Genomic DNA, 144,179 nt, shown 5'->3' on the forward strand with positions numbered 1-144,179 from the left:
CGACCATACAGTGCTTTAGTTTGTGCAGAAATAAGAACAGTCAAGGGGATGACTATGGAAATTTGCTACAGCAGAGATACAAGCAAAGCTTCATCACAAACCAAGCACTGTGGGGAGCTGACCCAAGACCTTTACATCCCAGATTTACTGTCTGTTGTCAGTGCTGCTGACTGATAAAATTATCAGTGCCAGGTAATTATGACTGGAGAGGGATACAGGGACTGAATTGTTTACAGTAGAAGCTAATGATTTCAAAAACAAGACAAAAACAAGATGGACTTACTGGGAACATATCTGAAGCACGTTACTAAATGTACAATTCACTACTTCAGTATTTTAAGCTTAAAATGGAAATAAATGCAAATAAGTACACTTTACAAAACCAAAAGGAATTCAACATCCAAATCAGATGTCACAATTAGCCTACAAAATGCATAAGTTTGACAAAATAGCTCAGCTCTCAGAAGAATCAGCATAATAAACCTCAACATGGTTCAATTTTGGATGCAGTACCACAACACTCCCTAGCAGCTACTCGCTAGCTTAGCTTACTTTAGCTGGAGGCTCATAAGACAGACGTTTCTAACTTATAAACATAACAACTAAGAACTTACTTACAACGTTAATGCAGCTCGTCCTGAAACTTATTCCCGTCTTCCTTGTGGTCCTTGTTATCCTCCATCTGTGGAACCACGTTGGCAGCTAGCATCCTAAACCTGTCAGCACTGTGCCACACCAACTAAACCAGCACCACACTTGTTTCTCAGCTGACTACAACAGGCTTCCTGAATTTCCTCAAAAAGCTGAGACACTTTTAAATACTCCCTTTAAAAAGTAATTTCCAAACTTTTTCAAAGTTACTTAAGTTGTGTTTTTACTTTTCCTACCTTTAAAACACCTAATCAGCAAGTTCAACCGTCATCAGGGCTTGCATCACAAGAACGTAATTACGTAAATAACCTTCTTGACTTGTAGAGGCGCCATCATGCGGCAAAGTAAAGTATTACAACCATTACTGTTATTAAAGTCAAAATTACAGTGTTTAATCCAAAATAACTAAACCCAGCACAAAAAGTTAGTAAATTTGTGTTTGGTAGATGTCATTGTTGTAACAGTGCTTCACAGAAATACATCTTAAACCGCTGGAAAGACTGTTTATTTCCCATGTGAATGGTGCCACATTTGTAAGGGACACGCATTTGTCAGATGAACAGCAGAGCTGAGTATGTGAAAATTTTGCCAAATCCTCTCTAAAATGCCAAACAGATTTATCTGCCATTGACTCTTGTTTTGTGTTGTTTGGTGGATTGGATGTTTGAAGTTTGAAGAAACAAGACATATTGGTAATTTATCAATTAAACAAACAGGAGCCTCAGTAGCTTGTAGAAGAACCATACACAGCCACAACAGCCTGGAACCTCCTCCTCGTGCTGGCCACCAGCCAGGTCGCACACTACTGTGGGATGGCATCCTATATCAAGGATATAGGATGCCATCCTATAGGATATATCCTATATCCTATATTCAACTAGCATGTGTCGCTAGTCAGCCAAAGTAGTTGTGTTGGTCACTCAGGTGCCAATCAGTTGCCTGATTGCCAGCACCTGGGGGTATCAGAAGCTCAAAACAAGAGTCAGTGGCAACAGCTGTTTAGCATTGTCAGAAAAGATGTAAAATTTTTATGGGCACAACCTACATACTCAGCTCTACTGCTCATCCCACAAATGCATGTTGGTGCCATTTAAAATGGAAACAAACAGGCTTCACAATTGTATAAGATTAATAGCCAAGAAGAACTGTTGCAACAGAGAATAGTCTACCAAACAGAAAATTTCCTTACTTTTTGTGCTAAGTTTATGAAAAAAAAAAACCCCTCACCAACACACAGAAAATGTTGGATAAGGCGGTGGTTCTGTGTGCCAAGGTAGTTTCAGGGTCTCTGGGGAAAACATAAGTAGGCTAGTCCAAAGCAAACTTCATGCAATAAAATTTAAGGAACTACAGGTTCAACCATAAATTTTAACTCAAATGGACGAATACTACCATAGCTGAAGACGCTATATAAGTGGGGGGTATAGGAGCTTTTAAAAAGGTTGTACATTAGTCTGCAATAAGCCAGTGAGGAACCCCATTCTTTGGAGCCCAAACAATATCATACTCAAGTCCATATATCGTTCATATATTCAATAGTAAGATGTCTGTTGCAGTGGCAGATGCCTCCTCCAGGGCCAAAAATAGCAGATGGGATTTGATGTTGAGGTTATGCATCTTCATCCTATGTTTTGAAAGACTCGATTTAAGCCTTAAGCATAACAAAAGCTTTCATGATTTTCTAAAGCAAAGCTGATACTTGTAGTACACCTTCAGGCAGGGCAACCATTTCTAATTTCTCTAAACTGAACCACATCCACTGTCCTTCTGGGCAGAGAGAGTAGGGTGCAGGCTATAACCTGTCAGCACAGCAGATCACCCCAGAGTTCTCCAAATTACATCCAGTCATACTCTGCAGCACAAATCCAAGGCATGTGCATGATCTGGACTGCGGGGTACATATCCAAAAAACTTAAAGGGTCTCCTTGCTAATGTGGACATGGGGCCCCCTGTGCTGTAGCTGAGGGGTTGGACGGAGGGCGAGCCGTGAGGGCGTCTGCTGTGTTCCGGCGTTCTGGGAAAAGGACAGTGCACACAGCTGCGCTCAGGGGGTAAATGCAAAACAAACATGCCTCACACATGCTTCCCCCTCAGCTGTCATGGCTCTGCTTTCAAAGATTCAAACCCCCTCCTCTTCTTCCTCATAACCCACCTCTCTGCACACATACACACTGCATTGAGCCTCTCCCTCTGCTCACATCCACAATGTCCAGGCAGGGTCCAAGGCACAGCCGCACAGTCAACCCAGGAAGGCTTTTTAATTAACATTGAGCCATTTGGAGGCTGTGGACTGCGGTATTGTGTGTCAGGACGGACAGGCCCGTCTGTCTTCTGGTCGCTTTAGTGCAGACCATTTTTCTGCACAGTGCGTACAGACACTGGCATTCAGTAGCTCAGGTTTACACAATGCATCTCAATGATTTCGCCCTTCTGTGTATTTAAATGCCCAATATTGGGGAAAAATCTCCAAATGTCTTCCTTAATTGAAATCAGCACACTTCTAAGTGCCTTAACCAAAAAACATCAGACCATTAATTTGACATCTACTTTACATATAAGGCCTCATCCTCCTGTTTGCTAGGTAACTTCATCCCTGATAAATGATGCCATCATCCACTTTTCTCATTTTTTAATACTACTGAAGCCAGGCAATCAGTACAGAGGAGTAAATATTTGGTAAATATGTGTGCTGTTGTGTGCATGTTCATTTTCAGGCATGCAGAAAGGATTGAAGTGTTACAAGACTTTTGGAAATGTTCCTAATTAGATGTTATGTTTTATTTTGAGTGTATGACGTTTAATTTTGTGGTATTTCAAGACTTGTGTTTGAACATTGTTTTTCTCTTGGTATGTAATTCTTAAAAGTTTCCAAAGTTTTTATCAAGTATTATTTTGTGGCTTAAAGCTGTCTTTTAAACTGAGTGTATGGGTTTGCTCATGCTTGATTTGTTATGATTTGTGTGTGATTAAAGAACAGTAAGTTATTGCATTTCTATTCAGAATTATTTTCTTCAAATATAATACTCTTGTGAGGAGATCAGAAGAGGAAAAAGCAACTTAAAAATACACATATATATTCCTGCAAGTTCAATCATGGTTCCCTCCAGCTTCTCATCACTGTTGCCCCAAAACATGCAAAAATAAAAACTATTACTGGATCAATTTAAAGGGCATATTTTCTGTCTGCAGTCCCTGAAAAAAAAAAAATCAGGGTCTTGTTGCAGTGCACAACCCTGCCAAAATGTTGTGTCATCATCATAGTCACATTCTGAAATCCCCATGCATTTCAGGCCCTTTGAAGGGACTCGAGTGCTGAAATGAGATCGCACAGCCCGCAGGAGTATCACACTAATTGAAGCTGACAAAAATACGAACAGTGCCCTTTTGAACTGCTGAAATTGAACAGGGTGGATTAGGCAGAGTTTATTAACAACAGGTGACACAGGCTGGAGGGAACAGTGAAACGTCCGCATTACAGACTGGACTAAAGACAGACACAAAATGGGGAAAACGTCTTCATCCTCTTCCCACCTCATTCACACAAACAAAAGAACATAAACACTGTGAGACACATTAGTGTGGTCTTTACTTATCAAAGGCATATATACACTTAGATACATGAACTTAGTCCAAAAATTTAAAACAACCTCAACGACCATATAGAAATAATAAAAAAGGCAAATTTAAAAAATAATCACAAGAAACCTTAAAAGACTGAGCTGTTCTTGATGTTGTAGCCTAAACACTGGGACAAAAATGAAAGGACATACATATAAACAAACACACAAAGGTGAAAAAGTTAAACGTAAAAAAAAAGCATTGCATCAACGGTTTATACACATCTGTTTGGAAATGTGTGGGTTTATGATGGCCTGTCTATTATTCACTATACAGTCTGATATATATCATATATAAATATAATGAAAGGATTGCTCGGGCAGTATAAAATTACAATTCAAGATGTTCCAGTAGCTCAGCATCAACATTTGAAAATCAGCAGTTACTCAATCTAGATATATTAGATTTGTAGTACCAGCTTTGTCTTATGGCCCAATCTGATAGTGTAAAAGAAAACATATGCGAAACATTTACTGTACATCATCTGTGAGCCACCATGCTGTGTGCTGTCACATTCAGTTAACTATTAGACTGATCCTTCATACTAAAGTATGTCATTGGATCATTTATTGTATGTTATGTGAATTACACATTACAGGTAAGGAATAAGGTCTGTTTTAGTTTTTAGAAAGTAAAAGAGGAGAGAGGAAACACTAGCTGGAGCATCATAGTTGTGGCTATTATACAGCACTGCTGTATAATATAAATATGTACACTGTATAAGTTGATTCCAGAGCAGCTGGAACCTGAAGTTTCAGCTCCAAAACAGTAACAGTGAGGGACCACAAGCCTCCGGTCAGCATGTCTGTCAAGCAATACACTTAAAGTGACTTTCTAATATATGTATATGTAACACTAAACTGTACATTAGTATAAATATCTGATATATCTTTAACTCTAAGCTTACAAGCCATTCACATCACACTTATCCATCCTGATATTTTTGTTTAAATTTAAGATACTAATTTAATTGCCATCTGTTAAATTTGAATAAGTAAAAATAGGGTGAATTTAATAATAAAGGAACCTGTTCTGCTTAAGTCTGAGTCTGGATTTTATGATATAAAAGATAATGCTGATATAAAATGATTAAGTGTTGAAGCTGTGTTGAGGTCCCAACATCTGTTACCGGCTGGTCAGAGGCTGCCGATGTTGGGGAAGCTCTTGAGCTTCTCTGGGAAGTCATCCTTGTAGAGCACTGGGTCGGCACGATGTTCCACCACCTTCAACGGCATAGTACCGAACACTGATGCAAACTTGTTGATGCACTCAGATCTAATGAAGAAAACACATCTTATTAACCTTAAAAGCAAGCAAAAATATTTATCTGTTCCTCAGCTTTTTATTACTTATGTCTAAGAATTTATTAAACAGGTGTGGCTGATTGCTGGAGCCAATCCAGGCTGTCATTGGACGAGAGGCAGGGCTGACACAGACACATGCAAACTTTAACTCACACCCTCACAACTATGGGCAATTTAGAGTCACCAATGAACCTAAAAAGCATATGTAAAGGCAGAACAAAAACAGAAATGAAAGAGATTTCTGGTTGCAATTAGTCTGCACACAAACATGCAAGATTAACAAAAAAAGATCAAATAAAACACAGGATTCTATCACTAAAAAACAACATCTCATACCTCTCCACCATGTGGGTCTGATCCAGCGACAGTCCATCAATGGCGGTGCACTCAGGGCACTTGAACTTTTTCCTTGGAGTCACCTAGACAGAGGCAGAAAGAGTCAGAGATATCAGTAATGTCAGATTCCTTTAATGGTTTATGATACCTCTGTGACACAACAGAAGCGAATGAATGATGTGTGAAATTTTAATTCAGTGAACTCTACAAGAACCTTTGTCAAGTATATGGTGAGGAAAAGTGTCCGAAAAGTCATTGGAGGGGTCAGTGAGAAACGATATACGGCTTTTCTCAGTCCAATCTCCATCACATCTGCACTGCCGACACTTGCCTGCACCCAGTGCTCTCAAACTGTGAATGTGTGTGAAGAAAGTGAGTCTCAGAGACTAAGACAGACATGGTTGTTGGGAGAGGGTGTTTTCTGAGCAAACCTGCAGATATGGTGGGAGGTGAAGCACTCCAGCAATGGTAAGGATGTGTGCAGCTTCTGATTTGATGGTGTGCAAGAGAGCCCCGGTTAGCTTAGAAAAACAAAGTCTGAAGGGGAGGATCAGTGAGTGACACCCAGATAAGGGAGGTTCAGGCAGGGCTTTATCCTGCACCTGGGTGCAGTCAGTGTGATGGGGAGGGGAGGTAATGAAATAAAGGGTGAGAGCTGATCAAACCCAGAGATGCTGGACCAATCTGTCAGGCTGCAGCCTCCCTTTGCAAGCGTAAAGCAGCCAGAGCAATGAATGTACCTTTATGGGGGCTTTGCCTGTGATGTTAGCCACCAGGAAGTTCATGGCAATGTCTTCACAGTTCATATGAGCATCCACCCAGTTCTTGATGTCTCCTGGCATCTTGTATGTGTACAAATAGTTGAAGTACTGGAATGGGGGAAAAGGATAATTTTGTGTCATATTGATATACTGCAGACTCATTATTTACAATAAGGCAGACATTGTTTGACAAAAGAAAATGCATGAATAACCCCTGCACTAGAGATGGCTTTGAACTTTAATGAGCATGTGAGCTTTAAAGCAGAAGTAAGATAACCCTGCTCCACCTCTGACACTTTGCTCATCTATCATTGGAATCAACTTGCCTTGAATATTAAAGCATACTCAAACAACAAATTATTCAGTACTTTCTACAGACTTGTATGAAAAAGTCAGACCCCTAGCACATTTTTTATAATCACCTTATGGTAGAAGGCGGCTCCAGTTAGGACCATGGAAACTTCATTGGTCCACTCAGACTCATACTTCCACTTCCCCATTTCATGGTCCCACAGATGCAGCCGGCCTGGGTAGCCCACCAGCCTGTCTGGAAACTCCCTCCATACCTGGAACAGGACAGGAGGCAGATATGCAGACATTTTTATGATGAATGGAACTCGTGGATGGCATATACTTAAAAGCTAAATGATGGGAGGACATTTAAAATATAATTCAAGAAACAAAAATTGTATCTCAAGTCACAAAATCACAACTCAGGGTCAAATGTAAATGCTTTCAGAGAGGCAGGTTTGTAATTGGCTGAATATCCAGGCCTTGACACAAGCAGCTCGTCATCTGCGAGCAAGAAGTCATTCTGTCAGACAGACGTCTCCTCTATCCTGCCTGCAATTCCATGTAATTATCCTTAAACTGAGCACAATTTTATTAAATAGCTCCTAAATGGATTCAGGTGAGTTTGTTTGGCTACTTTGGCTGAGCAGGTATGTGGGCATGGAGAATGTTGGCTCTAAATATGTCATCATTCTTCACACATCAAACACATTCAGAAGGCCATCAAACCTTTAGCTTACAGAGAATGAGACTGTAACCTCCCTGACTGACTTTAAACTCTCAACTTAAAATGGTTCCTTGAAATACCCTTTAACGGATGAGAAAGGTCATCAAGGTAAGAGTATATTTTTACCCTCACCTCATAGCCAAACTGCAGTTCATCAGATGTCAGCATGATGATGTCATCATCAATCGCAAGCACTGCTTCTGTCTCGATCTCATCGTAGGGGAAGAAGCGGTTACTCAGCTTGTTCTCTTTGGTTCGCACGACTTTGAGGGGAACACCAATCTTTGGCCAAAGAGACTCTGTCAGGCAGAAAATGATACAACAATCCCATCACATTTATAGCTTTACACACAAAGAAACACAGAGGAGCATATTCAGTGAACTTACAATTCTATAAATATTCCATACGTTTATTTTACTTTTTGATGCTTGCATTTGTCTTTCACAGGCCGGCACACATAACCGTCTGGGCCCCTTACAGACCCAGAGAATGGTCTCTCCCCAGTTGTGATTTATTGATGTTATCAATAAATCAAGGCACGTGTGTTGGATAAGTAACATTGGTGCTAGCATGAGTCCTGATTAACCTTTACTTCATTTTGGAGCTGATAAGTGTGTAAAGCTGTTATTGGGTTCTGATTTTCAAATTACCTATTCTTGAAACCTTTACCCCATTTAATCACTGATCACGCCCATTTTTGCCACATCTGACCAATTGTTTTCCTCTTTAAAACTCATTTTTTCCACCTTTTAATTTTTTTTCACTTTTTTAAACCAACTTTCACTACTTTAACTGCCCATTTTTGCCTCTGTTACTCATTGTTGCCGCTCTCCCCTCATTTTAGGCATTTTTTGCCTATTTTTGCCATTTTTTACATGCTTTTCCCCATTTTTTCTGACCTTTGTTGAACCCTTTTTGTTTCCCATAAACCCACTGTGCCACTTTTATCAAATTTTGTTTCTTTGAACCAATTTTTGCCACTTTTTAGCCACTTATCACATTTTTCTTCACATTGACCCTTTTTTTTGCCTTTTTAACCCTTTTTGTCTTAAATTTTTAGCAATTTTCCACTCTCACCATTTTTTTTTCCAATTTTCACCTTTGTTGTCTCTTTTTGCAATTATTTAATTATTTTTTTGTTTGGGTAAAAATGGTAAAAAATGCTGAAAGTTTATGGAATGGAGAGTATGAGGATGCAGATGCTTTTATTCCTCTAATTTTACATTTAAGCTCTTAAATTAATTGAAACAATTATTTTCATATTATGCTTTCAGATGAGGCCCGGTTCTAGAGAGCACCTTAATTTTGTTGTATATTCTTGTTCAATGACAATAAAGAAACCTATCCAATCTACCTATCTTACCTATGAAGTCTGGCATTACTCTCAAAATGGTTTAGTTAATGTTATTATTCACATTGTAAACGTTAACAAAAACAGTTATTCTATTTTTAGAAAAAGGGTTTTTATATTGAAAAAGGCAACAGCCCATTTAACTACAGCGTAAATGAATACATTTCCCTGTTTTATTTCTTTGATAAGACTAACTTTAAAATGGACAATGATTTCCTGACCTCCACGGGGCCCCTCCATTGGCTCGGCCCCAGAAAGCTCTCCCTTTATTGGCAGCCTTGATCTTTTACAAAATTAAATGGACTTTTACTGGATTTTGAATGTTGACAGAATTAAGCATTCCATTTAGGGGCATTAATGACAGGATTTTTTTTTCACTAATTTTTTTGCATCAACCAAATTAGTTTGCAACTTGCTGGGATAATCTGTGAAGTCATCAAAGGAAAATCCTATTGACACTGTACCTGCATAGAGTATTCCTCCCCCTGATAAACTTTTTTCTAAAGTTTATAGGGGCTTGAAAAACTGTATCAATGGAAAGTAACAGTGTCTAAAGATGACTGATGGATTATGATGTCATTTTTTTTTACTAACAGAGGAATTTGAAGTCCACCCTGGCAGTGGAAAAAAGCATTTTAGAAGTTTAACTTCACTTACTGCCTCGTATAGTTACACTAACCTCAAGCACGTGCAAATCTAACCACAGTACGATTCTTCACGAGACACATCAACAAAGTGTTTTTTTTTCCAGGGATGTGTTTCAAAGATCTTGGGCAGTGTCCATGGCACGGACTATGGCACAGACAGATCACACACAATGTGTCCCCCTCATTAATGGGGTAACTGAGGCCTGGCAGGCTATAAGAGAAGCTCCTGGTCCTCTGAGCCATGCTTGAACTCTCCTGTCAAAAGCTATTGTCAGGAAAATTGCTATGTTAATGTCAAGTGTTTTTTTCTTTCATTCTATCCATGATGCTGTCATCCCTTCATTATTTCAAAGCTGAAAGCAGCAAGTCATAAGAGCGAGAGAGTTACAAGCCGTTGTCTACTTTTAAAATGTAATTTTTATTTCAGAACAGCTTGAACTGCACATACTTTTACTTCTTCCTTGGAGTTCCTAAGGTCTATAACATATAATACCATTAAAATGTTGATGTTCTCAAAAACTAAGATATGACTTTCAATTTAGTCTTAAGGTAGGTTTAAGTCACTCACAGCCCATCAAAACAATATTACCAAAGGCTGCAACAAAACATGATATTCAGACTTATGACTTCTTTAGAATCCTCTTAAAAACACAGGAGGAAGGAAGCCAAAATGGTAGCCTATAAACACATCAGTTCAAGGCTTGGTGTGAATGGGGAAGAAATCTGCCTTCATATTGGACTGAGCCCTGTGAGTCTGACCTGTCAATGGCCTCTTGTTAATTCTAATAGGTCACAAAGCTCCAGCCAGGCGCCGCTGATGCCTCTAATGAAAAGGCAACTCGCAGCCATGAGGGAGCACTTCAAAGTCTTCTCATTACCTCATTACACTGGTTAACTCTTACAGCAGCAGGACCAACTTAATTCTTGTTTCATAGCTGTCTTCGTCTGAGATACACTGTCAGACGGTAAGGCATGATCAACTGTTGTGCACTTAATTGCCTTAATTGAGAATACAGAAAACAATAAATAATTATCACTTTTTCAATAGGTATGGACAGATTCATTACTTTAACATCAATTTCAGCCTGACAGTATCAGCCCTTTGGAAAAACATCATCCAACGGCAAATAATCTGGCTATGAATAGATGCTAATAAAGAGAGGATATTTATTATTGGGCCTCAGATGTGACCTGTTGGACAAACTATGAAATGGTTTGTGGTTAAGAATGAGAGAAAATGTTGCAATCTTACACCAAAAGAAGTCATGAAACAAACCTGGACTTTACATATACCTCTAGTTGCAAATAATATAAATAATAGGAATCTGAAAAACCACTTCCTTAATGATCAGGAACAGACAAATATGATGAAAAGTGAAAACTTGGAGGGATTATGAAGGCATATTTTTAATGGGAAATTGTATTTGAATGCCCAATAGCTACGGATCACCATGTTATTACATCTTATGTTTACATTCCGAGTTGACATTATCATTAGCTTGTTAGTATGGTCTTGAACCAGTTAACCCTAGTGTGAATCTTGCTTTTTTCCCCAAATACTGTAAGACTTTTTAACAGTAACATTAGAAACTGTGGCTGTTGCTGACGACCTATAAGTTATGACTTCTATCTTATAAAATTGCTCAATGACAGTCTGGAGTTCTACTTTACATTATTGTTGCTGATCAACCAAAAAGTGGTAAAGAAAGATAACAATCTGTAAAATTCCCTACAATTATGCAATTTGCCCGATAGGATAAGATTTAGAATGCACTGATTCCACATTTTTCCAGACTACTTACAGGTATGAGTGCTTACATTTGGGTATTCACCGATATCAAGTACAAATATGAGTACTTAATAATACCGTAACTGTTCTTAAAGTTACTTGGAAAGTTTGCTTTATTTCTTTCATCAGCTGTTCCCTACCCCCCTCTTGTTAATTTATCAGAGCATAGTTTACTTTTGTCATCCTAATTTATTTTAAAATATCAACAAACTGGAGACATAGCTCTAACTTTGACTACTTACATAATGAGAGGCTAACATCATGCTTTAAAATTTTACCAAGTATCTGCAGTGTTTATGAGAGCGAGTACAAGTACTGAGGCTTGCTACGGGCACCGCTGCACAATACTGGGATCGATATCTCTGCATCCCCTCCATTAAATCCCACTACATTACAGCAGCATTTAAACTTACCTGCCTTGGCTTGATGTCAGAGGAATAGGTGGTTAATTTAGTTATTTTTTCCAAATAAATTGTCAACAGTTCTAAACTATTCTAAACTAAGGATACCTTATCTCTCCATTGCAAATAATCTGCTGTACTCACCCTCTGGAGGGCTCTTGTTCTGGTTATTCCAAACAACAAGAAGTTTAGCCAAGCTCGGCACCTTGGAGATTTCAGTGATAACACGGAAAAGACTTTCAACACGATCATACGTCAGCACCACAGCCGTGAACCCAGGAGCTCTTGGTGGGATGAGTGGCAAGAACAGGGGGCTGTTCACACTGGACCACTTCTGCATGGAAGGAAACAAATACAAACTTTTATTGTTTTGGCTAAAGAAAGCTTTTTTATAAGTCTATATTATTAAGAGACCTTATATAATGTAAGCCTAAAGTCTAGTGTGTCAATACTATCTGTCATGTTTTCCATGATTTAATATGCTATAATAGTACTTCACTGGACAGTGAGGTCACCTTCTATAATTTCCAGATGATGGTTTTTATTATGGAGCAAGAATCATCCAATAATGGGCTCTCAGGGGCTAACAGCACTCAAGGATACCAAAAAGCTTCCAGTCAGAAGCCAAGTTAACCCTCCACATGCAGAAGAGAAGCAGTACAAGAAAGACTAAGGCAGGTTAGCTGCCCTCCTATTTCTACTGCTCTTGTGATGACAGGTCTTATGAGAGGTGGAATGTGGAAATAAACGTATTTGTAATTGCTTCTTTTTAAAATTGCTTGTAAATCCTGACAGTGCACTAGATTATACAACTTTTACAAATAACCTATCCGCTTTTTTCTTGCTAAGGTAGTTTTTCTACTGTGCAAAAAAAAAACAAAAAAAAAAAACAAAAAAAAAATCTTTCGTTTACAAGCACATGCTACTGTAGCACTGGTAAATACACCAGGATTCCCCCTCAATAAACTTCATCAAAGGCTCTAAAATGTTCCACCCTGTTAACACTGAAAGCCAGTCTGAGATGGCAAAGAGAGCATATCTAAGCAGTAAATCTGTGGCCTTCTTGAAGTACATATAAACCCTGTTTCTTCTCTGGTCCAAGGTGGCCACACAGTGATTATGTGGCTCCTTCCGCAGCATCGACACAAGCCTGTCAACAGAGACACAGCCGCTACTTTTTACACAACATCAGTCACTTCTCTAATAAAGCTACTTTACTGGTAAGTGGAAACTTCCTTGTGGTCATTCTCACATTGTCAAACAAGCAGAGGGGGAAATAATTAAACTAACAAGTTTACGCAGCAGCAGAGCTGAATTAAAACAAAGTAAAAGAGGCAGATGCCACTTAAGTCATTTGTCATACTGTATAAATTAGATGAAAAGAAAGCCACAGCACATTTGCCACCAGCAGATCCAGAGGAAGTTTGTTTTTTTAATCTATCAGTTAACACTAAAAGAGGATCTTATCTTAATATTCTAGTTATGACCTTATTCATGTCTAATCTGTTTGAGTGGTACTTTGTTAATCCAAGCCCCTTGAGCATGCTCAAAAGCAAAAGACTCAAAGGAAGATAAATCTAAAGAACTGCCAGCTATTCAAATCCACACTACTTTCACAAACTTTTACATTTAGGCATTCAATTTAGGTAACACATACAATTACTAATGATAACAGATGCTGAGGAACAGCAGTGCAAGAGTAAATGTTAATATTTTCATTACTGGTAAAAAAAAAAAAAATTCAAAGGAATGTTTTGACAAACAATATTAAATAATCAAAAGAAACACCAGCATACATTTTTTTTCTTATTTTGTTTTGAGCACTCATGTTTCAAAAGTCTTAAATGTATTCACACATGCCAAATTGGTGAACAGTGAACACTGGGGGATCAAACTTACTAAATCTGTGGTACAGCTTTTTAGATGAGAATGTAAACACTCTCAAGATGACATTCCAAGTCAGCACTTAAATCAACATTTTTAAAGACTTTTAATCTAATTTAATGTTCAAACAAGACATCAAACCTAATTTAAGTACCTGTGTTTTAAACCAAACTTTGATGGTTGGCATGGGTGTAAGCTTTACAAGTCTGCCCAATACCCACAAGTCCCAAACAAAAAGCAGCTTGTCCCTTATTCTAAAATACCCTCCAAAGGCACCAGCAATCCTGAGAAATGTGCTTTCAATTACCAGCCTAAAGACTATGAGAGGGGAGGGGGTAAAAATGTCTGCCTGATTTATTTAGTGCTCTGTGCAAGTTCTTCTCACCATCCATTCACTGAATCCATCGAGAAAACACTTCATCTCCCATCCCAGGCACCAATAGCCAAAGGTCTTTAGCCTGACACAATTAACCTCCTCTGGGTCTGGACAAACCCTCAGACCTGAGTGATACTGATTGATTGGACTGGGGGTTAGACGCTCTGGCAGAACATTTTGGCTCACACGAGCAATGTCAAGTGTAAGAGCCTAACATCTAAATAGCAGAGATATGAGCAAAATAAAATGGCAGGTATTAGAAATCATTGCGCTGAGTTCCATTTGTTTACACCAACACAAACTGATTGTGACTGCCACCTCTCTAATCTCCTTTGAATGGCATAAATTTAGGCAACTGACTGACACGGAGGCCACTCATGTGCTCAAACAAATGCTCATATGCACACGCCTGTAGCCCACAGGCTGAGGATGGAGAAGACTCTAGATCAGATCCGTCTGATTAACAGCTCCTAAGAGATGGTCGCCCAGCCAAGCTGTCTGCAGCCACAAACTCCCACAACCACAGGGATGCTTAAACACACACACACACCATTCTTCACATCCAGCATAGCTGCTACAAACACAATGACTCAGACATCCAAGAACTTATTTTTCACCACAGCCGAGGCATCCTCATAGAGAATAACTGCTGACACAAACTGGCGGCCTCAGAGCTAGCTGGGTGTATACCAATCTGTGAAGTGCAGCATGTGTGGCGCTTCAGAAAGACTTGAAGGCATCTACTGTCACTCTGCCACATAGGCTTTGATTTACATGAGAAAGAGGGTGTGGGAGCTTATATGACAATGTGAGCATCTGTTTGGTCAAAGCTCTATTCTGGATGGCCATAATTCAGACTTCCTCAGTTAAACGACATGAAAATTCAACTAAACAGTTCAGTTTTGAGAGCAAACAGACCGTTTGGATTATGTTAAAGCTGTACACTGAAAGAAATCAAGCTCCTGGGTAAACATTTAGCTTTAAATTGGACATATTTTAAACAACAATGGAAGGTAAGGGCACATTAATAAGAGAATAATCTTGTTAAAAAGCTAAAACTAAAGCTACGTACAACAATAGGTGGATTGTTCCACTGCTCGTAGGTGCGTGCAGCATATGGGTAGATGCGGTCATTGATGATCTGGAGCGTTGTTAAGCCGATAGCCTTCATGGAGCTGAAGTAGGCCTCCCAGAACCAGCGTGCCTGTAGACAAGAAAAAAGAAATTCTTGAAATGAACCAAGGATAAAAATAGTGAATCACAATGCATGCCAAGAGTATTAACACTAGACAGCACACTTGAAATAAATACATGTTAACGAAAAACACTAATATACCAGTACCAGTGGTAAAAAAAAAAATAGACAAAACAGTGGTGCAGAAGTGCACATTTGCTCTGTTTGGATAAAAAAATATAACTGTTTTCATTTAAATAACAATGAAAAGGTTACACATCACTTATGCACATTTATAGTGCCCTGGTTAAACATTGTTCATGAATATGCAGTAAAATCATTTTACTTTACCAAGGTAGTATTTATTTGACTTTTTGCTACTGATTCAAGAAAGATGTTTGCATTGCTATCATAAGTTTTTCCCCCTGGACTATGGCTATTACATTAAACCATGTAAATCCCCTATGCCAGGGCTAGTCAATTACAAATTCAACTGGGCCAAATTTTAAAATCAAGAAATGTAGCCGGGCCAGACATGTTTGGCTCCTGTTAAGCAGCTGGTAATGTCAAATTTCGGACCAATGCAGATCAATTTGATGAAAAATATGCACTTTTTTTTTCATAGTCTGCCTTTTAAATTTTGCAACATGGCAAAAGCACATCAAAAAGTGCATAAAAACACAACAACAGAGCTATATTTAGCATAAACTGAGGTAGTAGAAATGTCTTTTTTTAAAAAGATGGTTTTCATCGACAATTTTACGCATCAGAGTTGAAAAGGACATGTTTTATACTTGATATCTTGGGGCTACATCTGTCAGCATCCCTAGCTACACTTCAAAACAATGCAGTGCATTGTGATGCTACGCTACGTGGAGTGTTGCATTCACGGTCTGAAATACTGTGGGAATTTATGAAAACTTGCAAAACAGGTTGCCCTCTATGGCATGACCACAAGCTGGGCCACTTGGGGGTTGGTTCTGGGCCGCTAATTGGATTGGCCTGCCCTGTGCAGTCATAACTGTGAGGTCTAGGTTTTTTAAGTCCAGGTCTTAAAAGAAAATTTTGAAGCCCTCTGCAGCGCCCTGACCTTTAGTGGCTTCTCTTCTGAAGCTCTTAAAAATTTCTTCTGACTGTGCCTGTTTAACTTCAACAGATCTCAGATGTGAAAAGACTTTAATGATAACTGAACTCTCAACCAGTATCTTAATGTTATCACACAGGCTGCGGTACCTACTCAAAATGCATTTGTTTATAGTTTCATCTGATGGTTGCAACTATCACAACCAAGATGTTAGAAAAGAAAAAAAAACACTTGAAGGTTCACATTTACAACTTCCATTTTTATACAGTGAAATGTTAAATTTAAAAAGAAATGATTAACCTCAACTAATGCTTCTGGTGCTAGCCTCTTGCTCTCTGCAGGCTCTGGACATATTAAGTAACTTTAAGGGACAGGGCAGAGGAGGGAGGACCCTATAAGAGTTAATGAAGCTTCAAACAACACTGTATTACACTGACCTCTACGACCCATCAGACCATCCCTCTGTGACCCACAGGTCTAAGAAAGAGGATATAAATACTGTAATGGCGTAAATTTCGATCCATCCTTCTATTGCAACACAACGTGCATACTAAACAAAGACTGTCTTTGTGGCACGTGAATGCAACCACTGCCAAATGATCTGTTTCTAAGTATGGTATGAAACATAGGAGATGTACAACAATACAAAAACAGCTTTTATTTTTCTTTTTTTTAGAGGGGGTGAGGAGAATCCAAAAGGACTTTCTAATCTCAGGGGGGAATCCCAACGGCCCATAAATCAGCCCGTGATGAAAGTTTCTTTTCTGAACGGGAGGAGGCAGAAAGCAAACTGTGCTGGCCCAAGGGCCCGTCCCACCCTCCTCCACCCCTTCCCAGCGCCTGCAGGAATTTTTATGAGCAGAAAAGAAGAGAGAGCTTTGCAAGACAGGAAAAGAGACCCTTTCTCTATCTTCTATTTGCATCATCTTGTGGATGAACACTTTATTTCCATTTGTTTTCCTATTAAACAAATTAATTTAGAGGCACAAATTTACAATGTCAAATATATAAGTTACTCTAAACTAATGCGGGATGCAAATTGCTACTTAAAAACTTGATGAAAATACAAGGCATAATGCAAACAATCCCAAGCTAGTTAAGTAAAAAAGTATGCCTCTGTTAGTTAAATGTAACATTTATCTGTTGCAATGCCTGTTAAAAAATATCTTTTAATTTCCTCAAAGGTAGAGCACTCCCCAGAAGCTCCTACTTCTCTCTGTCTCATTACTTTTTTTAAACCACAATGCTGATCAAAAACAGTGGTCTATATCACTTTGTTTAAGTCAGTGGAAGTTGTCAAGTGCCTGACAGATGATTCAACGTATGGACCAAAATTGGCAGCCAGTGAACTGTGGACAGAGCCCGGCAATCATTAAAGCTGCTGACATAACAAGAAACAGCAGTGAAACTGAGTTTGTTTCAATCCTGTGAACTGTTCATGGTGGGTTTTTTTAAATTAAGATTTACTAGCACTTTACTATTAACTGTGATTGAAATAATTCTACAAAGCCATACAACACACACGCTGTTAATAATATTTTCCTGCTCTCTAAAGTAAATCAATCCTTAAAAAAATGACAAAATAAAGAAGAAGCAGGATTCTATGGCGTAAGGACTAATACCTAGACACCATCACTTTAGTAAAACTTTCAGTTTGATTGCTTGAGAACACTTTGCTATAAAATACACTCACCAAGTTGGTTTGTTCTGATAGCTTCAGTATTTGTGAAATTTAGGTAACAGAAACAGAATCTGGAGGAGTACTCCGGCTGATTGTTCAAGGAGACCAATTTTGAAACTATTTCATAAACAAGGGAACTACCAGACATTTTTGGAAGACACAAAAAGGTACCAACTCAAGTCATTCTGACTAATTGTTCAGCTCATAGTGAAGGGGTGCAGGTAAAAGCCATACCAGACTGAAGAAAAGGAGACAGCTATGAATGAAAAGGAAAGAAGGCTGACTTTGCACATCATACAATCAATCAGCTGCAGCCCTTTGTGGCTACAATAGTTATAACATAATAATAACTTCATTTTTATAGCTCCTTTAAAACGGTTAAAAAGAGATGGAATGAGGAAATGTAGTTAGAGGAAATGTTAAACTCCCTTTCCCATCTTATATCAACTACTTTTACATCAAAATAGATTTGGCTGAGCTAATCTAATAAAGGTCATGTTTCATGTGTCATAATTAAAGGGTACAGGACAAACAAGATCTTTGGAAGTCAGTACACAAGCGTGTAGTGGTCTCATTTGAGCAGCTGTTTAGTAAAAAGCCCTTTAAACTGTGACCTTACTGCCATTACATAATAGCAAATTTGAAAACAAGTGTTCCAGTCTGATTCCAGTTAGCCAAGAGCTGGAGGCCAAACAGTAGTTAATCACAATTTCACCAGCTCTTGAATTAAGAATAAGAAGAGAAAAAAGCACAATTTAAGAAAAATATAAAAAAACAGAGATTAGTATTTATTGTTTAATTCTTCAACACTTGTAGCACTGAAGTAAAGTCATATCGGAGCAGACAGCCCAGTAGGTAAACCAAATATCAAAACAAAAGCTACAGAGCCCTCTGCTGGTGAAAATGATGGATTATGTCATCTTTAGGAAAACATCTTAAACTACTCTTGAATATATGTGAAGGAAATTAGATCTCAGCTCATTAAAAAAATATATGTATACAAAACATAAACTTAGTTGAACTTTTCTCAGACACATGCCAAGGTGTTTAAGAAGGACAAATGTATTTGAGGAACCTCTTCTCACTGATGTAGGTAAGAGTAGGAACCCTAATAAAACTGCTGACTTGTCACTGTCAACATATCACTTCTGCTGTGAAAATGACAAGATCATTCATTAAACAAAGGTGTTACAGTAAGATCATATAACCCTCTATACACTAACAGGACTTAACAGACCCTTCGGCACTGTGGCATTCTCTAAATAATCTAGCATCGATGTATATGGCTAATTCAAACACCTAAGGTGTCATTTTTGAAGGATGAGCCTCTACTTTACTTAATCCGCAAAGACATAACGTATTAAAGACTCTTTTTTCACTGTAGACTCTACATTTATTAGTTCAAATTCTTAAAGTAGCCTCAAGTAAGAAACATGATAGCATGCTTTCCCAGATGAATGTGAAACAGTCTATCTGGTGTGTCAGGTTAGAAACTAATTGTTTCAAACAAAAAATAAGTATTTGAGAACCAAATACAAAAGTATGGCACATAAATTCTGCTCATTGTGGCTGAGTTCTTGTTTTGTGTGTAACAGGGCTGATAGGATTCCAAGTAATTATAATTTCCTGTCTTAAAATATTACTTTAGGATGTTAAATCAAAACTTAGGCAAGAATATTTTGATGCTTGTAATGTTGGTATGGAGAGTGCAAGGAACAAAAATAATATAGATATATTCCAAAAGTTTAACTTAAATCATGATAAAATGAATTCTGTGGAGAAATGACTCAGACATGACTCTGCTTCCATCAATTCAAACCATATGTAGAGTGAGGGGGCAGATCATGCAGAGGAACACCGTGACCAGCATATACAATATAAAATCTATGCTACTATGTTAGCTGTGGGATATACAGAGTAAAATGCCTCTATCTAACCACACCTAAATCCCCCTTTTCAAACTTGTCTGGCTAAAAAGATCTGTTTGGCCAGTGTAATTACTAAATGGACTAGAGTTGATAAAAAGGAACGAGTAGCAGCTGAGCTGGCGCACTTCTCTAATGGATGCTTTCAACTGTTTATAGCTACTCAAAGCAGATATCAAATGAAAATAGAGAAAGCTGTCTACTTTGCATTTTCACTGAAGCTAAAATCAACAAAGCTGAGTCTTCTGAAAGCTTTTTCAAAATCCAGACGGAGTGCAGAGGGAAACCCTAACTTTCAAAAAGTGAAGGTGTTATCCAGACTTCTCTCTGTGCCACATCAAGTACAATTTGTCTTGGCTTCCAAAGACTTAAATATTTCATCAGCTAGTTGGTGTAGACATCTCAAAGATGAAATGCACGTCCTTTAACCTAGCTGACAGCTTCTCTGACCACAGGGTCAATCTGAATTTCAAACTAAAACTAAGAACAAAGCAGAATCAAGTTGTTCCGTAGTATTTTATCTCTTCAGTTATCCATTGTTACCTGTCTCTGCATCTCTTCAACTTGTCGGTGAGGAATACTCTTCAGAATAGTGTACATCTCAGATAGCTTCTCCTCTGGAATGACCACAGATGCCCTATGCAAAAACAGGGATATTGAAAAAGTGACCTGAAAATGGCAACCTTCCATACTTTTTTTCAGCTGTTCAGTGAGATAGACTGACCTTTTCCAGTCTAGGACTTCAGAGAATGGCAGAATATATGAGTCAGCGAGGACAACAGGAACACAGCCAGCCTGAAGAACATCACTAAGTGCAGCCTGACCTAAACGTGCCCCTCGCAAAACCACACAGAAGGAAGACTCCTGAAGACACACAGTGAGTAAACTGTTACTGAAGTGGTTATGCATTTTGCACAAAAAGTGAATCCAAGCTCGAAAGATACATATTTCAACTTATTGTCTATGTATTTTTAGTTGTCCATTTAACAGAACAAGTGTATGTAGGGGAAGGAAATTCTCGGCACTTACAAACAATGTTTAATGTTGCTGTGATACCCACCTGAAGGATCTGAGGGTAATCATACACCTGTCCCTTATAACAGCGTTTTCGTGCAGAGGCAGCACCCTGAGAAAGGTTACTGCACTTGTCCAAGAGAAGCAATGCTTCTCCATTTTCTTCCTTCAAGCGCTCAAGTTCAGCACGGTACTCTCGATGGATGGCAGTTTGAGAAGACAGGATGAAATAGCGTCTTGGCCTGGGTAAATGGAGGCATGACAAAACTAGTTAACAAGTCATAACTTTACAATAAATGACTCCTTGATCAAGACTACCCAAAATAAAGACGTAAAACCACAAGTATTGGTGCTTTGTTTTACAAGTCCATTCTAATTATGTTCCTGTGAGCAACTATCTGTGAAGAAGCTGTTGATTGAAAAATTGGGAGAATTCTGGCAGGATTTATTACTTAAACAAGATAATAAAAAGATTAACTCACCCAGGCTGTCGCTCAGGCAGCTCGACATCTGCAGAGAGGGGGCTGTAAACTGGGATGCTGACATCATAACCTTGTCTGTAGGTCCATGTAGAGAAACCACCTCCAGCCAGCAGCGCTCTGAAAAAAATGAGACTTGCTTCAGCACACTGGAGATTTCTATAGACATAAACTGCAAGAACACACTTCAACACACACAGTCATCATTATTTGCCTCTGTTGAGTACTTATGCTACCAACAATAAGACAAGACATGAGATCAAACAAGGCTTGCATCGCTGGTTGATAGATCCCTTTTTTACACCAGGTGAAGAATTTCTTTTTTTTTTTTTTATTCTGGTGCACTCTCAGGCATTGTGCATATGAAGTGGAAACACACTGACAGTCAAACACACCTGGTTCTGATAAGGCTCGATATAAATGGACTCCAGCTGAATGGGCCCAGGAAATTCCTTGCAGCTAAGACATAGTGTTCATTGTCTCAAGGCTGCTGAATGTTCATAAACCTAACCTCTTCCTTCCTCAACTATCAAAAGAGCTTAAAGCACTTATTAAGACACACAGACTCTCTGCTGGTATACACAAGAAGATATGAAATATCTCCTCAAAAAACGTTATCTCCCAATAGCCAGGAAATGTTTCTTTCCATTTTAATTCTTTGGGCACGTGAGTGATTACAGATATGATAAACGCTGCAAAGGGTTGCGTAATATCGTGTCTCTTAAAAACAGTTTTCCTCTTTCCTGGAAACCCAATAAGCATATGCATTTATTCTTGTGATCTGAACCTAGAAGTTGCAAGCTGAAACCTTAAACACATAAATATTTACAGCTTGGGATGCAAAAATGCATCATTTTAACTCCAGAATTGACCAATACCAGCCCTGTTTATAAACATCAGCCCTTGGCCAAATGATGTGGCATGAACAGATGTCAGTTACTGATGTTTATCTGTTGTGTCCAATCAATTCTATGCTGGCATCTGTTATATCTAACTGCTGAATCATGTAAGAGATAGTTTACAGATAGAAGAAGAGACTGGTGAGACAAACTCCGATCTGTTTTAATGTTGAAACATCAAAGAAAATGTTTGTTTAATTTTACACCAACAGGATGGATGAGAAAACCTTGGTGTCTGAATAAGCTATATTGCTATGTTAAACATCCGTATCAGACCTCATTTTCACAATCTACAGCATCCTTCCATTCTGTCAGCGGTGTTAACAATTTTGAGGTAGCATTTAAATAATAAACTTGACAAAAGCCTTAGTCTACTGTGACAGATGAAGAGTTGATGACATATTGTGTGTTTAGAAATCTGTGCATCATTCCTGGGTATGGGAATTTTAACTATGATATCAATTTGAGTGATTTTGATCAATATGTTCTGTTCATTGATCTTTTAGACCTATAGGAACCAGCCATATGGCTTTCAACACCATATTAGTTAAAGTTAGAACATGATAAACTAGAGCTGGGCAATTAATTGAAAAATAATCAAAACCAACATTTAGAGCCCCTAACTGACATAAACCTGCGGTGTCAATTATTTCCCTTGTAATTCTCTCTCTACTAACGCACCGCCCCCTTGAAAACAAACTACTGGCTGTGTAGTCAGGTGAGAGGAAGCCAGGTGTCGAAGGGCACTTATCCTGCTGGAAACCCAAGAGAAGAAAAAGTACTAGTCATGTGACACCATTCCATTTGGTCCGCTAAAACTCAAACACAGACACGACAGTGCAGTGTGAGCAACAAAGTTACTTCTACTTTTTATACAACAATATAAAAATAATTTGTTGTTAGCAAGAAATACAAGTTGTTTATTTTCTTCCCTTCTTGGAAAATTTGACTTTTTACGAAAAAACATTTTCATTTTCCGCTGATGTGTTTTGATTTCAAATGTTTAAATTAATAACCATAAATTGTTTATCTGTGCTAGTTCCTTTCAATTATTTGTTTTAAAAATATACAAATATTTACAGAAAAACCAGAGTCGGAGGTGGGGAAGGAATGATCGGTCTTTAATTGTAATCGAGGTAAAAAGTTCAATTTATCGTGACTGATTTTTGCCTTAATCGCCCAGCCCTACGATAAACCATTGTTAGGAATTCTAGGTTTCGCTATGATTACACGAACAAAACAAATAAAGCATTTGATTTTAAAATACACTGTGCCTACCTGTCTCTGGGAACATCTAAAGCAGTATTGTAGTCTGGAGGGCCTCCAGGTAACATGTTGAAGAGTAGGTGATTCATCCCTTTGTCCCATCTGTACAAAGCATAAGATAAATGGTTGTGCTTTTAATAACAGACTAATTCCAAAACAAAAGGTAATTCATGTCATTTTCAATAAATCAAGGGTGGTCAAGACAGAATATCGAGCATATTCTTCTATTAACTCAATATTTCTAATCCATTTCTATTTCATATGTGCATTAAAGGACTTAAATGATTAATCAAAACAATATTTAGCACGTTAAAAATATGTGCTAGTTTACTTCATATATAATTTACAAGTAAACGTGAGTGTAACTAATTTTTTAAGGAGGAAAAGGTAAAATTATACTCTATACACTACAGCAATGACAACAGCACAGATAGGAGAGAACATTACACCCACTGTTTAGAGCAATGTGGCAAACAGTTAAACTGAATATTGACCAGTAACTGGGTGTAGTGGGAAACTTTACCTGGGCAGCATTGCTAAAGCTTGGGCAGTCTCTCTGATACGTAGGGAGTTCTGATTCAGCACGTCAATAGAGGGGATAAAAAGGCAAGCTCTGGTGACGTCATCAGTGTAAAAGTCACTGTCTGAGATGGCACTGAGCAGGTCATTGTACTCCCGTGACAGCCCAGTGCTACTGATGGGAACCCCTAATTCATCCACAAATTTCTGCAGGGGGTAAATGTAGACCTACAGAAACAACAGGTCATAGTTTAGATGATGGTATATCCTTAGTTTGAGATCAGTTATATTGGGGATGCATACAGAGGTAGTAGTTACCTTGATTCTATTTTTAGGATTGTAGCCACATCTGTAAACGTCAAAACAGGTGTGCATGCGGCAGCTTAGGTCACCTCTCTCAGGAATGGGACTGGAGACAGGCAGGTGGACGAGAGGGGCGTCATGAACGCTGCGTTTATCGAGGCTCCAGTCTGCTGCGGATTCAATAGAGTGGGGCCAGAATTGAAACATCCCGGTGGCAATGAGCCCAAGCAGCACCACAGAGAAGAGGGTGATGTAGTAAATACGGTGCTTGGTTTTCATTCGAGGAATGAGAGCTGGGCCCCGAGAGCCGTATTTCCCAGAGGCATACATTCCTGACACCTCTCTCTCTCCAGCCAACCACTGTGAAAACAAACCTCTTATCAATTACAGCCTGGATAACTAAATCACTGCACAATATAGTAGTTACAGGGCACTAACAGTGACTAACAAGAATCTAAAACACTTCACAAGTTTCTGTATTCTCTACATCATGAGTTCAATGCATGGACAGTGACAGTGATTGATTGTTGATAAAGTAACTCCTTAATGTCGAAGCAATCGACGTTATAATGGTTACCATTTATTAACTGTTTCTAAGCTGTTAATAACCGCCGAAAAAAGAAAACACAAACTAGAAGGCCAGCAAAATGCAAAAATAAATGTTCATTTGAAGTTAAATATTCCACGTCCACTGACAGAATAACTATAAAAATATTTACATTCTCAATGTTATCAGGAAGCTAACGCGGCTAACATTAGCTACCATACCAGCTGTGTAAACATTCATGCTAGGTTATTATGATTGGATCAATATCCGCTATTATATCCTTAGAAACCAAGCAGCACTCTTTCCTAATGTCATAATAACGCGCTTTAGACACTTACCGAGACCTTGAGAGGGAATGGGTCTAACAGTTCATGGCAGCTGTTCGACAACAGAGCTAAACCTCATAATAAATGTACACCTAGCATCAAGCTAACCTTTAGCGCTCCGAGAAATCATTCAGCGTTACTCGGAAGTCATTATGCTTCGCTTCCGGCTCATATGGTAGAGGTACTCTGCCTCCCTCTTGTGGCATTCGAGGAACACTAATGTTTTATCTGCAAAATACTTATCATGGAAGCTCTCTTTAAGCTATGAGGTAGAAGTTCCGGAGTAAAAACAGCAGAAAATTAAATTATGCGTCTTCTGAGTTTTCAACAGCACCTCACAGTGTTCCTCAGCAGATGAGAACCTCAAAGATCAAGGTCATTTGTTGGCAATAAAAAACAAACAAACAGGAAATGGTTTTGAGAAAAGATTCTCTATAAAAATTTATCTCAAATAGTCAAGAACTGTAAAAAAAATTACTTCGGATATAGAGTTAATTACCCATATTTTAACCTGGTACTGCAGCATATGCTACACATTATTACTGGAGCAGTTGAAACGTTGCAATCACTACTGCAAGTCAACTAAAAATTAAGAAGGACATAAAGAATTGAATGACTTGCTGTACTGACCTGGGCAGGGTTTAAAAAAAAAGCCAACCCTGGTAGGGAATCATAAATAGGCTAATTTAATGAAGACCAACATAAAAAAGGAAATGTTATCAGTATATTCAGTCATCCATGAAGTGTTCTGACCCTTTACACTTTTTTCATATGTTGCAGCCAGATGCTACAGTTGAAAAAAAAACCCTCATTAATCAACACTCAGTGTCTCATCATGAGAGAGTAAAATAGTTTTTTTTCTTTGCAAATTTATTAAAAAAAAAAAAAAAACTAACTAAATATCACACTAACACAGGTATTAAGACTCTTGCAAAAACACCTGATATTTAGCTTGATTCTCATCATTTCTCTCAATCATTGCTGAGATGTTTCTACATCTTAAATAAAGTCCACTGGGGGTAAACTTAGTTGACTGGACATGATTTGGAAAGAGACACACCTCTCTATAGAAGGCCATGCAGCTGACAATGCATATCAAAGCAAAAACAAGCCATGAGGTTTAAGGGAACTGCCTGCAGACAACAGAGACAGGATTGTTGCAAGGCACAGATCTGGGAAAGGTTACAAACTTATGCTGCACTTAAAGTTCCCAAGAGCCTCCATAATTCTCAAATGGCAGAAGTTAGGCACAACTAGGACTCTCCCCAGAACTGATCGCCAGCCAAACTGAGTGATCCGAGGAGAAGCACCTTCGAAAGAGAGGTGACCAAGAACCTGATGTTACTCTTACTGAGCTCCTGTGAGGAAAGGGGACAAAGCTCCAGGAGAACAACTATCACTGCAGAATTCCAGTGATCTGGGATTTATGGCAGAGTGGCTAGACGAAATTTCTGCTCAGTGTAAAACACATGAATGCCTGCTTGGAGTTTTCAAAAAACTTCAAGTGAAAGCCAAGCAAACATAAATTTAAATGACTGTAGCATCAGGCTGCAACATAAAATTGAAAAAGTGAAGGGAGTCTGGATACTTTCTGAATGTGCTGTATGTATACTTCTCTTAAACACTGCTCCAAGGGGCAGATATTGGCAGTACAACTCTCACGATAAAGGTTTTTCAGTGCAGTAAACTTGAAATACCAAGTAGTTCTACTTCGTGAGACAGGTCCAAGGTGTGTCACTAATGTTATCAAACAGACATCTCTGATCCACACACAATCATTTGACCCCTGACACCTCCACAACGCTCAACAGTAGATTTTTATCTCTTATCAGATCTGCTGTGTACACTGCACCTACACTTACTGTTAAATATAGCTCAGAACAACTCATACCATCTTTACTCACACTCCTTCAGCACTCAGCAGTTGTAAAAGTGATGACACATTCTTTACATCATATCTAAAGCCAAATCTTATTCAGCATGGGCTCAATGGCAAAATGTTAGGTCCTTCATAGATCCATAGTCACAAGCATTAAGATGATCAGTTTGAAAATATGTACCATAGCAAATAGCCAGGTATTGATAATATTCATACACAACACTTCAGCCATGCATTTGTTTGTAGTGAAGACAAAATGCATCTCTACATTTTATATTAAGCCAGAAAATTTCAAATATTTACATATGCTGAAAGAAAAAAGGCAGAAATTTATAGTTTCTTTCATAGTTTGCAATTTATTTAATTACAGGCAGGGCAGTGTGGGGAGGGATTAAATACATTCGCATCATGGGGCAGGAGAGGAAGGGAAGCAAACCAGGTAAACATGGACAAGACATCATTGAATTATTCCTCTTTCAATATAGACCAATTCATAAATCTGCCAATAGTTGGAATAAATAACTTTCAAATTATTTTTTTCTCTATGTGGCAATATTGATATCTTTATTATAGTCATTATCTCCTTATTGTTATATAGTTCTATATGAGTCTATTGGAATTCACCTTTTTTGACATCCGCATAAATAATTACACATAGAAGATGGTGCTGTACACATTATGGTGGAAAGAATTACAGTGCCTCTTTCAGCAGTTTCTAGTGTATGACCCGCTGCAAGCTGGAAATGTAGAAAATTGCTGGCCAAACCTTGGTTTATCCCGTGAGAGCCTACTCGGACTGGCAGCCCGATTTGAGTAGTGTCAGATTGTAAAATGTCTGGAAGTGCCTGCTGTGAGTAACCACAGCAAATCATTTTCCAAGTACAGAGACCATGCAGATCACTATGGTGACTCCAGGCTTTGATGGTGGCATTACACCAAAAGGTCACTGTGAGCAGACTGTCACACTGCAGCCTTTCTTACCAAAAATGAAACATTTGTAAAAAGAACATATTGTCACCATGCCATGGAAGAATGTCAAATACGTTTCCACTCAGACAGAAAAAAAGCGGAACTATATATAACTCTTACATTTGGGAAAGTCTAAAAAGTTCTCCACACTGTCCCAAAAAACTCAGATAAAAACCACTGACATCAAACCAATCTGTTGCAAGAGCAATAAGGATAATAATACCATCAAATATAGCAATAAAAGTGATAACAACATTAACTGTAATAAATAATGCAAATTGTGAGCCACCTGTTACACCCAGAGTGATATGGAAGATTGTTTTTGCCACATATTGGTTAAGAGTTGGCATACATGACGTTCCAGCCTGTTTATTCATCCAGTTCAACCTCAGTGAGATTTGAGATGAACCACATTAAAGGGAAGCAAACACCTTGACATCCATGATGACTGAGAGCACCTTGAGAACAAGAGAAATGATATCCTGGGACGCAGTTTGGTCCTATCCACTGACACCAGCCTCTCAAACGTTCACATACATGTTCTAAATTCTGGACAAGTTTAGAGCTTATTTACTGTGACGTAATGACAAAACTTGTTCTATACCGCCATGCTACTCTGAAATGCATAAAGCATGCACACCCAGACTCGGGCACATTGCTAAGAGCTCCCTAAAGAGAAAGGTATAGAATAGAACAACTATAAGTAAGTTCATTATTGGTGTAAACCCAAGATCCAGGGATTTTGTATGTGAAAATGAAAGCTATGGCAGTGTTTTAAGGTAAGGATGGCATTTTTTTCTGTGGTGTTGCTGTGTAACAGTCTATATGGGAACCAACAGAATGGCTAGGGGAAGGAATTAATGAACATAGCTTGTGTTTATATAAAGCAATATCCATACACATATACAAAATTACATCTCATAAATACATTTGGCAATACAATGTAGTATTTTTTGGCAAAAGGGGGTTAATTGAGCAAAATGATGTGTGCAAGTATCCAAATGTAATCTAAGTGGCATCTCTTAAAAAAAAAAAAGAAAAAGAAAAAAAATCTTCATGCACTATAAAGAGTAACCAAAAGACTCAAAAACATCCATAGGCGTCTGTAATAACTTTGTCACAATCACTACATTTTAAGACACATGAATTCTCACCAATGTAACACACTTTCTCTCTCTCAAAGTCAATTCTTTAAAGACCTGAGGAACATTTCGTATCTTTTCATTCTTATGATTGACAATTATGTCAATCTTCACATTCCTGATTAAAAAAAGTAACTCAAATAAAAGCTGGAGCTGCTGAGGGTGCAGGAAGTTTAACGGTACATCAACCTGGATGATGTGCCTACGCCAACCTCTTTTGAAATAGTTTTTAAATCCCTGCTCATGTGACTAATCTCCCCTTTGATTTTATGACGTAAGGGAATTTAAGTAATGCTGCTGCTGCGTCTCAAAGTTGTTGAGACAACGTAGTGTTGGAATGGCATTGTGAAGCTACAGTTATTCATTTTCACCCAAAAGCAGAACAGCCCCCTGGCATGCAGAGAGAGGTATCTTTTTCTTTTTCTAAGTCATTGCAATAGTGTGAAAATGCTATCAACAGCGTTCGAAGGAGAAACCTGAAGATGGGAGATAGTTTGTGAGTTGGTCAGTCAAGTTCTGTCATCTGAGCTCTGATGAGTGACTGCATTCCATGGCATGCATATACTGTGATATGTTTTTATGACTGCACCTCTTGGTCCAGAGCAAAGGACACTGGAGTCCTGCGAGGACACTACACCATAGATGATAGTGTGTTCTCTTCAGGACAGTGGCAAGGGGTAGATGTTCGTAGGGAGTGTATGGCTGGCAGGGCACCCTCTCCTGGTGAGAGGTCATTGAGCTCCTCAGAGGACGAGAGGGGGAAGGAGGGTGACAAAGAAATGCCAGAGGAAGGGTCGGCAGATCCAGCGAAAGTGCGTGGGGGTTTGGGGACGAGGTTAGGCTCCAGTGTTGCTCTGGCAAGAAGTTGTTTGTCATCCAGCTGCTGTCCATCTCCTAGACATTCACCCTGACTGAACGAGCCCCGTCCTGATTCCGACTCCCCATCAGACAGGTCCAGAGTTGGAGAGCTGCTGCCATCCAATCTAAAAAGAGAGTCTAAGTACTGGGCGAACTCCAGCACCGCCTGACTGGGGTTTCCGTTTGATAGTTGGGGTGGAGGAGTAGAAGCTGCTGGCCCCGTCTCCGCTCCTAACTGTTTCTCTGTTGTCTCCATCTCCCAATCTTCTTTTTCCCTATCCATTTGTCTCAAACCAATCTGTGGGCTGAGGGGAGCGTTGGGAGTACTCCCGGGGCTGTACACACCAGGCATCTCTTGGTGATCTCCATCAGGAAGCATTTTTGAGTTGGCGTTAAGATCTGGCTTTAAAGGCTGAGCTGAGACGCTCTGGTTAAGTAGAGTTGGGGAATGGTGTCGGCTGTAGCGAGGGGTGGCAGGAGACAGCCGCATGGGGTAATCCGGGGTGGATTCCAGAGGGGTAAAGAAGGGCCCAACCTCACCGAGGTGCTCCGGCGTCGCCTGGCAGAGGCAGTCAGCAGCCAACAGTTCAGTGCGAGAGCTAAGTGATGGGTTCTCCTCTGGGATCGGGGCATCCAAAGGGAACGGCAGGCTGCTAAGCATCGGCGAACCCCTTAGCGCAGCTGAGGAGCGCCGGGAATCAAGACTGTAGAGAGACTCAGCATCTGAGAGGCTCTCCATAACAGCCAGTGGTGCTTTGCGGTCCCTAAGCTCCACCGCCAGGCGCTCCCGTGCTCCACGCAGCACAACAGGCACTGGGGGAGGAGGGCACTCAGAGAAACCATCCAGAGATATCTCAGACTGGGCACATGAACTATAGGAGAGGAGAAGAACGGGTTGGAGAGTAGCAAAAGGGAAAGGAAGGGAAAGGGATCCAACACACAAGACAAGACATAAAAAAACGGGTCAAAACAACTTATGGAGTGTTAAAAACGGGAAAGACAGGGAAGCATTAGTACTAAAAAAAATCTCTAGATTCTACACACTAAATGTTAACACTTGCAAACAGTACATAGAAGGAAGAAAGAAAAGAGAAAAGGAGAGACTGGGATGTAAGGGGTGTATCCTGGTGCACTTATGCTCCTGTTTAAGCCTCTAGAGGAGAACTAACATCTTAATTCAACCATCACTAGCAGGAAGTTCACACTGACTGTGGACAGGGGCTAAACCAGAGAGGGCGAGGTGGGAACTGAATACTACCATACGTTGCAACTGGTCTGTGGTCAGACAGCGTGCATGCGTGCATTGAAAGAAGGGAGCACATTATGCAGAATTAGTATTAGCATGCTTTGCTTACCGTAACAATGGTTTTTGTCTTGTTTTTTTAAACGGAACAGACAGAAACAGTGATTTTGAGAAGACAATAAAGTAGCAGTTAGTAGCAGTAGTATTGTTTAGTGCTGGCTAGATTAGTTCAATTTAAAGAGACTTGTCCCCATGATTAGCCATACAGTTAAGATAAAGGTGCTGCTTTATATGTATTAATTGAGAGGGGAAACTGACTAGTCAGAGAAGCTAACAAACTGGTGTATGTTTTCTTTTAGGGTACAACTGACCCTCAATAGTGCCTGGTGTACTAACCGAATACTACTGTTCCTGCGGTGGTGGGTTGTAGGTGTCGGCTGCTGAGAAGTTGCCGAAGCATCCATGAAAATGGTCTCTGGGTTCAAGTCCACTTCTGTGGGGCTCACCATGATCTTGGCTGCTGACAGCAGAGCAGTTTTCCCTTTGTTGTAGTTCTCCAGCACCTGTTACAAGCACACAGGTATAAACAGACACATGACTTAAAAATAAAGGCAAGAGAGTGAGAGCAGGTGGGGATGTTATGGGGTTGATGGAGAAAGTCAGTTCCAGATACATTTACTACTGATGTACTCATCTATATTTTAAATTTAAACTAACAAGCTTAATTTCTGAATATTTTCCCTAAATCTTAGGGAAACTGGACACACATATTTTTTAATTATCTGTATAAAAGCAAGCTGCATCTTTCTTCAATCTAAGCATTTTTATAAAGAAAACAGAAGGTTCAAATAAATACACACACTGACAAGTAACCCCTTGCCACTTGGAAACATAAAAATATTCAGTTTATATTCCACCTGCACATTAAATACAAGATCACAAGTAGTTGGATCACCTTTAGTGAGTGTTTAATGACATAATCCAAGGACCCACTACATCTTTATTCAACAGTGTATAAAAATACATCTATCATTATGGTGTTAAAAAGTCAAGTGCAGTTCAGATAAATGCAAGAGCCATCTAAAGGTGAGCCTACACCTACTCTCTTACTCTATCTGACATTAAACACCCACGATGGAGTCATGATGCCTGAGCAAGAACTACGGCAGGCCTACAGAGTGATGAGGAATAGTAAGCCAGGAGACAACGGTGTGTGCAACCTTAGAAACATTCAAGAAAACAGAGTCTCACTTCATGATACCATAGCTGTGTGTTTAAGTTGTGAGTACAAGACAACACATACAGCAAATCACATAGACACATGGTTACAAACATTTGGTCAACTTTAATGGGGTTTAAACACTTAGTGGAGGAACAATATGGTTTAAAAACAGGAAGGACAAAAACAATTTTAAAATCACTTAACAATAAAACATAAAATAAATGAAAATAAGCGTAAACAAAGACTGAGTATGTGAAGTTAAATATGAAATTAAATTAACATGTTTAGTATATTTGGATTATGATGATGATGTTATGGAACACGGTGAAGATGTTACATGTATGAATTTGGCCAATGACACATGAAAACAAGATGATCAAAAGCAAACATTTGGCACTTATATCATCAAAAAACACATCTTGCATCAAAATGCACAACAAAAAATGACCACAGACTGCAGCTTCTGTACCCAGAGAGAAACTTAAACGTAAACACAGAACTTTGAATTATTTAAGAAAGTACTGACAACCCTACAGCCATAGATTCACAACATATATAATTAATGACAGTACATTGCAACATTGCAGTGCAAGATGCACGATGGAGACCATAAAAATACCTCCAATTTTCAGTCTGGTTAATAAGACCCCTCCACTGACAGTAATCAGAGGAAATTAGACATTTTTTTGACTTGTTGAGCAGTGACTTTTTCAGAAGAGTACTCCACATTTACACATTTGGTCCCCCTTGCTGCTCCATTTGCTGCTGATGAGTAACTGACAGTTCCTTGAAGGGATTATGATTGAGGAGGAGCTGAATATGTGCTTTCAAAAAGGCATAAAAAAGAGGAAGGGATGATATCCGCACTGAAGAGCTGCAGTGACTGAAAAACCCAAGCCAAGGAGGAAGAAAGAGCAGTTAATGTGGCAGAAATTAGGTTGTCATGGAAACTTTGGGAATACAAAGAAAACTTGTTAGCTTGAGGAACAGGGTTAGTGAGTTTATGCCACAGCACTTGACCAAATGTACCGTAGCTGTGAAGGGAATGGAGAGGAATGAAAGGTTGATGTGAGGGAAGCTGGAAGATGCAGCTCATTAACAGAAAGCAGGTGGGTTTGGACTCATCATGCAAGTCTGTGAAAAGCTATTTTTTTCTCTTCGAACCATAACATTTAAAGTCCCTGTGAAGTGAAAATCCAAATTTGTGTCTAAACACACTGGATATGTTGGAATAAGGTTGCTGTAAACGTATGAAATCACTGAGAACTATTTGTGACTGAATTTTGAATTTAGACTGTTAGAAAGTTGTTCACCTCTTTCCAGGCTTGGTTTTATTTGAGCAGGGCAAATATCTGAGCCCATGACATCACCAGTATTGATGGGGAATTACCCTGAACCCCTAACGCTGCCATGACAGAAAATACCTGAGTAGTTAATCTCAGTACAGTCTGTTGTTTGCTGATTGTACTGCCTTCAGTGAAAATTAACAGTCAGCTACATGCTGTGTTTATGTTCATTATGAAATAAATTTGCCAAATCTATCAGCCACAGTGGCCTACAAGTCATTAAAAGCATCATTACATAGTGATTTGTGCCAGAAAACAGTAAATTTAATCCCCAGGTTCTGTCTCTGCTTTGCACAGAACAAGGCAGCTGCACTCTGACCAGAGTTCACCACAAGGTCAGAGGGCAGGCTAATTGATGGAGTGCTTTTCTATTTTTTTCCCCTGAACCAGATGTAGCAGGAACAAACATCTTACTTGCTGAAGGTGTGAATTAATCCAAATTTCACTTGTCTTTAGTCCTGGATAAATAAATGAAGCAGGTTGTGTCTGTCTCTTCACAAACAGCCACAGTTCCATCCCTCATGTCTGTTAGCGAAGCTAAAGAACAGCATTCTATTCCTGCCTAGACTGTTATAATAAAAGCCTCAGATGCTAATCATCATTGAAGATTTTTATTTTGAGGAGCAACATCAGGAAATTGTTTTAAGCAGCAACTTAAAACCAAATACGTCTCCTGAATGAGAGAAGGACATAACTTCATAGAAGTGAGAAAATAAGGAATACCTGAAGAGTTAAATATGGGGTGACAACATGAAACTAAGACTTTTTTGCCGTCTGCCTGTCATGACATGTATGTGATTGTTTCTCTGGTGGCTTAAAAAAAGATTTCAACACAGCAGCATAGCAGGCAGATGAGTCCTCTGTTCAGGTTGTAGCATTTTTAAAATTTGAGAGGACTGTACTTCTTGTTAGTAGGTGTGGCTTCGGTAACACCCAGGGCATCCTAGAGCAGATTGTACTGCCTCATTATTCATGATTTTGAAGCTTAATTTTATAAACTTGGCCTGGTGGTTCATAGCACAGTGGCCTGTTATACAAGCAACCTAAAATACATTTTTCTTATCACTTTACAGGGACTTTAATCTCTTTAGCCTGTTATAAACACCAGTAACTGTTGGTGTATTCCAGGATCCTGTTTCAATATGATTAAGATCATATAACCATGAGCTTCAGCTGCCTCGACTTGCCTTCTGCTCACATTCTTTCAAATTTCCTTTTCTACTACTTTTCCTGAACGTCTCTTTAAAAGTATCCACTGAACTTGTCTGGACTTGCAGCAACCAGCCACTGGTTTCAAGTGGAAAGAAATAATGCTGGAGGGAAGGGGTTTTCACTTTGTTAAGGTGGCTTCACGAGTTTAGTAGCTTTCAGTCCTTTACAACATTCTTCATTGGACTCTCTATTCCACCCTCTGTGATGATTATTTAAACACTGGTTGCAGTCGCTTTCAAAGGCTGACTCCAAATCCTGGATTCTACATTAGGAAAAATGTCCCTCACATTGAACAGATGTATAACAGTGGCTAATAATGAAGAATGTTTTTTCATGGATTATACCTCATAAAACACAACGTTTACATTACATTGAGGCTCTTTCTGTTGAGGTCTGTAATACTGATTGTCAAAAGTCTACACAGCTGAATCAGAACTGCTTGGCACCTGTACAGGACAAACTTTATCTTTTTGTGAAGTGCCATGTGATGTTACTATCTTTACTGGAGAATTTTCTATCTGAGCAGAGTTACACTCATCAGATGGGCTTTCAGGAAGAGAAGCAGCAATCACATCTGCACAAGTGCTGGAGTTGGGTGGGTCTGACCGGGTATGTGGAGGAATGCATGAATCATCAGCAACTGAAAGTGCTGCCTGAGGGTCTGAAGGACTGTTAGAAAGAGGGGGTACAGACACCAAGCTCAGCTCAGACACAGGAGTGTAGTCAGACTGAGGAGGAAGAGGAGAAGGAGGAGGAAGAACAGATTCAGGCTCTGAAAGAAACGAAGAAGCAACGACAGTCAGAGGGGTAGGCTTCGCCTGTTTAAGGGGGCTGGGACAGGGCGGGACTTTGTTGGTGGGAGAGGAGGGATCAGTGGGGAGGGGGTTAGAGTTAAGTTCAGTTTGTGAGGTTATCACAGAGATACTGCTGGTATGGTGATTGACTCCCAGCTCCTCTGGTCCCACATTTTCCTGCTCAGACAGGGGACAAAATGGTTCCAGCACCTGCAGAAACATTAGAGGTATCATACTACAGAAGAACAACAGTGGACATTAACACACACTCTCTTTATACACATGTAACTTTTGAAAATCTTTCCACAGATGCCCACACGGACTAAAACTGAACCACATAAACACAAACACAGAAGAACAAACTTATCACACACAAGAGAAAAAAGTCCCTGGATAGGATCCATCACATGCAAATAAACACATTAACACCCCTCAGAAATGTTCAGCACTTGTGAGTCATACATGTAAAAAGATCAGACGATACAATGAAACCAACCAGGAGTGAACTGTTCCCATGCTTTAAAACTGGAACAATGTGAAAACAAAAGATGCAGTAAGTTGTAGGTTAATGATGAATCACATGCATCAATTGGCAGTACTCAGAATAAAAAATTAACAGCCACAATCTTTATAATCTCCCAAATATTCAATAGTTACTCTCAAGGGGATACCACTGCTGAGATGGTCATGTTATTGAGTTATTTTTACTTTCTAAAATCTAAACCATGGGGTAGATTTTAGACATGGCTGCTCACTACATGCTGTTTATTTATCCTTTTTATACAATTTTCACAGGTAAAAATAAACTGTATTACAAACTGAATTATCCACAATGAGGCACCAAAATCATCACAAACAAAAAAGTTCCTTACAGAAGCTTTAACTTTCAATAAAAGTCTATTTACACTACATCTCCCGTAGGATGATATGAACACTCTTCAAGTGGTATCACCCTTTCGTCAGTTTTTTTACAGTAAGAGGCAATCAACGTATACTTATCATCCGCCAATTCAGTGATGAAAATCAAGAACAAGAATCCAAAGCCATTTCACCACCATAACCCTCATCACCATATCCACGTGCATACACACTAAACAGACCTTGTTCAGGCCCTCCATCACCATGTGGGGCATGTGCTCGTTAAGCATGGCCGGTGATATGATGACCTCATTGAAGGCCTTGTTGTCCCCCCATAGAGCAGAGTAGGTTGGTTCCTCCTGACCACAACTAAAGAGAGAGAGAGAGAGCAAGAGAGTATGTTGATCACTGGAAAACTTTGGGTGAAAACAGCAGTCTCACAACAGTCGGCTTAGTTTACCTGAGGAATTAAACAAATGCAGAGGCATTGCAGTAGCAGCAATCTAATCTAAATCAGGTTGCTACAACTTCATGGACCTAATTTGAAGTTTTTGTCTTCCAGTGGTATCCTGAAAAACAAGACTGCCCAAATGCACTACTCACAAGACATACTCACTCTATGGTATGGAATCAGGGCATAGCCTAATAAAATGTCATTTTAATTACACAGTCTGTACAACTTTGTAGTTTAACCTGAGATACACTACTGCAGACCCAAGTGTTTTACAACAAATATAACTATCATTGAGGGTTATTGCTTGGTTTTTAAATGTGATTAATTGCTTGCTTTGCTGCCCCTTTATTGTCCCACAGACAGCTCAGTGACCGAGATCAGATGGAATCTGCATCTTGTGTTGTCAAACATTTACCTTTAACTCCTCACTTATTTAATTTCCATTTCATAGTTAAGTCAATTTTTCTTGTTTAATCTTGTGTCATAATCTTTGATTTACATGAAGTTCCTTTCTTTCTTTCAAAATAAAGGCAGGTCTGCATCTGAACAGGAAATAAACTACCCATAGTTTATGACAGCATTTATCCAAAATTAAACAGAAAGTTTTAAATGCAAAATAGTGGCATTTCAAAATAGGGAGAATATTTCGATTAACTACATAAATTCTGAGATTGATTGCAATCAAACATTTGAACCAATTGGAGCCTTAATTTTTATCGTCATATTAACTCCACTCATTCACTGTTGCCTTTATTTTTGTGTTTTTTTCCCCTTAAATTGGCACATCTTGCTACATTACTCCACACACAGACAAAGCAACCCACCTCTTTTTCTCCCTCACTGTCGCTCTGCTTTAGAGACCCACATCACCACAAGCAAGTTTTATTAAATCATTTCAAAGTATGACTTGAGTTTAGACTTGTTTTCACCTTTGAACTGTTTTAAGGAAGCTGATCCATGTGAGGAACTCTGTATCGAGTCATATTTTAGATCCATGCACTAAACAATGGCAGAAGTTAATGCTTAGCTGTAGAGGAGAAGGAGTGGATTTAAAGGAGAAACGGGATAAGAGTTTGTCTGTGGCCATCACATTGAGCAGGAATGGGGAAGAACAAACAACCACTGTGAACTTATTGATTGATGGCTCAATCAGTAAGTCGATCTCCAAAATCAAATGAACTGGCTGTCAATACTCTGAGGCGTGACAACCAAGTTAAGTCTACATGTGGGAAACACTGAAGCTTCACACTAATTTTTTTTTTCTTTTTTGCAAAAGGGTAATTTTTTTCCCCATAAATTAAAGAATTGGTATTTATTTCTTATATCACACAGGCCTCTTTCAATATTCTAAATTGCACAAATACATCAACAGCACTTAGAAAAGTGGGTGGAACAGGGAACCTTACAAAGGGGATGGATTGGATTGGGCAGATTCCAAGTCTGTTATCAGGCAGATCCATCTTACAAAGCTCAAATGTGAAAAGGTTGTGTAAAGTCTGAGAACGGATGGACCAATCAGTGTCATTTTAAGAAACGATGTGGTAGCAATGGATGTGGTTTAACTGTACTGCAAGCTGGTAAATAATGGCTGCTGAGGAAGCAACTGACTATAATTAGGATGTAGTAATAGCAGCAGTCTTTATAAGAACTGACAGCTTTTTTTCATAAAAAGAAGAACAAAAGTGACTTTTGATCATTTTCTAACCAACTTTTGTATTAGTTTGATTCACCTACCGGCTCCCCTGCTAGTACACAAGGAAAGCGCCTGCCTGTTGAGCTCATGTTATGTTCTTTAGTCACCGGGGCTTGTGCATACCCACTACATCATTTGTCTTGCACTGTGATTGGCCTTTTATAAAACTGAAAGATGGGCATTTGTCCAATTATCCAACTGACAAATTTTCAAAGGGTCTGCTCTGATGAAATCAATTGGCACTTGTCGTAAAGTTTTACACCTTTTATTTTAAAGGAAATAAAAGCATAAAACTTTACGACAAGTGCCGATCGGTTTGTTTTTTTGCTTATCAGTGTTTTTTGAGTCGGCACTGATGTTCCTGCATTTTGTTGAATCAAGCTCGCCTCTTCCTGTCAAAAGGGTCTGCCCTTCCCAAACACAGACTATGGGAGGTTTCCCAGATGGAAGCGAAGTATATCCCATACAACGGATGTATGAAACAGTCTATATACCGCTTTTCACATTATTATGCAAAATGATATTTTTCTCTCATTTTCGTAAATATTAACGCAAATGGGGCGTAGGTGGCAGAATGGATAGGGCGCGCGCCCCATGTACGTGGGCAGCCCGGGCTTGGGTCCAGCCTGGGGCCCTTTGCCACATGTCTCTCCCTGCTCTCTTCCCCGTTTCCGACTTTATCCACTGTCCTCTCCTCTGTCAAATAAAGGCACAAAATGCCCAAAAATAAACTTAAAAAAAAAAATAAATAAATAAATATATATATATATATATATATATATATAAACGCAAATGACAGAATATTTTTCAAGTCATCAGCCGTTAGAGCATAATTCAAATGTTTTTGAACAAACTTCATAATGATAACTGTTATTCTTTTTATAAAAACATCAAAATGCACTGTTCCACATTATTATGCAAAACAGAGTTTTAAAATATTGTATATGTTGTACAGAACTAAAAATGGTCATTCATTGAATTTTCAGCATTAGGAGGTCATATTTACTGAAATCAAATGCTATTTCAATCAAAAACATCGTAACAGGCAAAGATACGTGTTAACATAGAAGAAATTTGTGGCTGATTCAGAGCACAGACGGGTTCATGCGGATAAAGGCATAATGAGGAAGGTTTCTGATGGACAAATACATCGGATTAAGAGAGCAGCTGCTAAAATGTCATTACAAGCAGCAAACAAGTATTTGAAGCTGCTGGTGCCTCTGGATTCCCACCAACCTCAAGGTGTAGGATCCTCCAGAGGCTTGCAGTCGTGCATAAACCTATTATTTAGCCACCCCTAACCAATGCTCACACGCAGAAACAGCTGCACTGGGCCCAGAAATACATGAAGACTCATTTTCAAACAGTCTTTTTTACTGATGAGTGCCGTGCAACCCTGGATGGTCCAGATGGATGGAGTAGTGGATGGTTGGTGGATGGCCACCATGTCCCAATAAGACTGTGACGTCAGCAAGGAGGTAGCGGAGTCATGTTCTGGGCTGGATTCATGAGGAGAGAGCTGGTAGGCCCCTTTAGGGTCCCTGAAGGTGTGAAAATGACCTCGGCAAAGCATATAGAGTTTCTGACTGGCCACTTTCTTCCATGGTACAAAAAGAAGAGCAGTGCCTTCTGTAGAAAATTTTCCTCATGCATGACAATGCACCATCTCATGCTGCAAAGAATCCCTCTGTGTCATTGGCTGCTATGGGCATAAAAGGAGAGAAACTCATGGTGTGGCCCCCATCCTCCCCTGACCTCAGCTCTGTTGAGAACCTTTGGAGCATCCTCAAGCTAAAGATCTATGAGGGTGGGAGGCAGTTCACATCAAAACAGCAGCTCTGGGAGGCTATTTTGACATCCTGCAAAGAAATTCAAGCAGAAACTCTCCAAGAACTCACAAGTTCATTGGATGCAAGAATTGTGAAGGTGATATGAAAGAAGGGCTCCTATGTTGACATGTATCTTTGCCTGGTAAGATGTTTTTGATTGAAATAGCATTTGATTTCAGTAAATATGACCTCCTAATGCTGCAAATTCAACAAATTACCATTTACAGTTCTTTACAACCTATACAATCTTTTAAAACTCCATTTTGCAAAATAATGCGGAACAGGGCATTTTGATGTTTTTATTTTTTAAAAATAAAGGTTATCATTATGAAGTTTGTTCAAAAACATTTGAATTATGCTTTAACGGCTAATGACTTAAAAAATATTCTGACTATTCTGAGTGTAACACCACTTCACCTCTCTGACCACTACTTCATTCAGTTCTCACTTGGCTTACCTGAACTTCAACAATCTACTACTCAATTAAGATCATACCGCAGAAACCTTCAGTCACTTGACCCAACACAGCTGTCTGACAAGGTCTCAGCTGCACTAGCCTCATGTAATGAGTCCTTCACACTCACTGTTAACGAGGCCACAGACACATTCTGCTCCTCACTGACCTCCTCTCTGGACAAACTCTGCCCTCTGGTGTCTAAGCCTATTCGAAATACTCCACCTTGTCCCCGGCTCACTGAGGTCATCAGAACCCAAAGGGCAGGGCTCAGGGCGGCAGAGAGAAAATGGCGTAAATCCAAACAAACCACTAACTTGAGTGCTTATCAGCAAAAACTGTCCTGTTTTACCTCTGCTCTAAAATCTGCTAAGAAGGCGTTCTATCAATCAAAGATCTGTGCTGCCACTGATGCACGCAAACTCTTCTCTGCCTTTAACTCGCTCCTCTCTCCTTCAAACCCACAACCCTCCAGTATGTTGACTCCAGACATGTTCGCCTCCTACTTCACTGACAAGGTTTCTACCATCAGCAACCAATTCTCTGAGCCTGTCCAACTCAGTTTTCTGCCACCAGCTAGTGATGCATCACTTAGCTCATTCTCTCCACTAAGTGAGAGCGAGGTCACCAGGCTTCTGCTTGACTCTAAGCCCACAACCTGTCCCCTCGATCCGATACCATCACATCTCTTGCAGGCGATTGAGCCCACAATCAGCCCTGCTGTGAGTTGTATCATTAACTCCTCTCTGTCCACAGGTGTTTTCCCAGCTGCTTTCAAGCAAGCGCGGGTTACACCACTGCTCAAAAAACCCACTCTCAACCCAGCCCTGGTTGAAAATTACAGGCCGGTCTCACTTCTCCCATTCCTATCAAAAATACTGGAGCGCACAGTCTTCAACCAGCTCTCAGAACACTTGCAGAACAATGATCTACTTGATCAGAATCAGTCTGGCTTTAGGCGGGGCCACTCTACTGAAACTGCACTTTTGTCGGTAACGGAATCACTTCGCTTGGCCAGAGCAGCTGGTCAGTCCTCAGTTCTCTTACTGCTGGATCTGTCTGCTGCCTTTGACACAGTAAACCACCAAATCCTCCTCTCCACTTGGTATCTCAGGATCTGCCCTACAGTGGTTTAAGTCCTACCTCACAGGGAGATCTTTTAGAGTATCATGGAAGGGAGGAGTGTCTAAACTGCATGGCTTATCAACAGGGGTGCCTCAAGGGTCTGTGCTTGGTCCCCTACTTTTCTCAATATACACCACCTCACTTGGTGCAATCATCCGCTCCCATGGCTTTTCTTATCAATGCTATGCAGATGACACACAGCTATTCCTGTCCTTTCCACCAGATGACACAACTGTCTCAGCTCGGATCTCATCCTGCCTTGCTGATATTTCTAAATGGATGAGGGAACGTCACCTTCAGCTCAACCTGCCCAAAACGGAGCTCATTATCATCCCAGCCAGTCCCACTATGGAACCGCAGATCAGTATCCAGCTTGGATCAAATAATCTCTTGCCCACTAAGTCAGCCCGGAATCTGGGTGTCATGATTGATGACCAGCTAACCTTCAAGCTCCATGTGGCCTCGGTTGCTCGGTCCTGCCGTTTCGCCCTCTACAACATCAAGAGGATCAGACCCTACTTGACAGAGCATGCTACACAACTCCTGGTACAGGCTCTTATAATATCACGTATTGACTACTGTAACTCATTACTGGCAGGCCTACCTGCATGCACAGTTATACCTCTGCAGTTGATCCAGAACGCAGCGGCACGTCTGGTCTTCAACCAACCCAAGAGAGCTCATGTCACGCCTCTTTTAATCTCTCTACACTGGCTTCCAGTTGCAGCTCGCATTAAATTCAAAACTCTAATCATTGCTTACAAAGCAGTAACTAAAACTGCTCCTGTTTACCTGGAGTCCCTCATCCAGGTCTACACCCCTTCTCGCCCACTACGCTCAGCCAGCGAAAGGCGCCTGGTACTTCCAGCACATCATGCTCCTAAGTCACTAGCTCGACTCTTCTCCTCTGTTGTCCCTAAATGGTGGAATGAATTACCCAACTCCATTTGATCTACAGACTCCCTGTCTACTTTCAAGAGAAGGCTAAAGACCCAGCTCTTCAGAGAACACTTTGCACTTAGCTAGGCAATTCTCTACTGTTGTCCCCAGTAGTAGATTGAGTCTCAGCCAGACTATTCTCCACTGCTGCCCCCAGTGGTTGAATGAGTTTCCCAACTATAGTTAGCTCGCACTGTCCTGCTCTACTTCTGGGATTTCTTTGCCCAGCTCTTTGGGAATGATCCAGCACTTGGTACTTGGTAAATAGTTGTTGTGAAGTCTAATGAATGGCGATTAGTGATCCCACATTTTCCTTGATTCATTGTTGCTGTCTAATAACAAAAAAAAAACAAAAAAACAAAAAACAAAAAACAAACAAAAACAAAACAAAACAAAACAAAAAAAACCCCTCCATAAACAACGTATATTTTAGGTACTCTGCCTTAAACTCTACACGGCAGCACTTGCGTCCAATTGGACCTGAAGCACTTGATGGCACTTACTGATGTTGTTTCTTCTTGTCTAGATCATTGCTTGTGTTGTTCTTGCTCTCAAATGTACATCGCTTTGGAGAAAAGCGTCTGCTAAATGACATTGTAACATTGTAACATTGTAACTATCATTTGCATTAATATTTAGGAAAATAAGAGGAAAAATGTCATTTGCATAATAATGTGGAAAGCGGTGTGTGGTGTGTCAGATCATGGAAGAGCTCCCCCCACTTTTCCCAAACATATGTATGTAGAGAGGAATCCAGCTATTATATAACTGGAAAAAAAATTTCTGTCGTTGGGCTGTAGATTACAGCCCATCTTTGCAGTTTTAATATCAACTAGGGATACACGATATTGGATTTTTGCTGATATCTGACATGTACAGATTCATTTTAGCCAATACCGATACTGATATTTAATTATGCTTTTCAGACAAGAAATTTCAGTCCTTTTTGACACACTTTAAGGTTTGAGGATGACCACGGAAACAAACTTTAGTCCTTTAAAACACTTTTAAGTATAAAGAATGAGGATAAATAAAGAAAAAGACCTCAACTGGCATAGGTCTGTTGGTTCAGCCTAAAACTCCTTTAATTTGTCAGTATATATGGACAAAATTTACAGTCGATATATGCTGAAATACACACGCAAAATATCAGATGTACATAGCGGAAGAAATTTTGATATCTTCTGATACAGATATTTGCCTTTTTGAGACAATTTCTGTTGATATTGACACCAAACCGATAATATCGTGCACCCCTAATATCAACACTAATAATATTAAGACTATTAATATCAATGTATGCACATTGAATCAGTAACATTAGCATTAGCCTCCTGGCAAACATTTGCCTCCTGGGCTTGGCTCTGAACAGCCAAAGAGCAGATGTGACAAAAATGTTGCAGGTCCTTGCATGGCCATGCACACAGTTAAGTTCAATAGGCCTGACATTGAAAACTTTTGATACAGGCCACAATGAATAAAATCTGTATTTTTGTTGCTTTAAAGTAATGGGTGGTATCTATGTTTGAAATAAAAAGCTATCATTGCTGAAATTCAGGCTGGACCATGTCTAGATGTTTCAATCTACTTTCAATTTCACCTTCAAATATAAATATAAACCTGAGCATAAAATGTGATAATAGTCAGTGCAGCAGTAGGTCGGTGCATATAAAAGAACAGAGGAGTGCAGCGTGACACACTGTAAACCCACACTGTGACAAGTATGCAGTATACACCTTTTTCCACTGTGCTGCCAGTTATTAATGCCACAGGTGTGAAACAAATAGAAGATATTCTTTGAGACAACTGTGCCCATGCAACAGTTATGCAACCACTTGACCGTTTCTGATCTGGAGATGTTGGATGAAATGTACGTTCTGTACAAAGATGATGATGTGTCCCTCAAACATCAAACCAAACAGTGAAGATTGACATCTTTACAATCTACTCTCTCACCATGACTCTGGAGGATGGTTGTGCACCACGTGGATGATCCTGCCAGGGGGGTAGAGGGGCGTGGAGGCTGAAAGGGCGATGCTGAGGTCACTGGGGTGAAGCCAGAGGCGACTGCTGGGGGGCGCTGCTGCTGGCTGAGACTGAGGATCCTCGTCCTCTACTGGAAGCTCTGATTTGGGGATGCATTTGGTGCCTCCCGCAATAATCCTCCACTGTTGCACAGAAAATAATGCATTATGTAACACTGAATCTAATTTTATCTTCTGTAGATTGTTTGCTTTCTGCAGCAGCAAGGGGTTAACTGAATGAGGCTTTAATTACAGCAGAGATGCAGGAGCTGCAGTTTTATGAGAGGCTGTGTTGAAGCCTGCAGTTCATCCAAGTCAGCTGCTGCAGAACATGCAAAACACAACAGATGATTGTTGCTATAAAGTGTATGAGTCAAATTAAGATAAACGGACATGTAAAACACAACCCATCTGATAACTTTTAGCTATCTGTTATCAATTGTGCAGTCAAAGCACTTCAGTAAATCAATTACAGGTTATTCTCAGCATGACCAGACGGTGGCATAATGTGTTTCCTTCTCTTTAAAGTTTTTATTCTACAAAGGATCTACAAGTCCTTCTGGCTCTCTTCTACTGTTTTAAGAGATGAAGTCACCTTTGGCTTGTTACTTTTCTGTAAGACTTCCAGAAGGTGGCGTCGGAAACCCTCCAGTTGTGACAAGCCAAGCCTAAGAGAGACCAGCAGCAGATATGTTCATAGTGGATACTGCATTAAAGACATGTTAACCAGAGTTTAGTGGATACAGCAGAATACATACCTAGGTACCAGGTCTTTTCCTAGTATCACAGATGAGACAAACTCTTTGGAGTACTCCATGGCATCCTCACTGTGTAAACAAAGACAAACGCACTATGAAAGATGGATATGAGGAGAGAATAAAGTGTGTACCCACCACATATTTTCAAGTCGTAACTCAAACATATCACAATCCAAAGATCTTAAAAAAACAACCATAGGCCATCTGAAGCAAAATATGATATTTGACAGACTACTGCACACTGTTCCACATAAAATATTTATTTGACAGCATCCATACCAAGTGATAGACAGAAAATATGCATGATGGACTTCCACTGAAAAACATCCCTAAACTTTCAAAAGATATGACCCATCATTTCTCATTTCCATTACAGCCCTTAGTAACCTCCCTACATTTTCACATGACCTTCACATTTAAGCATAGATCAGTGCTGAAACTTTACTGCAGGCACGACCGCCACTCTTTGAAAACAATTCCCCTCATTTGATGTTGGATGACAGTATTGAAGAGCGCTGTTTGATACATCAATCTACAATCTCCTGTGGTGTTCAACAGTTCAAAGCCTGGTGACTTTGAAAGTGATAACAAATTATTTACATCCTTGTAATAATGGAACTATTCAGTGACCCTGTGTATCTTTCATGGGAATTGTATGTTTCTACATTCATTTATTGTCATCCTCTGATCAGAGTCTGGCGAACTTAAATAGACTTCAATGAATTGTCAGATGTGCTCTGCAGTATTTATGAATCTGTCTCATTCCCGGCATGATTTGCATAGCAAAACAGATGATGCTGTGGCCAGCTGCGCTCAAGTGTAGACAGACAGTGAGCGAATAAACCCTGAAACACAGGACTAATGTTGATATAATATCAATATTGTAGATAGAAATCAGGAATAACAAACAAACCAAAGCATGAGTTCAGATGTTTCCTTGTATTTAGAAAACCATATCTATCTACTATCTTTACCACTAATTTCTCAAAAATATGACATGTATTGTAAACCAAATTTATGTCAAATTTAAGGACAGCCTAGCCTCAGATTGATGTAATGGGTTAATACATTTCTATTTATATATACACTTAATAAATCATTGTTTTGTCTCAGTGGCCTTACTCTCATCTTTAGTATACGGAGGATTAATGCTTAACTTTGTGGAGGAAATCCCATTTTTATGACAGAAATAAAGTAACAGCTCAGGTACATTGTAATTATTGAATGATTACTAATCATACTAACCCCACCCCCCCACCCCACCCCACCCCAAGCTGTGATTTACTGATGATGTCAAGGCATGTGTGCTGGGTCAGTAGCATTGGTGCTAGCATCCTGGCTAAACTTTACCTCATTTTGGAGATAAAAACTGTGTCAAGCTATTATTGGGTCCTGATGTTGGAATTATTTATTTGTGCTACTTTTTAACCTGTTTCTCCACTTTTTACACCCATTTTACCACTTCTTTTTCCTACTTTAAACCCATCTCACCCCATTTTTGCCACCTGTAACCCATTTTTGCCACTTTATGCCCATTTTAGAGTCTTGTAACACTGTTTTTCATTATAGTGGTCTCAGTTTCCTCTACTTTATTTTCTGGCTATGCCAGTGGAGATGTTTGTGCACATTATGACCTTGCTATGGAGTTTGACTTTTTCATAATAGTTTTTTCAGTGTACCTATCCACTTTGCTAACATTACCAATAAAAGGGGTTTACATTCTTAAAAATGCTAGATTGTACTACAGCATCAACAAGTAAAATTCAGTTTAGATGGTTTGTGAAGAGTGGTTATTTTTCCAGGTTTAAAAAGTTTGGCTGGGCCCCACATGAAATCTGCACATGGAAGAGGTTTACTCAAGAGCGTGAATAATGATCATAAATAACGCCAACAGCGTCAGGCGCTATGAGAAAAGAGCACACAAAGAATAAAAAAAACAAAAAGGGTCGTCCACCAGTTTATTAATCCCAAATGAATGAATTTGAAAATGATAAAATGACCGTCAGGTGACCATCAGGGCTTTCTCACCTGTAAGCCTTAATCATCAACATTTCAAGAAATAAAGGCTTGAAATATTTCACTCTACGTGTAATGAGTCTATATAATATATGGGTTACACTTTCAGAAATGAGTGACAAAAGATATTGAACTTTTTCATGATATTCTATTTTTTTGAGATGTACCGGTAAGGTGGCATAATAAAGTGGCAAATGTTTATCAGAGCTTAACCACTGAAAGTGAAATGGCTGGATGTGTACCACACAACAGCAGCAGTTTGATTCCAGGGGTCCTTTGTTAAAAAGGTCATACTCCCTCTTTCCCCCTCATGCCCCCTCTCAGCCTCATTATACTGTCAAATAAAACAGCAGTAAAATCTACACTACATTTCTCACACCATTGTGATTAACCTCCAGAACGCTACAGGGACCATTTCTGATACTTGCACAATCTCCATCTCTTCTGAACAAAAACAGTAACCTTTCTGCACATTGTGCTGACATAACTCTGCTCTCATGGATATCAAAAAGATGAGTGACTCACCTAAGAAGGCCACCAGGTGGGGAGTAAGAGTAGCAATGAAGGGTGGGGTACTGAGGCCTCAGCAGAAAGGATAGGATAGCAGCGGTGCCTGCACCGAGGGAATGCCCAACTATCACCAGGCCATAGTGCATGGTGCCTTTGCTCTGTGAGAGACAGCCCAAGTCATTATGCTAACAACACAAACACTCAAATCACCACAGTGAGTTTAAACAATTGAATAATTGCCTCTACAGCTACTGGTAGAAATGTTGTATTCAGCAGGGGCTTTCTGTGATAATGCTCAGCTAGTTTAGCCTTGGATAACACACTAGAGTTGTGGTGAAATTCATAATTCTAATAATAGTAAATGTTCATTTTAAGTCTGTCGTTCTTTATAATAAAATGAGTCGTTTACCAAGTCTCTTCCGAAAGCTTGTGACAAGATCATTTCCTGCTCCAGTTTCTTCTTAATGTATTCTGCTGAGTAAACCATCCCCTAAGAGTGGAAAAAAAGAGAAGTCAGGCAAGGCGAGGAAGGCCAGACACCAAGAAATATAGACAGGAAGTCTGTGTCATTAATCTCGTATTAAAATAACCAAAGCAATTATTCTACAGTTCACTGAAGTGACCTTCAGCGTCTGGGATTATGTGACTTGTTGAAACTGAGCTTAAGACTGGACAGTGGATTTCACAGCTTGTATTGCATGCCAGTCTTTAATAAATGTTCCTCTCTGACCTTGTGGCCGAGCCAGGTCCCGTGCTGCTCCTCTACAGGCAGACGCTCAGAATCCCCTGTTAGATCAGTCAAGGCATCCTGATGCGTGCACAACAAATTAGAGAAATTAACAGATGCAGCATACAGAGGAAAACACATGAAGGAATTACAAATACAGAGAAACTTAGAGGAGGTGGGGAGCAATTTTTATACAAGCAAAGGGCAAGTATAAGGCAAAGTAATTTAAATGATGCCATCATCTTCTGCATCAGAAATTTGATTTTTTTATTTCACTGTAGCCAGGTTACCTGAAGGGCTGTACCAAGAGCTATGAAGACTATGCTCAAATAATTAAGTCTCATCCTAAATTCACATTTAAGACATAATTTCCATACCCAAATTACAGACAAAAGATTAAAATGTTTCATGTGGTTATGAACTAGATTTTTTTACACAGTTTGGATTGGTTTAAATGTCTCTAAAATGATGCATTTAGAGACATTTAAACCTTTATAATAAGACCCTGACAAACTCCTTGCCTAAAACCCTCCAGGAACGCTTTAAAATGCCTAAATCTAAAACATGAATTTGTTTATACATTGACATGTTTTTGCTTTATGCATAAAGAGTGTGGGGCTGTGGGGAAAACAAAACTGTCAAAATTACATGGAATACAAGCTCACTAGTATTTAGATGAAGTTAAGGGATACTACTGTTAAAACAAACCACGAATCTGAACTTCACCTTTGGCGATAAGGTTCCTCTGATACTGATGACAACTTTCTTTTTCCCATGATCCACTGCCACAAAGAAAGGAGTCTCATATACCTGTGTGGAAGACCCAGAGTGGACAGCAAAGGTAGTGACAAACAGAGGAGAGCAGAGAGAAGAGAAAAGTGAGGGGGTGACAAATACTTAAGCACCACAGTTCTACATTGCAAAGTGAGCACTTCTCTTCTGTCGTCAAGCATTTTCCATTTGGCACGCCACAAAGTTGCATAATTCATTTCATAAAAGAAATTTATTACACATGGAAACTCGACGTTAACCTCACCATGGAGTTTTCTGTTTTACAAATCATCATCATGTGGCTCAAGTGAAAATTATGGAAACTCCACATAAAATGAATCTGTTTTAAATACTCAGTGCAATTAAGTTAGAATGACATCTGTGGCCAGATCTAAGTTCTTTTAAAAGAAAGGGTCAAACAATACTTATTTAAATTGGGATATAATAGGAATGATTACTGTTGGATTCTTAAATGTTAGAGACAACAATAGTGAGGCTTAAACTTGTCTATGTCACTAAGGCAGGGTAAACAGTGCTAGATAATCAGGCCAATTTATTCTTATAATGGAGCCAGATTTACGGTGGTGTGAGGTGTTAATTGTGATTTACAGTCCTTGATCTGCTCAGATGATGATCAGGGCTACCTGGATTTAAAATCTAGATAAATATGTTCAATATTTACAATCAGAAGTCCCATTGTGTTATGGGGAACATTGAGGAAAGCCAAGCAAGTACTCTGTGGACTGTCACACAGAAAAGGAGCAAACAGACTGAAGGGGAAGCACAACAAACACAGCCACAGCAACGAAAGTACACGCAAAGCGCAAGGTTGGATGGATGGAGGACCATCTTATTGATCTGTGGTAGGGGTTCGCTGTAGGATGATATCACATCACAAAGAAATAGAATATATCGACGATCTGCTAAAGCTGCTTTATCGTAGACTCACTCTAATCCTTCTAGCTCTATGCTCCCTCACCCCTTCCCCTTCTGCTTTTGGATGCAGTGGTGATTCATTGCTGGAAATGAAACTGAAACTTAAGATCTGGTCCTTAAGAAGATTTCTGAAAGACCTGTATGGGCTATTTCATGGTTTTCTAAACCATCAATGTGCCAAAAACCATTTATTTGCACAATCTGCACAAAGTCGACAAACTTCTTTGATTAGCTTAGAAGACAGTGTCCTCAACCTTCTGCTGAGGTTCAAACAGGGAAGAGATCCACACTGCAGTTAGCGGAGGACAATGTGGCAGAGGCAGATAACATTTTACATTTACAGCCAACATTTTTTTGTTTTCTGTTGTTTTTCCAGAATAATTTACAAGCCTTTACAACTCTCTACACAAAGTATACCCATCAGGAAAATAGAATCACGAGTGAAACGTTGTGATATAGTCATCTTTTTATGGAGGGAAGCAGGATATATGTGCATGTTCCAGACATGATTGTTGTTTAAAAATGTCTGAAATGTGGAATCAGCACAGATGACAGGTGTGTAATCTTGTAGTCTGGTCAAATTATGTATTGCATGCGTCTGTAGTTATAATGTAAAATTTGGTTAAACTGTCCTTATGTCTTTTTGACTGTTTTATATATTCATTGTATTACGTAGCTAACAGCTTGCCACATTTAGCACTCTGCAGTCTTGTTTGACCACATAGGATTCCAAGTTTTGAGAGTGGAGACTCTGGCTGTGGATGAATAAAAATGTTTGTGTGTGTTGCGTTGGTCATCCCATTGGATAGCACATGTTCTGAGAACAAAACCTTAAAATCTGTCAAATTTGTCATCATGTTTGGAGTCTCCCTTTTCCACGATCATTCAAGATTTTAAAACTCTTTTATTATGAGCCAGGCTTAAGAAAGTGGACACGTTTCCCCTTTAGCTGCAACTTCAGGTACTGTTAATAAAAAACAGCTTTGGTAGAATCACACACCTGCTGAAGGATGTGGACTGAGTATATCCCAGGAACTACAGTGTTGAGTAAAGTGTTATCAAAATTGATACAAATGATGTCCAAAACTGCTAAATAAGGCTACTAAATAATCCTAACTCGTGGGTTTGCAGCACTGCACCGAGCCTTGTGCAAAGTGATTCTTTCTCAACAAGTTCACAGTCCCGTTTGAATGAAGAGCATAAAAAAGGACTCATGTGCATGACTGCTGCATAAGTGTATCCCTTTGTTAATGTCTACAGCGTAATTAAAAAAAAAATCCTGCTTAACCATAAGGATGTACATCAAAAACATTTCCCTTGTTCTGTATTTCTGACTTCCCCAACTCCAAAACAACCACTCCTTTGTTTTTATCCAGGAGGTCAAGCTTGAAAAACCTCTGACTGCTTGTTAGCCGCTTGTCTGATTACTCACAGCATCGTGGCAGGATGTGTAGACAATGTGGACCTGCTTGAGGTCCCTGTCCAGGAAGTGTCTGCGTATGGCCAGAAGATTACACCCGCAACAGTTGTCCTCCTCCACCGTCACGGACTGAGACAACCGAGAGCCAGACACTGACGTACATCTGAGGTTGAGTGAGGACGATAAAACAAAAAACAATCACATAAATAGAGGCAACAATACAGAGTAACACCTTATTTCTTTGTAAAACAGTAAAAGGGTTCAAGGCTAAAGAAATACCTTGTGAGATTCAAGGGAAGTGATTTTGTGTGTCAGCGCAGGCAAATCTCAATACAAGTGTGTGATTAGTTTGACATTGTTTTTATCAGTGCGTGAGTCTAACTAGAGTGGTATTGTCTCAGTGGATTACCACTTGGCAAGTGTTGACGCATGTGAAATTATTTTCAGTAGAGAGGTTCACAGACACAGATACCAAATAGAGCAAAACTGTGCAGGTGTTTCTCTGTCTGTGAGCTTACGGGCAGGAGCTGATGAGGCGGCACAGCCCACAGGCGGGCTTCCTCATTAGGTACATTGGCCAACCGTATGCAGCCAGGGCAAAGAGCATGTAATAACACACATCCTTGTACATGCCCATCTCGGTCTGGAAGAGGGAAAGGCACACAGATGGACACAAACACACAGGTCAATATAGCAGTGAAATTAAAATCAAAACACATTCAGACACTCAGAGATACTCAAAATATGCAGGTCTGTTTATTTAAAGGAACACAGAGCCACAGACATAATAACAGCACATAAATAAACAGTGCACAACTAGCTCTACAAGGAGTTAAAAAAAATGTGGTGTTTTTGTGATCAAGCACTTTATTGTTGATCCAAATCCGGTCAAAAATATAAACTCACCGAGTTCTTAAGGTCCAGGTACCTAGTGTTACGAGTGACAGGCATTCCAGATAAGAAGGCTATAATGTCATTGTTGGCCTGGAAGAAAAAAGTTACAGAAAGAGTTATTCGAATCAAAGTATGCTTGCATATACAGACATTTTTGCAGAAACCAATACCTGGTCCAGGATAGAAGATCTTTTCGACCTCTGCCTCTGGCGGAGAAGTACCAAGCCAGCAATGATATCACTAGGCACTATGTCCAGGTCTCTGAAAAACTCTGCAAAAAGGCTGGCCACTTCTGAATATGCATCCTGTTGAGGAGAACAGCAGATTTTAATCATGTTGGAAAGCCTGATAAACAGAAAGAGGAATGAAATCATCAATGAAACTTCAGACTGCCTGAATCCCTGCTTATGCTCTGTTAGAGTCTAAAAACAAAGCAACGACCCAGACATGGTTTTGCTGCTACAAACATCCATCTTTCTTTATGATTCCTTCCACCTTTAAGAGATTCCTAGTCCCTGATGCACTGAAGCATCCCCACAGCATAATTCTCCCAATGCCGTGTTTCACTGTGGGATCAGTGTTCTTTGGGTTTTATGCCTCTCCCTTCTGTCTCTAAACGTCTAGACAAGCAATGTCTCTATGGCAAAAGAGCTGTAGTTTGGTCTCTTCTGACCAAAGAACATGCTTCCAGTATGCATAATCTTTCTCTAGGTTGTCCTTCACATGTTTGCATCTGGCTTGAAGGTGGCTCTTCTGCAGAAGTGGAGTTTTTATCTCAGTTCATTCCTGTACAGGGCTCTGGTGACTTTCTTCTTGAAGCCTATAATTCCTGACTTGGCGAAGTCATCCACTAGTCTCTTGGTGGCAGTTCTGAAGTCTTTAGACACATCTCTCACTACTTTTCTTTCCAGAGTTTTTGAAATCTTGCAATATTACAATGTCACTCAGCAGATGGCTTTATCCAAAGCAACATGCATCTGAGACATAGGTTATCACAGTGTTAAGGACCTGCCCAAGGGTCCAAAGGGGAAACTGACTGTGCCCAGATTAGGATTCAAACCCCTACCCTACCTAGCTGAGTAAATAGTTGAACAACACATGTGAATAAATGGTTGTGTAAGGGTTACATGATAGTAGAGAGATTTGACCCTTGGTTCATTTCCTCCCCGTGCATGGGCCTTAACAGGAAAAACCCTTAGTGAAGTTTTTATTGTGTGTGTAAATCAAAAGATTACGCTCTGTTTTAACTTGACTTTACAAGTTTTGAGCATTTCAAAATTAAGGCACATCATTGCACAACAGTGGTTTGTGCTATGGATCAACAAAAAGGTCTGGTAATAATTTTGACCCCTGTATTTTGGGGTGAATGTGAAATTGTTTTGTTTCGGTGCGCAAAGTAAAATAATGCGAGCATCCAAAATAAAACTAGTGTTAAAAATCCTTGCTCTGTTTAACAGCACTTGGTAAGTACTTGGGAAGAATAACATTTTCAAAGAGGGGCTAATAATTCTGTCGCATCTGTAGATTGTTGTAAAAAAAAAAAAAAAGACATCCAAGAGATGTCACAAAGTACATGTTCATGCATGTCATTCCTGTGCTAGTATGGTACCTGCCTGACAACTGCAGATATTTTAAAGCAAGTTTGTCATGTTCAGAGAACAATGTGTCTCTGGAGTATTTACTTAAACTTTTTTCCTGGAGTAAAATACTAAAGCTGATGATAATATTTCTGGATTTTTTTTCTAGTGAGAGTAGCTCACATTCCTATGACTTCATTTGTTTTTTAGGGAAAGCTGCTAAACGGATTAAGCCTGACTTTAATCATTCTGTATTTTATATAAACCTCTTAATGTCACCAGTAAGTAGCTGACCAATAAGCTCCTTTTGTGTTGTGATTTATTCTTCTTTAATGACTGTCGAACTGGATGTTATGCCTGACTTCTTTCCAGTTACATTCCTTGCAGTTTTACTTTAAACACAGAGAGGAAGTGGGTAAGTGTTTGCTGTGACTCACTGATTGTGTATCCTGGGCTCTTGTGCAGCACATGAAGAACTTTAACCTCCTGCTCCAGCTGCTGGCTTGGCCTTCCTCTAGTCTGTGTCTATTGGACAGAGATTGTTTTTGTTTGGAAAATGTGGATGTAGAATTTAGTGTGGAGACAAATAAAAAAAGACACTGAAAAGATGTGCCATTACCTGAGTGTGTATGTAGTTAGATTGCGCTGACGTCGACGGGTGGCCTTCAGTTTGACAAACGTTCGGCCCGTTGGATCAAAGGTGCACATGAGAGTAATGCAGACGCTGAATATCACCAGCCAGTTGCATGCAACAATCCCTGCAGACAAAATTAAATAAAATCTTAGCAAAGCAAACCTATTTTTACTGAAAATCTGCTTCCACTCATGTTTCCATCAGCTTTTACTCACCCAAAGCCAGATTTTTGGCAGTGACATCAGAGCAGGGCTGATAATACTGGACAAGCCAGGCAATTCCAACGACTGCATATACCAGCTCGACCAACAGAATAGCTGAGGATAAAGAGAGGCAGTGAGGAGAATAATGATCAACACCTACCCAATCAATACAAACACAGCTAGAACATCAACCCCTAAATCCCCCAGACCACCTCCGTCTGTTCTCTAACATCTGTAGGAAACTCAGTTCAATGGCAAGTGCGCCTGCGTGTCTTACCCAGCCGTATGTAGAGGACGTACTGCACAGCTTCCCTGGGCTGTGTGTACAGAATGCTGCCCCTCATGCTCAGCCACATGATGGCACTCTCACAGATCAGGCAGCTGACCAGGATGCCCAGGTACCCACGGCCATGGTCCACCAGCGTTACAGAACACGACTGGTCTGAGCCATAGGGGAGGCCGAACAGGACCACGGACAGGACCACCAACCTGAGGATAAAAATTCAGTTTTTACAGGTATGTCCAGGTATGTTATTTCTACGTTATCACATTACACAACTCTGATTTATAGTTTGATGAAATCACAGTTATTTAGTGGTAAAATACTGATTGGATTTAAGTTTCTAATATATTTCAAATAAGGGAGCAATCTCTTAATGTTATAAAGTCATGGACGAAAGTATTGGCACCCCTGAATTTTTCCAGAAAATACACCATTTCTCCCAGAAATTGTTGCAATTACAAACATTTTTTACACATGTTTGTTTCCTTTATGTGCATTGGAGCAGCACGAAAAATGACAAAGAAAAAAAGACAAAATTGACATAATTTTACTCAAAACTCAAAAAATGGGCCAGACAAACCTGTTGAACCCTCAACTTAGTATTTGGTTGCACACCCTTGGGAAAAAATAACTGAAACCAATCACTTCCTATAACCATCAACAAGTTTCTTACACCTCTCAACTGGAATTTTGGACTGCTCTTCTTTAACAAACTGCTTCAGGTCTCTCAGACTTGGGTGCCTTCTTGCAACAGCAGTTTTGAGATCTCTCCATAGGTGTTCAATGGGATTTAGATCTAGACTCATGGCTGGCCACTTCAGAACTCTCCAGCGCTTTGTCTCCAACCATTTCTTGGTGCTTTTAGAGGTGCGTTTCGGGTCATTGTTCTGCTGGAACACCCATGACCTCTGACGCAGACCCAACTTTCTGACACTAGGCCATTCCAACTATCCTGCGTTGCATTCTTTTGTCAATTTTTCTCTTCCATCCACATCCAGGGAGATTAGCCACAGTTCCATGGGTTATAAACTTCTTGATTATATTTCGCACTGTGGACAAAAGAATTTCAAGATCTCTGGAGATGGTCTTGTAACCTTGAGATTGTTCATATTTTTCCACAATTTTACTTCTTAAGTCCTCAGAAAATTCTCGGCTCTTCTTTCTCTTCTCCATGCTTGGTGTGACACACACAGGCACACAACACAAAGGTTGAGTCCACTTTTATACATTCAAACTGGCTTCAGGTGTGATTTCTAGATTGCCAGCACCTGTTACTTGCCACAGGTGAGTTTAAATGAGCATCACATGCTTGAAATAAAATGATTTACCCACAATTTTAAAAGGGTGCCAGTAATTTTGTCTGGCCCATTTTTTTAGTTTTGAGCAAAATTATGTCAATTTTGTCTTTTTTCTTCAGATTTTTTGTGTTGTTCCAATGCACATAAAGGAAGTAAACATGTGTATACCAAAAAACTTTTGTAATTGCAACAATTTCTGGGAGAAATGGTGTATTTTCTGGAAAAATTCCAGGGGTGCCAATACTTTCATCCATGGCTGTAACAGCCTTATGAAATAGAAACCAGATAATACCAAGTATGAGAAAAATTGGGAGAGTGGAAAATCTGTCCATATCAAGTATTGGTTAGATATTTGTAAACTCCAGTTAAGGTTAATTTCATCGTTACACCAAAGAGAATAGCAAAACTGTTGATTTTTCAGTGTTAAACATTTTAGAGTTGATTTTGAACTCTTTTCTGAGTTAAATGGCCTTCAGTGTTGAAGTTATTAGACAGTGTTGACCCATCAGTGTTAGTCAAATTGTCATTTCAAATCTGGGGGGATTTATGGGCGAAATTTTCTAGAAACGCACAATATGATTGGCATGATATCGGTATTGGCAGATATTGGCTCAAACAGTGGATTACTGGAATCAGTAGACACAAAAATTTCTGGCATTATTCACAACCAATATTTTGTCCATATCCACAAAAAACATTGGCATATGCACAAATAAGTTAGTGGAGTAGTAGACTGGACCAGCAGATCTAGGTCAGCTAACGTCTTTTTCTTTATTTATCATGCTTCCTGATACTATGAAGTGGTTTAAGAACAGAAATTTGTTTATTTGTTAAACTGAAGTTTTAGCTCGGAACCCCATTTAGATACCTGTATTGATATTGGCTAAAATTAATTTGAAATGTTGTCATATCAGATATCACCTATATCGATAACATTCATCCCTAGTTTGCCCATCATGGGCAGAGTGATTACATATGTTTATATGTGTTTTGATTTTGCCGATTATGAAGTGATCACTGTTGAGATTCACTTGTTCATGTTTCTGGTAGATTGCTGTTGTTTTTTATGTTAGATGCTTTTGCACCATGAGTGAAGTTATCAACTGAGCTACTTACTTCCTGCTAGGTGAATTTATACAAGTCTTTATAAGGATTGTTATGTGGTTTTGTGTTTGTACAAAGGTTGTCATAGTTAACTAAAACTAATGAAACAACTAAAACTAAAATATAAAAATCATTTTAGTTAACTGAAAGTAAATAAAAACTAAGCTTTACAAATAAAATGGAAACTAACTAAAACTGTATTATGTGCTTACAAAACTAACTAAAATGAAATAGAAGTAGGGAAAAAATCCCCTTAGTTTTAGTCTTTAACACTAGCATCCTGACTGTATAATGCCCAAGCCTGGAGAGAGTAAAATCTCCTGATATGATTGATGACAACTTCACATAATGGTTATTTTAGGTCTTGAGTTGTATACAAACATTGAAATTGAATCACTTCAGTAAAACGTGAAGACCCCTTTTTGGTTTTGTCCCTGACAAGCATCCCTAATTGCAGACAAAACTAAAACTAACTCTGAAACTAATAAAAACTAAACTAAAACGAAGCATTTTTGCAAAATAAAAACTAAACTAAACTGAGAAAACAGCAGAATAAAACTAATTACAACTAAACTGAAAATTGAAACAAAAGATGAAAACTAGATAAAAATTTAAACTTTTGAAAAATCTGAAACTATTATAACCTTGGTTTGTACTTCCACTCTGTCCATGTCAGAGGACACCAACCTTGCCACAGGTGTCTAACATAATGTGGGAAAGTCAATTAAGTATGAAACATGCATTGCAATGTGTTAAGAAGAAATGCACTTTAGTACAGAAAGTGCACTTTAATGTGTAATAAAATAAATCTATGTGTGTCTCTATAAGACAGTTAAAACATTCACACCCCAAAGTTTAAATTCAAGTCCAAACTCTTGCGTTTCATGTACTCTGGGAAAGTGCTGAATTTAACACTATGGGGGTTGAATTACTGACGATTCTGCTGCGCATATTTCCATGAAGAGATGCCAGGAATTGCAGGCAGTGTGAAGTTCAGGAAGCCATTCACTGACATATTTACTGGGTTTTCCCAGTTATAGGGCACATCTGGGTGAAGTTTTATGAAGCACTAAAACGCAAACCTGTCCCACGCCTGCAATTTACAACACTATTCTTAGTACATTTTCAGGGAAGATACAATGCTGGATAAATTTCTGGAGTTTTGATTTCTGCTTGTAAAAATATAACTAGATGCTCACTCGATCATTTCTATTCCTGGACATATATGAGTGGATTGTTATATTAAATACTGCACATACTGTAGAAAGAATCACTTCCTGTTTGTTTTCAGAAAGGCATGTTTGTTGACCTCTGGACCAAGTGGGTAATAAACACAAGGTCAAAACAGACAGATTTGTGGAAGTGGCCAACCAAGAACCCTGTGATGCTAACCAAACCTTAGTACACCTATTTATTCTGTCGCTCCAGTCTCTTCCTGACACGTTTTGATTACTATTTTTGCATACTTTGTTCCCATTAAAAAAGCACTGATGTAAAGAAAAAGGGATGCACAAAATGACTGTCATAATACCGGTATTGGAAGGTATGCACATTTCTGCTGATATTTAAAGCTGCTATATCATCCATACATTGACCGTGGGATATGCATTTCAAAGAAAGTCATTTATATGAAGATTCAAGCATTCTAAGTGGTTGGCTGGGATGTACTTTTAAGTTTGTTAGCTTGATGCTAACACATGTTAAAATTGCTTTTAACAGGCAAACCCTTTCCGCATTGCTTCATGCTACTTTACATTAACATTTGCTTCACTTTGCAGTGAAGGGAGAACCATGTACAGTGTATTTGAACAGATACTGGTACTGGCAAAAATGAGCTTTGAAGTGTCAGATGGTGGCAGAAATCCAACACCATAACACCAGAAACAGAAACCTGCAGAAAATGTCAACCTTTTGTTTTTTTTTCTCACTGCGCTGTGCTACAAATTGCTGTCCAAAAAAGGAAGATATTTCAGAAAACAGTCATGAGAAAGTAATACTGAAAAAAATAATAATCATATAGAAATAATACAGACAATGTAATGCAGAAAAAGAAACACTTGCTCACCATATGCAGTGTAACAGAAAGAGGAAAAGGGCGGGCAGCACCAGGTCATCACTGCCAACTGACCAGCGCCGCCGAAACATCACCATGCCAGGCATCACTGCCCTGTAGTGGGGTAGAGAATAAAGGAGACACCATTAGTACTCATTTTCTTTCATTATTCACCAAAGATCTTTTCATAAGCTTCAAATATCTGTCATAAAACAATATTTCATCACACAATGACAAGCCTAAAAACATTTTCAACAGGTCACATCTTTAACATGAAGCTGGCATCATTAGCACAAAAAGGGCAGGGATTTACTTCCTGTTTTGATAGGTTCTAAGTATAAACCAAGAAAAGGCTGCAGGGATTAGTACAAAAATAGATCTCACAGAGGAGGGTAGGGAAACATAATGGAAGAGGTTATGCTAAAGTCCCAGCGAGTGAATGGATGCAGAGAAAATGCACCACTTAATGAACAAAAGAAGGGAGGAACAGCTTTGATATATGAAGGCACCATGCTGTTTACTACCATGTGAAAAAGCTTTTTTCTTTTTTGTGTACATCACTCCGTCCATTCTCTGTAACAAGAGCATTTACTTGAGTAGCCTCAGGGTTACACTGAACTTCACTGTAAAAAGGTCCGGTAAGAGGGAAATAGTAGAGAGTAGAGTAGCCACAGACAGGCTGATGCAGCCTTTATTTTGTGCCACTCCTGCAAGCTTGAGGACAGCACTTTCTGGAAAACTATGTCAACCATTATGCTAAAAACGTTGACTTTATATGCATAAAAAATATGAAGCTTTGAAGAAAAGATAAGCTTGGCAACGGATAAAGCATCAAAACTTTGTTTCAAGAGTTCTTGTTGGTCACTCTCCAACACTCCTCTGCTTTTTTAGTTTGTTTCAGAACATTTTTTTTCCACATTTTTTAAGTTACTGAGAACCTGGCAGCACCCTCCTTGTTTCAGTCTTAAATACCACAGTCATCACATTAGTGAAAGTCTCACTCTGCATCGTGCCTCCACAAAATAGCACGGGGGGGGGGGAGTTGCATCATTTCTCAGTCAAAATGTAAATGTAAATGGGTTCATACAGCAGCAAAGACGCAGTGATCTGCAAACCTACCATGAGTGTGACTGCAGAGGCTTTTAGTTGGGCTCTCAAATGAGCAAATGGATGCTGGCATTAATGCAATAAAAAGAGATAGTAATAGGCAACTGCATGTGTAAGTGAACTCCAGTGGAAAATAGTCAGATTTGACCAAGATAGTCAAATACTGGAATAATAAATTGCTAATGCAGCAACATTCTTCATTTAGCATCCTTTCGTTTGATAGTGTGTTTACGTTTTATGACATGATTTGTTCCTCTTGCAAGCCTTGGAGCTGAGCTGGAATTTATAGTAAGTCTTTTTTCCTTGAGCATGTCAGGTAGTGCCAAGAGGACATGCATGCCATTCCTTTCCCAGACCGAGTATGACCAGTGACATTTTTAGACAGCGATGGTGCAAGACGCCTATAAAAACAACTGAAGAACTGCAAAAAAAAAACTGCTCGTCTGCAGGATTACTAATCATTCTCACAATGTCCTGTCAAGCACATCTTTTTAACTTAAATAATAAAGAAAAGAAGTAAAACAGGGGTGCCTCTGCACAGCTGATCAAAAACAGTCAGAGATGTACCACCTTCACAAATTAGACATTTCTTTAAGGAACACAAAAGACATCATCTCGCCTTATTCTGCTTGAGAAGTGAAAATCTAAACAAACAAATCCTCAGCAGAGAAAAAAACTCCTTCTGGTTCATACTTCAACAAGAATGAACCTAATTACATCGAGTGGAACAAATCAGGCAAAGAAGAAAAACATTCATTGAGGCGTTTGTGCTACCACCTACATAGCTCTCAGTAGGGATGTGTGGAGGATTACAGAGAAACACTGGCATTTCCTCTGTGCAGATCTGGTGCAGAAGTACCTTTTTTACAAACTCCTCTCTTTCCTATTACCCACACACAAACACGGGAGACCTTGCTGTCAGAATGGATTCTCAGTACCTCATATTACCCGGCTCTACTATTTTGAGCTGTAAATGAGTGATTGAGTTCATGCACGCTTGTGTACTATGGGCCTGCTGGGTATTGTGACAAAATAACAAGCACAGTGCTGAGCGAAAGGTGAATCACATATAATAGGGTGGCAGGACAGGGCCATAATTAACTTCTCGCTTCTATTGAGAGAAACAAATGACTGCTTGATTAAGGTCATTCACAAAGCAAAACGAGTTCCACCAGACACCCATCATTCACTGACAGTGAAAAGCATCTTTAAAGCATTAGTCAGCAAAAATATGACAACTAGTCCAAGGACTAGCAATACAATAGACCATTACAAACGTAATGCTATGCCTGCAGAAGATCACAATAACTAGAGAGTGAAATCATTGCTATAAAGTTGAATCTACACATATCCTCATGAAAAGTTATATTTCATTTCATTCTGTTTCAATCTAGAATTTGTGGTTGTTAACCAAGATCTTGACCTTTTCGTCCCTTTTTCAATGCAAAAAGCTGTTTTTCTCACGATGATGCGATAACTTTTCAAGATCTCGAGAAAACAACCTGATAACACAGTAAAATGGAGTAAAATAAAAGGTATGCATGGGCATATGTCCTCCCGGGGATTATACTGATGCACTTGATCAATCCTCTCACTTCTACTGTCATATTTTGTTCCATTTAAGGCCCATACTGCAACATTTTTAATGTGGGTCACAGTTCCTCATTAAGGAGGTGGTGGTGGGTCCTGAGGCCACCACTGCATGCAAAAAGGACAGCCTAGACTACTCACAGTGCCTATAAAAATGATTCATCCCCTTTTCTTTGAACATTGTGGTCATAATTAGAATTTTTTTGACAGAAACAATACAAAAAAACTCTGTCATTTTAAAGTGAAAAGAGATTTCTACATAGTTATGTTAATCAAATAAAAATATGTAATGTAAAATAGTGAGTGCATAGATATTCACCCCCTTTAAAGTGACTCACCTAATTCAACAGAGGTCCAGCCTCACAATGAGTAAAAAGGGGGATCACCCGAGTGCAGTGAATGTGTCTCAAATGATTGTAATATAAAGAACCCTGTGTCTGGAATATCCATACACTGGTTAATCAGTATTCTTGGCCACCATTACACCACAAAGACAAAAGAACAGGCCAAGCAACTCAGAGATATGCTATTGAAAATTATTAGCCAGGGGATGGATAAGAAAAAATCTAAAGCTCCCCTAGAGTTCAGTTAAACCCATCATCAAGAAATGGAAGGATTATGGCACATGTGCAAATCTGCCTAGATCAGGCTGTCCTCACAAACTGAGTGACGCGCAAGAAAGAGATTAGTGAGAGAGGCCACCAAGACACCTTTGACTACTCCAAAAGGGTTACAAGCTTCAGCAGCTGAGATGGTAGAGACGCTGCATACAAGAACTGCTGACCAGGTTCTTCACCAGTCACAGCTTTATGGGAGAGTGGCAAAAAGAAAGCCCCTGTTGAAGAAAACTCGACCAGAGTTGGCCATCAGACAACACAGCACATCACCGCAAGCACACCATCTCCACTGTGAAGCACGGTGGTGGCAGCATCATGCTGCGGGGATGCTTCTCGGCAGCTGGCCTGGAAAGCTTGTAAATGTGAAACAGGAAAATCCTGGAGACAATCTTAGGACGATTAAGTCTGCAAGACAACTACGGCTTGGGAGAAGATTTATTTTCCAGCAAGACAATGACCCGGTGCTGCATCTACTAAAACTGACTGGAGGGAGTGAATATTTATGCAGCAAGTCATTTATTTCACATCACATATTTTTTATTTAATTAACATTATTTTGTAAAAGTCTTGTTTTCACTTTGCCACCAAAGAGGTTATTTCAAAACTTTTTTGCCAAAAAAGGCAAATTCTATTGACCATGATTGATCAGTAAAAGGGTAAAACATCCAAGGGAGTGAATAGTTTTTGGCACTGAGCATGCTCTTTTGCAATGTGTCAAATAAAAAAAACCAGAAAAACATTCCCATCACACATGTTTAAAGCAAGATGAATTCCTTCCTACTCTTAGTTAAAAAAAATTACATGCATTTCAGGAAAGACCTTGAAAGAAATCCATCAACAGCTGGTACCTGAGATGTTTCCACAGCATAAAGAAGGGCTGTCTATTAAACCACATCCTCATTAATACTGCAGTAAGCATTTCCAAAAACAGAATCCAAAGCTGGAACTCCTCACAATTAATATGATTTTTTTATGTAAGCAGCAATATTTTCACACCAAACATACATTTTAACTCTTGGATGAAGGCCTGGGTATCCTAGCAATGCTTTAACACCATTTTGATGCAGTAGATGAGGCTCAAGCAAACTAACAGGACGTTACAAACACAAGTATTGATGTAAATAAGAAGTGTGCATAGAAACTGTGAGGTACAGCCCATATACATTCTTAAATACTTTTTTCTTGCATTTGACTAATGACAGTGACACAGTGTGTTGGCACACTGCATCGTTAAGTCATATTATGCAGGTCTTATTTAAATATCAAATATCAGGTATAAATGGGGCCTCAATGCCCCACAAATGTGCCACATTTAGAAGGCAGAAGCTCAATAATCAAATTGAGCTTCTCAATTTCTTTGGATATTTCACAGGACAAGTAAAAAAGTACACTGAGAAACTGTGATTTCACAGAGTGGGCACACATATTAAAGAACAATTTGTGCCGAGACAGAAAAGGCTAATTCCTTCAATGTTTTAGTGACACAAAAAATATTTTCACAGCAACTTAGCCTGTGCTGTGTTGGCAGGTATGACTGGCCAACTGTTTCAAAAGCAGAGAGGTTAAACTGTGTGCAGCGGAGTGACAGTATGAAGCTTCTCCTTCCAATCAAAGCAGCGCAGCAGGTGGTTTCTCTGACTGGCAGACCTTCAATCAAGTAGGACGGACAACGCGGTGAAATCACAAGTGTTTGGTTGGAGGACAGACCTGTTTACTCTCAGGCCTCCACAGCAAATGGATGGATAGATACCCCAAGATAAAGCATGTGGACCTGCTGGGATTATTCATAAAACATCCAAAGCATCAGAGGAGATGCAGGGCTTGAGAAATGTGCATAAAGCATGATACAAGTCGGAGCTACAGAATCAAGTCTTAATCCTACCTGCATGCCCTAAACTTTGTCATTTAGATGGCTGAAAGAATTTACAGCAACTTGTAAAACTCTTTCTGGGTTAGAGTAACATTAAAGACAGTAGAAAGAGACTGGGAGGAAAAAAAGAGGGGAAAAGAAAAAATCGGCCATCTGATCCCCCCTGAAATCTCATTAAGTTGAACAATCAGGCCAAGGAAATCAAGCAGATCTCATAAATGCACACAGGACCGCAAGGGACCCTTATCTGCACTTCCCCACAGGCCTGTTGTTACGATAAGTCCCCACAGAGACCTCAACAGTGGAAAAAATATGCCATAATTAGAAATGAAATGGGTGAAGCAGTACGACCTTGTTGTGATGTCAAATGTAGCTCTGCTCAGCAAAGATTTTATAAGTAAACATAAAAAAATCCAATTATGTAGTACCAGTTTCTTCAATCTATTCCTGTATCCATCTGTTTTCTGCTTGTTCTGTTCAGGGTCAAAGCAGATAAAGACTATGCAAGCTGGCACCGGATGATTTACGGTTTAAAATTATGTTTTCTGTGACACCGCAACACTGCTTGTGATTTAGTGTTTTTTTAGGTTTGCTGGGAAACTTTATCACAACACAAAGCTACACAGAGTTCAACTCATCTATTATAAACAACACTAAACAGGACTCAAAGACATAACAACACAACTGCAATTGTTCAGCTGACAAAGGATTACCTTTGTGCAACCTGACTCTGCCCGCCCATTCAAAAACTCTGGACTGACAGCATACCGACAATACCCCCAACTATTAGTACCAGCATACTAGTTTCTTTATCCTAGCACCCTAACCCCAGCAGGGCTTAAAATTGGTTCTTTCTAAAGTTAATGAAGGGTGCAGCAGGGTCCATGTTTGTATGCATCGCCCTATTCACACTTGCACAAACTTCTGAAAACTTCCTGAAGTTTCTGGGTTGAGTTGCACTGGTGAAGAAAAAAACAGCCAAAATTTCTCTCTCAAACTCTACCTGGAATTTTCCTGACAGCACCCTAGTATATCATTCTTGTGTAGTGAAGTCAAGTCTTGTGAACAGTGAAGCCAAAGGTTTTCTTTACATTATACTCTTGAGTGGAAAACTCCCACTGTGCTGACATTTCATCTGTTTGATCATGAAAACATATCAGTTTGTCCAACAGCTGATTACTTCTACCTATTAAAAAAACTCTTCTTTGAATCAGCAGTCAAGCATACAAGATAGCAGCATTAAACTGACTGGACACAACAGATAAGTACTGGCTACTGGTATCTGTTCATGCCATATTATTTGCCGTTGGTGGATGTTTGTGAATAGGGGCTATATCAACAGATTACAACATTAAACTGATGGATCAGTGCAGTCCAGTACTGTAAATATTCAGTTTGAGCTCGCTAAAAGAGACAGGGAGCCAGTGGTGACGTTCATATCATACGACCAGCGCACAACCACAAATAGTTTACACATGACTGTAGCGATCTCTGTACATATGCTGCACTCGGGGTGAGCAATAGGATGCTCTTAGATCATGAAGAAATAGAATGTACTGGTGATAAGGAGAATCACTTTCTACTTAATGGGATCTATGATCACTCATTCCCTCCCCTTTTGTTTCAGTGGAGTGGGGACTGGTGGCTGAAAATGAAACTGAAACTTAAGATTTAGTCCATAAGAAGAACTCTACCTGGCCTATGTAGAACTGCTTCAAGGTTTTCTAAATTGTCAGGTGAAACGAACAATTATTACAATCTGCACAAAGTTTGCAAACTTTTTTGAAGGTCTCAAGAAGAGATAGCATCCTGAGATTCAAACAGGAGAGACACAGTTTTCATTGCAATTCACAGGGAAGTGGCAGAGCAGCTCTAATCCTGTTGCTTTAATTGTTAAAAGTCAGTATTATTCTGACTCTTTCAGAGTTTTATCAAATAATTAACAGGCATCTCCACCTCACATGAGGCTTAACCTGTCTGGATAACGGAATCACGAGTATCTGAGTCTTTATTATGGAGAGAGACGGTGATGTCCGTGAAGTCCAGACATCAGTTGTTCCTTAAAAATGTTTAAAACAGCATAATCATTGATTTACATAAAACAGGCACGCAACTCAAAGTGATACTGCAACTCTCTGTCTTGTTTACTGTGCAGCAGGCAGATGTGACACCAAATCATCACTCCGTGTCTGGAAATAAATAATTTCCTGAAACCTTTAAGAAAAATGCTAGAGTTTACTCTAAATTCAGTATTTGCACATTTAAAAGTATAAACTGATGAAATAAGCTGTTTATCGGTCAATAACTTATAAGTTAGCTTTAAAAATAAGTATAAAAAGACAACTGTGATCAAATCAAGATCGTGATCTAGCCATAAAATAATTGTTGTGTGATTTTTCCTTAAATCACCCACCCCTATGCTTCACCTAAAATGATATTTAATTAAACACTGTATAGCCAAGTCTGTTGCTTCATCTGTTACTATCATGTCTTTCTTTTAACATCAGCGCCTTCCTGGGACCAGGATAGTATCCTGCAGTGAGGTGCAGGTGCATGTGTAAACAATCAACTCAGAAGATTTCAGGGGCAGTGCACCTTAAATGTTGAAGACATTTTCAGAAATGCATATGTGAAAACAGCTATGTGATGACAGTTTTAGTTACACTGACGAATGGGGTTCTGTGGTTGTAAAATTAGCTAATTTCTTAGTTTTTTTTAATGCTACTGGTTTCATGGAGTTCACTCAAACAGCATTATCCTGCCAGCATACTAATGAGACATTATTTTTGCCTTTTAACACAGTAGAATTGTCTTAATGATAAACATTCGGTTAGGGTTAGGTTGTTTTGTTAATTCCTTGCTGTTGATTTTTGCTTGTATGAATTAGTTCAACTTACTAGGGGTAGACCGATAGTCGGCCTGACGATTATTGAGACCGATATTATTGGTCATTAAGTTAATTGATATAAGAGACGCGCAACTAAAATTCCACTGCAAAGTGAGTCTTCCCATCTGGCTTTATTATCACTCTCCAGTCTCACCAAATGTCCTGTAAACATCACAATCTCATTGGCGAGATGTCACATGAGCGCTCACTTAATCCTGGGTGCCACTTACATAGTAAGCGTATGGCATCACCGTCTGTTTACCTGTTTCTACTGTTGCTCTGTGCTGTTCAGTATGCTTCTTTTTTTATAGATTTGCAATTGTACTTTTGGTACATTAACTACATTTGGTGTATCATGATAAATGCCTATTGGTCCCAAATATCAGAGGAAAAAATAATCGACTAACAATTAACTAATTATCGGTAACAATGGGGAAAAAACAATATTGGTAGACCCCTGCTACTTACAGTAAAAAGGACAATCTCATAAAAGCAATTTTATTAAGATCACATAGTGGACAAATGAAGATATACCCATTTAAAGGCATGGCTAAATGTTAATCCAGGGAAGTCTAAAGCAGTGTTTCAGTGTTACTGTCAAGTATCTCCAGGTTCTGACTGGTCAGAAATATTATAAGCACATTCTTCTCTTGAAATCAAGACCAAAATTTTGACCATAAGAGTGTAAACTATCATTTACATTTTTAAAAAGTTGTTAATGGTTTGAATTTTCCCTCCTCACTTATTTCTTTAATTTGGAGCCTTTTATGGTTGGATTCTGTTTTTTTATTCTTAATTTACATTTTCATGAAATGTTTGGGGGGGGCACAAAACTGTCCATAGGCCGTGACTTTATAGTGTTTGAAATTGCTTTTGCTTGGATATCAATAAATTTTTGCTTTATCAATATCTTAGTTATGACATTTAGGGCACTTAATAAATGGCTCCAGCGAAGTACTATTGTTATTATTGGCACCATTATGATTATCAGCACTCTAAGGAGGAGCTTAGTCAAAGGAATTTACCCCTTTTTCTTACCATATTTAAAAAAAAAATCTCACTTTTCAGGCCTCAGTCAGGCACCAACGGCAACCTCAGACTCTGTAGCCAGTCAATATTTGTGATTGATCACTGATGAGGCCCTGAGGAGATCAATGTGCTAAGAACAGCAGAGAAAAGCTCCATTTAACAATAACTCTACCACACAAATCCATCTGTAAAAGAAGAATACTCTAGATCAGATCAGATTTTATTCTGAACATATTCATTTCATTCTTTAAAGGTGAATTATGTTATTTTTACAGTGAAACTGCACAGCAGCGAGTACAGTAGCCAAATAATGTTAGTATAGATAATCTATCAAAATTTGCAATGACAAACACCAATACGTGCCTATTACTCTTGTAATCAGCTCTGTGAACAAGTAATCAGCAACGACTACAGTCGATATCAGCTCTGCTAGCCTGGTTTAATGGAAGAAGGCCTTGGCGATCAGTACATGTCTCAGGCGGACATCCACAGTAATAGCAGCTGCTTCCTCAAGGGCTTTCCCATCCATCACCAGGAGGAGGTTACACTGTTAGTCAGGCTGTTAGGCCTCTCATGCAGACATTAGCACAAGCACTTAGCCTGTTTTCACCGCAGTGAAACTGATCATAGCTATGTTTGATTTCAGAGAGACACAGTCCTTTTAATGGATAAAAGAGATTCAAAACTAACAGAGCTTTTATCTTTAAATCTAATATTACCCCGATTATTGTGACAGCTTGAAGATAATCTCATTTCATGCCAAGGAGTCAAAGTGTGACTTCCAGAAAATTGCAGATTTGTTTTTGTAGGACAACCAAGAGAAAAGAATAAGCTCTAACATTGAAGAGATATATCTGACACACTGTACACATGGGTTCAGCAGATCCAGTAGATCTTATTCATACATTAGCTGCACACAATTTAAAGAAATCCCCTGTGAGTTTCAACAATGTTGGCTGTGACATACAGAACGCCACTGGATGTTATTTAACATAATTTATCTAGACCACTGAGGATTTGTAGGTAAACAAATAAATTTTATACATTGTTTAGACTAAAACAGGTTCTAACTTATAAATACAAGTCTTTCTAATATAATGACTGGAAATGTATTTCTGTGGTCTAGATCCTCTACAAATGCTCCATATACTGCACATAAATACTACCAAATAACCAAAACATATAACCAAATATTTTGGAGAGTAATTAACAAAGTTTCAAAAAAACAGCCTTAACAATGTTCTTATGAAAAGGCTTCAATGATACATTCGGACTGTTATAGAGTCTGACAACAAGGTGAACATTACAAAACCATCACATAGCAGAAACAGACACTTCTTGACAGAGCTGACTAATTCTTCACAGCATGCACTCAATAGCTCAAGTCAAACCTGAACATCACATTTGATAGTTATGAAGAATAATAAAACTGAGAGGAGCTGCCAAAATGAGACGGATGATAAAGAAAAGGGGGGTAATATCATCACAAGTACCAAGACTTGTCATTTGTAGCTCCTTTACTGGACCATTTGAATACCAAGCAAATACTATCCACACCAAAATATTATTTTCACACCATAAGCCATCGCTTTACATGAACCATGGCTCACACAATGTCCATTATACCAAATTAGGCCTGGGCGATATGGCCTAAAAATCATATCACGGTAATTTTCTTGCCTTTGACGATAACGGCATAATATCACAGTATTACAAAATTAAAAAGAGATAATGCTTTTTAATCCAAATTCATGTGTTATTAACCCCCTTCTCCCCTTAAAACAAGCCTTTGATGCCATACTCAATTTATCTCTAAGTATAGGAACACAGTAAACATGTTCTATTTTTTCAAGTCTCTCTAGGTTAACTTCTGTCTAACTTTACTCCAAGTTTCGCATTCCATCTCTAACCTGATGAGGTGTGTTAAGCTGCTAATGACTTGAACACGTTTCCTAGTGAAGGGGTTCACAATGAAAGCGTTTCAGAAATATAACAGCCGCTGACTTTTATTTTGAAGAGCTTGACGGAAGTATTGTGTTTAGTATTGAGTTAGCTTAGCTTTGGCTGCCGAACCGGAGAATACGGCTAGTTTACGGCAGCTTTTCTGACCTCATTTAACATCGCAGCCCTGGATCTTTGACTCCCTGTGGACTTAAAAAAGAAAGTCATAAGTTAAAATAGACTTTTAAACGGTTGTTTATGCCGTTGTAAGAGAAGGAGCTGCAGCGCTGGGCTCTGAGACCAGCCAAAGCAGCACTTGGCTTGTGTTACAGCCCCAGGGAGGCTGAAAGAGACAGCACACAGACTTAGTTGCGGTACAGCCATCAGACTTTGTGAGGAAAAAACACGTGTTTTTACCTGCTAACTCTCACTGAGGCAGATACGATGACATCATTAACAAGCGTTATCGCGATTGGTAGGTAGAGTCCAAATCTCTACCATAGGCCAAATTTATATCATTTATAAATACACCATATCATATACCGTCTACCGCATATACCTCACACCCCATACCAAATAATCTCAAACTTTATAACGAAAAGACTCCGCATGGCCAGTGGTGAAGACACAATTAAAGATCACAATCGTGTACTGTCAAATTACTTTACAAGGTTGACTTTTATGTGAAATTACTAGTTTTCCATTCATGGTTTTACTAAAACCTACTATTAAAACTGGATTACATTTTAGTTGAGCTTTTAAGGGCTAAAGTTCTCTCACCAGCGTAAATGAACTTCATTAGGAAGTTGTGGGTTGTTCAACCACACTGGCTGACTTGCGACAAATGCTGGTTGAAGAATGGGATGCCATCCCACAGCCTTGTGTGACCAGGCTGGTGAGCAGAATGAGGAGGAGGTGCCAGGCTTCAACACGCTACTGGGTCTCCTGCTTGTTGAATGAATACTGTTTCTGCAGTTTGCTTCTTTTTTTAAGGTGTATTTACTAAACTGTAAACTGATATTTTGGTTTTATTCATACATTTTTCATTACAAGGGAGAAAAGCTGTTAAAAGCGCCCTTTCTGCAGTCCCCGACTGCTTTTGGAAGAGCTTGCAGCACGAATCAGGAAGCGCACTTTTAACTGTTTTTCTCCATCATTATGTAAAAATTCATCAGTGAAACCAAAACGCCTGTTTACTGTAGTAAAACCATGTGGAAAGCCATTTTAATTAACACAGTCCTCATTCAAAACAAAAAATAAACATGTGACTGGGAAGAGCTCAGCACTGGTTTCTACTGGCCATATTGTTTTGATTGAGAGCCCCCTGATGGTGGAATTTACATGCTGTGCATTTAAGCTTGATCATTGTGTAAGGTTTAGACAACATTTATGCAGTCAGCAAAGCCAATCTTAACAGGCAGCATGCTTTTTGTAGTTAAGGATAAAGGGATAACAAATGTGTTATTCTTCTATTCAAATATCAACAATTTTCACTGACTTGTGGACAGTGATTTAACCTTTTTCTTCTGCTATCCAAGTATTATTCCTGATATTTTCAATAATGGTGTACAGCCAGGTTTGGTATTAATGTGGAAAAAATAGTGGAAGAACTTGTTGATACTAAGACACTCGTTTTAATATTTCATTCTTCCCCTGAGCAAAAATAGATTCATTTGCAGAACCGGTAACTCACACCCTGCTGTTTTCATAACCTGTGAACAGAGAGAGTCTAAATGTCGAATAAATGACCTTTAGGGCAGCTCTAATACACACAACTCCAGACTGTGCTGCTGTCCCTGACTCTGCTATGATCCAGCTTTCTGCAAAATGACTCATGCAAACTCTTGACACTCTTCCTGAGCTAGTGACTCCGTCTGAGTCTAAATGACATGTGTTTAGTGAAAAGCCTGGGACATATTCCTGCTTGTGAGCAATGCTTTTGTGCTCCACTGCTACTGTGTACCAGGCCTCGGCCCAACCACACGTGATGCAACAACAATGATGTAACAACAATGACAGGGCTCCCCGTCCATCGTGATGGCTTTGTCTTTGGCACGGACTTGAAACAAACAGGGCACAGGCACCAAGCACAGCATAATCTATATTCAACTATGACCAAGTAAAATCCGCAGTCATCCTACTGGCACTTCTGTTATCCTTTAAAAACTCATTTCAAGCCCTGCTAAGAGATTAAAGTTAAGCCTCATCGTTTCACACAGCTCAAACAATTACACGGAAATTGGTTGATATATGAATATATCACTTCTTGTGAAGGATGCAGACACTGGAACTGAATCTAAAGTCAGCAAAAACAGCAAACCAAAGTCCCATCTGTCTTGCAGACAGCAGGTTGCTGTGGTACAACTGGCAGCAGGTGTTGTGGAGTCCCACTCTTCAATTTCACTCAAGAAGTCTACTGCAGCAACAGTCACATCCAGCCAAGCTGCTGATTAAAACCACTGTACTTTCTATGTTAATATCACCCTGAGAAACCTCATTCACCACTGTGACCAAGCTCAATAAGATGATGTACACTGGCTAAGCAACACCCCCCCACACACACACTCACACAAACACACACAAAGGATCCAAAAACTGGTTTAAAAAAATCTCTGGTAGTTATATTCAAAGCAGTGAATCAAAGAAATAAGAATTTACTTTCTGATTGTTTCACAGCCCTTGCAATTTCAAAACTTACAGCCATTTCAAACTGGTGGCCACATCCCATCTGTGTCATGGGTTGATTTTCATTTCGGTTAGCATGTTAACAAGTCACCGCTTTCAGATAAATATCTACTATCTGCCAATAAAATGGCACATAGTCCAGAGCATGGTATTATCAGCATGATGTTGGTATTGGCAGATATTAGCTTGAAAAAATGCATATGTATATCAGCAGATCTGAAAGTTTATGCCAATATTCACAGTCAATACAGAATATCAGTCATACAGGTGCATCAAAAAAATAAAATATTTACAATTATTTTTTTCTCGTGATTTACTTAAAAAGTAACATTTCCATATATAACAGATCCATTGCATACAAAATGAAACATTTTGAGGCTTTTGTTTCTAATCTTGATGATTACAGTTTACAGCTCAAATATTGGAATATTGTGGAAAGTCTGATTTGTAAAGGTTTCCTGAGGCTTCATTCTCTAATTCTGATTCAGTACAAAGAACTACAATCATGGGAAGACTGCTGGCTTCACTCTTGTGCAGAAGATAATCAATGACAGCCTCCACAAGGAGGGTAAGCCACATAACTCACTGCTGATGGGGCAGTTTGTTCTCAGAGGCCGTATCAAAGCAGATTCATGGAAAGTTGACTGTGTAGAGCCATTCCTGAACTACAGACAACATCATAAGCTTCTCATCTGGGCTAAGGAAAAAACAGGACTGGACCATTGTTCAGTGGTCCAAAGTCCTTTATTCAAAAAAAGTAAATTCAGCATTTCATTTGGAAATCAAGGTCCTAGAGTCTGGAGGAAGATCATGGAGGCAAAGAATCCATGGTGCTTGAAGTCCAGTGTCTTCAGTTTCAGTGATGGTTTGGGGTGCCATGTCATTGGTGGATGTTGGCCCACTATGCCTTATCGAGTCCAGAGTCAACGCTGTCACCAATCTACCTGGAGATTTTAGAGCACTTCATGCTTCCATCTGCTGAGGAGCTTCAGAATTCCATCTGTTTTTTGCAGATGATGTGGTTCTGTTGGCTTCTTTAGCCAGGGAACTCCAGCAGGCACTGGGACTGTTTGTGGCTGAGTGCAAACTGGCCGGAATGAGGGCCAGCACCGAGGCCATGGTCCTCTGCAAGATAACGGTGGATTGCTCCCTCTGGGTGGGAAGGGTATCTCTGGCCCAGGTAAAGGAGTTCAAGTATCTCAGGGTCTTGTTCACAACTGAGGGTAGAATGGACTGCGAAATTTACAGGCAGATTGGTGCCACATTGGCAGTATTGGAGATGCTGTATTGTACCATTGTGGTGAAGAGGGAGCTGAGCTGGAAGGCAAAACTCTCAATTTACTGCTCCATCTTCGTTCCAACCCTCACCTATGGTCATGAACTCTGGGTAATGACCGAAAGAATGAGACCGCGGGTTCCACTGGTCAAAACGAGATCCCTCAGGGTGGCTGGGCTCAGGCTTAAAGATAGGCTTGAGGAGTTCATACATCTGGAGAGATCTTAAAGTGGAGCCACTTCCCCTTTGCCTCAAAAGGACGTAGTTGAGGTGGCTTGGGCTTGTGATCAGGATGCCTCCTGGTTGCCTTCATGTGGAGGTCTTCTGGGCGCGCCTAACTGAAAGGAGTCCCCGGGGAAGACAGAGGACTTGCTGGAGGGATTATACATCTCATCTGGCCTGGGAACACCACTGAATCCCCCAGGAAGAGCAGGAAAATGTCGCTGGGGGAGAGATGTTGGGGTGGACTTGCTTAGCCAGCTGCCACCGCAACCCAGCCCTGGATAGGCTGAAGAAAATGGATGGATGGACCAGTAGTTTTCTAAGAATCATTTATTTTTGATAAGTTACAATAGAGTTCATCAGTGTCCATTCAGTACTTATATAAATAAATAATATTAAACAGCTAATTTCCTTATCCAGAATCTAAGAATTTTCTCCCAAAACCAACCTAAAAGTAGAATTTTGTGTCTTCCTACAGTCCTGGAAAAATTTAGATGTTTGTAATTCTGTAAAGAGAAATAAATGGTTCATGCTGTGTGATGCCTTATGAAGGTTCTATTGAGTCAACACTAAAATCTGTTTATCTACAGGCAATCCTCAGGCTTACGAGGGGAGACTGCTTGAAGCTCACATAAGCTTTTCACGTGAAAGTCTTTAAGAAAAACTTTGTGTTTGTACAAAACTGACAAAATATTCAATACTCATAAAAAAACAAATATTTCAAAATTGTACAGCCCTTTAGCAACATTATTGTGACAGGACAGTGGATGGAGCAGGAAACTGGGGAGAGAGAGAGTGAAATGACATGCAGAAGCCCATCCTAAGCGCTAGTCATCATTGCCCAAACATCTTCATACCATGTCATATTTCTAACCAAAAAGGTGCTGCCAGCAAACAAAAGACAAGCAAAGAAGAGAAAGATTGTTTTAGTACCAAAACAGTGCCAGTGTTTTTTGTACATTTGGACAGTTTAAAGGCGTTGGTACTTTTGGACTTATGCATTGCAGTAGTATCAAAAAGCCATTGTTACTTGAATAATTTAAGTTAAAAAAAATCTGGTTTTGTGACAATCTTAGTTTGGACAGATTTATTAAGGTCCAGTCAAAAACAAACAGGTACTTTTGGCAGATTAATACAAACTCTAACTCACAGGTGTAGTCTGTCACTAAGCAAACAGGATGCCCACTTGTCTCAAACAGGAAAGCTGTTCTGGTGAAGCAATGTGTTTAGCGGCGCTTGACAAAACAAAGGAGAAATATCGTTCCCCTTTTACTTTGTGTAGTGGCTGAAACTCTAGGGTGCTGTTCTGAAGCTGTACTTGCTTCCATAAAAATGGGATATCTGCTGTGGTGCACTGAGCATGCTCTTAGGGTGACTATATTTCTTGTTGTCAAGTCATGCATGTCTTACTGTGTGCTCATCACGTGGACAAGTAACCACCACACCTGATCTTTATCCTGTTGGATTACAGAGTTAATCCACCATAAAAAAGTGACAGGTATTCATTACAAAAATTGTTCCCATCTTAAGCCAAAAAAACAAAACAAAACAAAAAAAAAAATTCTGGGCATTGTTCTGTAATTATCACTGTCATTCTGTGCTTTCCACTGGTTCTAATGAGCCACTATTCACCCACTGTGACTCAAAATGTCAGCATAAACAGCAGCTTTTCACTCAGGATGTGCTGGAGGTGATGTCTACTGCATGTAAACTAAGGTGTGTCCTATAGGTGAGCACACTCAAGCTTTCACTTGAGCTTCTGCATCTGACACTCAACTCATTCTAGCACAAAGTGTTTAAGTCCTCTGCTGGATCATGGGAGGCCAATTCTTTGTATTTTTGTGAATACATTTTTTATATCACAGCTAGCAGAGTTCATTTTTCTTTGTCAGGACAAAGACAACACAGACTGTGGTTTGGTTGGAAAAGTAAATATACACCATGCAAATATTCCACTTTTCCACCAGTAGTTTGTGAGCTGTGACAAACAGGCTGGTATAGAGTAATGTTGCTTTTCTGCAGGTAGCTTTTTATTGTGTCAGAATCAATAGTAATGAGCCAAGTGTTTAGAAAATAGTGAAGCGCGACCACAGCACAATCCCAAAATCTCTCCGCTTCTCTGTCATCCATCCATCTGTTCGAGTCTCTCTCTTTTTCAGCCTGGGTCAGTGTTACACTCTGCTCCGATCATTTGTCACATCCCTGGCTCTGCTCCTGCTGTCTCTGACGATCTCCTCTCTACATACTCTGTCACACTTCTACTGTCCATCCTAAACAAATCTCACCTTCTCCCTCTATCTCCATCTCACCACTCTGCCTTCCTCATCTTCTGTCTTCCTCCTGCTCTCTCCTTCTTCTCCTCCTACCCACACACTCATTCAGTATTCATATTTTAGAGGACATTTATGAGCATGAAACCGAGCGTGTGCATCTGCACCATTTTCAGTGCAGAGGAAACCTAAATTTTTCTCCTCCAGTCTCCCCCTGTCCCCCCTCCTCTTCCTTATCTAGCTAATCCAGATTCTGGTTTTGGTTTCGTGTTGCTCATCTTTTTTTAGACTGAAAGCCATGTGCCACTCACTCCTACTCTCCCTCTGCCTCTTTCTCCATCTTTTTCTCCCACTGCCACCCACTCAATCCCTTTCACCTCTTCCCACTCCATTTTCTCTTTTTCACTTGATGTGATAGTATGTGCACTGAAGACTGCATGCATGTTTGTGTATACATGAATGTTTTTCATGTGTATTAGGGTGGTAGCATATGTGCTCTGCCAACCTGACTATGGCTCGTTGCCACAAACCACGTATGGATGTGTTCGACTTGATTCTGGTGAAAGATCTGCATCGGTTTTGTCGGTGCTGCTCACTGCTGCAGGCAGCTATAGGTTTTCAGCAGCGTACTGGATGTATTGTAGCCCTTTAAATCGGAATTTTTCTCACACTTGTATCGAGCAGCTGTCTATGAGATGCTTCGCTGTAGAGTCACATGATTTAAGATCAGCAGCAAATAGATTTTGCAACACATGCAAGTCTGTCCAGGAGGGGAACCACACACATGCACACTCACATCCTCCTGCAAAGCACCTACCAAACCATCAATACTGTTTCCTTCATGTTACATAAAACACAGTTTACTCTTCACTCACAGTTGATTCTGACCACCTGTCCCGTGATACACGTCAACAAAAATGATGAAGCAGTGATATAAATTAGAGATGCAATGACTATAAAAAATCATGTTGAGCTCATTGGGTGAGGTTTTGAGATAAGCCTAAAGTGGGCTCTACCTCATCTGCACATGTGATTTACTTTTCTTCACTTTTCTCTGTCTGACTGTGCTTTTATAAATGTTCAAATAAACTAAAGCCAATACTGATGCTTTTTTCATGACCTCTTTTGGTGCAACACTCCCACAACGCCAACATTTCTTTTCATTTTTGACGACTAAAACAGATCACAAGTTGACCAAAAGGGTCGCATCTTGTGGTAAACATTAAATCCCTTCTGAATCTGCTTTAAGGTTACTGGTTGATATAAAGTTAAACTGATGCATCTACGCATCCCTAAATCTAAGCTTATCAAAGTATAAACATAAAACGAAAAAAACAACTTGAATAGATGAATATATTTTGTTCAACATCCCTGATAAAAATGCATTCATTAAGCTACGGCCCTAACCAAGGATGTTTGTTTAGCAAGTGAAGTCTAAAACAGGGATTCTCAATTGGTGGCTTGGGAGCAAACGGTGGGTTTTGAAAGTTGTTTCCAGTGGGTCGGTGATGTGTGACACGAAAACAAATGTGGCAAAAGTTCATGATGTATGGAAACCCTCAGAGAACATACAGTACATTCATGCATTTTTAAAAAATATTTTCTCTTACAACGAGTCAATTTCTTTCTTTTTTTCACGATTACAACTTATTTATCTCCTGTCACCAACAGAACATTGCTGGCTTTGTCAAGAAATAAGGGGTGTCCTAAAGAAGTTTTTGTGGTATTTTGGAAGACAGAGTAAATATATATGTACGCAAGCATTTCTGTCTGTAATTATGTGCTTTATAAACATGTTTGTTTTATCCTGTCTGTGTGCCATAATGTATTTTTTTCCATTTAAAGTCCAAACTGCAATATTTTGTCTTCAAGGGGGGTTGAACATTTTTAACAAGACTAGGTTAAAACTAAGGATGTTCCTAAGCATCGATTTCCCTATTTGACTAAACACTCATTTAAATTTTGTTTAACCGACCAATCTAAAGAAGAGAAAATCCCTAGAAAACAGTCAAATTCATCACAGAGTCATTGTGTCAGCAGGTGTGATGTTAGCCTGCTATTGACTATATTGCCAAAAATATTCGCTCACCTGCCTTGACTCTCATATGAACTTAAGTGACATCCCATTCTTAATCCATAGGGTTAAATATGACGTCAGTTCACCCTTTGCAGCTATAAAAGCTTCAACTGTGCTGGGAAGGCTTTCCACAAGGTTTAGGAGGGTGTTCATGTGGATTTTTTACCATTCTTCCAGAAGCGCATTTGTGAGGTCACACACTGATGTTGGAGGAGAATGCCTGGCTCTCAGTCTCCACTCTAATTCATCCCAAAGGTGTTCTGTCAGGTTGAGGTCAGGACTCTGTGCAGGCCAGTCAAGTTCATCCACACCAGACTCTCTCATCCATGTCTTTATGGACCTTTCTTTTTGCCCTGGTGTACACCCATGTTGGAACAGGAAGGGGCCATCCCCAAACTGTTCCCGCAAAATTGGGAGCATGGAATTGTCCAAAATCTTTTGACATGCTGAAGCATTCAGAATTCCTTTCACTGGAACTAAGGGGCCAAGCCCAGCTCCTGAAAAACAACCCCACAACATAATCCCCCCTCCACCAAACTTTACACTTAGCACAATGCAGTCAAACAAGTACTGTTCTCCTGGCAACTGCCAAACCCAGACTCGCCCATCAGATTGCCAGATGAAGAAGCGCGATTCATCACTCCAGAGAACGCATCTCCACTGCTCTAGAGTACAGTGGCTGCGTGCTTTACACCACTGCATCCGACGCTTTGCATTGCACTTGGTGATGTATGGCTTGGATGCAGCTCTCTACGCACTGTCCTTGAGCTAATCTACAGTGTGGCTAAAATTAGAAGGTAGCGCCACAAGCTTTCTTTGTCTTTGCAGATAAATATCGTGCTTTGATGTGTTGCCTCTTTTTACTTCAGATGCGTAGTTATAAGTGAGTTAAACCCTCGGCAGCCTACGTACCACTTTATTTCCATTTACTAGTTTAAAAAACTGTCATACCAAACTGTTCCTGCTACACGCTAAATGCTAATCCACTGCTGAGCTCTCATATTTACATCAGTGAAGTGCCAGACAGGAAGGGAGTGGCCATTAACTACAGCTACAGCGGCCTCTAGTGGCAGGAGGTTCATTACAGTTTAAAAGAGCATTATGGACCAGGATTTAAAGCCTGTGTTTTAAAAAAAATTATAGTTAATTAGTTTAAAACCAACTTGTAAATCCCATGCAAATTTATTTGATAAACGAATTTAACAGTTTTACCGATTAACCGTGCGTATCCCTAGTTAAAACCTAGCATATCGTTGACTGCAACTATCTGGGATGCCTGTTGAAATGCCAGAGTGAATTGTGTGTTTTGGTACAGTGATTGGTTTTTGGGGTGTGCAATAGTGCTGTCCCTTATGTCTGTGGGTTGATAATTGAAGGGTGGCAAAAGTTTAAAACATAAAGCCCTGTCAGCATTAAACAGCTAACCTGACATTCCAGATAAACTGTTTCATATATCAGTTGCATGAAAATATTTCAGATTCATCTGGCAAAGCCCTCATAAAATGCATTTAGGAAGGGCAGGACTTTTCAAAAAATTGTCAAAAGGTGACTGGAGGAATGTTCTGTCTGTCACATTCATGACAGGCCAATCAGAGCGACAAGACAAGATGACGTTGTGTGCATGTGCTACTCTTGAGCTGACAGGCTACCACTGCTTTAGACTGCTAACGGCAGAGCTTCTCTATGAATAAAATCGATGCCAAGGCTGGCCGGGGATGCGCAAAAAAATCTTCTCTGTCAAGAAAAGCTTTTGGTTCAGCTCTTTGCTACTGTTTTAAAAACAAATGAGGTTCTGTTCCAGTAAACTGCTGCTTTCCTACAGCTACATCAGAGCTAACAGCTACTGCAGCAGCAGCCATAGGATACACTGGCAAACCACAACCGTAACGACTGCAAACCTATGCCGAAGCAGATTGGGAAAAGAGCAAAAATATTTACCATCACTAAAAGCTTTCAGAGTTGCTCTCTGCCCTTGTTTTGATAAAGAAATGTTGTCCAGTTCTGACAAAACTGCCGCTGTGGCTAAGTCCAAGCTAATCCCTCCACTAGCAGCCATTGTATGAAACCACTCACACAATAACAAACCCATCCCCCCGTAACTATCACATACTCATGCTGAATCAGGTTGACAGAAGAGCAAAAACATCTTTCACATCGTGAAAAGCTTTTAGTGTTGTTTTCATTCTTTATTTCATACAGAAACATGGTCCAGCTCTAAAAAAACTGGCACTATGCTAAAGCTACATCACCGCCGGTAATCACTGTAGTTGAGGCAGCCATTATAAACAGCTTAGAGTACAACTTAACCCCACCCATAGCGCAACTCTGTACAGCTCTGAAAGTATCATTACTCACTCAGTCAATCGGGCAGTCACATACAGACCCACATGTAGGCCTGACCTCGGCGGTCAGCCAAAATGTAGGTCCCAGTTTCTCAAAAGGGGGCAGAGGTGGGTCCTGGGGCCTGACCAGTTAAGAACTACTGGTCTTAAACATTCTAATGGCCTCATTAATGCCTGTATTTTTAATTTCTTCCTGAGAACAAGGTTCACAGTGGTTACTAGACTTCCTGCTTCATAATTTTTCCAGAAATTCTGAGGGTAAATATAAACCATCCTCTACATGATACTTTTTAGTTCTAATTAAAATACTACTTTCTAATAACATTTTAAAGCCAAAAAAAGACAAGGCAATTTTATTTTTCATGCATCATTCATAAAAAAAGCAATTCAAAGTGCTTTACTGAGTTTAATAAAAAGGTCAGTGGCAGGTTGTCATTTATGCTGGAGCACACAATTTATTCATTTTTTTTTTACTTACTTTTTCCAATACCATGTTTTCCGTCTCGATACTGATTCCAATACCAGAGCATTCAGTATCGGCCAATACAGAGTACCAATCTGATACCTGTGTTTACAGTCAGGACCAACTGTACTCTGTCCTACACTGAACTCAGAAACTTCACAAAGAGAATCATAATGTACAGCCTCTGTATGATACTTAAAGTTGTTGTCTTGCTAATTATTGGGAGTTTTACTACTAAATATTAAAATAACAAATGGGGCCAATCACAGGCGCTCTCCATCTGTCTATTCAGAGCATGACGTGATGGCAGAACAGCCTGCCACTGGTTTACGGGCCCTCACAAAGACAAAACAATATGATGGTTAGCATTCAAGCTAGGAGTAATAAATGTCTGAAAACTGAATACAAATTGGATTTTAAAAGTTCAATGTCAGGTTCACTGGTGTAGATTTAACTTAATCTTTAAAGCTCCGAAAAGTCAGCCTAGACATGCTGCTGTAAGGGATTCAAAGGCATGGATAGCGCCAATAGGATGGCACAACGGCTAGCTTTAAAAGGGAAAAACAAGTAAGTGTTGTGTACGACAAACCTGTTCTGACAGTTTAAAAAAAAAAACACACACATACAGAGAACAAATGTCACTTTGCCGCTGCAGTGCTCCTTTGGTTTTTCTACGCTGCTCCGAAAACAGTAGCGCGTGCATGCAGTGTTTTCCGGCAACAAAGAAGAATTGATTTCCAGTTTGTAATGTTAATATTTAGCCATGCTAAATGTTAAAACAGTATTGCATAACTGGTGTACTTGCCAGTACCAATACCTGCATTTTAAGCAGTATGGTACGTATTTCTGATACTGGTATTGGAATCAGAACAACTCTAATTGAGACTATACAGGCAAAATATGACAGCTACCAAACTTGTGTCCAACGTTACTCTTAAAAATTGACCTAATATCTAATTCCTTTATCTAGGTGAAAAATTAAGTCAAGTCCTGTTATCTTTATCATAAGACCCCAATGTGGGCTACATGCTGTGATTTATTAAAATCTGACAACAGTGACATTGGAATATGATTGACTAAATGTGTTGATAGTAGTTGCCTGCAGCCTCTTTATAACCAAATACTGTCAAATGCAGACACAAAGCTGCAGCATCATCCTAACACAGTGTGGTTCCTGAAAATTAAAATCCAAACATCGTTATGACACCCTTTTAAAATCAAATAATTTGAATTAAGTAGTCTGTAAAGCAGCCAAGCTCATTTTGGGCCTCAGAAGGAGGATAAATACAATGCTTAAGAAAACAAAGAGACAACACAGTGGAGCTGCCAGGACTCCCTGGAGGTGCTTGGTTTCCACAAGGGTTGAAGCCTACAGGGACACCAGAAAACCAAGAGAAAACACTGAGCTTGGTGCAGTATTACATGACTGGGCAAGGATTTATGTGGATAATAGCTTAAATGATAATAATGCATGCATGTGTGCACAATACAGAAGTCAGTAAACATAAGAAAGGTACAAGTAATAACAGATAGGGCTGGGTAGTGTTTGGGTTTTTTATGATGAGTGTTAAATCGATGCTCTTTTTTTTAACAGTGCCTGAATTGAAACTTTTAAAAGAAAAATAATGTAGTTAAATAAAAGCCGTATTAGTATTGTAATATATTCAGAAAAATATCTTTAAAAGATGCCAGTAGATTACAGAAGTAAAGCAAATGGGTGCAACTCTTTTAAGTAAGCGGCTCAAACCAAATTCATATACCGGAGTTGCATCAGAGACGATAAAGTATCTGTGTCACTCAGTGGGACTGTGTCCTTGGTAGGAACATGCAAGAAGAGCACAGACATTACTCCGGACAGCAAAATGATTTAAAGATGTCAGCGCTCTGCTTAGATTAAACAAGTGCTGGATGCTGAAATGAAGCACGGAAATCTATGATGTAATTCAGTAGGGCAGGTATTAGATGCATTGAAATCCAGTACCATATTGGTACTGAATTTCAATACTCCTCCATACTAGTAAATAAGATGAATGTGTCATGAACCCTCAACACCTCTGTCAACAACAAACCTATGAGGCCTTTAGCATAATGCATTAGACTGAAATGAGTCTACACTACAGTATGTAACAGTTTGTGTAATGACTAAGATTTCCCTTGTTCCCCTCATCCTTCTTCCCTGAATCATCTCTGGTTTTGCTCAATAAAAAAAAACAGGGGAGACACATTTTCAGAGCCCTTAAGGGTGTTCTGGACAGCTCAGCGTTCTCCTGCTGACACCTCTGGTCCCGTCATTAGAGACAGTTTCCTATCTGCTGTGTTTACATAGAAATATCTTCAGCTGTTTGATAAAAATTGCCTGAAAGCATTTGCCATGGGGCTGGCAAGAGTCCTATGGCAATATGAAAAACATTAAGTGGAAGTCGTGAGAAAGGAGGGCCCAAATTATCGGTGGAATATTCTCAGGGTGATGATAAACAAGTGTGACATTCCCCTTACTGTCGCTGTGCAAGGTCCCTTTATAGAAAAGGAAAGATTGTCATTCATAGGCAACCAAAAGCATACAGTCCAAATAATGACCATACCTGAGTCCTGTTTCTCAGGTCATTCAGTCACAAATAGACAAGCTGACTTATAATTTGGCAAACACATCTGCAGGAAACTAATCAAAACCTGTATTAAACATTTGAGGAGCCAGCAGTTTCCACTACACTATGAATGTGTCACATCACTTTAGGACTCTTACCGTTAACTTGATCGGCCTGTAATCTTCTTGAAATTTTGTATGGTGAATGACCTGTAAAATGCAGACAAATACTACCGCTAACCCTGTAGATAGCTGACAGCTGGTTGTTTGTGCAAACTGTCACATCAAATTTGGATTATTGTTATTTGCTAGATCGGTGTAATCATTTTGGACATTTTGTTTAGATGATCAACTGTAAAATAATAGACATAAATAACGGAACAACCATTGACACTGTCGTTAGCTGCAGTCCTAGCTGGTTGTTTGTGCAACAGCATCTCAATGTGTGATTCCAACAAGTCGATTAGCGGCAGCGGCGGCAGAGTAATCTCATTTAATCAGGACAGCTGCTTAAGGTGGCATCCTGCGGGCCTAGCAATTGTGGATTTGGCCTAAGACAAATTCGTCCCAAAGCAGCATTAAAACGTGAGCTAAAGAGTCGGGTCACACTGTCCGTACCACTGCGTGCAAACTGTCCTGAATGTGAATACAGCAAAGGGCGGGTAGATTAACAGATAATCAGTCTCCATGTCCGGTTACCGTGGCTCACCTGAATTATGACGATGCCTTGCCAAGACCCACTGCATCGGTTCCGCTCGCTTTCCCATATCCCTCCGACTGTCGACCCGCCGCGCCTCAGCCTCGCTTTTCCCCGGCACCGGCTCAGGGTTTGGGGGTTGAATTCACAAGTGTGTCACCTACAGATTTATAATAACCCCACCACAGACGTCATTACAACTGCAGGATGAGTAGAGCAAGCGAAGACATCAAAGAGCTGGTGATTCCTCGGTTATCTGCCGGGTGTCAGGCAAACACGATACATGCCATCAAACAGCGTAATCAATTACACAGTCGTTTTTTAAGCCGCCGGTGACTGACGACTTGGCTCTTGGTTTATTTGCAACACGTCGTCGGCTGTGACAGTCCAGCGAGTGTCTCATTTTCATGTAGCTCCGTCGGAACTCGACATGATGATTTCTATCCACAGAAGACAGCAGCGCCTCTGCTTCGATGAGCCCTCCTTTTCACACGTTGCAGTCGGCAGCCTGTGTGTGCCATCAGCCGGACAACTCCCGAACCTCAGCACGGATAGCAGCTACACAGAGGTAGCGGTTCCCGGGAACCTGGCCCATCCCCTCGGACGTTTCTCCGGGAAAATACGTAGAAAGCGCTATTCTCCTTTCGTGTTTTGTTGCGTAAATCCCTTACTGTGCTCTGTTTACGCACACCTGACTTGTAAATGGCAGACCGCAGACACTTCGGAGATCCTGCGGAGAAAGGGCGCCACTGGTGGTTTGTGAATATCAAGGAATCGGCAACAGATTCAAAGAGAGCACTGTCTTTTAGAGAGGCAGCCACTCCCCTTTGTGAAGTCACCCAGAAAGACCCCAGAGGAGGGGGTTTAGGACTGCTTGTTTTTTCAGGGACTCTCAAATGGATGGAATTGTGTCATTTTAACACAATTATTACCAAATAGCACGACACTATCTTATATTTTTAAATACTCCTGTCTTTGATTTCCTCTCATGCAACTGCGCAAGCGCAGTTGAGTATTTACCCATAAGAACGTTCGTTACCACAGCGACGACGCAACGATGCCGAGACAGCTCGGTTTGTGTGCTAAATTAACATTAGTTTCACGCTGCATTTTATCTTAAAGTATATAAACCTGTCATATTAAATAACTGAAAACATCATGCGGGCCTGTGCGGACTCACACGCCTCAAGAAAAGCATAACTATGGAATTTCAAATCCACATTCGGTGAGCTAACGTTAACATACAGAGGAATGGATGCGATAATGTCGACATCATTTTGTAGAGTTTAAAGTTTTAATTTGGTATTCTGTGTCGGAAAACTCAAGTCAAATGCTTCCTTTCAGCAGAGTCCTCGCTCCGAGGACGATGCACGAGACAACTCACTCACTGCTGTACCGATAACTATCTTGACGCTTTACATTCGTCTTTGAATCGATGTACACTGGGCGTGGATCAGCGTCACGTCATAAAACCCATCACAAGAAAATAGGAGCACCGTCGTGCTAACAATGCTGTCGAGCAGGAAAAGGCTTTTCCGACAACATCTTTTAGATAAAATAAAAATGAATTAGAAAAAACAGGAAAAACTGGCCACACAGACGTCTCACTTTCACACGGCCTGCTGCCAAGACTGCTGACCTGACCTCAGGGCTCGGGGTCATTTGCCAGACATCTGCTGTCTGAAAATAGATTAACTTTGCCTGTAGCCTAATTAGCGTGCCAATGCAACATGATTCCATTTGGTGAAGATGTTCTGATTTAAATATTAAAGAAATAAATGATGTGGGCTAATGAATTAAATATCACTACAGGATACGCGTGTGCAGTTAACATGGTTCAAATAAAACCTCACTGTGGTTCAGACTTGAAAATATGATAAGGGCTGCCTTTACTTGATAGATAAGAAAACATTATGACTCATCTCCTTAAAAAGGAGCCTTATGGGAACTACTATGATGTAGAAGTGATGTCACTGGGGTAAGTGCCATTCAACCAGTTTATTTCTGCCCCACCAATTTCAAAACAATGACCTGTCCTTATAATGCCTTTGACTCTTTGTAGATCAAAGCCTGTGTGAGTGCCCCCTAATATGATTTGGGCACAACTCAAAATGGCTTTAGAATAATATTGGATAGAAAACAAGAGAGATCATTTCATTTATGCGCTCCTTACATTTAATTTTTAAGATGTATTTGCACTAAACATGCACCCTATGAAATTCTGTGTACAATGCAGTCTGTTATACAAAAGCATGCCATTTGTTCCAAGCTATTCGACACTAATGACACACTGGTGCCTAATTTCTGTAAAATTGACTACATCCAGTGTGTGATCCTAAACAACATATTTCTGCTCTTATTGTGTCAGAAAATTTTGGCTACCAAACAGATTGTTAATTGACTTTGCAAATAAAAAACCCAATCATAAGAATAAGGAGCACACAAAGTAAGTACTTTGTTTTTCAAATTTACATCAAAAACAACCAAACAAAATATTTCTTTAGACAACTTAATGAGCATGACTTCAGCAAAGAGCCGAAGTCAAACAAAACAAAACAAAAAAACATAACTGCAAATCTAAAAGCTGAACAAAAAGGTATAAGGTTCTCTATATCTTTACATTTATTTTTCTTTATGCTGCATTAGATTTGTTGTAAAGATACTAAACAAGGTGATTAAAATCAAGCCTAGTTTGAGAACTTTAAACTCACTGGATCAGGCACACTTAAAATTGAGGCTTTAAGACCCAGAATGTAATCAAAGAATAAACTCCCCCCTTTTGTTACACCAGATGGTACAGTCCAATCTCTCCATACTGTCTCATTCTCCTCCCTCCTGCTTCCAGTGTCCTCCATCTCTCTGCTTTCCCTCATTTTCTCTTATTAAGGACATTCCCACTACCAGAACCTGCTGCAGTTCTTCTTCCATCTGTAGTCCTTGTTATCTCTGAGGAGCTTTAGGAAAGGTATGTAAAGTCAATATTTACTGCTATCACATCACTGCAGAATTTGGAGGGGGGCATTTATGTAAGGACGTGTCAAGCCAATATTCTGTCAAATGCAAGCTGTTATGGCCTCTTAATTCAATTTCAGCAATTGATTCTTTATTATCATGCTCCCTTTTTAAAATGCAGTCTGATTGCCTCACAGTTACGTTGATCCTTATATCTTCCCTCCATCTTGTCCTCCATTTATAGCTAATATGACTCATGCGGTTTTACAGTTAGAGAACAGAGAGCAGAAAGAAGGTAGAGGTTGAATCTACATGTTTTTGCATCCGGATTGGTCTCTTGTAGGGATCAAAGAAACAGATCCTGCTGTTGTGCATTAATAAGCTCTGCAGCTGCAACATCAATAACTCTTCTTCCATTATAGAACGCAGATTCTCCAGAGGAAAAGCTTCACACAGGAAACTGTCATATGATTATTTCTCTAGAGGAAGATTATGTCACAGCTGCTGTGACCAAAACAAACAATTTCCTTTCCTCTGAGCATCGGAGTGTTCCCATCAATGTCATCTTTTTCCAAGGTCACTTTTAAGGCCCCACCACCACGACTGCTTGACTGCTGTACAGTGACTCGTTGATTTTAAGAGCTCTTTTCATCTGTCATTGTGTCTTCATTCACCAGAGCAGATAATAGGATGTGTGAGCCTAATTTAGAAGATAATCTGTCTTTGTCTGTTTGCTGTTTTTCCTCAGTGAAGCAGCACTGAGCTGACCTTATAAAGACTCTTCCTGACCAGACCGCACCTCTGTCCCTGAGTCCATGGAAGCCAAGGCCAAGTCTGGGGCTCCAGCGCCCAAGGCGGCATCTAAAGCAGAGAAGAGGGAGCCAGCAGCCCCACGCAAGAGTGACCCTGCCCCTGTAGCACCTGAGCCTGAGCAGCCCCCTCCCCAGGATGGGGCAGCGGAAACAGAAGCAGCAGGTGACGATGCTGCAGCCTCTGGCACAGACTCTCTGGAACATCTGAAGCCCTTCCTCATTGGCGGTGCTGTTATTGCTGCAGGAGCCATCTTGTTGGGAGTATTGTTGCTAGCAAGGAGAAATTAAACCAAATCATAGTCTCAAGTTAAAGTATTTATCAGTTAATGAGCTAGAGCGCCATCACTAAGTGGTTCACAGACTACTACGATACCAGGGGGATGGGGAGCCACTGTGCATCAGTTTTTTGTTTGTTTTTACTTTTTTATTATCCTGCTTTCACTAGTAGTGAATCAAATCATCCAAGTTGTGATCAAGGCTGTATATGAAGCATTATTACTAATAGTATATGCATGAAGTTTCTTCAATACTGCTACTGAACTGTAATAATCTATTTCCTAAGAAACATCACTGTAGAACTTAGCTTTAAAGCCTAGACTAAAACTATCTTATTCAACTGCTTTATCTTCTTTAACCCAGTTTGCACAAATGTTGACTAAAGCTTGCAATATTTGTACATTCCTGCACTGGAAATAAGATTGTTTCACTTTGCTTAAAGATAATGACAAACTCTTTTCATAGCATTGAAACTATGGATAATAGTGCTGGCTATCAGAGTTGTTATTTACTTCTGTCAAAGACAGCTGAAAGAATATGACTGCTGGGAATATGCAATGTGATGTTTTGCACATGTTGGAGCTTAATCAGTGCTGACGCAAGGGATTCCATTTCTCTTTCTTCAGAGCACAAGGAGAGATACCTTTTATCCCTGCATATCCAAAAATATATAATTAAAAGTGAGGGCCACAGTGCAATTTATAAAATTTACATTTCCAGAGAAAGACAACATGAGCATGTAATAGTTTTGGAACAGGTTGTTGGGAGAATGTTTGAGAATACTATATACAAAGTAGGTGGCAGATAACTATAGTGCTGTTATGTCTCGCTGTAGGGTAAGAAAGCGTTTGTTTTTACTGTCAAATGATGTCACAAATCAATAACTTTTCATGTCTTACACAAAAGCCACTGTCATGCCGGTTCAACAGGTTTGCTTCTTACACTTTATGTAGCTGGAGCAGGCTGAACAACCTTTAGTGTTACAATTTTGCTGCTGCATAAACTCACCTGTACAGATGTACACAACATTGTCTACTCACAAATGAAGTTCATGGGGTGTTCCTGTGGCATTTGTTGATAGGAGGTAGACAGTTGTGATTCACGCCATCACTTGGGGGTAAATATGAGTCACATAACATATTTCTAGCCAGAAAATATATATATATATATACTGTATGACCATATCACATTTAGCACAGTCAACAAACCAAACACATCCAAAAGATAGTATGCCAACACCAAAACAAACTTCACCTTACATTGTACAACACAGTGTATCAAAAAAGAAAGTTCCTATTTTCATAATTTCAACAGCGTATAAATGCAATAATTCAGATAGGACTCCTCATTTAGCACATGTGCTGTAGCAAGTTAAATTATATAAAAGATGTGTGATGTGATGACTGCAATGATGATGAGAAAAAAGATGATAATGATGAGGTCTCATAGTGACTGTACTGATGATGGTTAGGATATATTTTTGATATATTTCTAACATTTTCCTTATGCACATTCCCCTCTACCCCCCCCCCCCCAACTCCAAATGTAAAAAAGAGAAAGGCTGTAATATAACCTTTATTAAAGTCAGTGAACCAGTCCACCTGAGTATTTCTTTGATTGACATTAAACATTTTTAGAACTATTCAGAGATAGGCAGTATAGATAGCAGACAAAGCTTTATCTCTATGAATTAAATATAGGCCTTGGTCAGGGATGTCTAAACTACAGCCCACAGGCCAACTGCAGCCCAGGGTCCTTTCATTAATCAGCCCACAGCAAAGTCTAATAATAAAATGAAATGTGGCTTGAACATGAACATGTTTCTCGAACATGCTGCGGTAATCCTAAAATCAAATGGTTTGAAAATTAAAATGTGTTAATATGCTATTTTTCATGACTAAAATGGGATGACAATGTAATAAAAGTTATACTTGGATTCATAACACCCTAATTTTCAGTGTGTGACTCTCAGTGAAAAAGCTTGAACATCCCTGGCCTAGGTGAAGTTAACTTGAACTAAATCAATCATTGATCAGTTTGCTTGATCCACTGACAATGGCAGACAATAAAATTACAAGCATATACATTGTTGCATGTTTCTTTTTTTTTTAACTTATTTTTTTATTTAAACATAACAAGCATACAACAAAATATGCCATATCCACATGCTTTTCTTTTTAACAATTTATCCTTGAGACATGTTTCTTATTTTCTTAACATTCCAGCTGCCACAATTACTTCTCCTTAATGTGCCCAACGCACATATATGATACGCAAAAATAATAGACGATTGACATCGAAAGAATTTAAGAGGACAAAACAAACAAACAGGGGCCCAACCAAAAACATCATACCCAAGTATCAGAGTGTCAGTGACCTTGATTATATTACATCAGGTAAGCACTCTGTCAAATTATTGCAGTAGCAGAAGCAAAACAGGTGTCCATCTCTTTATAAATTTTGGCATCTAAAGTCTTAAGGCATGTGTGATTTTTTCCATTTCATTTAACTAGTACCTTCTGAATCCAGGCATCATATGATAGTAGTTCCAGGCTCAACCATCTGATTGTAATACACTTTATGGCTGCTACTAAAAGGATTTGGAGTAAATATGCTTTATCTCTGTTGATGTTTTCAGGTAGTACACCAAGGAGAACAACTATAGGGTCTTTGGGTATCTCATGATGAGAAACTTCTTTGAGAGCATAAAATACATCCCTCCAGTATGCAGTTAGTTTTGGAGATGACCACAGAATATGAATATGATTGCCTATGTGCTGTCCATATTTTTCTCCAACACTTATCCGACCCGGTTTGGTTCCATTTAACTGTGACTTGTGGTGTTCTAAAATATCTAGTCAAAATTTCCACCTAAACTCTCTCCAGATATTAGAGCTGGTCGTTAAATGTACTTTCTAACATGCCTGTTCCCATGTTTCAAGAGTAATCATTGTGCCAATTTCAGCCTCCCACTTTTCCTTTATATGTGAAGTGTTATTTGAATCCGTCGATAGGAATACGTTATACACTTTTGAGTTATACACTTTTGAGATCACTCTCTTAATGTCATGACTAGACTGTGTCTCTTGGAAAAAAGAGCTCCAGTTGAGAAGGATTTTTTTACTTTCTGAATTTCTGGATGTGTTGTCAAAAAGTGTCTCAGTTGCAAGAACTTTAAAAAAAAAATCAGTTCACGGGAGTTTAAATTCATTTTTAATTTGTTCAAAAGATTTTAGTTCACCATCATGAAACTGATTCAGATCACTGTTGCATGTTTGAGTGCTGGATAACACTACTTTCAACAAAAATAACATATTCTGTCTCCTCAATTTGAAATACAAAGTTATTGTCATCAGTTGTCACCATTTTACCAATAATTTCAACTGACAGTTTAAAAGAGGTGCAACTCCATTTATATTCTTAACTTTTGTAATTTGTCATGCAGTTGAATTATAAAGGTAAGTACTGTGTGAAACTGGTGTCTGTCTCAAAAACCTTAGCCCGGTGTAAGTCAACCCTGTTCAACTAAAGAGCCAGGTTGTTGAAAAAATACCTTTGCAAGAGCCACAATCCAAACCTGGTGAGTACTTCATCCAGAGAGCTTGGTTTCAACTGTAATTTTAAGATTTATTCTTTTATCTATTGTAAATTAAGGTAATGATGTGGGTTAATATGATAGTTTAAGTCATTACTTTTTATTATTTTCAAAGCCGTCAGATGATGGTTTTGTTTGTTTTTAAAAATGCATTATCCTCTGTTCATTTTATTCTGCTTCTTTTTTAAACACCAGATAATCTACATGCAATAACAAATGATTTCTTCATATAACTAGTTTGGTTTAATATGGTTACTATTAAAGATACAGTTAGAAAATCATAAAATTCTGAAATGAGATACTTCACATAGGTGGAAAAATAAGGGAAAATAATGCATTTTGATTATATATGAGATTATTGAATACAAGCATTGTAAAACTTAAAACTTGTTTTGAATTGACAGAATAATTTTAAATACAGTTTAATGTGTCTGGCGGAGTTCACAAAAATCGAGTTATGACGAGCAAAAAAGTAAACAAAAGTTTATGGTCAAGTTTGGGGCCTGTGTTGTCCCTTAGCCTTTCTTCTCGTGTTAAAATCGAGGCCTTTTCTGTCCTACCTAGTATCTAATGAGAAAGCTTCAGCGGAAACGGGGCCTTTATTCTGAAGGACACGGACCGGAAACGTTGTTGTTTTGGAGTCCGACGAGAAGCAGCCATTACTTCCGAACTAATTTCTCCTAGAAAAACTTAGTATACTCACGTGTGAGGTCGATAAGGTTGGTGCCGGTGAGTAAAAGAAGCCTTTATTATATGAGTATTAGTGGTTTTACAGAGATTAACTGCTATCTTGAAGTAGCATGGAATTGGCTACTACGTTATCTAACAGTGCTGTGTTGTGCTAATAGCGTGGCTATCTGGGCTAGCTAAAACAAGTAGCACTGGTCAACGTTAATCATAAATCCGCCACTTTAAATGGACGGTTGTATTTAAAATTAAAAAAATATATATAAGAATGAACACCGAACTGCAAAGTTTACGATAGTAATTTTCATTTTTAGACATCTGAGACTTACAGAAGCAGCGGTGAAACATTTAGCCTTGCGTTAGCAAACTTGTTCCCACGAGGAATCGCTTTTTCTCACATTTAGACCTGCCATAAAAGCTCACTCAGATCTTCTACATGTTTGTGCTTTAGCTTCAGCGGCACCATTGCGTGTAAAGGTTTTTCGTAACTTAATACTTGAACGTGCTATTCTTTCTCCAGGTGTCCCACAATGATCATCCCTGTCCGCTGCTTCACGTGTGGGAAGATTGTGGGTAACAAATGGGAAGCATACCTCGGGCTACTTCAAGCAGAGTATACTGAAGGGTGAGAAACTAGGTCTGAAATTAAACACTTGATGTTGGATAGAGTGTATGAGACTGGACAATACAAATTTCTAGAAGCAGTTACATTAAAGGAAAATACATTGGACGCTTTAAGGCTCTTATCACATGGTATACCCATTCCTTTAATACAGAACTATCAATATTATCTCATGATGGAATAAGTAATACAATTTACCCATCACAATTTAGACTATCAGTGCACTATCTGCAGATGCATTCATGTACTCATTTATTTTATGAGATCCATTAAGACTAACACTATCTCCTCTCTTCCTCTTTAGTGATGCTCTTGATGCCCTGGGCCTGAAGAGATACTGTTGCCGGAGGATGCTCCTGTCTCACGTGGATCTTATAGAGAAATTGTTGAATTACGCTCCCCTGGAGAAGTGATTGTATCTGACCATTTTCCAAGACCTGTGTGGACACTGTGAAACTTTGGCATAGACAGATTGATGAAGATCTGCTGTTGTGACAACAATGGAAGACAACACCAGAGACTCTGGAATATTCTTTTGTGTACTTATTGCATAATGCATTGCTTGTCTGTTTTTTCTAAGTAAAGCTATTAAATGACATTGACTGCTGTATTTCCTGGTTGCTAAAATCTCTTTTAGAAAAACAAAATTAAAATTTGTGAACACACTTGTGCTGTTTCAGCAAAGCAGCTTCTAAATCTCAGGGAAACTTGCAGCTGGGTGTATCTCTTATTTTGATATCCTTAATCAAGTTTAAGTGACTCTGATCACATCTTCTAAAAGGTCAGATAACATAAAATGAACTGTCTCAAGAAAAGTTTAATGATAAATGTGTTATGGCAAATTTAAGTTTAATACTGATCATTTTTTCTGATTTTTAGTAGGTTGATTTGGTTTATGATAGAAAAAAGAAACAGTGGAACCACATTTTCCAGGAATGTGTTTACTTTGTAAGTTTATACAAAAAAGTGATGAAAACATTGCACTGTAGTATGTATGTTAAGAGGTCATCCCGTGCATGCAAGCCTTGGATTTCAGTGTCCAAGCAATAAATCTACAATGTTTAGAGCAAATAAAAGACAAAATATTTACAGACAACTAAGGGGCAAAACAAATCAAGAACACTTTAGGAATTACAATGTCAGTCTCACCTCATATTCCTAATATTATACAGCTTGGTGTAGTTAAGAGTCTGTTTTTGCTCTGTTTCACACTTTCTTCATCAGTCTGGGAAGAAAAAAAATAACATTCTTTTAAAGTCATATTTACGTATATTAAAACAGACTGCTCATTTAAGAATGAGAATCTGAGTGGATGTATGTTAACTGTACAGACAGCAACAAATTCTGAGTACCACTACAAAACAATTTAAATTGGCCATAATTAAATAATGCTGTACAACTCTATTGTAGAAAAAGTTTCCTTACATACGTCTTGGTTCTTGTAGCATACACTTCTCTCAGTCATATAGCCATGCTCTGTTTATTAATACACACATGCTTTCAAAATTTAAAACCTGATGTTTATGACACTTAACAAGTTGACAATTTAAGTGTGATGCAAAATCAGTTTAACACCAATAAAATGGTTAAAAAAAAATCCTTTATTGTGTGACTTCATAAAAAGTTATCTTTCAGAAAGGGTTTTGGTTGAAAGAGCACTAGGTCCAAACAGCACTTATAAGTGTTGGTGTGTTCTACAAATAAATTGTAAGAGCATTTATGAAATCAACAATATAATCTTGGTCCAGAATACACACAGTAAGAATATGTTTATCAATACTTGTTGCATTTTGTTATTTGTGTAAACTTAGTACAAAAAATAAGGACATTTGTTTGGTAAATTAATTTGTTGGAACAATGCTTCTAGGAAATAAATCACACACTGTTGGAAAGCCTTTTTTTGTTCCCTTTTCAATGGAACCATATTTGTAAGGAACACGCATTTGTGGGATGAGCAGCAGTGAGCTGAGCATGGAGGTTGAATCCCTGAAAAATTTACCAGATCTTCTCTGCCAATGCCAAACAGGTTTTTTGCTGTTGCTATTAAACATTATTTTGACAACCCAAGAAGATGGTTTCTTCGTCCTGTCAGCACTTCGGAACCGTAGGGTGTCTTCTACAGATTTACTGTTAAGGTTTGCAGGACAATATGGTCCACAACTCTTTGCCCAGACAATCTGGAACAGACTGCACGCAGCCAATCTCCAGTCTCACAGAGCTGCCAGGAGACCTTCCATGACTGCCCTTCACCGTCAGGCCCATTTGCGCTGCTGTCTGCAAAACATGCGCTGGAACCTGAACATTTGGAGGAACGTTATGTTCAGCAATGACTTCAGATTCTGCCTACGGCAGTTGGACTGTAGGGTCAAAGTTTGGCGAAGACGTGGAGAATGCTATACTGTTTGCTGCACAGAAAGAGTAACATCTTTTGGTGGAGGCAGTGTGATGGTGTGGGGTGGCATCTGTCTCACTGGAAAAACAAGGCTTGTCATCATTGGAGGCAATCTCATTGCAGAGAGATATTGAAATGAGATTCTGCAACCAGTGACAATCTTATATCTCCAAAGTCAGGAACCAAACTATATCCTCCAAGATGACAACACTCGCCCCCACAGAGTGGGGTTTATCAGAGACTACCTCCAGAATTTGGGATTGGAGAGGACAGAATGGCCTGCCAGCAGTCCTGACCTTAACCCCATTGAACACTTGTGGGATCAGCTTGAGCGTGCTGTTTGTGCCAGAGTGACCAGCACAAACACGTTGGCTGACTTGCAACAAATGCTGGTTGAAGAATGGGATGCCATCCCACAGCAGTGTGTGACCAGGCTGCTGACCAGCATGAGGAGGAGGTGTCAGGCTGTTGTGGCTGTGTATGGTTCTTCCACATGCTACTGAGGCTCCTGTTTGTTAAATGATAATTGTTAAATTGCAATTATGTCTTGTTTCTTCAGACTTCAATCATCCAATCCACAAAACAACACCAAACAAGAGTCAATCGCAGAATAAGCTGTTTGGCATAGGCAGAGACGAGGTGGCTAATTTCTCATGGGCACAACCCACATACTCAGCTCTGCTGCTCATCCCACAAATGCATGTTCCTTACAAATGTGGCTCCATTTAAAAGGGTAATAAACATGCTTTCCAATGGTATGAGATTTATTGCTGAGAAGCATTGTTACACCAAAGAATTAATCTACCAAAAACAAATTTCCTTTGTTTTTGTGCTAAGTTTATATTCTGAGCTAATTAACATGATTTTTGGAATTGCTTTAACAAGAAAATGTAACACTTTTACAGTCATACTCCAGTGAAATAAAAATGCTATCCTTGAGAACTTAATAATTTAAAATTCAAAGACATTCTGTGTAATGGTTGTTAAGAATTTTTGGAAGATAAATATCAACACCAATATCTAGTCATCAGCTAAAATAAAGTTTAGCTAATACTGTGAGCCACACGATTTACAGCCTTTTTAACCAAATTTCTACATATTTAAAAAAATCAACCAAGTGAACACTGAGTCATAAATCTTATTGTACTTTGTATTCAAATGATAAGAACATTTATTTTGTTTTCCAAATATCGGAAATATTCTTCTCCATTTTGGGAGAACAAAATATAGAGGAGGATATGAGACTAAAAAAAGTTTAAAACAAATCTTTGATAACAAAAACTTAGACAAAAAGTAAATTAAGTTAGGGAGACTAAATGCGACTGAAATGGTAGTACTGGATCACCAGACATTAAAAAAACATAATATCTCTCCAATATAAGTTTAGTTTATCAAAATATAGGCAGGTATCTATAGTCTCTTTATGGATTAAAACTGGACAAAAACTTTTTCAAGGTGCTGTTGACTAAAACTAGACCAAAACTGGCTTTGGACAAAAGTGTCTGCTAAATGACTTCATACATTAATTTCATCATGGAGTCACATAGCACATAGAAAAGACCTAATATTATAAATTTACCTGTTACTTTATATTGGAGGTAAGCTTACCAGTTCAGCGATATCGGTCTCTGTGATCTCTGTGTCGATCTCGTTCCCGTGAGCGTTCCTTGTCCCTCTCTGCACTCCAGGAACGTTCTCTGTGTCTTCGAGACATTCCTGCACTGTCCCAACCAGACGGATCGTCTCTGTCACGATCTCGGTCCCGATCTCGATTGCGATCTCTGTCCCGATCTCGCTCTCTGTCCCGATCTCGTTCTCTGTCCCGATCTCGTTCTCTGTCCCGACCCCTGTCCCGGTCTCTGTCTTCATCCCCAGAACGACTGCCGCTCCTGTGAAAAAAATGTTTCATGCATGATACCTCCAACTCCCACTAAAGCCAAAGCCAATTACTGCATGGAGACAAGATGTATTAAAAATTGAGAGTGGGTAAGCCCAGTTAAACCAACCTGTATCCATAATTGCCCTGGATAGAGACCAGACAATCTTTGAGTGAGGTGACCAGTGTTTGGCAGCGCTCATCTCCATACACTCTGGACTGCTTTATGATGGCAATGGCAGTTAGTAGAGTCTCCATGGCCACTCGCAAGTCTCCTGTGACAGTAATTTGAGAAATAAAATGTTAGGAAAGTGGCTTTTTGGTATGAAGGCAATCCATAGATATGAAAAAAAACTACCTGCTGTCCAGTGACATAACAATTGTGTTAAAGAACAAATCCACAAAAGACATATTTTTTTCTACAACACTCAGTATTTCCAAGAGCACACAGAGGTCCATTGATAGTGTTGAACCATCTCTGCAACAGTCCATCAGTCAGGTCCCTATGGTATATCTATTTAATGGAAAGCACTTCCACATAAAAGGCGTAAGCCTTTAGGTTGCCAAAAAGCCAATTAACAGACTTCTGGAGCATTGACAAAAGCTTTGATTGCCAACTTCGGCGCATTAATGCAAAGCACTACAGCAGGAGAGAACCTTTACTATCCCTCTCTAGTAACAACACAAAAACAAACACACAAAGAAAAGCTGAACCTGAACATCCAATTCCTGGACAGGGGTAAGGATTCACCTTACAGGATTACAATGACCCAAAGCACACAACCAGAAAACGCTGGCAGAGCTTTGGAAAAGGTCAGTATGTTATTGAACAGAGCAGACTTGGTCCTGAACCCTACTAAAAAATAAAAAACAGTGTTCTCAGATTTTCCCTTTTTTCTTTCACAGAGCTTTAGAGAAAACAGAGAAAGCAAAAATATATAGGTGTGCAAAACTGGTAGAAGCATTCCAAGTACAAAGTTTTAAATACCTTAAAACCTACTTTTTTTATCAAGTTTGTTACTCGTGAAGGGTCCGGCTACAGACCATACATTTCTAACAGCATTTCCCAGATGTAAATTTCTTTCTTTTTTTTTTTTTTTTTTTTAATTCAGCTTTATTCATGAACAAAGTCTGGCAGTTACATTCATGAAACAACCACATTGCAAACATTATAGACAAAGAAACATTTCACAAACAGAGAAAAAGGTCAGAGGTCTATTCTGGGATTAAATTATGTGAAGACCGGTTTTAGAAGTACCCTGGCTCACTTTAGTTTTGTTAGCTTTGGTTAAAGCTAACATAGTTACGCTACTTACGTAATCAAAGTTAATATATAAGCCAATGTAGCTAAGTTGGGTTTTGCAACATAAGTTTTGGCAACATCAGCTTTCACAAATGTAGCTAAAGCCAACATATCTGTGCAGATGATATACCTATGTAGCTTACATAGCTTTTTGTGAGCTATGTTAGCTATGTGGCTCCGTTATCTATGTAAAGTTATCTTTCGCAACATGAGCTTTAGCAAACGTTGCTACAGCTAACTTAGCGACACAGATAAACTAAATTCTTAGCTTACATAGATATTTTAGCCCCATAAGCTACATAGCTCCGTTATGTACATATTCATGCAGCTAACGAAGCTATGTAAGCTATGCTGGCTGCGCTGGCATGTTTTCATGGAGAACAAGCTTTCTTTCCTGTAAACAGACTGTTTACTCTGTTTTACTAAACATTTTGTAATGAGGTTTATCAGGTCAAGTTTTGGCTTTATCTTCTGATGTCCTAACCCTTACCTGAACACTCACCCTAACCCTAAATGGAAGTTTAATCTGATTTTATTAAAAAAAAAAAAAAACTTCAAATTATACATTATACAACAAAAGTCCCTTCAAAAAGGGACTTCTCTATTTTTGTAGTTAGTAGTTAGTCTAAAATGGGCTGGGATTGTTGTATTTTTTGTTCCCATTTTTTCGTCATGTTTGCCAGCCAAAGACAGGACCAGTCACTTTACCCCTTGGCTTAATTCTTTCTGTGTCATTCCGCTCCACAGAGTCTGTTCATCTCTACTCACCAGCTGTTGCTCCCGACACAGCCTTGGTGATGGCACTGCTGGCGACAGCTCGATTTCTGTTCATAAGCTCCTCAAAATCTGCATCTGTACTCTGACATGTGTTTCTGAAAAATACACAGATGGTTGTCATACAGGTGACAGTATTATCAAATGTAAAAAAACGTCCAGGATTTTTTTTTATGCTTTGGTATTTATTTAAAAAAATGTACTATCAAGTGAAATCATCTCACAGGGAGGAAATAGGTTACTGTTTGGAGAGCTAAAAAAATATATAAAATTCTTACTTTTGTTGGTTGTAACTTTTGCTGCTGTGCCCATCTTGTGCAAAAAAAGCTGGATTTAAATGAAGACTAGGAGACGGTTGACTTGGAGCATGGACAGGAGGAGGAGGAAACAAAGGGAGTGGAAATGGTGGAGGGATGTTTGGTGGCATATGTAGAAAAGGAGGAGGTGGCTGATTATGGAAAGGGCTGGGTAATGGGGGAAACGAGTTTGGTGGTGGAAAAAGCAGAGGACTGGACTCCTGTGATAACAATGATGGAATCTTATCTGGAGAATCAGAGTCTTTAGAATCTTTGACGTGAGCACGCAGGGGTATACCTACAGGGGAAAAAACTTGTTTTATTAGAAATAACAGTCAAAGGGATATCTCGCAATAAATACAGTAGAAAAAAATAACATAGACTTTATGCTGTGCTACTCTTACGTTTATTTGCAGTGTCCTCGAAAATGCTGAGATTCTGGTGAGTGGCAAAGCGACAGTCTATCCGAGTCCCGTAGAGTTCACACTGAGGTATTTTTTCCAACAATGTTTTGAATGAATCCTGTGAGGTTACAACCACTTCTGCATAGCTGCAGAGAAGAAACACAAGTTAAAAAAAAGAAAGCAAGGTCAGATAAATCAATGTCTTTAAAAATAATACCACAAATGAAATTTTATCTTTAAAAGAATGCTTTCATTTTTTGGACATTTTTCAAAATTTGGCAAACCACTTACCCTCTTGACTGGCCATTTACCCTGTTCTCTGCAAATTTGATCTCTGTGATGTCCCTTACACCAAGCCTTTGAGCCATATTTATGAGATCCTTATCTGATGTCCACTGGGGGGGAGCATGGAGTTTGAGAAGAGGAAATGAATAAGTAACAGGTAAGTAAAAAGGGACAATGATCTTGACAAAAAGTGAACCTACTCCAGAAACAGAAACTGAAGTACTCATTCATAAAAGATGTAAGTTTCAGAGTGGCCTTTAAATCAAGCTCTTCTGATCAGATTTAAAATATTACTATGTAAAAGGTTATTCCACAGAGCCAGCTACCATCACTGGCAAAAGTTAACCAGTGGACAATAATGTTCCATTATATTAAGAAGTGCAAAATATTACCAGTCAAAAATGTCTTCCTTTTTTGTCTTAAGATGACAAATGAAGCAATGAAACAGAGTTGTAAAAGTGAAGGTCTAACCATATCAGTGCTGGATATAGATGTAACTGCAGCCACTTGTTATGTTATGTAAACCTTTCATCCTTTTTTTTCCTTAAAAAAAATATTATAGATGTTTAAACCAACAAACATTCAGTGTACCTATTAATGGTCTTTTTGGAATTTTTAGGTCTGAATCAAATGAAAACAGCAATAGAGAAAAAACTGACTGAAACTATGCAGGTTAGAAATGTTCTGTCTTTACGTAATGCTATTGTTTCTGAAATGAGACGACTATACCCTGACAACAGAGGTAGAAAAAGTACCAGACTATTGCACTCAAGTTCAAGAGGCTAATTAGTTTAAAATTTACACAAGTCGAAGTGAAAGTACTGGTCTATAAATCTACTCAAGTGAAATTAAAAAGTAAGTCATTTAACATTTACTCATAGTACTGATGAGTAGCTACTTGAATATGAATATATAAGAATATGAATCTCGACCAGGAGGTTTTTTCAAAGTGTGAATTAACCTAAAGTCAACAGCTGTTTTGGGATGAAATGTGGGATTATTCTCTTGCCATTTACTACTGACAGTCTTGTTGTGAAAGTCAAATTACCAGACATTTTCTTGTTGTTGGCTGAAGGCTTGGGCCTCTTTGTTTTGACTTTTAGTTTACCTTTTTACTCAGTGCTTTATGCATTTTAAAATGTAATGAAATGCAATACTCCCCCAACAATACAATTAAGTAGAAGTAGACTAAATTACAATTAAGTTTTTTGACCAAGGGAGGATGCAGGTTTTAGCCTATAGCGGAGGCTGATGGTACTTGGTCACATACATTTTCTTTGAAAAGGTAGAAAGTCAAAAACTTTCTTCATCCTTTCAGCCGATTCACTGGCACTTTGTACATCTCTGCACTGCTAATTTTATTGTAGTTTCTTGTTGAATAATAAGTCACTTCTCTAAACCGTTACAAGAGCTCAGCAAACCCACAAGGACAAAACAGCAGAAAGTGTGTTGGATAATAGATTCCAAAACTACCAACACTGAAATGGACCAAGACTTACTTACCCAGGGGAAATTGCCTATATATAAAGCCAGCCTCCTTTGCGTGGCTCCTTCTTTCTGGCTTTTAACTATTGTTGTTGATGCATCCTCCTTTCCAGCAGGCTCCTCTTTTGGAGGCAGCACTTTTTTAGTTGCTTTCTTGTCCTGGTTGACTGAGCCGGTGAGTACAGCATCAAAAAGTTCATTTGCTTCGGCAATTCTGTCTAAATCCTGGGAGAGAAAAGCAACAAAAGCCCGTTTATATGCATCTATCTCATAAATCAAATGCTTCTTTTAATAATGCCCGAACTGACCTGTAGCATCTAAGTCATGTCTTCAGTTCAGACAGAGGCAGATATGTCTTTAGACTCTACCAATACAATGTTTGGATAACACTTAAACTACTACTGCTAGGGCTTTGGTGCATCTACGGCAGTCAAAACAGGTAAACGTCGCTCACCTCGTCGTCTTGATGAAGATCGCCGTATAAATCTATATTATCGGAGGTGCTTGGTCCTGCTGCAGCTCCTGCAGCAGCCATCTCAGAGGCCTACGGTGATCCGGGTGATGGGGCCAGAGATAGTTTGATTGTTTTCAGTGATTGTATTTTATGCAAACTTTGAAAAACAGCAGAATGCATCGACAGCAGGTGCAGAAACATTAATTAAAAATATGTTAGCATGACGCCTTTTTTTTTTTTTTTTTACCGTAGGCTAACGTTTGACTCGGGTCCACAACAAATGATAACGAACGGTTGCTAACATTTAACACAAATCCACAGATACAGGACAAAAGTCGATATTTAAATGAATAAATGAAACTGTCCACTGGGTTTCATGTGCGGGTGCACATTTAGATGGTTTCAGCTCGCTCTTTGATTTGTAATGATAACATTGCTAATGTTTCAGTACGAGAACATGGCGATCCGTCCGAAAACTCTACCGGTTGAAAACATGGGAGACCATCTGTTCCGCCTATTCCACATGCCTTATGTGAATGAAATAAACACAGCGTAAGATATTTCACCCCTTAAATAAAAATAGGTTTAAAGTGCCATGGCCCATTACCATACGAGAATAATTAATTTTTATAATTTAACCCGAGTGGATGTTGTTCATTGTTCATTCTTTTCGACAGTCTTATTACGGTGGCCTGAAAGTTGAATACAAAAAACAGTCTGAAACACAAAAAATATTGAAACAGAATTTCACATTAACCAAAACATTTTCACAACTCATAAAGCAATTTAGGTAAGGTACAAATCTATATTTTACAATATAAATTTCCCAAAATCCAATATTTACAAAGTCTGAAACACTTTACAACACTTAAAATTTGAGTCACTTCCAGCATGGTACATTCCCCTTCTGTAAGATATTATTTTTAAATTTGTTTCAGAATTGTAAAATCTTCAATAATTTGTAAATTTGTTTCAGCTCATGTAAAAGTGATCTGTGTTTTGTTAGTTTGTTTTGAAAAATGCAAATTAGAATTTTCAAATGTAGTTTTTTTAAATTTTAAAATTTAAATTTAAATATAAATTTAAAAATTATAATTTTGTTTCAGACTTTGTACTTTTGTTTCAAGTTTTGTAAACGTGTTTCACACTTTGTAATTTTGTATTTGATGTTTAATTTGTTTTGTAAAATGTTGATTTTTTTGTGAATTGTAAAAGTGTTTTTTCCTCATGTAATTTTTTTATGAAATGTGAAAATGTTATTTAAATATGTATTTATATATAATTAGAATTATTTTTTGCCCATTTTTCCTCAAATAATTATGGATGTCAGCAAAGACATGGTCCACTGTAAAGCTATGCTGCTCTAATAATATTCTGTTTTTTTTTTTTTTTTACCCAAATACTCAGCACTTATCAGTGTAACAAAAATACACATTTTATTTAATTTTGCTGAAGTAAAATATAACCAAAATTATTTTCTTTAAATGGTGTGGTCATTTTTTGCTGGCCATTGCTCTAAACCCTTGGCTAATAACTTCATAGCCATGCCATGATATGCAAAAATGAAGAAATTGTGACAACTTTTAAGGAACTTTTGAACCAAAAAAAAAAAAAAAAGAAAAAAAAAAAACTTTTATGGATACTTTCCTTAGGGAGGCAGGTATTGGCTAGAAGGCTGGCAAAATCCAAGTCAGATAAAATGTTTTTAAAATCCCATTAGGGGATGGTAGGTCCTCATGGGCTCTCAGGAGCCTAGACATTTCTGTGGGCAGTCCTGCTAATAGCAGCTTATTTATTTTCTTTAGTTGAAAGGTTCCAATGGTACTGCTCAATTTCCTCTTCAAAAGCTAGAAATCAAGTTTTGGAGTGACTAAATTTGGGTTTGTGGATATGTTTTTTTCACCCTAAAATGATCTAATTATGTTAATTTGTTTTGACAGTGTTGTTGTGTTAACTGAGCAGGGATTTCCCCTCAAAGAATTGAAATTTCAGAGTTAATTTTTTCATAAAACATAAAAATATAAAGGAATATATTACTTTGTAAGATGACTGACAGGATAACGTATGATTTGAAAGAAAGTCCCTAATTCTGTAAGTCAGGTGGTAGTTTCATGGAGATTTTAAAGTCTTCAAATATTACCTCGAATCGATTAATCAGTAAATCTAGACTGACATGTACCACAGTAGGGGTAGTGGTGTTTTCTTTCCTAAAGAGCATGCGATGAGGAAATACTTGCTGGTTATTTGGATAAAAAAAAAAAGGCCAGAGGCAAAATAAAATCCAGTAGAGGGCGGTAATGCGACATTGTGGATGCCAGCCGCCCCTGACACCCAAAGAAGAAGAAGGGGAGGCTTTCCTTTAGCTGCTGTTATGTGAACTACAGTTGTGTAATTTCAGTGTTTTGTACCTGACATTTAAGCGTCAGAGACATTTCTACGGAGGGGAAGAGTTTCATTCAGAGGTCCTTTGGTGTCACACAGAAGATCGTCGAAATGCTGTCTTCTATTATTGCAAAAAGAGTGAGTTATTTTGTAAACGTCACATTTATTGGAGCATTTATGCGTTAAACTTTGAATGCCACAGCCAGCCACAGCATAGGAGCGCGTGGACTGTTGCAGATATAACTAACATGTTTAATTTGATTTATTTTATGTAATAATATACTGTAATAGTATCCTTGTTGTCCCAAATTACTTGTCTGAACTGTAATTTTGATGTTGGCAGCATTAGCTTGAGCATTAGCCCTGCTGTGAGCTTGTCCTGCTGGAGGACAGTTGTACAACAGGGTAGCATGTTATATTATGTAATCATCTTCATTCTCTCTATGATTTCACTTAATCTGTTTACCGTTTTGAAATATATGTTAATTACTCTTTGAGATTCTTTATGTAACGGTATTGGAAATACTTTGACCTTCATGTTATGAAAGAAACAAAGGAAAAGGCGTGCATGCTGTCACAAGTATCAATGGAAAAGTTTATCATTAACACAAGCATATTGATTAATCACACTCCTTTGAACGTATTTTTAGGTTAAACTAAGGGTAATATCCTTCTGTTTGTATGCAGACCTGCTATTATAGGTATATCTAAGATTTTAACATTAATTCATCAACAGAAAAATGAACGTGTTATGGATTGAGAGGGAAAAAAGTAACAGTGAAAACTAAATATTTTATTACCCAAGATTCAGACTCTTCAGTTGTCCACTGAGCTGTCTTGGAGTTTTTAAAAGTGAGATGAGACATTTAGGAACGGTGATAGACTTATTTTACATCACTGTGGCTGCAGAGAGACACTGACAGGGATTAATTAACCAAGGTGTGCAAAAAATGTGGGCACTAATTGTGGATCATAGATAGGCGCAATTAACCTTGACAGCCCTAGTATGTGTCACATACTAGTACTGCATTTTATCTTATACAAAATAGAAACTGTTTAAAGTCACAGTGTCACTGAGACACTTGTTTGTGGAGACAAAGGAGGAAGATAGGTCAGCTCTACAGCAAACTGCATTTAAAAGATAAAATGAAATGGATCATGCAGTTCAGAACATGGCACTAGTGTTGTTCAAAAGTGTGTATTTATTCCTTGCAGGTGGTGACAGGGTTGTGCCAGGGAGCATGGAGGCCAGCAGTCACAGGGCTGGTTTCATGTCGCAGTTATCGTGGAGATGCACCAGATGACACCAGGGGTGATCTGATTGAGATCCCTTTGCCCCCTTGGGAGGACAGGCCCGGAGAGCCCACTGACATCAAGAGACGCCGCCTGCTGTATGAGAGCCGCAAGAGGGGCATGTTGGAGAACTGCATTTTACTCAGGTTGTTGTCATATGTGTGTGTCAAAGTTGTTATAATGATGTTTGTACAAAATTCCCAAACATAAGAGCCCTAGTAAAGGATAAATATGTAAAAAGTTTGTGTGACAAACTTATTAAGTTTCTTTTTTGTACTTGAAGAGTTTTTCCATTCAGCCCACTCGCTTTAATTTCATGTAGAGCAGAGTAGGAGTGGTGAGAAGTAGGCGTATGACAGGAAAGAGCTGGCACCCGTGTATATTGTTGAATTATAACTTGTCTTAATATCACATCTTTTCCTTGCAGTGAAACGTCCCACAGGTCATACAGAGTAGTGTTTGGAGGCAGGAATGGTAGGAGTAGGAACATGAAGGAGGTATTGAAGAGAAAGATGGGAAACAGTTACACAACTCCAGAGACGAGCTTTATTAGTTAAAAGTGTTAAAAATACTATGGAGATAGTGGGAAGATGGCTGTTAGGAGCTACTTGACAGCGATGAGTAGGATTGAAACTAGAACAAGGCAGCTTTCCAGTGATATTCAAACGCTAAGTTGATTCTGTAACACTGCACAAACTTTGACTTTCCCTTTAGAAAGTGTTCATATTGAAATGACTTTGAAACTTTCTTGCAGCCTTTTTGCAAAGCGATACCTAAACACTATGAGTGAGAACCAGCTGCAGCAGTACGACAGACTGATCAATGAACCAAGCAATGACTGGGACATCTATTACTGGGCAACAGGTGAGAAAACAGCAAATGAGTATTTCCTCAAACATAAATGTGCATGTACAATCCCATATGAAACAATATGTAATTAACAACTTATTAAATTATAAGGAGGTGAACTGCTGAAAGATGGGTTCCTTTTGGGAAAGCATTCGAGATGGGGATTTTCAACAAGGTTTTCATTTTATTGGCACAAAGTAAATTCAACTGCTAATAACATATTTTTACTTATTGAGTCCATATTATTGTTTGCAAAGATCTGCAAACAAATTCATTATTAACATTTCAACACCCAGCCAGTCACAGAACAAACCATGAATAACTCCTGCAGGCTTAATGATTATAGAAAAGCTTTGTTTATGTTGTTATGTAATCACTGATGACTGCTAACGCTAAAACAATAATAATACACCAGCTCTGATTGCAAAATAAATTAAATCATGTTTGTTTGCATTGTTCATTAAGCCTCTTCTCTACCCTAGGCACTTGTTTCCCTTCCTTGAATAACTTAGCATTTTATTATTTGATTTATCTCCTAATTTGATTTATTGCTTAATCTTTTATGTATAAGAGTCATTGTAAAATGGCTTTAACTCATTAAATTCACCGTAAAACTCAAGAAAATCAAAGAAAACCTTCAAGACATTACAGTGACCTGGTTTAAAAAATACATCATCACTTCAGTTATTTATTGAGATGGATTAACTTTAAAATGAGAAACACAGAATCTTCAATGTCACGAACTTGGTGTCTCAGTTTAAAACCTTTGGAGGAATTGTTTAATAAATGTTCAATAGTAGGCACAGGGTTTGGGTTAATTATGTAAACGCTTCTCTTCTTTCTAAATGATACTGGATCAAACTACTTCTCAGATGTTTTGGTCCCTTATTACAGGGGTTCTCAAACTTTTAGGGGCTAGGGACCCCTCACAGTGCAGAAAATTTCCCCCCCACATAACCCGCATGTTCATTAAACATATGTTAACTGCCATTTGTACTCCTCGATGCTGTATTTTAAACTCTTCAACCTAAATACAAGCTCTTGTCCAGTTGAGTGTGGCCTCTTACTTTTTGCGATCCTTTGAGCAGCCAAATAAGAAGCCCTCTGTGCTTTTTCTTTTCATTTTTTTTTAAGCATGACGAGTGGTAGATTTACATGATATCTCACAATCATATCTGAGTTTTTATTGGCCCAAAGATGAATTATGTGGGAGTGATTGGTTGAGAAGTTTTAATAAACACCTCACGAGGTATTAGGCTTTACAGGGTTACGTATGTTTTGTACTTTTTTTCTAAATGTCATTTTCAACACATCTTTTTATTGTCTTTCACGTTCTTAATGCTATTGATTTTTTTTAATGCTTTGAAACACTTCGAATTTCTTTGTGTATGCCTGAAGGTTTAGAGAAAAAACTTCCCTTTGCTGTGAATGGAAACACAACTTATATACCTTTTATTTTGGAGGAATATCAAGAGTTTCAAAAAAGAAGAATCTAGAGGCATTTAAATGAGGGATCATGGAGTCAGATGTCCTCCATTGTGATGCTTGTTTTTTTTTTTTCCTTTCCAAGAAGGATGTCTGTTGGCTTCTCTCATTCCTTCGTGATCAAAATACAAACCTTGATATTATTTTCTCCTCTAATACAGTCAGGTGAAAGATATTGAAAAGAGTGTCAGTCTTACAGTTATGCATGACTAGATATAATCTCTAGGCTTCTCTTCAGGATCTTTAGCTAACTGATTTATGATTTATCTTGCTCCATCTAGAAAAGTAAAAAATACTTCACTGTTCATCCAAACAAAGATTTTGAAGAGGCTAAATTAGAAACCGTTCTCTCATTTCCTTACAGAGGCTCAGCCAACCCCAGAAGTTTACCAGGGAGACGTCATGGACATGCTGAAGGAGTTCACAAAGAATCGCGACCATGAGCAGAGGTTAGATGCACCCAATTTGGAGTACCTGGACAAGGAAAGTCAGTGAGGTCCATGGACTTTAAAACTTCACAGAGGGTCATTTTAAGTCTGACATTGGATGCAATATCAGTGTCATAACCCACCAGAAAAACCCTTGAGATGTCTGCTGTCTTTTTCTGGCTATAATTTCCAGTGAGTCACACATCTCCATGAAATTCAAACACCACAACCCTCAGCTCACTGTGTCTGAGAAAGAGGGAAGTTTGTGGATTAAGCAAAGATTGATGCAACGAATTATAAGTGTTTTGTATATTTTGAATGAATGAGTTGTACATTTGTGATTAAAAACTGTATATTACAATAAGTCAGTGTGTGGGATGCAAACTGAACAAGCCAGTTTTGATGACAGCTATTATCCTTGTATCTACCAAACAGTTCAACTGAATCTGAAGACTCACTCTGTAGCTGGAGTATTTATTGTTTGCCTCCATTCTATGATTTCACTGTGCCTACGTTACAGATATTCTGGGTTATTTAATAAATGTTGTTGCTCTTCTGCTATGTGCTGCTTGTGTCTGTTCTTCATTGCTACTTTAACTTTCCACTGGGATAAATGAGACATGGGAGGGGGGACATGAGCAACTCCATGAGGGGCGTTTGTTACACAACAAAGCTGGGTTTGCATGCAGTAACAGTGAGTGAACAGGAGGGGGAAGCAGATTACGTATATTCTGATGACTGCCTAATTGAAGCACCTGCTGAAAGCTGTACTAAATCAGTCACCTGTAATACATATATGCATATGTTAAAACTACTGTCTTTACTTCAGGAAATACTATGAAAACCTATCTCTATGCCTGTTTTACCTGAATAACTATGTGTTTGTTCTCCACCTTAAAAGAATAAAAAAATAGGTGCTAACAGACTTTAAACTCCATATTTTAAGTATTAGATGGATGAAATCTTAGGAACATACTGCATGATTATTCCACAAGGAAATGTTCCCCTCCCCAGCTTTCCAATTCAACCCCGTATATGTGTTTGCTCTAAGTCATATAGACAAGGTCATGATTTCCTTCCTCCAGCTGTGGATCAATCTATGTTGACCATGGGATAATATCCTGCCTGGCTGTGTGTCATGTCGGTTCAGTGGAACCTTGTACTGAGAGCAGAAGGGAAATGCCCTCTGGCCAGGAGATGTGCTCCGAATCTCAGAGCAGATGACTGCCTGTGTATGCTCATGGAATAATAATGTACACATGATCCACTGGCAGGCTGTTATACAAATGAGACAATCCTACAGATATAAGACACTGTTTGTGTCTTTATTTCCTATGACTTTGAAAGGAACATATGTTGAGTAAGAGTCACAGCATTTTTGTTCTCAGGTTGTCCCCAAAATAGACCAATGTGATGTCAGAAGGGTTCCCCTCTGAGTGCTCTTTGCTCTTCTGCCATCTGTCCCATCTGATCTGCTGATCAATGGAGACAGGTAACAGAAGACATTTATCCAAGAGCCGTACTCATGTTCAGTTTAAAGGGAACCCTGCATATCAAGACAGAATGACTTTATTGGATTAACATTAATGTCTTTTATATGTATGTTGTTCTAAGACACTAGATTTCTACATTTTGGAGAAAATTTAAAACTAGTTCCACGTGGCTGTCATTCTTATGCAATGCATTCTGGGTAGTAATGTTGTCTAGCATACTTTTTCTTTCCACATCTTTTGGAATGAACTCTTCTCAATCTCCAATACAGTGACTTCTTCCTTATTGTCCCCTTCATTTGAAGTACCTGTAAAAGTGAAATACAAACTTCGTCCTAACACAATAGATAAGTTAAAATAAGGTTGCTGTGATCATGTGAAAACTGAGATCTCTATCAGACTAAATTTTGAAAGTAGACTGTTAGAAAGTTAACCTTTTTCCTGGCTTGGTTTAATTTGGACAGGGCAAATATAGCTGCACACGACATCACCGGCCACTATGGGGATTTACCCCACTCCACTTAAAGCTACACCGATGTAAAACAACCAAGCAGTTTATCTGAAAACAGTCTGTTGTTAGTTGATGTCACTGCCTTCAGTGAAAGTTAACAGCCAGCTACATGCTGTGTTTTTGTCCAATATGAGGTGAATTTCACAAATCTATCAGCCACAGTGGCCTACGGGTCATTAAAAGTATTATAACAGAGAGATATATGCCAGAAAACAGTACATTTAATCCCAAACTTCCGTCTCTCTCTGCTCTGGCACAGAACCGCCCATCTGTGACTGGGCGTGGCTACGGCTCCTTCAACCGACACACCCACACCATCCTAGACATTACTACCATAATTTGCAATCTTGAATCCTTGCTGGAACTGGGATACCTCTAAATTCACTCTTCATCTCCTTTCATTTTGCTTCATATCCTTTATGACAAAAATGGCAGTTTTTAACTGAGCAGCATGAACCTCAGTCATATATTTACTGATCATTAATGTACTATACTTCATTTTTGGTTTTTCTGCCATTACAAATAAATCTGAAAATATGCGTATCCCATTTTGTTCGGGACTTTTAACTGGTATTGACATAAACAGATGTAACAATCTAGGTAAAGTGACATCTTTATAACATCAATTCTAGCACTTAAGTAGTGATGTAGACCAATTGCTAAGATCTTCTTTCATTTTCTTCTTAACAGTTTCATAGATTTTTCCTGTACATGTCACTGTGTCAACCAAACCCCTAAATATTTGAATGCTGTTTGAGACTAATCAGTAGGAAGCCTCTGTCTAAGCTCAGTCGATCGACTGCAATTTAATGTTAATAACTCTGTTTTTTTTTTTTTTTTCAGATTTAATATTTAAAGGGTTTGAAGGATGACGCTCCACAGGAAGGGTAGCAATATCATATGGATTTATTGTTCTTTTACCGTAGAGTTTAATCTCTTAAAAGCTTTGCAGTTTTAAAACCAAGAGAAGGTTTAGCAAAGTGGACCGTTGAAGAAGTAACTGGTGAATATTAATATTATAAGTACAATCTTAAAAATAGGGAAGGAGGAACAATGCTATCTAATGGAATCACTACACAGGATACATTAGACAAAAACAGTAACCTACATGTGAATGTATTTCTTAAATTTTCTCCAAAATGATCAAGTATGGTTCCCAATAGCACATATAAGAGGCACTGATGTGAATCTAATAAAGCCAGCATGTCTTTACTTCCAGAGTTCCTTTAAAGGGAACTGTATCAGCATTTTTTTTTTTAATCTTTGCATTTTCTGCAAGTTCATACTTCAGAGTGAAGCTGCACACATGTTGACAGGTGTTTGCTCAGCAGCCAAGGTCAAGCTTAACAGCATCTCTTTGTCAGGACCAGTTAATCCATTATAATACACCTGGAGACTGCTGGATGTTTTTGTGTCCTTAGGACATCCACAGCATGACCAGAGGCTTGCTGCAACCCTACTACCCTTTTTGACCGTTCGAAAATTTGAATAAAATCTCAGGTCACCTAAAACAAAATGTTCTGATAAAAACAAATACATCCATATAACTGCAGAGGGTTTTATTTGGTAAAACAATTAAAAAAAAACTCTTAGCCAATCTCTTAAAACAATTAAAATGCCGATATTTTAATTGAATGGTGGTGTAGACCAGGGGTCTCAAATCTTTTCAGCTCATGACCCCCAAAATAACAACTTTGCACATTTAATAACAGTCATGTGAAGACTGAAATTTTAAGGATATTTTCACATTACTTTGATTTCAGCATAAATCTGATCAAATGACCATGTTTTTATTCTAAATGTAACTAATTTTATAGTATATGTAACTATAACAATAATATATATATTTCAACCAAAACTGGTAAAATATACAATTTGGAACCACTTAGAAATATTTTCTTTATTTGGAAGGCATCTCATGACCCTGTCAGAGTGTCTTGTATCCCCCACATGGGAACCTCTGTTGAAGTAGACCTTAAAAATTGGCACACCTGCTGGACTGGCTGAAGCTTATTTATTTGCTAACCTCGACGGTGATGTAATTTCAGGAAAAGGGCATGTAAGACGATTTTGAAAAATTATGCTGAGATAATTGATGTTCTGCACATTCATGGTAAAACTTGGTTGATTTAAAGCATTTTGAAGACAAGGTAAATGAGCAGGTATTTCAATAGGTTGGTTACCTTTAGTTGTCCGTGCAAGCTATTTTTTGATCGGCGCTGCCGAGTTCAGAGCTGCTGTGCCTACTCAATGGAGACAGACAGTATTTTTGGCTTTCCCTCATCAAACTCATCAAATACACAATCCAACAACTCTAAAACGCTCTTGTGGACAAGTTGTGACCTGCACATTCACCACGCTATGAAATAATAATGTATAATTATGTAACATTACGACACATGAAGCAAATACTCTGAACTACTTTCCAAGTAAACCACTGGGTGGGGTGACACAGTGCGCGCCTGTGGCAGTGCCGTAACTACTTGGTAGTTCTGGCTTTGCATTTAGCTTTAAAACATCTCCGTCTCGTAATGCTCCATGATTATTTCATAGCTTGGTGAATGTGCAGGTCGCAACTTGTCCACGAGAGTGTTTTGGAGTTATCGGATTGGGTATTTGATGGGTTTGATGAGGGAAAGCCAAAAATACTGTCTGTCTCCATAGCGTTAGCTGCGCAGCTGGTGTATCAGTCCCCCCAGATCTAAAAACAGCTTGCACCGACAACTAAAGGAAACAAACCTATTACTAAGACTATAGGAGTTATGGCAATGGGCAAATCTGAGAAGGTGCTGATGCTGATGAACTGAATGGAGGTGGCTGGGGTGGAGGAAGGTTGCAGCATCCACACTGAAATGAAAGGCTGACTGTGAAAGAGAGAATGACAGATTTAAATATGACAGGTGCATGATGATAGGACAAACAAGGCTGTGGCATATTCTGATTGGCCCATAAAAAGCTGAACACCAGAACGAGAAGAGAGAATGAAAGGAAGAAGGGAGAGATGTGAACAAGTGGTGACTCCATTTTTATTTTAAAAGTAAAAAAAAATGGGGGGAAAGTCCCAAAGACTGATCTAAACATGCAGCTGAGGATGTTTTATTCTGTCTTCTTCTTTGATTGGTTTCCAGCATGGATGCTGGGAATACTGGATTAAATAGGTTGTATAAGTGTATTATAATGTCCTTGCAGCACAAACTTATTTGACAATAATTACAAGTGAGTATCACTGTGACAATCCTGTGTCTTAAAAAATAAGCCACCTGTGGATCTCGCATGTAGGGGGGAGCAAAATTCCCATCTTTCTTGCTCTGAGGCTTGTTTGGAGTGTGTTTTCATCAGCTGCCCACGCACACCCACTGTGCCTATCTGTAGCCCTGCGCTCCTGTCATCCTCCACTACTGCTTCCTGTGTCGTGACAGCTCTCTGTTTTATCCTCATTCGTGCCGTCACCCTCCGCTCCCCTGGAATTTCAATCTCATGTTCTCTCTTGTTTCTTCGCTCCTCCGCCACCAACACCATCAGCATCCCCAGCCTTCATCGAGTCTCCACATGTCTCCCAGAGAGTCGTGAGCAGAGGAGTGCAGAGGGAAACTGATCACTATGCTGAGATTTCTCTTTCAGGGTTAACTTTGAGTGTTAGGTAAGTTGGTAATTAGACAGACTTTCCCAGTGTGACATGCAAAACAGTGGGGTTTTTTTCCCCCCGTAGATGCTATCTTGTGTCAAAGATGCTGTGCAACAGTGTGGATGAGGTAGTGCAGGCAGTTTCTTTCATTCTCAGGATCGGCACCAACTCTGAAGATTCTTACAGTCTCTGTGCCCTATTTCTGTCTGAGCTGGCAAAGGAAAGCAAACGAGGCTCTGTATATCCAGCTGTGTCTGTAATATTAGTGGCTTTGTGAGTTTGCCCACGTATTTGTGATTCATCTTCTTCAAAAGATCTGAAGGTATCAACACCCACAATCTAATTGAACTGAGACTCAGTTAGTTAGCAACAAATACCTTGGAAATCTGACAGAAAATTGAACTTAACTCTTCTAGTTGACACTTTGTTCTTAAACTTCCAAGTATGCTTGAAAGTGCATACTTTAATGTAGAGTTGCAATGATCTTTGAGCAGCATCCAAAGTAATTAAGTGCATTAATTGAAGTTTTCCTTGACAAGAGTATTTCTAACAAAATCTTTTAAGCTTTTTGTAAAATTTTCTGTGTCAAAAAGGCCTCCCTTTATAGGACAAAGAACCATAGATGGTCACTTTTAGCCAATCAGCAGATATCAATTTATGCCATGGAAAGTGAGATCCCGGCATCCGACCGATCAGCAGTGGCTATTCCTTTAGAACTCATGAAGTGCAGTTTTATGTCTCTCCAGTCCCACACCAACGTCCCCAAATCAAAACTAATTATACGTAGCTGATGAAACGTACACATTATAAAGGTGAATGGTCATACTAAGTGTTGAGATAACTGTCATTTGCATCTGATTTCTAAAAGTAGGGAAATTTTTGCATGCAAAATGGAGGCGCCGTATTTGATCATACTCTGGTTTAGGGTTAGTCATGAGACATCTATTTTTAGACATATGCCCTGTTCGTCTAGTCAGAAAGGGTTCTTTACAAAAATTAGTCATTATAAGGTAGGTTAACACTACTCCATAGCACATTAGATGTTGCAACAGGTTTGTACAGCAATGATCCAAAGACAATTTTAGCATATTTATTGAAAATTTCAAGGTATAAATCATGAAATATGTTTAAACATGTGTTACTATATTTATATGGCATATTTATTTTTCATTTTTACTGTAAGCCCTAATGAAATTTTGCATAAATTGGCAGGAAGACTCATTTCCATTCATCCTTTCACTCATCAACCAATTCCCGTTCTGTTTTCCTGCTTCCATAATCAGCTGTTATGGGCGTCTAAGCACTTCCAGCTGGAACCCGTCCCATTCTGCCATGATCTATTTCATTCCAATCATCCAAATCTACTCTCTTCTCATCCACAGTCTGTTGTTTCAGTGCAACCACTGCAACCCTCCTCCACCCTAGCCTCCTCCATAGCATCTCGACAGGGGCCAGGTCCAGCACCGGTGTGCCATCCTGCATCCCTCCATCGCCACCTCCAAGCCATCTTAACGGTGTCTAGATCCAGTTCCTCTGTGCATACAACATCCCTTCATCCTCAACTCTGATAAAACTTTACATCGATTGAAATAACAAACACAAAACATCAAGTTATATTTGTACTAATTTCTAGTTGAAATAAAAACAAAAATGTAATCTACCAAGACTGGTAGTTTTTACAGTGTATTTTCCCACTCCAGTTACCATTACATTTTTAAGTTCAAAGTTTATATGAAAAACAATAAGAACATAAAAAATATTATTAATTTTTAAAAGAAACTTTATGTTTTCAAACCTCTTTGGATGTGATAACTTGATGAGATTAATTTTAAACACTTATCTTAGTATTATAATATGATGAAATGCTGAGATGATGGTAAAGACCCAACACATAAATGATTATTCCGGTAGTAGAATTTATTTTCTTTGCTGTCTGATTATCTCTACCCCTTTGATTTATGTGGTGACCTTTATGAGGGGGGCTTAACCCTATGGGAACCACTGAAATAACACAAACATTATACATAGTATGGTTAAAAATAGGCCAACTGTAATGCATGCAGAATAGATGTTTTTTACTTATGATGCCTCAGTATAAGCAATACAACTAAGTCACTAACTGTATATGATTAAAAATGTAAATCCAGAAACAGCTGTTCTGCAGAACCACTGCTACCCTTGTTGATACTTTAAGTGAATTTTCCTGATGCAACAAGAACTTAGTAGGATTTTTGCAGGATTGTCACCATAAGTTTGACATTTTTGTTAACATGTTAAAGCTCTTGTGAGGAACATTTCAGTTTGTATTGATTCTGGTGCCCTCCATGGACAAAGTGGACCCTCTTAGGTCTTTACTGATTTGTTTTGTACATGTGCAAGTAATGCTGCCATTTTAATCATCAAATGTACGTATGCTTAGGAAGTCATTCCTGCTGATGTCATGGGGATTTAGAATGCTGTCTGACAAAAGAGCAAAAACATCTGTTCTGTCATGGAAAGCTTTCAGGGTTGTTTTCCTCTTTATTTAACATAGAAATGTGTTCCAGTTCTGATAAAACTGCCGCTATACTAGCTACATCCAAACTAATCGCTGCACTAGTGGTAGCCATTGCTATCTGCTTTCAGTACAAGTAAACCCGCCTCTAGCTACCGCCTCCACCTCCTCAAACGATGCTGATTGGTCCACACTGAACACAAGACATTTAGATTGAAAATTTGCAAGATGGATTTGCCTGATTACAGGCATGGAGGCTGGCAAATCCGTCTGCTTTATGAGGTTAAACACGAATATGACCTGGGGGGGAAAAAACAGTAAAAAAGAGGCATATAAAAAAAATCCAAAACAATTCCAGAGTTTTTTCTTTGTTTTATATATACATTTATATTTCTATATACACTGTACAGATTTAAAAAAAATAAATGGTTGATATTTGACATTGTGCACCCCACGGATGTGTAACTACAAAGAGAAGAGGGAGTGAGAGGTGGCTGAGTGATACCAAGGACACACAGATATCAACAACCCCAGTAAATACTGATGATTTTTTTTCCCCTTTTTGCCATACAGGACACTTCACAATCATTTGTACAGTATATAAATTAAAATGTTGCTGGTAAACCTCTCTTTGTCTCAAGCTGCCCCTCCAAGAGAATGCCCTAAATCAGAAATGCGAGCATGTCCAAGAAAAAGTACCAGAGTATGGCATTTGGCTAGTGAAGAGAGAGGACGGACAGATTGAGCTCGATTTCTTAAAAAAAAATAGAATACACCAAACCCTGACTGAGTATTATTTAACAAATGTAAAAGTTGCATTGATTAAAGTGACTTTCACGAAGCCTTTGGAATGTAACGCCTTGTTTAACACACGCAGGGCCGTCAGGACAGACTGTTATTTTGGGATGCTCCAATGCTCTGACCTGAGATGTAGCTAACAGTGATGCAAAGAGGTGATGATTATCTTCTGTCTCACCTTTTTTTCTCCTCATCCCCCCCTCTCTGACACTTGGAGGGAGGGAGCGCATATGGTGAAGAGCAAGGCGTGGCGGGGTTCATAAGGCACACACAGAACACTTTGTGCCAGAAAGCATGTGTGCACGACAGGGGTGTTTGGGGCCAGCGTCAACTGTGATATCAAGGTGCCACCCTTCTTTTTTTTAACTTGATGAATCATATTGGGCCAGATTAGAAGGACAGAAAAGACAAAATATAGGTAGCTGCTTCAAAATCTATTGTATTATGGGGAAAACAAAAAAAAAGGTATTTTACCTGGTGCTGTTGTAAAGCTTGTTTGTGGTGTTTTCTTTGACCTTGGCTCTCAGCTCATGTATAACTGATCTGCCTTCCAGACTAAAAGTCCTTTTAAACCACTCAGGAGGAAAATAACCCTGCTATTAAGAGAGGTTTGTTCCAGCATTGGCGTCAACAAGTGCAGTGAATCTTAAAGAAGAGACATTTAAAAAAAAAAAAAAAAAATCATATTTCTTTGTACATCTGGATCATTTCATACAGAATAGAAACAGTAAACAATGCTGTTCTGTATTAAACTGGCAAAATAGAACTCAGTGCATATATATACACACATAAACACAGACTCACAGGAAACACAATCACACAAACAAAACTTTGAATATTGACACTCACTCACAGTGCAAACAGACATACTTACAAACACAAACACACATCCAGAGGACAGAAACAAATAGTGGAATGTAAAAAGGCTTTCTCCCCCGGATATTATTACTCTCATTTGTTTCCACTCTTCTGGTCAGCACGTACCGACACGGGACTCAAGGGAGGTCACATTCAGGCAGTGAAGCAAACAACCGGAAGACTGACCTCTAAGTTCAAAAACCCGAAAAACAAAGAATAAATCAGGTCCAATAATGACTGGGAAAATGGAAAAAAAGTATATGCTTTTCTGTAAAAACAGATCAAGGTGAATGCAAAGAGAAATGCTGCAGACAGATATGCTGTTACATGGGCGACAGGGATGGACCCAAGTGTTTAAAACTGTCAAACAATAAAATCAACAATTGCCCGAGGGCTCTAATGCAGACTTTACAATGCCAAATTACATACTTTCTTTATATCCACATTTCCTGACTTTCCTGTGGGACTAACAGAGTTCACAGCATGTTGGGAAATTAGCACCCACCCCCAGCCAAATGCAGGTACTTTTGAGCAGTTTCAGGTAAATTTGCTTGACTTACCAGCCACTGGGGTAGCTAAATAAATAGCCTAGCCTAACAGTGGGATTAACAGTAAATAGCATAAATTAACCCCTTTTCCTACTGACCTTATGAGCAAAGCTGAACAGACCTACACGCTCACCAACCAAGAATCCCTGTCTTCTTCTCCCTGTGTCAGAGCTGCCGTCAAACATTTACAGGTGACTGTGTGCTGGGATGGTTTGACCCAATATCATATGAGAGTAGTTCTCCATTGCAACTAAACTTAATACAAAAACAAAGGAAATTTGTTTTTGGTAAATTGTTTCTTTGTAAAAACAATGCTTCTCTGCAATTAATAAATCTTATACCGTTGGGAAGACCTCCTTTAAATGGTGCCACATTTGTAAGAAACATGCGTTTGTGGGATGAGTAGCAGAGCTGAGTATGTGGGTTGCACCCATGAAAAATTTGCCAAATCTCCTCAGCAATGCCAAACAGCTTATTCTGCTATTGACTTGTTTGGTGGATTGGATAAGAAGTCTGAAGAAACAAGACATAGTGGCAATTTAACAATTTATTCATTTAGCAAAAAGGAGCCTCAGTAGCATGTGGAAGAACCATGCACAGCCACAACAGCCCGGCACCTCCTCCTCATGCTGGCCACCAGCCTGGTCACACACTGCTTTGGGATGGCATCCTATTCTTCAACCTGCATTTGTCACAAGTCAGCCAATGTGGTTGTGTTGGTCATGCCTGAGCTGATCCCACAGCTCTTCAGTGAGGTTGAGGTCAGGACTGGGCGAGCGTCGTCATATTGGAGGATAAAGTTCACTCACAGACTGTGGAGATATGGGATTGCCACTGGTTGCAGAATCTCATCTTGATATCTCTCTGCAGTGAGATTGCCTACAAGATGACAATCAGGCACCTGATTTTCATCACCTGGGGGTACCAGAAGCTCAAAACAAGAGCCAGCAGCAACAGCAAGCTGTTTCGCACTGCAGAGAAGATTTAGCAAATTTTTCATGGGTGCAACCCATATACTCAGCTCAGCTGCTCACCCCACAGATGCATGTTTCTTACAGTTTCCTTACTTTCTGTGGCAAGTTTATTACCCTGGTAGTCATTAACTGCCTTTATTTATATAATCTACTCAGGTATGTCAAACTATTTTTACATTTAATGTGAAGGTCTACTTTGCCTCTTTTCCAGATGACTGCATGTGATGCCGAAGGAAAAAAAAATGATGGGGCAGTGGTGTGCTGTTTCATTCCTACAACTATCCCAGTTTATTCTTAGATATAAAAGGGTAAATGCTATTTGCTGAGAAAAAACATGAATGTAGTTGAAGACAACATAGGCAGTGAGCAGCTAGTTAAGGCCAGATCATACTGCAAGATTCTTTTATTCTTCTCTTAAGTCACCACGTCAGACTATGCAACAGAAAATCTTGTCCTGTCTTTGCTGAAAGACTGTGACACTTTCAGTGTGATTGAAAGAAATCATTGTATGCTGTGGTTATGAGATGTTATGAGTTCATAAATTGTTGGGAGGCAGGCAAATGAACATCAGTCATGGCTACAAGTGAAGCGCTTTGTGTCATGCTAATGGTCTTCTGCTCTGAAAACTGAACAATTGTGGACTCCCTTGTTATTAAGAAGGAGACAATATGAACAGGCTGTTTTTCAAATAAAACTTGAGGTATGAATATGACAACATTTGAGGAAAATTAGCAGTTAGCCTAGCTGAAAGACCTTATCTGTGTGCCCTATTGGTCATCAACAAGATGCATATTGTTGATGTCAGGTCAGGCTGTCGAACTACAAGGGGATGGAAGAAAATTTCTGATATGCCAGTCTTGCCAAATCGGGATTTTGGGTCATTCCTGACCTTCATGTTCAGGCCTGACATTTGACTGTGGGCAGCGACAATGCAATTAGGTAAAAATCTGGCTAAATTTGTGCATTCTGATCCATCATCAAAGAGGACCTTAGTGAAGACTTTTTCCAATTTCTTGACAACCAAAAAGTTTGGTCCAGTTTCCTTGGGGGCATAATGCCTTGAAGAGATTTATTTTCAAGTTTATGTTGGGATAATGAGACCTCTCCTTTCCTTTTCTCAAATTTGACAGTGGTAAATTTCATTTTCACAGCTCAAATAATTGTTGTTGGGGAGGCCAGATGTTGTTGTCAGCTGTGTTCGTCCCTTTACCATGAAAACATCCTCACAGGGGTTTGTGGAAAACCTGATTAATCACTGCATTGTTTTCAAGAGCTTTTTCAACTGCAGTCAGAAAAACAATTCAGTTCTGTTCATCTGCTTTGTATTTGCATACAGCAGCAGCAAATTCAGGAGCTAAACCCCCCGCAATTATATACAAAGCCATCAGTATAGACATACCATGCACAGTATATTCAGAAAGTATGCAGACACCATTCACTTTTTACACTTTTGTTATGTTGCAGCCTGATGTTACAGTCAATGCAGAGTGGCTAGACAGAATCCTCTCCTCAGTGCAAAACACAAGCCCACTTGGCTTTTATATGGAGTTTTTGAACAAACTCCAAGTGGATTTTTATGTGTTTTGAAGTTAGAAGAAGCTTCCATCAAGCCACTCTGCCATAAGCCCAAATTAGTGGATGGCTACAGTGATGGTTGTCCTCCTGGAACTCTGTCCCACCTTCACACAGTATCTCTGGAGCTCATGACCAATGGGTTCTTGGTCACCTCTCTTACTAAAGTGCGTCTCCCCCAGTTAGTTAGATTAGCCAGGTAACAGCTCTTGCAAGTGTCCTGGTTGTGCCAAACTTCTTCCATTTGAGATTTATGGAGGCCACTGTGTTCTTGGGAACCTTCAGTGTAGCAGATATTTTTTGTAGCCTTACCCCAAGATCTGTGCCTTGCAACAATCCTGTCTCTGAGTTTTTCAGGCAGTTCCTTTGACCTCATGGCTTGATTTTTGCTCTGATGTGCATTGTCAGTCAAGGGGCCTTCTATAGAAAAATACACGTGTGCCAATCTTACTACTACAAATAGTGGTGTGTGTGTCTGTCTGCCATGATTTGCACACCACACTGTTGCTCCAACTGTCCTAGATACCTCTCAGAAAATTTCCTGGGTGTACTGGTTGGAAACTAGTGCTATGAATAAAGTCATAAATCCATCCATCCATCCAGCTTCTTCCACTTATCCAGCGTCGGGTTAAAGTGGCAGCAGGCGAAGCAAGTCAACCCAGACATCCCTCTCCCCCGTAACACTTCCCACTTCCTCCGGCGAGATTCCAAGGCACTTCCAGGCCAGAGGGGATATATAATCCTCCAGCAAGTTCTGGGTCTGCCTCGGGGTCTCCTCCTAGTAGGAGGCCTCCATAGGAAGGCGCCCAGGAGGCATCCTGATCAGGTGCCTGAACCACCCCAACTGGCTCCTTTCGACATGGAGGAGCAGCGGTTATACTTCGAGATCCCTCTGGATTTCCGAGCTCCTCACCCTATCTCAAAGGCTGAACTCTGCCACCCACCTAAGGAATCTCATTTTGACTGCTTGTATGACCATTCTCATTCTTTCCATCATTAACCAGAGTTCATGACCATAGGTGAGGGTTGGGACAAAGATCAACCGGTAAATCGAAAGCTTTGCCTTCCGGCTTAGTTCCCTCTTCACCACAACAATACGGCACAGAGCCTGCAAAACTGCTGACGCTGCACCAATCCACCTGTCAATCTCACAGTCCATTCTACTCTCACTTGTGAACAAGACCCTGAGATACTTGAACTCCTTCACTTGGGGCAAGGAGTCACTCCCCACACATAGGGGGCAACCCACAGTTTTCCAGCAGAGGACCATGGCCTCAGACTTGGAGGTGCTTATCCTCGTACCAGTCGCTTCACACTCCGCCACAAACCACTCCAGAGCCTGCTGGAGGTCTCCAGCTGAGGAAGCCAGCAGAACCACATCATCTGCAGACACACAAAAAAAAATCACAAACAGCATTGGAGACAAAGGGCAGCACTTGCGGAGGCCAACACGCACCGGGAACGTATCCGACTCTGTGGTAAGGATGCGGACACAACTCTCACTTTGGTTATTCAGGGACTTCGTGGCTTGCCGAAGTGGCCCAGTACCACATAAGTACCTCCCACATGACCCCCTGAGGAACACAGTCATAAGCCTTCTCCAAGTCCACAAAATACATGTAGACTGGATGAGCAAACTCCCATGCTCCCTCAAGGAGCCCTGCAAGAGTAAAGAGCTGGTCCTGACTCTGAGGTTCAACAATCAGATGGAGCCTCCTTTCCAGCACCATAGAGTAGACTTTCCCTGGGAGCTGAGTAGTATGATAGTGTTATAATTGGAGCACACCTTCCAGTCCCCTTTTTTAAAAATGTGAGCCACTACCCTGGTCTGCCACTCCATAGGCACTGTCCCAGACTTCCATGTGACATTGTAGAGGCGAGTCAGCCATGACAGCCCAACAACATCCAGAGCCTTCAGCATCTCAGGTCGAATCCTATCTATACCGGCCATCTTGCCACTGGGGAGCTTTTTGACCATCTCAGTGACATCAGTCAAGGATAAAGCTGAGCCTTCCTCAGATCCTCATACTCCGTCTCCTCCTTGGAGAACATATTAGACGGGTTCAGGTGTTCCAGGTGTTCTTTTCACCAGTCCAAGATGTCCCCAGTCTGCGTCAGCATTTCACTCCTGCTGGTAACAGCCTGAGCCAAACCCTGCTTTCCCCTCCTGAGTCGTCAAACAGTTTTCCAGAACACCTTTGGGGTCAACCGAAAGCCCTTCTCCATAGCCACCCCAAACTCCTCCCACACCCAGATTTTTGCTTCCCCTTAGCAAACCAAGCCCAAAAGGCCTCCTTCTTAAGCCTGACGGCTTCCCTCACCACTGCTGTCCACCAGCAGGTTCCATGGTTGCTGCCATGACAGGCACCAATGACCTTCTGGCTACAACTTCTAGCTGCTGCTTCCGCAGCACAGGCTTTGAATATGAACCACTCAAACTCCATGTCCCCTGCCTCCTCCAGGATACGCAAGAAGTCCTTTAAAAGGTGGGATTTGAAGACCTCAAGGACAGGGGCTTCCACCAGACGTTCCCAGTTCACCTGCACTAAACAGTAAGGTCTACCACGTCTGTCTGTTGTCAGTTGATGGCTTTGCTCCTCTCTTCACCCGAGTGTCCAAAACCCACGGCTGCAGATCTGACAAAAGGACAACAAAGTTGATCACTGCTCTTTGGCCTACGGTGCTCTGGTACCAAGTACACTTATGAGTACCCCTGTGTTCGAACATGGTGTTCGTTATGGACAGTCCACGACTAGCACAGAAGTCCAATAACAAAACACCACTTGTGTTCAGATTAGACAGGCTGTCTTTCCCAGTCATCCCCCTCCTGGTGTCTCCGTCATTGCCTACATGGGCATTGAAGTCTCCCAGTATGACAATGGAGTCCCCAGGAGGCACCTTTTCCAGGACACCACCCAGAGACTCCAAGAAGGCTGGGCACTCTGAACTGCTGTTAGGTGCATATGCACCCACAACAGTCAAAGCTTGCCTCCCAGCAACCTAGGGCTGCAGAGAGGTCACTGGGGAAAACTCCAATACAGAGTCTGCCAGCTGGGGGCTTGTGAGTATCCCCACACCCGCCTGGCGCCTCTTACCCTGGGCAACTCTGGAAGTGTAGTTCCAGAGCCGGTGCTGTGCATGGAGGAGAGCCCAATTATGTCTAGCTGGTAGCGCTCCACTTCCCGCACAATCTCCAGCTCCTTCCCCACCAGAGAGGTGACTTCCTAGAACCAGTCTATGTTGCCGGGGACAGTAGTTATGGGCCTCCATCCTTGCCTGCTGCCCGGTTTCCATCGTACCCATCCCTCATGCCTATCTCTGCGGGTGGTTAGCTTACAGGGTGGCAGCTCCATGTTGTTCTTTTGGGCTGGGCCCGACTGCCACCAGACGCTCGCCGTCGAGCTACCCTCCCAGGTCTGGCTCCACAAGGCGGCCCGGTGTCCCTATTCTGGGAGAGATGACTCCGTTCCATAGGCTCTGCTTCATGAGGGCCTGTCACCACACAAATGCACTGTTGTGAGATGCTGAGCCATTATGCAGTTATTTGGGGGGAAAAACACCCCATGCAAATTGGCCTAATTGCATTAAGCATCTAATGAGGAGGTTGGTAACAGCACAACATACATAAAAAAAGATTAGCTTTCTGTCTGTGAGAGCTGATGGAAGTGTGCTGCAGCTTTTATTATGCACAAACTTTCCAGAGATCAGGAAACAATTTCAGGGTGGTGCTGAAGTAAACATACTGTATCAATACTGACTTTGATTAAACGTACTGTCTGTTATTCTAATTATTTAACATGGATGGTCAGAATCTGTGCAGGATGTGGATCGGATGTGACTACCCATTGTGGGTGCGGGCGGTAATGGTCAGAAATCCAGCAGGAGCAGGCATGAGCGGGATTAAGTAAAGAGTCCCGCGCAGGGTTCTAGTCAATTTGATTTACCACAGGTGGACTCCAATCAAGGGGTGGAAACATCTCAGCAAAAATTCAGAGAAATGGGAGGAACCTGAGCTTGTTATTATGGGGTACTGAGAATTCAATAAGTAGATTTATGAGAATAAACAATATTTTTTTCAACTGTAGCATCAAGCTGCAAAATAAAATTGAAAAAAGTGAAGGGGGTCTGAGTACTTTCTTTATGTGAGTATAACCTTAGTGACCTCCCCATGTCTTCAGCGAACTACAACACTGTAAATTCCATTCAATTCTTAATTTTCTATGATCAAGGGAAATGCTGTTTTCAACAATATCTCTAATTTAGCTGTTTAAGTCCAAAAAACTCACTCATTCACACAGAAACACACACAGAGAGCCTTAAACCAGCACTTCCACATGTCTGGAAGCTGGTTTTTTGCTTATTTTCTGTCTGGAAGAACGGGTTCAACTCCCTATTTTCTTTAAAGAAACAAAACAGAACTAAACAAAACCTAAATTATATGATCTTCCTCCCCGTCCACTAGGATTCTTTTCCAAAATAATTGAAAGGTTTTTTTCACACTTGTTATGGGACCAGCTTTAAATGTTCATGTTCATATCCTTTTTTTTTTGTTGTTGAACAACTTCATTTTGGGTTACAGCACATCACCCACAGCACACACAAACGACAAAGGGTCCAGCCAGGGGAGAGTTATTACAGTGGTGCTAGAGAGAGTGACAGGTGGAGTTGAGTAACAAAGTCCTATTCCAGTCTGATTTGATTTGCAGCCTTATTCCTCTTCCTGGTCATTGTCGATTTCCTGAAATGTTAGGACGGGGGCAAAGAAAGGCAGTGACGAGTTGAAGTTAAATAAACTGTAAGGAAAAAGTGGAAGATTCCACAATGGAGCAACAGATAAGAATCAGGCTGGAATGCAGCCCATCTTGCCACCACAGAGGACCATTGGAATATCAGTTTGATCCATTTTTGGTTGATAGTTTGTATGCATGGGTGGCAAAAGGTGCTGCTTATGTTAAATACCTATAATGTTTGACAAGGTGGAGGACAGACTGAGGGGTATCTTTTCAAAAAAGAAAGGAAGAGACAATAAGGAGAAAGTGAGTGAAGACATCAAAGACATCTAATGGATGAAAGAAGGGTCAGGTGGGAATCAGAGCTTGACAGGAGAGAAATGTTTGGATGGTGTCACAAGGACTGAGGGCGAAGGATATCAAAGAGGCCTGAGAACAAAGAGATGACACACATTATCAGCAGCCGGAGACTGCAGTTAGTGGAGTAGATGTGCTGAGGGCAGGGTGATGCTGAATTCTGTGGAGGAAAACCCTGTAGGCGGGTGGGTCCCTGGGTTCCTCAGGCCTTCAGAGCATGCCACTGGGCCACGGCAGTACGAGGGCGACCTATCATGTCTTTCCAGTGTTTCACTTCCGCAGGGCCGCTCTTCCAGGAGAGATAAATCTGTGAGGAAAAAAAAAGCATCACTGTATCTCTTGTAATGTCACACAGGGGTTGATGTTATTTGTGGAGAGCTTTTTCCCCAAAAAGCTGTGGGGTATTAAGAAAAAAAAAGTCTCACAGTGGGTCTTAAGTCTAGCCCTGCTTTCAACACTAAGCCTGCCACTCTAATAGGAATTTAGCTCAAATCCAGGGATGAAAAAAGCCTTAAGAGGGAGAGATTTCACTTTCTGAAAAAGAGTAAGAAGGCTAATTCTGACACTAATGAAGATCAGACATAAGTAGAAAATGAATCCAGATCTGTACATGTCACAGAAAACACTGCTCAAGCTTTCATTAACCTCCATTCACACACAACATATTCACCAGTGTGGTATTATAGGCTGCATGTTCTTTCTGGTCTGTAGAGAAGATAATTCATATAGTTACGATGCTAAGTATAACACCTGCAATCATACTATGCATGACAGAGAGCACAACAGCTCATTTCTGCAGTATACAGCTCAGATTATACATCTGGTGTCTGAACAAACAGGGATTTGATATCAGCTTTGGGGTCTTATAAGTATTAAAGAAAGAAATTATACATCAATGAATCTAATCCCCAAGGTACATACCTGTGCTCATGAATGGATGGGATTAGGTTTAAATAATCAAATCAGCCAGTATGCACAAGGATTTATGCCTCCTCTGGTGAAATTTGGGTTTAGTGCTAAAATTCAATTCAGCAGTGGGGTAAAATGAAAATAAATAGAATAATGCAAAAGAAGAAACTAAAATAATGGTTTATATCAAGGATATTGTGGTTGCTGATAAGAATGTGTACATGAGTTTGTGACTGTGTGTGTGTGTGTGTGTGTGGATTCTTGTGATGTACAGCATGTGTGTTGTCTCTTTTTCTAACTCTGTGTCTTTAATTATGACCTGCCAATTGGCTGCAGATGAAAATGAGCTTCAAGCTAACTCTGGTCTAAAATTGTATGAGGCCCATTAAGAATAAATAGATAACATTGTAAAAGACCATTTGAAACAAAATTGAAACAAATACAATATCTGACTGGTCCACTAAATTAATTTTGATTACTACTTTTGCAGGTCTAGCCTTGACTCTAGAAAGGAACTCGAGTTGTTTGCTTATGCTTTCAATAGCTATTAATCTTTGAGAAAATAAGAAATAATTAGTAAAACTGAGGGAATTAATAAACTCAGAATAAGTGACCAACAACATCAAACATCTACTGGTAGGCGTTGAGCAAACAAGATCAATCCAATTCAAACTGCTTGAGAATAATCAGAATAAATCTCTCATTGAACACAGTGAGGCTCTATATGCATGCTATATTTTCACAGCTGTCATACTGCCTTACTTCCTGGTCCCAAGCCTCACAAACAACATTATAACCCATCATGTCATTTTACAACCAGAATGAAAATCATGGACAAAAACCTGCAAGATGACACTATTGATGACACCAGTACTATTAAACATAGACTGCAGAAAGAATTGGACAAAGCCTGTGTGACGTCAGCCATCTGCTTACAACAGGCGGACTCAAACTGCTTTTGAAGCCAATCCATGGCAGGCTCCATATTGAAATCACTGTCTCAACCAAACTTTGGTTTAACCTAAAAGCCTGCCCACTAAGCTTGACTTCCTTTCAACTTGCTAGCTAGCATTCTGGTTGACAGAAACATAGCTTCTACCTGTTGAGCTATCTGTCATTTAAATGTGACGCGCCAATCAGTCAACAGTGAGGTTTTTCCTAAATATAATCGAAACGATTATGGTACCAAAAAATTCACCACCGTACAGTGAGATCGCATGAAGACATTAGCTAATGAGACACATTTGGTTTTTTTGAACTGGGCTGTAAACCAGTTTATTTCTAGCGTAAAAAACGGCTTTTTAACAAGTGTTGTCTGTGCGATTTCCGGTGTTCCTGCAGCCAGCGGGTGGAAGCCAGTGGAAACTTGCCGTATTGCATTTTTTTGCACTTCCTCATTGGCTTCATTTTTCAGGACCGGAGGTTGCTGCTTGCTTGAGAAACACAACCTGTTTAGCTTAGAAAGCTTCATTATCTACTGCAATCTTAAGCTGTTTTTTTAAATGTCTGCATGTTCTGGGGGACAAGGGGAATGATTTCTTCATTGATAAAAAACTTAATGGTCTCCTCTTCCCAGTCATCTGGTCTGGTAAATTTGTTACAGGATACAAGGCATCTAACTGAGCCAGGACACAGGCTTCAGTAAACGGTAACTGTAGCATCCCAATGTGCAAAACTTCTTTCAGACAATCATACTTCTCTTTTACAGGAGTAAAAGGAGCAATAAAACTGTTCCCACCCATAAATATTTGCTTATATGTCTGTTTATAAAGCAACTATTTCCAATAAAGCCTTCTATTTCATTGTAATTGTATTTTATCTGTCCTGAATATTTTAACTACACTGTATTTGCAAATTTTCTTCATATATCTTTGTTCTTTTCTCTCTTTTTGTTTTTTATTACAAACTTCAACCATTACAAGCCTCCCATAGACAGGTGTTGAAAGTTAGCCGTGCACCTAGGACCTCTGCATGATTAAATATCACAGCATCAATGTCACTTTATGTCCATCTTAAATAAATAAGAAACACAACAATCTAAACATATAAAGGGTTGATTTCACTCTTTCAGCCTTGATTTTTAATAGAACTTCGAGACATTTGGAAAAGCAACCCTGTTCCGATGGTGAAAAAGCATGCAATTTACAAGGACCATGAGCAAGAAGTCAAGACAACATGCCCTGTATTATCACACTGACTATGTTAGGGAGTCCCTTTTGCACACAAAACATTTAATACATGAAGACAATGTAAATTTAAGGCACAGACTATAACCTGCTCTGGGCTGCACAGCATGCTCACTGCAAAGCAACTATTTTATAGTAAAAAAGCTGTTGTCAGTTTCTTCTCTGAAGATTAGTTTCTTCTATAATCATCAATATAAAGGAGGAGTGGTCTGCATGCTCCAGCAGGGGTCAGTAGAGACTGGCTCAGTGATCAGCTGCTGACTCTGTCACAGAGTCAGAACAGCACAGAGAGGAGAAGAAGAAGAGAGGAGGAAGACGGAAGAAACGAAGAAGAAGAGGGATGGAGGTACCTTCCCAATGACATCATTGCGACTGAGCCTGTCCTTGTCCATGACGGTGATAATTATGGTGGTCTCCCTCAGCACGTGGGCAGGCACGTCAAAAGGGAAGGACTCATTGAAGACGGGGTTGAGACAGCGCTTCATTACCACTGTCTTCTTCTTCTCCACACGCTTGTCCTTGTGCATCAACCACACTTTTACGTAGGGATCTGAGGAGAGGGGGGATCTGTCAGTTTATCTATTTCCTGTTAGATTCAGTGTTAGTTTATGTGCTTTTATGTATTCAAACTATTTTGAAGTGAACAAAAACATGATTTTCTTGTTTTATTTTGAGGCAGTAGTGAAATCGAAAGCAAAAATAAAAGGAAGATAAAGAGCATTTATTTTACCAGAAGTGCCTCCGATGTCCATGGCTTTGAGGTTGCGGGCTTTGATGATGCTCACAGTGATGGTGTTGGCTGTGGGGTTGTAGCACAGAGACACCAGCAGATCCCCTCGACTCCCCTACAGAAATTAGACACAACAACAGAGGCTTGTTTACTTTTTATTGCTTTTTCACATTGTTCTCCCTTCTGTTGCTTTCTGTGTATTTCTCTTTTTTCTCCTCTGGCTGTCTGTGTTCTCATCGTCTACCTGTCAGCCTCTCCATATTCCCCCTCTATCTCGTCTCCCACCAGCACGCTGCCACAGCTCCCCTGGGAGCATCACGCCAGCCAGGAATGACATCACCCGTTACATTCTGTCCCGTCTTCTCTTTCCCCTCCTCCACCTCCTTCCCTCCCTCCCCCCACTTCTTCCTTCCCTTCCTTCTACTCACGCTGCCGTCGCTACACGGTTTCAGCTCCTTCCAGAACGTCTGCATGTTGGCCAGGTCCAGTTTGTTGAGTGGGATGGACACCTCTCCTATGGGGTCATTCCTGCTGAAGCGGTCATAGTCCAGGACCTGCAGGTATAGAGTCCTCTGTACCACCTTCTCATAGGGGAACCCTTAGAAAACAATGGAGAACAACATGTCACACCGATACACATAGAAAAAATAAGGTAAGGGAAAACATTTAGGGTTCTGTTAAACCTTCAAACAGGAAGGTCTCGTTCCAGTGCGGGTTCAGGTTCTTCCTCTTCACTTTGGTCTCCAGTTTGTGCTTCTTGTCTGGCAGCAAGTACAATTTGACAAACGGATCAGAAGTGCCAGAAAAGTCCTTAGCAGGTAAATCCTGGCCCTTAAGGATTTTGACGGTGAGAGTGGAGTCCTGAAAACTGTATCCAACGCTGAACTGAATACGACCCAGCTTCTCACACACCGGACCCTCGTGTTCTTCTTCCTCTGAACCTGGAGACAACTGAAAAAGGATGGAGAAGGGACACCTTCATTTATTCAATATCTTAAGTTATCTTCAGAGGATTTATATAATTGAGCAACATTTTACTGAAGGGAAAATTACTCTTTTTTTGTTTGTTATTTACTTAATTTAAAAATGATCAAATTTAGCTTTCTTTTCATTATTTAAGATAAGCATTCAAAACAAACTTCTCTCAGAAATCAAATTAATGTAGATTAATTTTGCTCTTTAAATGAGTATTATGCTCTCTATTGTAAAAAAAGAAACATTTTTCAATGCTGTTACTTATGACACTGATGGATTACACTGCATTATGATACAATCTGTGTTTAAAATATGAAGTTAACCACCTCACACCATCTGTGGAAAATGAAAACACTGAACTTCAAGCACTAAAGGCTTCTGGACCTCTCAGGTCATCCTCCAGACTCTGGGACCTTGATTTCCAAATAAAATGCTAAATTCCCTTTCATCTGAAAACAGGACTTTGGACCACTGAGCAATGGTCCAGTTCTTTTTCTCCTTAGTCCAGGTGAGACGCTTACGACATCTGTGGTTCTGGACTGGCTTGACTCTAGGAACATGACACTTGTGGTCCATTTCCTGGACCCGTCTGTGTGTGGAGGCTCTTGATACACTCACACCAGCCTTGATCAGAACTCAGATAACCCTTTAGCAGTGACCTTTTGTGGCTCACCCTCCTTGTGAAGGTTGTCAATAATTGTCTTCTGGACAAGAGTCAAGTCAGGAGTCTTCCCCATGATTGTGGTTGTGTGAACTGAACCACAATGAGAGAATGAAGTAGACTTTTGCAAAGTATTCTAATATTTTGAGATAGTGGATTTTTTATTTTCTTGACCTGTAAGCCCTGTAAGTCATCAAGATTAAAACATTGAAGTATTGAAATGTTTCATTTTGTATGAGATGAATCTAGACTATATGAAAATTTAACTTTCTGGAGAAAATCTCAGAAAACAATAACTTTGAAATGATAATCTAATTATTTTCTATTCCTCTTTAAACCTATACCGATGCTGATGTATGCATCCCTAGCTCACATTTCATTTCACCATGAGCCCTGTTACCATGACCCACTCTGGGACGCTGTAGGTGTAACATTTACTGGACATCTGATTTAAAGTAGAATATAATATCTTTACAGCTAAATGGCTTGGAAAAACATCTAATATATACAATAGACAGAAACATAAACTGAAGCCTTGAAATGACCATGCAGTTTTTGACAGAACAAACATGGGCAGGAGCTTTTATTATTATCGCAAAGCCCTCATCTGCAGACTGTGTTTGCTCCCTATAGAATAAACTACTAACCTGGCACACCAGATGTGTTTCACACATCCATCTGGAAAACCACTGATAGACAGCGATTGGGAAAGGGCAGAGCCTTTGAAAAAAACTCGGAGGGTGATTGGATGAACGCTCTGTTAGATCTTTATGGGCCAATCAGAGCAACAAAACACGTGACGTAGCCGCCACCAAGCTGCGCCCCTACCATAGGAGTAAACTCCATAAAGAACTGCATAAAGAGAACCATAGTGACCTTAGACATTTCAGTACACGACTTTTGTTGTTTTTGAAAAGAAAACAACTACATGCTGTTCTTTGTTCTTCCTTTAATGAAGAAGTGTTGTCAAGGTCTGATAAAACTGGTGCTTTAGCAGCATCTGCGCTAATGTCTTCTGCCATAATTGCACTGGACACTTGTTGCTGCTTGCGTATGTCATGACTCTGCTGAACCCGAAAGCACCGCCCCTCGACGCTGATTAGTCCTGTCACTTTGTAACCCGGCCCAAACAGTTCAGATGGGAGCTTTGCAAGATGGATTCGCCAGTGAGAAACACGTAAACAGGCAAATCCATCTGCTTTGCAAGGTTAATAAACTACTGAGTGTTTATCGAATCACGAAGAGCGACAAATGAGTAAAAGAGTGGAGGATTTTGAACTCAACTATTTTCTGTTAGTATAGCAAGCCATTCTGCCAATGTAAGAGTAGAAACGGGTTTTGTAAGGGTATACAAAATGTTACACCATGAGAATTACACCACTGTTATCAGCCCACTGGTTCAAGCACTTGGCCTCATTTACAGCATGTTCACGCACAGATTAAACACTCACAAAAGAGTTGACAGGTTGCAAAACACTAAATAATAATTGTGTTCTTCAATCCACATGGAGCACTCATTCTACACTCCAACATTGGCAAACACAGTGGCAAAACAGAGGCAACTAGCTGAATGCTATAGCACATGGCTGCCGTGCGATAAAGGCAGAGAGTGTCCATGGCTGTGTGGAGATGAGAGGCAGATTATCTGCCGGTAGACAGACCCTCTGACTGATGGCGGCGTGGCCTTGAGGGAGGCACAGAAAGCCAGTTTTAAAAAAGTGTTATCTGATTGGGGAAGAGCTGGAGGCATTACTCAAGGAGCAGTTCCAGGAATTTAATATCCAATTCAGTATTCTCCCACATATTTCTGATGGTGCTGCTCAGCCTCATCCTCTATGCTGAATATGATCTCTTTTCATTATGCACTCCTCCACCCAACAGCTGGCCCTGTGAAAGCTGCTGGGTGCCCTGTCTTTTTCCCAGAGTCCTCTGCTCTCATTCAATTTTTAAACTTTCCTCTGTAATTTCTTTTTTTCTGAAACCAAAACAACCCACATGCAGCAAATACAAATCCTCCTGGCACACAAACCACTGCCAGGTTTGTAGAACACTAACAGATACAACATCTGGTTATATTTCTCTGCTTTAACAAAACTATGGAAAAGAGAAAAACTAACAATTAATTGACTGTACTGGCAAATATCTATTTGAATCAAGTTTGATAAGACCTGTTCTTCAGCCATACTGACCTTTGGGGTTTCAAAAAAAAAAAATAACACAACCTATGAATAAGCCCTGTGCTCTGGCTGAATTAATTCCTCATTACAACACAATTAGGTGCCACAGATTATTTTGAGTCTATACAATGTTCTCTCCTGCTGCTAAAATAAAATACACAGTAAAAAATGAAAATAACATAATGGCAATGAAAAACAAAACAGTTGAGCTTTTACTAGTGACTGGCTGCTGTGTAGCCTACAGTGTCTATAAAAACTATTCACTTCCTCGGATGTTTTACCCTTTAATTGATTTTATAAATCATCCATGGTCATATAACTTGCCTTTTTTCACAAAAAAATGAAGAAAAAAACTCTTTAATGTCAAAATGAAAACATATTTCTATAAAGTAATGCCAACTAAACAAAAAAATGTAAGGTAAAATTAAGTACCTGCATAAATATTCTGCTCTTTAAAGTGACTGACCTAACAGAAGTCCAGCCAATTAGTGCTATTAGTCTCACAATTAATGGAATGGGGATCACCTGAGTGTAGTGAATGTGTCTCAAGTGATTGTAGTATAAAGACACCTGTGTCTGGAAGGTCTAGTCACTAGTTAATCAGTATTCCTAGCTACCATTACACCAAGAAGGCAAAAGAACACACCCAGCAACTCAGAGAAAAGGTTGTTGAAAAGAGGGGTGGATAAAAAATACAAGGCACATCCCACAGAGTTTAGTTAATCCATTATCAGGAAATGGAAGGAATAAAGCACATGTGTAAATCTGCCTAGATCAGGCTGTCCTCACAAACTGAGTGACCATACAAGAAGGAGACTAGTTCTTTGGTCTGTTGTGACTAAAATGGTGCTTTTTGGCTTTTTGGTGAACACTGAACACTGCACATCACCACAAACACACCATCCCCATTGTGAAGCATGGTGGTAGCAGCATCATGGTGTGGGGATGCACCTTGGCAGCTGACCCTGGAAGGCTTGTAAATGTAGAAGGTGAAATGAATGTAGCACAATACAGTCTTATTCAGTTTGCAAGAGAGCGAAGGCTTGATGGAAGATTTATTTTCTAACAATACAATGGCTCAAAGCATACAGCAAAAGCTACACAGAAATTGTTTAAAGACAACAAGGTGAAAGCCCAAACATCAAGCCAATAGAGAATATATGACTGGACTTAAAAAATGCTGTTTACGTCTGATCTCCATGCAACCAGACAGAGCTTGAGCAGTTTTTTTAAAAGAATGGACAAAACATGCAGTGTCCAGATGTGAAAGCCTGATAGAGACCTATCCACACAGACTTCGGTGCTGTCATTGCAGCCAAAGATGAATAAATAAATACTGAAGGGGTGAACATTTATGGGTAAAATGACCAAGGAGGTGAATACTTTTCATAGACACTGTATACCCAAAACTCAAAAATTGTCTAAAACAGGACCTAAAATCTTCTGGGGCTCACCAAAACCTTCATTTGACAGTCCTGTCTTTCCAATAACGTCATAGAAAGTTGCCCCAAAAATTAAACTTAAATGAGTATGTGATGCAAAAAACATTTACACGATGTCATTCCATGAATCCTTTAGCATCATAGAAATGAAAGCAATGTCAGAGTACATCCTGTTCATGGCTATGGAACAACCCCCATCCATCTCTCTCCATCTCTCATCACCTGAGCCTTTTGAGAGGTTGGATGTATATGCACTCTTGACTTTCAGAGCTATTACCCAGCATCCCCTTTATTTCCAATCTATGGAACAAAGTCTGCCTTTATTTTTTTTCTGCTGCAGTTCAAGTGGTTCAAAAGTGCTGGTTGGGTATTTTCAGCATGAAAGAAGAGTTGTGTAATATATAGATGCCTGTGGCAAAACAGCCTAGAATGAGTATTATCATTAGGCACCATCACCACCAGTACTGTGAACCCCTCAGACCCACCATGAGTGCATCATAATTACATACTGCTCAGACACATCTCTGCCATATTCTCCCTCTACCTACAGCACTGCGGGGTCTTTACTGCTAATTACTGAACCTCACTGAATGAAGAGTGCGTCCCCTCTCTCCCACTGTCTCACTTCAGGGTGATGATTACAGTATGTTTCAGTTAGCTGAGTGACTGTATAGGAATAACTAACTGAGATGATGATCTACAGGTGGATAATAGCTGTGATAAAGATTACTTTCTAAATCATGAAAAATTGGTGAAGAGGAAAACTTTCCATTGGACTTTGGTCAAATAAAATTGAAGTGTGTAGGCTTCCTTTTCTCACCATCTCTCCCAGAAACAACAGAGTATTATTTACAGTGGGCGGTGTATGAATACATGTAAGCACCTCAAGCAAAATGACTGCAATGGTAACAATGCTTTATCACAACTTTTGTCAGAAAATTTAAAAACATCTTGCAAACATAACTGAAAAATGCAGTCCAAAGCTTCAAAACAAGACAATTTAAACACCTGTCCATTCCAAAATAATGATGCTTAACACCCACGATTGTCTGGAGGTGTAAAAATGTTCCCAGACACTCTCCAATTAACTCTAAAGCATAAAACAAAAGCTGCTGTATAGATGGGCCATCATTACTACAGTGACAGTTCATCCCCATTTTGTCACATAAGAAGAGCTTCAGATGGAGGAGAGCACATTAGCATGTTAGCAAAGCAGTGCTAAGTGTAAATTAACAATGGCTGCCATGTGCACCTGCATTAAGATAACTGGCTCATCTCTCACATATAGCTGTAAATTTGGCTGTAGGACTGGATGGCATTGATGATGCTTTTACAAAAACAGCTGCACTGATTTTTCTGGACAATAATATTTTTTCAATTTACACTGGTACTGAGCAAACTTTAACTATTGATCAACACAAAATAAGTGGGCTGTGATTATTTTTGAAATGCTGCTCTGCAAAACTCACATCTAAACTAGTGAATGGGCATTCATGCATTTTGCCAAAGAGCATGGCCGTAGCCAGCTAAGAGGCCACCGAGGTCCGGACCTCGGTAAAACTTCAGAGAGAGAAAAACAGAAGAAGCCCAAAACAGCATGTTAAACACATATCAACACACCAGACAGTTTTTTATTTTGAAACCACACGCAGGAAGTTATCTGAATACGAAGTGTCTAAACTGCCTTATTTCACAAGAAGAAGAGGTTATCTGACATCAGGCCCGCCCCTGCCTAGACGTAAACTACGCATAGCACGTAGGGCCTCATCATCGTGGGGGGCCTCACTTTGAGCGTCTGTTTTCTTTTCTTTCTCTCTCTGCACATCAGTCTGGTGTTTGTATGATAAATATGATTGAAGTAATGTATATACAATGTTGACCAAACAAAAACTTAACCTGGTTGTTATGTTAGTAAATCAACCCTCATGATGTCTACTTTTGGAAATCAGTGCCATCCATGATCAATGAGGTGCGGGCCGTGTGCGCTCGCTCTCCCTTTCTCTCTCTCTCTCTCCTGACGCTTGCAGCACAGAAACTCTAATCACGTGTGGCCTGTATATCCACCTGTTATTCTGCAACTTCTCTTGTCAAAAGTCAGCTCCTACTATCCTTTTGTTTGTGAATTTATGGTAAAACTCTGTAAAACTCCTGTGTTTGTTCTGACCAGGAATTAATTGATGTCATAGAACTTCCTCGCGCTGATCAGCTGTTTTAAAATCAGATCACAGGTGAAAACAAATAAAGAAAACATATATTTTAAAGTGATATAATAAAATAAAACCTACTGATAATTATACAGAAGCAGAAACATAGTGAGGGAGATACAGCACAACGGATGAGCTGCCGTGTTAGGGATGGGGAGGGGTGCAGGGGTGTATTTCAGGGGGAATGGGGGGGGAGATCACTGGTTTATGCTAGTTTAATTCCCAATAAAACAGAGCTAAAAAATGTGGGATTAATGTTATGATGAAAATAACTCTTAAAAAAGTCAGATAGACATTAAAAATATTAACTTTATTACTGCAACAAGGAATATGATCATTGAACGCAATGATCATTTTTGTGACCTTTATTCAGATAAAAGTTAGTTTTGCTGTAAGACACAGGCCTGTGGTACTTTTTGGTATGTTATCCTTGGTGATGACTCAATTACAACCAAGAAAGGCCTCTTTTATATTCAACTAACTCAAGCTAAATTGCAATTTGCACAGACTCCGTATGTGTTATTGTAATACCGAGATGGTGGCAGTGGGTGTGTGTGTGTGTTATGCCAAGGTCAAATTCTGGACCTCACTAATTTTGAAACCCTGGCTACAGCCCTGCCAAAGAGTAGTTTTTTTCCCACTAATGTTATTAGTTTCAGGGATCTCTCTTGTCCCTTGTTTTTTCATTCTAAGCTGATGAATTCATACATGGGAGATGCACTACCTAATTTAGCTATCCACTGTATCCCTGTGACCTCTACTGTAGACATGATATGACTTCTGGAAGTTAGAAAGTTTTGTTTCTCTAAGTGACTAACTATAGTGGCTAACCACCAATGGCAGTTTTGATTTAGTAAATACTGCTTAATTTTTACAAATCAGACATCCAAATAAGTTATATTCTGAGTCCAGCCTCAGTCCACTCCTTGTGAAGCTCCATTAAGTTCTTGAATTTGCTTTGTTTGACAGTCCTCTGAAGGTTGAGCTCATCCTTTTGCTTGTATATCTTTTCCTATCACACTTTTACCTTCCAGTCAACTTCCAATCTATTTGCTTTGGTACAGCCTCTGAGAACAGGCTGCCCTTTCAGGAGTGACCTTATGCACCTTACCCTCCCTGTGAAGGGGATCAATGATTTTCTCCTGGACAATAGTCTAGTCAGGAGTCTTCCTCATGACTGCAGATGTGTACTTAACCACAGTGAGAAAATGAAGGCTCAGAGAACCTCTGCAAATCAAACTTTTCCACAATATTCTAATATTTTGACTCAAAATTTTTGAGATAGTGGATTTTTCATTTTTCATAAGCTGCAAATAAAAAAGAACTTTTGCTTGATATTCTATTTTTTTGGGATGCTCCTGTAAAGTTTTGTTCCATCCCCTTCAACAAAACACCGCAGGCTTTATTACTATGTAGATTACATAGATATGGAGCCAATAAAGTTTGCTAAATATGCTTGTGTACATTATCTGAGACCATCTCTTTATGTTGTCCTCTAACTCCCTGTCAGTAAAAGGCAGAGGAAAAATCAATCACGTCATCCTGACTGAGGTGGAACAGACCGCGTTCACACATTTTTATCTCTGAATTGCTCTAATGATCAGAGTTAACGTCTCGTACAATGAAAGACTCCAGGGTTCCTCATTCAGTGACATAGGGCACTGGAACTCACGCCCAGAATTCATACAAGATATCATGGGGTCCAGGAATAAGGTGGACAGGAATCTCATCTAAAGACAGTCAACAACTGGCACACATTTAACCTGTTACAAGCAACTCCGGCCTTATCCCAGGTTTTATGTATTGGAATAAAATCTAAATCTATACTAATAGAATCTATACTTAATAAGCCTGAGAAAATCTACTATGGTTAAAAAGCAGACATCATAGACCTTATTCACATAAATGAAAAAGAAAAAACTGTGCTTAAAGTGCTGAATTTAATTTAAATCTCCAGTGAAGAACTTAGAGTCGTGCTGATTCGGACAACCTTGTGGATAAAGTGGTATGTTTAACCTCTCGCTGATAATGTTGTGATGTTTTCTGATTAAAAAAAACTTCCTCATTCTTTATTTAGAAGGTCTCAAGTCTAACACACACTAATTGTTTTGGTTGGAAAAAATCTAATAAATGCTGTTTTGACAGGCAGATTTTCATAGCCTTGTCTGACGCCTACCCCCCAGCAGGAGTGATAGGCACTGAAAATAACAGAGTAGAAATAATCACTCTTCTCACTGATGGTCTCGTTTGCTTCTGTAGAAAATATTGAGACGTTAGTTTTAATATGAGTTTGTTCCTTTGCCAGATAAAAACTCATGGCAGTAGCTTTAAGCTACTTAAACTTGCACTAATACTGGAGTTTGCAATAAAGATTAATAGCTTACAAATTGTTTGAAGGTTTTTTCCTCCACTTGCATGCAATCAATTTTTATTTTTGATTAAGAACGCTGATCTGGAACTCCATTTCAGAGGCTCAGACATCTCATTTATTATGTTTTAAAAGTCTTTCCTGACAGCCGTCCACTAAATATAGATGAGTTCAGCAAAGCGGAAAACAAATGGACTACGGATGAGCTGGTGTCATCTCAATAAAATGTGTTTTATGCTGCTACACATTCACTGTGATAATGATGTGTGTTACCATGAGCATGTCGCTGGTGACTGAGTTGGCCAAGTCAGACACAGAGGAGTTTCCATTGTGGCGACGTCCGGTCTCATCTGGGGTCTGACCTCTGGGGCTGCTGCCTGGTTTGTTACCTGGAGTCCTGTTAAAATGAGAAAAAGACAAACAGACACGTTAAAATTTACACATACATAAACTGCAACATACTTTAAGTACTTGCATTGTTGGGATAAGATTGGATCCCAGCATTATAATGAATAAAATATGCCTTATCCTTTTCTCTTGTACACAAGATAAGTAAAAGAGAAATGCTTTTCCAAAGACTGGTTTGAAAAATTTGATTCTAACAAATACTTCAGACTCAAAATCTAATTGCAAGTCAGGCTTTGTGGATTGATCTCAATACCAAACCACTCCGGTGCTTTTGTTGACACATAGGAATAACTAAAGATCCAAATGTGGAAGACCCCCCCCCCCCCCAAAAAAAAAAAAAATACAAGCATGGGAGACCACTCAGACACCCATATGCCTAGCAAGGCGAGAGTTATCTTACAGAGAAGGCAGTGTGAAGCATCTTGGCTAATTTTGCTAGCTTAGAATAGGAACCAAATGTCGCTTTTCCTTCTTCTCTTTTCGTTCTTTCTTACTTTCCTTGCTTCCTCTCTCTCTCTCTGCTTCTGTTCCTTCCTTCATTCTTAATATGCAAAAGTCTGAACATCAAAATAGCATCACTCAAACGCAACTGATGTAAATGTATATTGTGGAGTAACTTCTTAAAAAAAAGAGTTAAACCTTTACTGGGTTTGTTGTTCCCAGCTCTGGGTTAACATTTTACTTCCTACAGCTTGTTTTTATTTCACTTAGTGGTTCAAACATTTATGAGTGCTTTTCTCCCATGAGCCCTTCCCTGCCCAACTGTTAGTACTGACACCATGTGGGGGAAGAGAGACAGCCCTTCACTAATGGATGCTGTCTCAAAGATGCATAATAACGGAGTTATTATACTGGCCCCTCATAGACTCAGTAAAACATTAGATCTGATTTAAGATCATCAATGCATTACATGCAAAATATTATCGGCATGTATCACTGAGGCAGATATGAAAATTTCTCCTGCTTTCTAGAACTGATGTATTTGTTACAAAAACATATAAGTTTGTGAAGTTTTAGGCAGGATCAACTGACCTACGTCAACTTAAATGTTATTTGTTCATCCGCATTCTTTAACCCTAAAAGTATTTTTCAAGTACTTAAGTTTGTGTTAAGGTCAAACATTTAGGTCTGAACAACAATGAAATATTGGTATTGGATAATATTAATTTGTAAATATCACCATTTTGGATATCAGTAAAAATCCAGTATCTTGCATCCATAAAATGCATAAATTAGTGACATTAGTGCTAGCCTTCTGTCTTCCATTTGTCTCAAA

At 39.4% G+C, this 144,179-nt stretch overlaps 6 protein-coding genes across 10 annotated transcripts in view; 2 read left to right on the plus strand and 4 right to left on the minus strand.

The window, feature by feature from the left end:
* Positions 1 to 4,220: 4,220 nt before the first annotated feature.
* Positions 4,221 to 25,501, minus strand: ext2 (exostosin glycosyltransferase 2). The gene is made up of 15 exons (XM_041793583.1): positions 25,367 to 25,501; positions 24,497 to 24,841; positions 24,183 to 24,406; positions 23,672 to 23,761; positions 21,498 to 21,614; positions 21,062 to 21,257; positions 20,726 to 20,865; positions 20,545 to 20,638; positions 15,210 to 15,341; positions 12,022 to 12,211; positions 7,821 to 7,987; positions 7,093 to 7,236; positions 6,650 to 6,778; positions 5,910 to 5,992; positions 4,221 to 5,544 (listed from the first exon to the last, which is right to left on the minus strand). Exons 2-15 carry the CDS (start codon positions 24,809 to 24,811, stop codon positions 5,406 to 5,408), a joined length of 2,160 nt encoding a protein of 719 aa, XP_041649517.1. The 5' UTR covers positions 24,812 to 24,841; positions 25,367 to 25,501; the 3' UTR covers positions 4,221 to 5,405.
* A 2,068-nt stretch (positions 25,502 to 27,569) lies between these two features.
* dagla (diacylglycerol lipase, alpha) lies at positions 27,570 to 86,989 on the minus strand. 3 transcript variants are annotated; one of them, XM_041812230.1, is made up of 21 exons: positions 86,249 to 86,989; positions 60,592 to 60,693; positions 56,119 to 56,330; positions 55,854 to 55,955; positions 55,624 to 55,762; positions 55,442 to 55,529; positions 53,598 to 53,732; positions 53,440 to 53,517; positions 53,052 to 53,176; positions 52,546 to 52,696; positions 50,133 to 50,216; positions 49,410 to 49,487; positions 49,089 to 49,169; positions 48,695 to 48,837; positions 46,154 to 46,222; positions 45,991 to 46,063; positions 45,328 to 45,539; positions 37,120 to 37,246; positions 31,842 to 32,008; positions 31,558 to 31,575; positions 27,570 to 31,074 (listed from the first exon to the last, which is right to left on the minus strand). In XM_041812230.1, the coding sequence occupies exons 2-21, from the start codon at positions 60,684 to 60,686 to the stop codon at positions 29,976 to 29,978; spliced, it is 3,276 nt and encodes a 1,091-aa protein (XP_041668164.1). In that variant the 5' UTR covers positions 60,687 to 60,693; positions 86,249 to 86,989; the 3' UTR covers positions 27,570 to 29,975. The 3 variants fall into 3 exon arrangements, with proteins under 3 accessions (XP_041668164.1, XP_041668242.1, XP_041668331.1); XM_041812308.1 differs by lacking the exon at positions 86,249 to 86,989 and adding an exon at positions 85,699 to 85,980; XM_041812397.1 differs by lacking the exon at positions 31,558 to 31,575.
* Positions 86,990 to 94,468: 7,479 nt separating this feature from the next.
* Positions 94,469 to 95,778, plus strand: polr2l (RNA polymerase II, I and III subunit L). Its single transcript, XM_041793974.1, has 3 exons — positions 94,469 to 94,600; positions 95,079 to 95,183; positions 95,485 to 95,778. Exons 2-3 carry the CDS (start codon positions 95,089 to 95,091, stop codon positions 95,591 to 95,593), a joined length of 204 nt encoding a protein of 67 aa, XP_041649908.1. The 5' UTR covers positions 94,469 to 94,600; positions 95,079 to 95,088; the 3' UTR covers positions 95,594 to 95,778.
* Positions 95,779 to 95,922: 144 nt separating this feature from the next.
* LOC121513925 (cleavage and polyadenylation specificity factor subunit 7-like) lies at positions 95,923 to 104,918 on the minus strand. Of its 2 annotated transcripts, none has more exons than XM_041793955.1 (10): positions 104,697 to 104,918; positions 104,450 to 104,539; positions 104,014 to 104,220; positions 102,517 to 102,620; positions 102,226 to 102,371; positions 101,804 to 102,119; positions 101,520 to 101,623; positions 99,579 to 99,723; positions 99,181 to 99,461; positions 95,923 to 96,405 (listed from the first exon to the last, which is right to left on the minus strand). In XM_041793955.1, the coding sequence occupies exons 2-9, from the start codon at positions 104,528 to 104,530 to the stop codon at positions 99,185 to 99,187; spliced, it is 1,380 nt and encodes a 459-aa protein (XP_041649889.1). In that variant the 5' UTR covers positions 104,531 to 104,539; positions 104,697 to 104,918; the 3' UTR covers positions 95,923 to 96,405; positions 99,181 to 99,184. The 2 variants fall into 2 exon arrangements, with proteins under 2 accessions (XP_041649889.1, XP_041649896.1); XM_041793962.1 differs by adding an exon at positions 104,304 to 104,323 and having other exon boundaries at positions 104,450 to 104,918.
* Positions 104,919 to 106,786: 1,868 nt separating this feature from the next.
* Positions 106,787 to 111,447, plus strand: sdhaf2 (succinate dehydrogenase complex assembly factor 2). Its single transcript, XM_041803687.1, has 4 exons — positions 106,787 to 106,969; positions 108,047 to 108,270; positions 108,879 to 108,988; positions 110,823 to 111,447. Exons 1-4 carry the CDS (start codon positions 106,943 to 106,945, stop codon positions 110,951 to 110,953), a joined length of 492 nt encoding a protein of 163 aa, XP_041659621.1. The 5' UTR covers positions 106,787 to 106,942; the 3' UTR covers positions 110,954 to 111,447.
* A 16,004-nt stretch (positions 111,448 to 127,451) lies between these two features.
* Positions 127,452 to 144,179, minus strand: part of syt7b (synaptotagmin VIIb) — a 191,429-nt gene continuing 174,701 nt past the window's right edge. For both annotated transcript variants that reach the window (XM_041784080.1, XM_041784087.1), the window contains 6 exons: positions 142,769 to 142,892; positions 133,352 to 133,619; positions 133,097 to 133,266; positions 132,669 to 132,783; positions 132,289 to 132,488; positions 127,452 to 129,150 (listed from right to left, as the gene is read on the minus strand). In XM_041784080.1, coding sequence (XP_041640014.1) covers positions 129,046 to 129,150; positions 132,289 to 132,488; positions 132,669 to 132,783; positions 133,097 to 133,266; positions 133,352 to 133,619; positions 142,769 to 142,892 — 982 coding nt within the window. In that variant the 3' untranslated portion in view covers positions 127,452 to 129,045. The remainder of the gene's footprint in view (positions 129,151 to 132,288; positions 132,489 to 132,668; positions 132,784 to 133,096; positions 133,267 to 133,351; positions 133,620 to 142,768; positions 142,893 to 144,179) is intronic.

The sequence above is a fragment of the Cheilinus undulatus genome, linkage group 1, assembly GCF_018320785.1.
Source record: "Cheilinus undulatus linkage group 1, ASM1832078v1, whole genome shotgun sequence".
In the NCBI taxonomy this organism is placed as follows: domain Eukaryota; kingdom Metazoa; phylum Chordata; class Actinopteri; order Labriformes; family Labridae; genus Cheilinus; species Cheilinus undulatus.

Excerpts from the sequence above, each read along its gene's own strand:
- ext2 (XM_041793583.1), bottom strand. The coding sequence starts at position 24,811 with ATGTATGCCTCTGGGAAATACGGCTCTCGGGGCCCAGCTCTCATTCCT. Across the intron at positions 24,407-24,496 it reads ATCCTAAAAATAGAATCAAG|GTCTACATTTACCCCCTGCA; the intron begins GTAACTACTACC and ends TTGTTTCTGTAG. Across the intron at positions 15,342-20,544 it reads TTGAAGAGATGCAGAGACAG|GCACGCTGGTTCTGGGAGGC; the intron begins GTAACAATGGAT and ends TCTTGTCTACAG.
- dagla (XM_041812230.1), bottom strand. The coding sequence starts at position 60,686 with ATGCCTGGCATGGTGATGTTTCGGCGGCGCTGGTCAGTTGGCAGTGAT. Across the intron at positions 55,956-56,118 it reads CGTCCTCTACATACGGCTGG|CTATTCTGTTGGTCGAGCTG; the intron begins GTAAGACACGCA and ends CTTTATCCTCAG. Across the intron at positions 55,530-55,623 it reads CTAACTACATACACACTCAG|ACACAGACTAGAGGAAGGCC; the intron begins GTAATGGCACAT and ends TCTGTCCAATAG.
- polr2l (XM_041793974.1), top strand. The coding sequence starts at position 95,089 with ATGATCATCCCTGTCCGCTGCTTCACGTGTGGGAAGATTGTGGGTAAC. Across the intron at positions 95,184-95,484 it reads CAAGCAGAGTATACTGAAGG|TGATGCTCTTGATGCCCTGG; the intron begins GTGAGAAACTAG and ends CTTCCTCTTTAG.
- LOC121513925 (XM_041793955.1), bottom strand. The coding sequence starts at position 104,530 with ATGGCTGCTGCAGGAGCTGCAGCAGGACCAAGCACCTCCGATAATATA. Across the intron at positions 102,120-102,225 it reads CGAGGACACTGCAAATAAAC|GTATACCCCTGCGTGCTCAC; the intron begins GTAAGAGTAGCA and ends TTTCCCCTGTAG. Across the intron at positions 99,462-99,578 it reads CAGGGCAATTATGGATACAG|GAGCGGCAGTCGTTCTGGGG; the intron begins GTTGGTTTAACT and ends TTTTTTTCACAG.
- sdhaf2 (XM_041803687.1), top strand. The coding sequence starts at position 106,943 with ATGCTGTCTTCTATTATTGCAAAAAGA. Across the intron at positions 106,970-108,046 it reads CTTCTATTATTGCAAAAAGA|GTGGTGACAGGGTTGTGCCA; the intron begins GTGAGTTATTTT and ends TATTCCTTGCAG. Across the intron at positions 108,989-110,822 it reads CATCTATTACTGGGCAACAG|AGGCTCAGCCAACCCCAGAA; the intron begins GTGAGAAAACAG and ends ATTTCCTTACAG.